Source organism: Zingiber officinale, chromosome 5B (assembly GCF_018446385.1).
Source record: "Zingiber officinale cultivar Zhangliang chromosome 5B, Zo_v1.1, whole genome shotgun sequence".
Taxonomy (NCBI): Eukaryota; Viridiplantae; Streptophyta; class Magnoliopsida; order Zingiberales; family Zingiberaceae; genus Zingiber; species Zingiber officinale.
In genome coordinates this window covers 114,545,764-114,689,942 of record NC_055995.1, presented here as the reverse complement: position 1 = coordinate 114,689,942, position 144,179 = coordinate 114,545,764, and the positions used below count along the sequence as shown (strand labels likewise).

General features: G+C 36.2%; 5 protein-coding genes, 1 long non-coding RNA gene and 1 pseudogene across 45 annotated transcripts; 6 read left to right on the top strand and 1 right to left on the bottom strand.

Annotated features, from left to right (window-relative positions):
- Positions 1–15,094: 15,094 nt before the first annotated feature.
- Positions 15,095–26,130, top strand: LOC121985423 (protein NLP2-like). 6 transcript variants are annotated; one of them, XM_042538877.1, is made up of 7 exons: positions 15,095–15,331; positions 16,232–16,792; positions 17,081–17,154; positions 17,468–17,509; positions 17,598–18,293; positions 24,557–24,680; positions 24,880–26,130. In XM_042538877.1, the coding sequence occupies exons 2-7, from the start codon at positions 16,279–16,281 to the stop codon at positions 25,836–25,838; spliced, it is 2,409 nt and encodes an 802-aa protein (XP_042394811.1). In that variant the 5' UTR covers positions 15,095–15,331; positions 16,232–16,278; the 3' UTR covers positions 25,839–26,130. The 6 variants fall into 6 exon arrangements, with proteins under 6 accessions (XP_042394811.1, XP_042394810.1, XP_042394808.1 ...); XM_042538876.1 differs by adding an exon at positions 16,073–16,158 and having other exon boundaries at positions 15,096–15,331; positions 16,232–17,154; XM_042538874.1 differs by adding an exon at positions 16,056–16,158 and having other exon boundaries at positions 15,096–15,331; positions 16,232–17,154.
- Positions 26,131–27,903: 1,773 nt separating this feature from the next.
- LOC121985422 (FRIGIDA-like protein 3) lies at positions 27,904–38,315 on the top strand. Of its 2 annotated transcripts, none has more exons than XM_042538872.1 (4): positions 27,904–28,043; positions 34,928–35,981; positions 36,550–36,719; positions 37,696–38,315. In XM_042538872.1, exons 2-4 carry the CDS (start codon positions 34,934–34,936, stop codon positions 38,134–38,136), a joined length of 1,659 nt encoding a protein of 552 aa, XP_042394806.1. In that variant the 5' UTR covers positions 27,904–28,043; positions 34,928–34,933; the 3' UTR covers positions 38,137–38,315. The 2 variants fall into 2 exon arrangements, with proteins under 2 accessions (XP_042394806.1, XP_042394805.1); XM_042538871.1 differs by having other exon boundaries at positions 34,925–35,981.
- Positions 38,316–62,055: 23,740 nt separating this feature from the next.
- On the top strand, positions 62,056–81,233 carry LOC121985421 (non-lysosomal glucosylceramidase-like). Of its 5 annotated transcripts, none has more exons than XR_006113177.1 (21): positions 62,056–62,137; positions 64,484–64,615; positions 64,717–64,827; positions 66,614–66,670; positions 66,747–66,817; positions 67,449–67,548; positions 69,384–69,454; positions 69,601–69,701; positions 69,793–69,896; positions 69,979–70,032; positions 70,208–70,263; positions 70,375–70,413; positions 70,490–70,634; positions 76,253–76,431; positions 76,499–76,566; positions 76,712–76,784; positions 76,854–76,915; positions 76,993–77,917; positions 78,326–78,616; positions 80,353–80,721; positions 80,810–81,233. XR_006113177.1 is itself a non-coding variant. In XM_042538869.1 (20 exons), the coding sequence occupies exons 2-20, from the start codon at positions 64,499–64,501 to the stop codon at positions 80,627–80,629; spliced, it is 2,901 nt and encodes a 966-aa protein (XP_042394803.1). In that variant the 5' UTR covers positions 62,056–62,137; positions 64,484–64,498; the 3' UTR covers positions 80,630–81,233. The 5 variants fall into 5 exon arrangements, 2 of the variants coding, with proteins under 2 accessions (XP_042394803.1, XP_042394804.1); XR_006113178.1 differs by lacking the exon at positions 62,056–62,137 and adding an exon at positions 62,155–62,247; XR_006113179.1 differs by lacking the exons at positions 80,353–80,721; positions 80,810–81,233 and adding an exon at positions 78,246–78,325 and having other exon boundaries at positions 78,423–78,560.
- Positions 81,234–84,635: 3,402 nt separating this feature from the next.
- On the top strand, positions 84,636–103,717 carry LOC121985420. Of its 3 annotated transcripts, none has more exons than XM_042538867.1 (4): positions 84,636–85,004; positions 85,091–85,207; positions 85,483–85,643; positions 89,050–89,338. In XM_042538867.1, exons 1-4 carry the CDS (start codon positions 84,707–84,709, stop codon positions 89,140–89,142), a joined length of 669 nt encoding a protein of 222 aa, XP_042394801.1. In that variant the 5' UTR covers positions 84,636–84,706; the 3' UTR covers positions 89,143–89,338. The 3 variants fall into 3 exon arrangements, with proteins under 3 accessions (XP_042394801.1, XP_042394800.1, XP_042394802.1); XM_042538866.1 differs by lacking the exon at positions 89,050–89,338 and adding an exon at positions 103,468–103,717 and having other exon boundaries at positions 84,637–85,004; XM_042538868.1 differs by lacking the exon at positions 89,050–89,338 and adding an exon at positions 103,468–103,717 and having other exon boundaries at positions 84,639–85,004; positions 85,492–85,643.
- A 2,869-nt stretch (positions 103,718–106,586) lies between these two features.
- LOC121986938 lies at positions 106,587–114,251 on the top strand (annotated as a pseudogene).
- A 1,444-nt stretch (positions 114,252–115,695) lies between these two features.
- Positions 115,696–122,377, bottom strand: LOC121985419 (single-stranded DNA-binding protein WHY2, mitochondrial-like). 6 transcript variants are annotated; one of them, XM_042538862.1, is made up of 9 exons: positions 122,255–122,377; positions 120,131–120,219; positions 119,956–120,056; positions 119,779–119,871; positions 119,518–119,612; positions 119,376–119,449; positions 118,032–118,120; positions 117,383–117,467; positions 115,696–115,984 (listed from the first exon to the last, which is right to left on the bottom strand). In XM_042538862.1, exons 1-8 carry the CDS (start codon positions 122,290–122,292, stop codon positions 117,384–117,386), a joined length of 663 nt encoding a protein of 220 aa, XP_042394796.1. In that variant the 5' UTR covers positions 122,293–122,377; the 3' UTR covers positions 115,696–115,984; position 117,383. The 6 variants fall into 6 exon arrangements, with proteins under 6 accessions (XP_042394796.1, XP_042394798.1, XP_042394793.1 ...); XM_042538864.1 differs by having other exon boundaries at positions 115,696–115,973; XM_042538861.1 differs by having other exon boundaries at positions 115,890–116,006.
- Positions 122,378–130,634: 8,257 nt separating this feature from the next.
- On the top strand, positions 130,635–142,588 carry LOC121985417. Of its 23 annotated transcripts, none has more exons than XR_006113163.1 (13): positions 130,635–130,898; positions 130,986–131,039; positions 131,114–131,595; positions 131,687–131,752; positions 132,377–132,492; positions 133,230–133,483; positions 139,413–139,594; positions 139,684–139,774; positions 139,890–140,054; positions 140,157–140,322; positions 141,097–141,493; positions 141,623–141,816; positions 141,932–142,588. It is a non-coding gene; the product is annotated as an uncharacterized LOC121985417 (long non-coding RNA). The 23 variants fall into 23 exon arrangements; XR_006113166.1 differs by having other exon boundaries at positions 130,982–131,039; positions 131,119–131,595; XR_006113155.1 differs by having other exon boundaries at positions 130,982–131,039.
- Positions 142,589–144,179: the final 1,591 nt, after the last annotated feature.

The following is a 144,179-nucleotide window of genomic DNA, read 5'->3' as shown; positions in this document are numbered from 1 at the left end:
CCGGATCGACGCCTAATGTTCCCTTCCAGGGAACGCGTCCTCGCAGTCACTCCCCTCCAGTGACTTACCTCACTTACCTGCCAGACGTCCGGTCAGCCCTTCGACCCGTCTGGACTTCTTGCCAGCTATTCGGTCAGCCCATCGACCTAGCTGGACTTCTCGCCAAGCGTCCGGTCAGCCCGTCGACCCGCTTGGACTTCTCGCCAGCTATCCGGTCAACCCGTCGACCTAGCTGGACTTCTTGCCAAGCGTCCGGTCAGCCCGTCGACCCGCTTGGACTTCTCGCCTGCTATCCGGTCAGCCCGTCGACCTAGCTGGACTTCGTGCCAGACAGCCGGTCAGCCCGTCGACCTGTCTGGACTTCTCCTGCACACTCGATCAGAGTGTTAGATCAACAATAGACTAACTTAACCTGATTTGTCATTCATCAAAACTTGGGTTAAATCGTTAGTGCTAACCGCACCAACAAAAACAAGCAACGCCAACCACGAAGCACGCGACGAACTATTCACCCCCCTTTAGCTACTTTTTGGTCCCAACAGATTTAACGTCCATCTGATATAATCTGAACCCTTTGTGGGCTGCATAGCTAAGTAACATTCTAATGGACTCTAATCTGGCTACCGGGGTATAAGTTTCATCATAGTCAAATCCTTCTACTTGACTAAACCCTTTAGCAACTAGTCTGACTTTATTTCTAGTAATTTCCCCAGTTTCACTTAGTTTGTTTCTAAATACCGATTTTGTTTCTATTACTTTCTTATTTTTGGGTGGTGATACTAAGTCCCAAACTTCATTACGCTCAAATTGAGCTAGTTATTCTTGCATAGCAATGACCCAGTCTGGGTCAAGTAGGGATTCAGCTATGATTTTGTGTTCAATTTTTGAGATTAATGATATTTGGCTTAGATTTCTAAAGGATGACCTAGTTTGAACCCTTAGGTCCGGGTCACCAATTATTTGATCAGTTGGATGGTTAGGGTTGACTCTTATAGTTCTAGAATGTTGATTCTCTTGAGGTTGATCTTCTTCTTCATGATTTAGGAGTTGGTTGGTTCCTTTAGAATTGTTTTCTTGAATAAATTCAATTGGTTGAGTTTGTTTTAGGTTTTCGTTGGATTCTTCAAATTTCACATTGGTAGTCTCTTCAATCCTTAAGGTAACCTTATTATAAACTCTGTAACCCCTACTATTTAGGGAGTAACCTACAAAAATTTCATTTTCTATTTTAGAGGTGAAATTTCCTAAATGTTCTCTTGTGTTTAGGATGAAGACTGGACACCCAAATACTCTAAAGTATTTTATATTGGGTTGTTTGTTATAGTAAATTTTAAAAGGGGTTTTGTTGTGCGTTTTATTTAGTGTTGTTCTATTTTGTACTAACAGCTTCTGCCCAAAAGTACTTAGGTAGATTATATTCATTTAGCATCGTTCTGGAAGCTTCAAGTAAGGTTCTATTTTTTCTTTCTACTATTCCATTTTGTTGGGGGGTTTTTGGACATGAAAATTCGTGATGATATCCGTTTTCAAGATAAAATTTACTAAAATTATGGTTTTTAAATTCTCCCCCATTGTCGCTTCTAAGTCTTTTAATTTTGATATCTTTTTCATTCTCAATTTGTTTATAGAAATTTGTAAATATTTCAAAGGTTTCATCTTTATTTTATAAAAATTTTACCCAAGTGAACCTAGAATAGTCATCTATTATTACTAGACAGTATATGCTTCCATTTATTGATTTGACTCCATGGGAGTCAAATATATCTAAGTGTAAAAGTTCTAATGTTGAATTGGTTTGTTATTGATTGGTTGGTTTGTGGGTAGATTTTGTTTGTTTACCTTGTTGACAGACATTACATATGGTTGAATCTAAGTTAGGTAATTTTGATAGACCTCTAACTAATCCATTTAGTCTACTTATATTTCTAAAATTTGTGTGTGACATTCTTCTATGCCATAACTAGGTTTTTTTTTTTTTTTTGTTAAGTAACACTTAATTGAAGAAGTGGTTAAGTTAATTGCATAGATGTTGTCTTTTCTAAACCCTTTTAGGCTTATGTTAGGGTTGTCTAAGTGTTTGATTAAGCATTCTGTAGATAAAAACCTAACCTTATACCTAGTATTACAATTGACTGATACTTAAAAGATTATACTTGAAATTTTCAACAAGTAAAACATTTGTAATAATAAAGTCAATTTGTAGTTCGATATTACCTATACCAATTACCTTGAGTTTGCCGTTGTTTCCAAAGGCAACTGTTCCTAGACTTTTGTAGGTGAGTTGAGTGAATTTTGTGTGATCTCCAGTCTTATGTTTGGAGCAACCACTGCCCAAAATCCACTTAGTTTCCTACAATAGGTAGGAATTGGGGTTACTCTAAATTTTGGACTTATAGTCATTCTTTAAATTTGATGAGAGTAAGTTGAATAAGATTTATTAGAGTGAAATTTTTAAGTTAAGTCTAATAAAATTTTTTAAGTTTTTAAAAAAAATTTAAGTTTTTTTTTTAAATTTAAGTTTTAACTTTTAAGATAGTTTTTAAGTTAAAAAAAAATTAAGTTTAAAATAAAATTTTAAAAGAAATTTAAGTTTAAAAAAAATTAAGTTTAATTTTTAAAATGAATTTAAAAAAAATTAAGTTTGATTTTTAAATAATTTTTTTAAAAAATTTAAGTTTGATTTTTAAAATAAATTTTTAAGTTAAAAAAAATTTAAGTTTAAAAAAAATTTAAGTTTGATTTTTAAAATAAAAAAAATTTAAGTTTAATTTTAAAATAAATTTTAAGTTAAAAAAAATAAATTTAATTTTAAAATAATTTAAGTTAATTTAAAACAATTTTTAGGGGAAAAAATAATTTAATTTAATTTAATTTAATTTTAATTTTAATTTTAATTTAATTTAATTTAATTTAATTTAATTTAATTTTAATTTAATTTAATTTAGTTTAATTTAATTTAATTTAATTTAATTTTAATATAATTTAATTTTATTTTATTTTATTTTATTTTATTTTATTTTAATTTAATTTAATTTAATTTAATTTAATTTAATTTTAATTTAATTTAACTTAATTTTATTTTAAGTTTTAATTTTAGTCCTTAGTTATCTCACCGGCCCGATCTATGTTTTCAATCAGGGAATCCTATAATTTTGCGAGATGAATTAAGTTCAATTTTAGGGTTTGTTTTTAACTTGTGTTAGATTCAGGTTTAGCTTTGAGTTCAACAAATAGGCGTTCTCTGGATAAACTTCTGGGCTATGGTGAGTCACTTGGACATCATTAGAGTAACCATGCCTTCAAGGTTTTCCAAATAGTCCTATCCACTGGACTTAGTACAAAACCTTGGTCTAACTGGTTAGGATCCATAAAGGGTAGCTTCGGTCAGTTCCACTTAGCCAAATGCACCAGGTCGAAGCCATATCTTCCTAGACATGCATAGACTAAGCTTCCATAACGTACTATCATCCAAAATTTCACCAGTATCATTTTTCAAGTTAAACTCGAACCCTTTTTTTAACTTAGTCCTAATTACCCTGTCGGGTAGTGTAAAATACCGAAAATAGGCGAATATTAATAAGGGAATTTTTCGAAATTTTTGGAAATTTTTTGGGAATTTTCCGGAGCTCGTACGGACGAGTTAACGGGGATAAAAACAGGGCCCGGGGAAGTCTGTTTAGGCTACCCATTTAAGCGAGGAAAAGTTTACTTTTTCTTTTATTTTCTTTTATTTCTTTTCTTTATTTTTTTTTCTTTTCCTCTGGTTTCTCTTCGACGCCGTGTGCCGTTTCCCCTTTCCCCCGCGCGTGCCGACGCCGAAACCCTAACCGACACCGACGGTTTCTCCCCCACCCGAGTACAAATCACTCGACCACTTTATCTTGCTTCTCTTCTCCTTCCCAAGCCGAAACCCTCCTCTGCCTCCCGATCCCTTTCTCTCCTTCTCCGTCGAGCCACCGCCGAGGTGAAGCTCTAGATTGGGGAAGATCAGGAACGCGCCGAGCCGGTCTTCTTCCCCTGCTGCCGAAGCCCTAACAGCAATCCTGGTCACGGAGGTTTTTCACCGCGCCGACGCCCTCTCCGATCTCCTCACGACGCCACCTTTTCTCTACCCTAGCACTAAGCCACTGTCGCCGATCACAACTAACGCCGACTGCCGCAGCTGTACCTTGCCGGCGCCGCTGCCTTCTCTCGACCCGAGCAGTGCTATCGTCTTTGTGCCCTAGCGCCGGTCCACCAGCCATCCAGTGGTGAGTCATTCCCTCGCGCTACTGTCTCCACACATTCTTCTTCATTGTGGTTTCCACCTCTTCCGGCACAAACTACACGTGCCTTAGCCTTCGTCCACTGCAGATCACCTCATAGTTGTCCTCGCCAGATCGCTGCCCACTTCCGTGCCCTAATTGTGATTTGTGAGGTAAGAATTTTTTGTATTATGTAATTGGGTATCTTTAATTGGTGATATTCACATCTTAATCCGATTAGAGAAGACCTAACTTCTGTTCTTATTATTAAATTGTTGAGATTTAAGGCTCGGTCGGTGAATATAACTCCGGTCATCTTTGTGCGTGAGCGATTCACAGCTTTGCGCATAAACTTACTGTGGATCAAGAAACACCAGTGAGGTGAATTGAGGTAAGGTGTAGAGAAAGTAATTTCTTTTGTTACAGCATACACCTAATTGGAGCTATGAAAAAGATAAGAAATGAATAGTGCATAAACTTAGTTAAGTTTAAGTTGGTTATATATATATGGATTATGTTTGGAATTTGTCTACTGGTATGATTAGCGTTTTACCCTAATTTAGGGTTAGAAGTTTTATTTAGCTATTTATAAGAATTGTAGCTAAATAAAATATATCTATATGTTCGATACAGGACTTTGATGCGAGACACGTATCTCGACTACCAGTTTGGACTTTTCTATTGGAGGCGGGTACTTTTGACTTTATGTCTTTGATATGCATAGTAGTGAATTTAACAAATAGCAATAATTATGTTTCTTATTTGCTTCGGTTAATCACTACCCGATACCTGTTACATGCCTGGTTGATTGCTTGTTTTGCATCTCATATTATTACTTACCTGATTATATATGCTTATAGGAGTAGTGATATAACCATGCTTCACCATGTTCAGGACCTATGTGTGATACCTTATCTGATCTGTGTACCCTTGATATGATTTATTGACTATGGTGCACATCATATATGTATATAGATTGGTTCAGTATATTACCATGCTTAGTGTCATGTACCATTCGCATGATTGCATGCTGTGTGATAGATTGCTCCATTATTATCGAGCACATCGCCAGTTTCATCACTGTTCGGTGCTCCGTTGTGACACTCATGGGTAGCGTGACGCAGCGTGGTAGCACGTCAGTTTGGCTCTGTTCGATGCTCCATTGGTCCGCTCATGGGTAGTGTGACGCAGCGTGGTAGCACGTCAGGGATCCCTCCCCGTCATGGTGTACCGGGAGATGAGAGCATTGCGCTCCCCCATTTATGATTTGGGGTAGGAGTATGTGTGTACTCCGACAGCATCCCGTCCTCTCGGTCACTCATCAAGAGTAGTGATGCAGAGTGCACGGTTGTCACAACTCTACCCACTCGGACCCACCATTGTGTGTGAGATGACTGACTGGCGTCAGGGGTGACCATGACTGCATTGGCATCATACACATTGATGCATTTATTTCTTGTGATTGTGTTTGCTGCATTTATTTGTTGCATATTGGTTGGATGCCCATGCTTGACATGCATACAGGATTTCTATGCCTCTCGGACTGTTTATCCTTGTACCGGGTCCTGGTTCCTGGTTTGTACAGTATTCTTCTGTTTATTTCAGTTTGCATTTACATTTATTACGTCAGGAGACTGTACGCATGATTAGTGCTAGATGTTATTTCCTTACTATGTATATCAGTTGTTACCCGCTGAGTGTTGGACTCACACCCTCCTCCGTTGCTATTTTTCAGGTTGATGCTGTCCGGAGGAGTTCCAGTCCCTAGTCCCCTGTAGACCACGAGGACGTCTATTGGTCCTTGAGTTTTCTTTAATTGACTATGCTTAGACTTGTTATGTTTTGGATACTTTGGATCCTGTATGGATTATTTTTATTTGTCGATGACTTTCATTCGAATTTGTTTTACTGCATGCCAGCCTGGATGGCAGAAGAGGTGAGTTGATTTTATCGTCGGATTTGAGTTTTATGAGTGTAGTGGAGTAGGGTTGGTTTTGAGTCTGCTTATCACTATTCAGTTTGTTTACTATTAAACTGTGTGGTTGTGTCAGCCAGAGGCTGAAATCGATATAAACTGCGTGGATGTATGTGTTATTGTTTGTTTATTATTGTTATTATTCCAGCCGCATGTGGCTGAGGTATATGGTGATGTAGAAAATTTCAGATTGTCCGCCGTACAGGGGAGATGTTGTCGAAATTTTTTCGGACAGGGACTCCCCCGGGGTGTGACAAGTAGGTTGGTTAGGGTTACCCTGCCGGGTAGGTTAGTTTTGGAGGTGCCAGCTATTTTGGAGCCTCCCCCTGAATTAATTGCCTGTTAATTTAATTTTTAGTTCTAGGTTTATGTCTATTTCTTTTATAATTATACTTTACTTGGTGATAGTTTAAATTTTGGTGAGTTCTAACATTTTTAGATTTTAAGTTTTTTTGTTTAGGTTTGTATTCTGATTTTTTATTTGGTTTATTTGACTTTACGTAATATATTTTATCTTTAGGGATATAATATTGGTTTGGTCCTATTTGCGTGGTCAAACACGCTTTCAGAACCCAGACTTTATTTGTTGGTTTGTATTGGGTTATTAATGATTTAAAAGTTTTATTTGAGTTCGACTTATATCCTAGTCCGGTTTTATTATAACATGCTTTTTGATTATTTAGGATTAAGTCTAAATTTTTTGATCTGGCAGTAAATTTTTCTAACATATTTTTTAAATTATTAATTTCTAATTTTAATGATGAATTCTCCTCCTCAAGTGTTAGATCTTGAGTTGGTTTATTATTTACAACTTGTTCTTTGAGGATTTGATTTTCCTCGAGGAGCAATTTGTTTTCATTTTCTAATTTAACTAACTTATTATTTAAGCAAGAGATAATTTTAAAAAACTTTCAATTTAAGGTTAGGAATACCTCTTCGGAACCTTCGGAAACGAGTACGGACTCGTGACTCGATTCCGGTTCGGACCCGTCTTCCGACTTAGCTTCGCGAGCCATCAGCGCGAGGTGGCTCTGGTGCTTCTGATCTTCTGCCTCCGATTCGTCCGAGGAAGAGTCGTCCCATGTCGCTTTGAGGACCTTCTTTTTGGTCGGCTTCGATTTGTCGATCTCTAGTCTTGGGCACTCGTTTTTGTAGTGCCCCTTTTTGTTGCATCCGAAGCATGTCACGTTCCTCGAGTCGGCTGGCGAACTGTTCTTTTGTAGATCTTTCTTACTGAAGCTTCTCTTCCTCCTGGTGAACATCTTCCTTACCAGGTTCACCAGGTGTTCTTCATCTTCAGAGTTCTGGTCAGAGTCTTCTTCAAGTTCAACCTTGTTCTTTTTGGAGGAACCTGCATATAAGGCAATTCCTTTCTCGACCCCAGTGTTAGTCTGCTCATGTAATTCCAATTCACAAAACAGTTCATCTAATTTAAGTTTAGTTAAATTCTTAGAAATTTTGTAGGCATCTACTATGGATGCCCACAAACTATTACGTGGAAATGCGTTTAACGCATACCTGATAAGGTCTCTGTTGTCCATCTGATGGCCTATTGCGTGGAGCCCGTTGAGGATATCCTTAATCCTCGCGTGCAGCTGACTCGCTGTTTCTCCTTCATGTATTTTTATATTAAATATTTTATTTAATAATAAATCCCTTTTTGTTACCTTAGCATCGCTGGTCCCTTCGTGCAGCTCGATCAATTTATCCCACAGCTCTTTAGCGTTTTGATGCGGTCCGACCCGGTTTAGTTCTTCTCTTGTTAGTCCGCATTGCAAAGTGTTGATTGCTTTGTTCTCTGTCGATGTCTTTTTCTTCATGTCCAGAGTCCACTGTTCCGGATCTAGTGGATTCCCGGAGTTGTCGATTGGAGGTCTGTAGGTTTTTGTGACAGTTAGCCATTGGTCGAAGTCTGTCTTGAGGTACACCTCCATTCGCTTCTTCCAGTATGGGAAATCATCCCCGTTGAAAAGGGGAGGTCGCACTGTGCTGAAGCCCTCGATCTGCAACATTTTTAATCTGCACAAAAAAAACAAATAGAGAGGTTCCAAGACTTGGTCTTGGATTAGTAGTGCGGGAAGAATTAAATAAAAATAACTAAATTGGTGTTGCACCTATTTAGATTTAATTACGACGGAAGGAGATTTCCAAAGAGGTAATAATACCAATTTGGAATTTTACGAAAAATTGAAATTCGAAAAAAATTTAAAAACAAATCACCCCTTGTCTGATTGGTGATTGCACCAAATCAGAGCGGTACCTACTCTGATACCACTTGTTGGATCGTGATCGTTCGATAGAGGGGGGTGAATATCGATTACAAAAATTCGTCGAGTAAATGCAGCGGAAAAGTAAAACAATGCAATGCTAACACAAGAACCAATTTTACTTGGTTCGGAGCCTTTGGCGACTCCTACTCCAAGGCCCGCATACAAGAGTGCTTTCATTGGGTAATTTACTAGCAATTCGAAGAATGTTACAATAAAGAATTACAGGAATTCTAATAAGAAAATTAATACCGACAAACTGAAAAGAAGTAAACTGAAGACAGCGCTTTGTCGGAGTAGCCTCGTGGCGTCGCAGGAGCACAGTAGAGCTGTCTGAGAGTTCTGAGTTGTTGTTCTGAGCTTCAGCTTTGACCGTCCTTATATAGGAGGCTCAGGGCGCCCCGGATCCTTTCCGGGCGCCCTGGTGTGACATGGCAGACCCAACCAGCGAGCTCCACGTGTCAAAGCCGCGAAATGGATAATATTTACCTCCGGGCGCCCGGACCTCCTTTCTCCAGAAAATCCTTCTCCTGCAAGACAAGGTTAGTCCGAGGTAAATATATAATGTGTAACCTGCAAAACAAAGTGTTAGCACAATTTATAAGTTCAACAAAAAGAGTATGACTTAGATTCTGTCTTTCCGAGACCGGAATCTAGTCACAATCTCGACTTAGATATTCGGAATGGATCTAAGCCGGATCGACGCCTAATGTTCCCTTCCCGGGAACGCGTCCTCACAGTCACTCCCTTCCAGTGACTTACCTTTACTCACCTGCCAGACGTCCGGTCAGCCCTTCGATCCGTCTGGACTTCTCGCCAGCTATCCGGTCAGCCCTTCGACCTAGCTGGACTTTGTTCCAAATGTCCGGTCAGCCCGTCGACCCATTTGGACTTCGTGCCAAGCGTCCAGTCAGCTCGTCGACCCGCTTGGACTTCGTGCCAGACATCGGGTCAGTCCGTCGACCTGTCTGGACTTCGCCTACACACTCGGTCAGAGTGTTATATAACGACAAACCTAACTTAACCTAATTTGTCATTCATGAAAACCTGAGTTAGACCGTTAGTGCTAACCGTACCAACACTTTTGTTGTCTTCGGGTAGGTACTCGACAATTAACACTATTTCGGTGATCTCCTTGGATCTGGATGCTTTTGAAGATGAGTCGATATCCATAGCAGAATCAGATTCTTCTTTCGTTGATTATTCGTAGAGCTCCAAGAACTTTTCCCAAAGTTCTTTTGCACATTTGTAGTTGCTGATTTTGTCGAGTTCTTGAGCAAAAAGAATACTCAGTAGGTGGAACTCGGCCTTACCATTTACTATGAATTTGTAGCGCTACTTCTGAGTCCAAAGATGCTCCTCGAGTGCTTTTCCATCTTTACTTTTGGGAACATCAAAACCAAATTTCATAGAAAGCATTATATCAAAATTAGTTCGAAAAAATACCTCAATTTTTCGTTTCTAGAATGAGAACTCCCCCTCAAACGTTGGTGGGCAGATGCTAGCTCCGGTCATTTCTTATGCTTCGGTTAGCGGTTAGTCCTTTTGAAATGGTTGAACTCTGATACCAATTATTGATCCCTTGGTAGTCGGCTAGAGGGGGTGAATAGCCTGAAATAAAAAAATAAAACCTTTCTCATCTTTTTAAGCTAAATTAATAAACATTTGCATAAAAAAAACTTAATTAAAGAAAGAAAGAGGCAGATCGTTTACTTGGTTACAACCTAGGTGGTTGTTAATCAAACTATCCAAGGTAAGTAAAGCTCACTAAAAATCTCATTCCGGCGAAGAAACCTCTTATAGCAGTTAAAGCACTCGAACACAACACTAACAAAAGGTAGAAAATTTACAAGTGTTATTCTCTATCTTTTTCAGTGTTTTTTAACTTTTAGGAACAGAGTTGCATTTATAGCCCTGTTCGGGGTACCTGGAAGGATTTTAGGTGCCTGGACGTGGATAGAATTTTATTCATAATGCATCAGATCGCGACAGCGCACGTTTCGATAACATTTCTGTTCCGGGCACCCGAAAGGGTTCCGAGCACCTTGACTGTGAGGCGCTCTGGAGGCGCCTAGTTGATCCGGGTGCTCGGACCAAGGCAACTAACATGTTGAATTTTTCGTCCGGTTCTCGCTCCGGTTCCACTCGTTTGGATGATTTCGGCCATCCGGAATCGGCCTCACCCGAACCCATCTTTTGACCTTCTCAAGTAATCCTTCCGCTCCGGATTGTCATCCCTCGGAACCACCGCGCGCTTCCTTCTCGTGTGATAGTGTACTCCGCTCACTTGCGTGATTTCGGTCATCCGGAATAGGGCTCACCCAAACCCATTTTCTTACCTTCTGGAGCAATCTTCCGCTCCGACTTCTCGTCCCTCGAAAACGCCTCGCATCTCCTTCTCGTCCGTCAGCGTACTTTTTCGTAGAACCTCGTCCCTCAGACGCACTGAGCCCGTCAACTCTCTCCCGTGCTATCCTTCTCACTAGCTGCGTCTTTCGCTCGACTTCTTGTGCTTCTATGTTCCTGCACACTCAGACACAGGACATTAAAATATAACAGGACTTGACTTGACTTAGTTGATCACATCAAAACTACCACGAGGTACTTACAGTAGCAGCCAACTACTAGCTTCTATGTGGCCAATCGTGATTAGATAATGTTCATTTCAAATGTAGTGGGTGTGATGGAGTTCATTTGATTTGTTTTGCTTATTGAAATATTATTTTAATTGGATTATCACTTCCAAATAAACAAAATTAACATAAATTAATCACACTATTGTAGAAGTTAGTAACTAACTTCTATATATTGTAGTAGCTAGCTGCTGGCTTCTACACAATGGATCGTGATCAAATAATGTTCATTTCAGTTGTAATGGGTGTGATGAAATTCATTTAGTTTGCTCATTAAAATATTATTTTAATTATATTATCACTTTTAAATAAGTAAAATTAATATAAGTTAATCACACTATTATAAAAGCGAGCAGCCAACTTCTACACATTATTGATAGAAATAGATCAATCTATTTGAAGAAAGTTATCATGGATAACGCTAAATGGAAGCAATAAGAAAGAAACAAATCCAATTTACTTATCTTGTTCTCGTGCAATTTTTTTTTTTGTTGGTAGTAAATTTTGATTTTGGACCTCAACATATGCTTTATTTTTTCTTAGAAGACATACTTTTGACTTTGCGATGCCTGAGATATATTTTTTTTTTCTCATCATAAATATTACATTGATAGTAACCAAAGAAATAGAATGGTGGAAAATGATATTTAAATTATCTTATTATAGTGATCTAAATGTCATTTGCATAGTAAAACAACTTTTTCCGATAACTTGGTAACATTATTGTTAGTAAAAGAATCCATAATCTTTTCAAGCATCTGGCTCCAAAGTAACACATTGTTACATAAATAACAACAAAAATAACTTTTTAAAATAATATTATTACTCTATTGGAATTTTATACTTTTTAGTATATATACATTATTTCACCCTCTATAGATAAATATTTTTTACAATGTATAATAGTTATCTTTGTCTTTTAGTATTTACCTTCTCCTCCTCAAATAATTATTTTTTTTCATTTAGTATGTGCCCCCACCCCCTATAAATCTAAAGTTTTAGATCCACCCATGATAATATTATATTATAATAACTATAATTTATAATTATTAAATATGAGCCATTTATCATCAATATTATATTATAACAGCTACGAATTATAATTATTATAACATAGATATATATATATATTTTTATTAATATTAGTGAGTATTATAGTGTAACAACTACTTGATCATGATTGTTATAATTGTATAATAACTATGATATTATAATTGTTACAATAATAAAAATAATAATGATACTTTTTCAAATTTACTCTTTAGAAAATTTGAAAGTAGATACACCTTTTGAAAATTTCATAACTTTAAGTACATTGTCAATTATCAAAAAATTATAATTTTCAAAGGGATTAGAAATATAAATTTTGTCATCAATTTTTTAAAAAAAATACAAATATATAAAACACTATTAAATAAAAAAATAATGCAAAATATATAATTTTAACAGTAAATTAACTTTTTTTTTAAAAAAATGAAATATAAATAAAATAATGTAAAAATTTTGGATAAAATAGCATAATTCTAATAATATTTTTTTAAGAAAATAAGTAGATAAAAAGCGATCTATGATTTAAAAATAACTATATAGTTAATTTTATTAAAATTATTATAAAGTTATTTTATATTTAAATTTTGAATACAAATACATTGATATAATGGTGTCAAAAATGAATTCGACCTTATGATTCAACCCGAATTGATAAAAAAAAATCAGGTTCGGGTTGGGCATTTTCGGCTTCGTGTTGGATTCGAGTTAGAGAATTTTCGGGTTGAGTTCGGGTTGACCAAAATATAGAGTTTACTGAATTTTTTTAGTTAAATAGAATTTTATTTTAAAAATTAAGATGTTTATATATATATATATTAATATCAATATTAGTATGATAATGATAGAATATTGAGATAAAAGTGAAGAATTATAGAAAAATAATAAAAAAATAATAATTTTGAATCGGGTTTTTGGATTATCCAGATTGGGTTTGGGTTAGTTGAGTTGGTCGAGTTCAGATTTAGGTATTTTAGATTGAATTCAGATCAGGTTAAAAAAAAATTAACCTGATCCAATTCAATCCGATCTTTTATATATATATAGTTTAGCCTTAAGCCTGGTATATGATTATTTTATATTTAATTTTTAAATTTGAATATGTCAATGTACTTTAGGATATTCTTGCAATCCACTTAGGTGACCAAACAATATATAATCATTTATGTTTAATTTTTAATTTAAATTGATAGATAAGGCATTAGAATCAACTCATATTCTTAAAATGCCAAAACTATTTAAAAAAATGTTAATAATCTTAACTATAACATGTCTATATGTTTAAATTTTAAATTTAACTAAAAATAATTTTGAACAAAAATGTCAAATGGAATCGTTTGCCCCTTTAAAAGCACGATGGATTCTCATAGCCTCATTGAATACATCTATAATTTAAATGCCAAAACCAGAGACAGTTTGTTTAATTAATCTATAAAATTTTTGTTAAATAATAATTTTTTTAATAAAATAAAGAAATCAACAAACTAACCCGAAGTGACCAATAACAACCATCTTAATCTTTCTTCCTCTCAGTTTATTTTACCTTTTCTTATCGTCTGAGCTAATCGAGATCATCGGAAAAGAAGGTAAGATTTTAGTTTCCTTATTGTTGACCTAAATTGATTGATTATTACTTGTTTATTTGTTTGATTATTATTTTTATTATTTAGGGATATAACTTGAATTATTTTAAAATGAAATATGAATTTGTTTATGCAAATGAAGAAAATACATTGTTATCCTCTTTCTCTTAGAAAGAGATAATCAAACTAATAAAAGTACTTCAATTTCTACCATCCTCAATAATGTAACATCAATTTAGTGAAATTCTTTCAATTCTCATTGTCTAAATTCTTTCAATTTTCTCTCTTAGCGATGATCATCAATCATCTTCTACTTATATTGAACGAGATTCAGAAAAAAGATAATAGATATGTAAATATCATATTAATCTATAAGATAAGATAAGACATTCATACCTGGATATCAACCAGATATGTTAAAATATTGAGGTACAAAATTTTTTACATTAAGTTTAAGTCCCCAAACTCTAATTCTTAGATCATCCCCAACTAAAATTGTTATACGATCAATTTTGAGTTGGTTGATTACTTTGAGCTCCAATAATCTCTTACAATGCATCTACACATTCGGATTCAAAATTTGAGTATATGATCACTTTGAAAGTGTGTAGGTTGTCAAACATAGCGATGTGAGATTTTCTAAGTTGTTTAGCAATAATGCTTAATTACATGCCCTAACCTTGCAAACAGACTTCATTTTGTACTTCATGTGTGTAATCTAAAAAACTTTTCATATCACATAATCCTTTAGAACTTTTCTAAAACTTTTTATCACATAGAAACACTTATATATAATAGGTAATAAGAATTATATTAAAATGACATCATCATAAAAAAGGCTGGGAAATTGGCAAAACTACCTAATACAATGTCGGGTTACCTTAGTCAACTTTTGGTTCTTCTTTCAGAATATTCATAGACCATCTGTTCTTCCTCGTCCATCGTTAAATGGTGAAAATCATCTTCCTCGATTTCTAAACCATAAGCTTCCTCCTCCACTAGCTCATACAATAGTCCATTTTCATCTCAATATGCATTGTTAAGGTCAAATTGTTGAGAGTTAGCCCTATGGTAACTGACGTGAATCTTCTAAAGGCATGAGGAACATGTGGGAAAAGTAATTTAGGGATAAGATATGATTTTGATTTTTCCGAAAAATATGAGGGAATCTTTGACAATAATAATCATAAAATGTCATGTCAATGCCGGATGTTTCTGAAATTTAGGATTTCTCGGGGTTTTATTGGATAAATTGTTTTTAACTAGAATGGCGAGATGGTAATTCAAGGCTCTTTGAGTGGCCTTCATTTAACTGCCGCCGAAATTCCTCAGCTGCTTCTGGCGTTTTTCAACGGGAACAATCCTTTTCCGCAATCGTCATCGCCGCAAACTCTCTGCTGCGTCGCTTTCTCTTCCGCTCGCCCGATCGCTTAAATTGCTCTCGAAAGTGGAGACCACCACTTGTTGCTGGTTGAGGCGATCAGCGTGGGAATCTCTCGTTCCCACTCTGTGAGCTAAGACGGATCGGCGTGCGGCGCGGACTATACTTATCGCCGAGCTTTCTTGTTTCTTCAATTCGCAGGTAGGGTTCGTCCTCTCTCTCGCTTTGATATGCGATAGTAATTTGTTTTTTGGTTGAGCTGGTAACTAGGCTAGCACCTCCCTAGGTGACAGGGGTGATGTGATTGCAGCGTTTTCGAGAGATTTATTGTTTCTTGGATTCGTAGGTAGGGTTCGTCCTCTCTCTCGTTTTGCTATGCGATAGCAATTTGTTTTTTTTGTTGAGCTGGTAACTAGGATAGCACCTCCTAAAATCCTTTTGCTGGATCGATGATCCTATTCTATAGCGAAAATTTTGATTTTTAATCGCAAATGATTCAGCAAACTGACCTCGGTGACGGGGTGATGGTTGGGTTCGTTCTCTCTCCCGTTTTACTATGCGACAGCAATTTGGTATTTTGGTTGAGCTGGTAAGTAGGATAGTACCTCCTAAAATCCTTTTGCTGTATCGATGATCCTATTCTATAGCGAAAATTTTGACTTTTAATCGCAAATGATTCATCGAACTGACCTCGGTGCTAGGAATGATGCGATTGCAGCGTTTAACCGAGCTTTTTTCTTTCTTCGATTCGCAGGTAGGATTCGTTCTCTCTCGTTTTGCTATGCGATAGCAATTTGTTATTTGGTTGAGCTGGTAACTAGGATAGTACCTCCTAAAATCCTTTTTATGGATCGATGATCCTATTTTATAGCGAAAATTTTGTTTTTTAATGGCAAATGATTCATCGAACTGACCTCCGTTCTAGGGATGATGTGATTGCAGCGTTTCAGCACCGCGGTTTTTCTCATATTGTGTTGGCGGTTTCTTTCGTATTCTTCCCTCTGGCTTGCAGATAACTGTTTTTCCCTGTACATGCTCATTGCTGGAAGAATAAAGCTGCTTCTGTGGAAAAGATTGTCTCATGAGTGCATTGATGTGCAGGAACTGAAAAGGAAAATTGGCTTCATAGAATTTCCAAGTAAAATCTTATGGACGACTTACCGCTTACTGATTATGAAGGGGGTGGGAGCCCAATTCCTAATGATCCATTTGGGCTCTTCTTCCTCATGAATTTTGATGGTTATAGTGAAGCATGTAGTCCAACAATTGTAGATCAAATTGTATCTACTTTAAGTTTTCCAGCTGCTCAACAAGAATCTGGTTTGTGGGCTTCCTTGTCATCACCAAGGGTCTCTACTCAAATGACAAATGGTGTTCTTGGAGTTAATAGCAACATGGGTGATGCTAATCATACCCACAGGGATAATAAACTATTTTCTAGATTGAGGCAAGGGTCTTCATCAGATTGCCCCGGAATGGATGTTAGCAGTAGGAGTGCTAGTTATTCTGCTTTTGATTCCAAGTCAAACGAAGTGGTGCTTCATGTTCCTCCATCCCTCCAAGTGATTTCTCTTGAAGAAAGAATGCTTAAGGCTCTATCCTTGGTCAGGGAATCATCATGTGGTGGAATTCTCGCCCAGGTTTGGATGCCCATTAATCACGGTGAGCAATATGTGTTAAGTACATCTGAGCAACCTTTTCTCCTAGACAATAGTCTTGCTGGGTACCGCGAAGTTTCAAGGCATTTTACCTTCTCATCTAGGGAAGCCCCTGGTTTATTCACTGGGCTTCCTGGGCGTGTCTATGTCTCTGGAAGGCCAGAGTGGACCTCAAATGTCATCTATTATAGAAACTTTGAGTACTTGAGGATGGACCATGCAGTCAATCACAAGGTATGTGGTTCTCTTGCTGTTCCAATTTTTGACGCTGATGTAGATTCATGTCGTGCAGTGCTTGAGCTTGTTACAACAAATGAAAAATGCAATTTTGATACAGAGATGGAAAAAATTTCTGAAGCTCTTGAGGTCAGTGTTGCTATGACATTAAAAATCTTCACATGAACATATATGTAATATGTTTTGCCAACATATGACTGTGAAGTGGTCTGGAGGATATTCTTTGTTGTTTCTTCTCTCTTGGATTGTCACTGGGCTTATGAGACATAACAATAAGGCTTGTGTTTCTCTTCAGATTTCAGATCCTTGCTGAGAGCAGACTTTAGACCTGTTTGTTTTTTTTGTCTTTTAGTTATTATATGTTTTTATCTGTGAACTATCATGTTTGAGAAACATTCTTATCTTTTTGCATCTCAAGGTGCCTTTTTTTTGGCCTTTTCAGGCAGTGAACTTGAGGTCCACAAAAGTACAGGCTTCCCTACAGGTAGTTGTGCTAATCTGAGATCAATTTTCTTCTAAGATGGAATGATGCTTCTAAATGATTTTTAAGAATGATTTCTTTTCTTTTGCAGAATCTCACAAAGAGCCAACTTTCTGCATTCTCAGAGATTCTTGATGTATCGAGATATTTATGTCATGCATACATGTTACCGCTGGCACTTTCATGGGTTCCTATAAGACCTGATGGTAACCATTTAAGTAGGCCTATCCTTTGCATCCAAGAATCAGCTTGCTATGTTCACGATACACGAATGCAAGGTTTTCTTCATGCATGCGCTGAACATAGCCTTGAGACTGAACAAGGCATTGCTGGGAAGGCTCTTCAATCAAATCATCCATTCTTCTCCCCTGATGTAAAGGAGTATGACATTCAAGAATATCCACTTGTACACCATGCTCGTAAGTTCAACCTTCATGCTGCAGTTGCAATCAGAGTCAGGAGCACATACACCGGAGATGATGATTACATACTAGAGTTCTTTCTACCAGTAAATTGTGCAGGCACTGAAGAGCAACAACTCCTTTTAAATATCCTCTCAAGTAACATGAAGAGAATTTGCAGAAGTTTGAGATCTGTTTCGGATGCTGAAAAAGCAGAAGCAGAGATAGCTGGAGTTTCAGAAGCACCAGTATGTTCCTCATCAACTGATTTCTCAATTAAGTGCTCTCAACCAGTGGACAGAATTGATGAAACAACTTATAAAGTTAACTTTGGAGCTAAGGAGATTGCATCTGAGGAACAAAATGGTGATGCTCATCATGAAGAGGTGCTTGCTTCCTCAATCTTATTTCTAGTGTCATGCTTTGAGTATGGTTTCTGTAATGTCTTGAGCTGCAGATGTGTTATCTATTTGTTTTGCTTAATTGTCATGTTGTCAAATAATTGAGGCCTTCATGAAGCATCCTATGTTGAACTGATGGTCCTTTTGTCCTCATGATTGCTAACATGATCCCTTGTAGTTATGTGGAAATCTAAGTATACACTTTACCTTATGGACTTTAGAGTGACATCACTCAAACTGTGGCTATTAATAATTTGATTTGGCGTCTAATACTTTTGACTAGTACACGAACTCTCTGTAAAAGAGAGGCATTGAGGAAGATCAAAGAAAATCATTAGTTTAGGATAATTAAAAGTTGGTCCAATCATGCCTCAAGTGGTCAAATTCGACTAAGATGGATGTTGTTGACAAAGAGTTAGATCTATGTCATATGTTTACCAAGTGTGTAGGTGTAGTGATGGCAACAAATTTTGGGTTGGAAAAATCTAAGTAGGTCGGTCAAGGTTGATTAGATACTTGACAAATAAAGAAGTTCAATAGGTCTTGGCAGATGGATAAGTTGAAGAATTCCTTGGCAGCTGGAGAAGTCTAACAAATGTTGGCCGATGGAGAAGTCTAACAAATGTTGGCCGATGGAGAAGTTCAACACATGTTGACAAAGAGAAAAGTCCAAGAGGACCTTGGCAGATGAAGAATATTGATAGGTATTGAAAGGATGGTTGAGTGTAGTAGGTGCCTTTGAGGAAAACCCAAAGGTAAGGTCTCTTAGCAGAGAAAGACTTGGAGACATGGTTGCAGGATCGAGACGCACTAGAGGGGGGGAGGGGGTGTGAATAGCGCTTGTGGCTTCCTCACGAACGTTTAAAATCGATCGAGTAAAATGACAGCGGAATAAAGACAAAAAGAAAGAAAGAGACAACACTAACACACCAATAGTTACTTGGTTCGGAGCTTGTGGCGACTCTTACTCTAAGGCCCGCACGTGACAGTGCTTTCGATGGGCAAATACTAATCAATCCGATGATTACAAGAATAATTACAACTTTAGTACAAGTAATTTGAATAACAACAATACCAACGACTTGAGCGCAATTATTGTCGGAGCAGCTTTTGGGCATCGAGGAAGTGTGTTCTAAGCAGCACACAGAAGCGGAAGTTGTTCTTGAGGTGCTGGTCAAATCCTCCTTTTATAGCCCACTTCGGGTGCCTGGAACCTCCCTCGGGCGCCCCCACAGGGATGAGATGGCGTGCTCTCGTTGAAACTCGATCCGGCAAGAGTTATCCACCTCTGGACGCTCGAACCACCCCTAGGCGCTCGGATCGTGATGTAGGTCCGCCAATCAGCAGTCCGGTCGCCTGGAGCAACTCTGAGCGACCGAACCGCGAGGGTGCCTCTCCAGGTACCTGCTCCGGGTGCTCAGACCAACTTTTTCCAACAACTTCATTTTCTGCAAAATAAAGTTAGCCCATGCAAAACAATATAAATAAGGTATGATTTTGACAGCATTCGAGTTGTTCGGTCCTGACTTTGAGTTTCGTTGAAATTCTAAGTCGGACCGACGCTTACTGTTCCCTCTTCGGGGAACACGTCCTCACTGATTCCTCCTCTCAGGAGAAATTACCTTTTACTAGACCGATCCTCAATACCGTCTGGACTTTTGTTCAGTGTCCGAGACTTCATGTCTTCATACTGAACGTCTGATCCACGATCAATCCAGTCTTCCAGCTAGGGTCCGCAGGATTTTCGCCTAAAGTCCTCGACTCTAGGATTTCGCCCAAAGTCTTCGAACCGCCAAGACTTCGCCCAGTCTCTCGGAGCAAGAGGTCGTTGTCTAACCGCAGCTAGGACTTTCCACCTGCCTAGAATCCATTAGGACTTTTGCATAAGACAACTTAGGACTTTCCTGAAAATTCAGTCACACTTGTTAGATAACAAGACAACTTAACTTTGAATCTCTTTGCCATTATCAAAACACAGGTTCAATCTGTTGGTGCAGTTTGCACTAACGGTCTAACTCATATTTTGATGAATGACAAGTGAGTTAAGTTAGATGTTTTTGTGATCTGATTACTTTACCAAGTGTGCAGGAATTGATGATATGAAGGACCGGACACCAGGCAGAAATCCAGCTAGGTCCGGGACGGATAGTTGGTGCGAAGTCCAGATAGGTCAACAGGCCAACGAGATATCTAGCAGGAAGACCAGTTGGGTCCGCGGGATCGGACAATTTGTAGAAGCCTAGTTGGGTTTGTGGACCGGACAACTGGCATGAAAACATGATGAGTCAAGAGGCTAGTCAACCAACAGCAAATTGGTAAGTAAAGGTAAGCCACTGGAGGAGAGTGACTAAGTGAGGACGCATCCTGGTTGAGGGACAGGCGTCATCTAGGTTAAGTCCATTTTGGATTTTTAATCTGAGACCTTGACTAGTTTTTGGTTCTGGGAGGACAGAGGCTAATTACTACTTCTTATTATCACTGTACTAACTTTCTTTTGCAAGTTAGATGTTTTAGATTTGGACTAACACAACTTGTAGGGCAAAAGGAGCAAAAAGCCTTTGGATGAACAGTACCTCAAGGCGCCTTCAAGCATTGGAAGGCGCCTTCACACTGTTCATGGAAGGCGCCTTTAATGACTTGAAGGCACCTTCCAAGGGATAAATTTTTGGATCCCGTCGCAGATAAGGCACAACGAAGTCGGGATCAGATTTACCCACGTTGAAGGCGTCTTCAATGGTTATGGAAGGCGCCTTCCATGCCCTTTATAAGGCAGTCTCGACCAAACATCAACCAACAAGTACTATACGAGCTACTACGTGTCTATTTAAGGTTCCGACTATTCTGACTTCTTGCTGCGACTCTATTGCGAAGTTGCTGCGCTCGAAAACTACTCTGAGAACTTCCGATCGCGTCCAGCAGATCAACATCGATACTCGTGCACTCTCACTTCAATCCCTACGTGTCAGTAACAAAGTCATTGTTTCTGTACTTAATTTTTGCAAACAGAAAGTGTAGTCTGTTACACTTTTCCGATCTTTTTGTACTCGATCTTCTCTTTCGGAGGTACCGGAAGAGGGTTTTTAATGGATTACCCATCGATAGGTCTGCGGGACTTGGGTCTTGGAGTAGGAGTCGTTGAAGACTCCTAACCAAGTAAACCACTTGTGTTCATATTGTTTTTCATTTGTCTATTCTCTTATTCCGCTATGTTCATACTTTGATTTGAAAACCGAAAAGAATGAGGTTTTCAAAACCATGTGATTCACCCTCCTCTCACGCGCGACTTGATCTAACACAATTGTCTGGTGCTCCCTGCACCAACAATGACCTCTTAGCAGATGAAGACTAAGTGAGTCTTTGAAAGATTATGAGCGACTTATAATCTTAGTTTTTGGGTAGATTTTTACTTTGGCATGAAATCGATCAAGAAACAAGTCTTTCTAGGTCATAGTCGATGAATGAAGTATTGACGAGCACATTCAATCAATTGGAAGTTAAGGTTAGTCCACCGCATAGTTGAGTCAACTCAATAGTCGACTCAAGACTTTTTTCTCATGAATAGAAGAATTCTGTTTCAACTTTAGCTAAATGAACAAAAATTGAGTCAATTGAAGTTGGCTTGAGTAAGCCAACAAGAATATCCATTGAAGGATAAGGATTGCAGCAACAATCATATGAGTAAACTGAAAGGTGTTGAGTCGATTTAATTGGATTTGAGTTGACTCAATATGATTTAAATTGACTGGAATCGTAATCCTGACAGATGACTGGGATCCAATTAAGTTGATTGATAGCTGTTGAGTTGACTGGAATGATTTTGAGTCGACTAAAAATGTACTGAGTCGACTGAAAACAAAAGCTAGCAGATAAGACATGTGTGGTTAACGTTTTAGTTGATTGGAATTAAATAGAATAGTTGTGTGAAACTCATCCAAACTTGGTGTGAAAGAGGCAAGAAAAGTTTAACCTACAACCCATTATAGATTCTCACTCACGCTATTTTTTATAGTCTATTATTATTATTGTTAAACACCCTAAACTTAAAGATTCTTTCTATCTTTAGTCTCTTGCAAGTTTTTGGATTTTCTTACAAGCTTTCCTTTATGCTTTTATTATATTATTTTTTTAAGGAGAAAAAGTTTTTTATGATGTTTTCCACCGCTGTAAGGAGAACAAATTAGTAGGATTTTTGAGAAGTGACTCATCTAACATCTATCAAATCAGTGGAATAGGACCAGTGATTCAAATCATATTATAAACAACTTGTTAGCATTGTCTTTATTGATTTATTTTTCCACTACATATCTGACTCCTTTTATTTAATCATTGTGCTTGAGTCATTTTGTATTTCCATATTTCAGGCAACTAACCCCCTTTAGCCGCTTCTTTGATCCTACAAAAGTTACTTTAATACATTTACTTAGAATTAGAATTAATCAATATTGTTGCAAAACCCTCTATAGAAGTTGAACGCGTTCTTTAAATGAGTTCACTACCATCATTTAGAAGGGAAAAAAAAGTTAAAATTTAGTTAGTGGTGCAATTTTGAATTCACTTCCACTGTGGTAGAATTTTAGTCGTATAAGTAACTTAGAATATACAACAACAACAACAATCAAGCCTTTTCCCACTAGGTGGAGTCGGCTGATTCATTGAATATTTGCCATAGTTTGACGCTGGCTGACAATCTAACGCAACCCTCCTCCTTTATCCGGGCTTGGGACCGGCCATGACCGGTCATCATGGGCGGAGTTTAACTTAGAATATAATAACTTAAAAATATTTATTTTTTCATTATCCGTCATCGAAACTCTTCAATGCATTAAATATATACAATTGAGAGGAGAGTTGTCTTTGTTTTCACAAGAGAACTATTGAATTACTAACTAAATTTCTCATGTGGGAATAAACCTCTAACATATAATTATAACTCTTGTGGATACTAACAGGAACTCAATTTGACTTTAATATGTAATAAAGAAGAAAAAATATTTTATTATAAAATTGATTAATTTTTGTTATTTGAGTCATTAAACTTAAAAGTTATCTCATATTCATAATGTGTATCTACTACTTCACTTGCAGGTACCCAAACTCGTTTAAATAGGCTAGGTATCCACATGTGCCAAAAACAAACTCATCCCATTGCTATCCTTATGTCTCTCTAAGTTGGAGTGTAGATATTATTTACGTTATCTCATATTCATAATGTGTGTCTACTAGACGGATAGATTTTGAATTATTAGAGTTTTATCCTTCAAGTTGAAAAAGTCAAGGCAAATTGATTAAGGCAATTGATACCATATAACATTTCAATGGAGAGATAAGATCCATGTAGTTGGTCTCAAATAGTCGATAGTCATGACAAATATAGCTTGATGATGACGATATTTTTCAACTATGGTCAAATTTGGCACGGATAAAACAAAAGCTTAAAGAACACAATCATTGCCCTGTGTTCACAATGTTTAACATATCAAAATATACAAGATATACAAGTGATTGCTTTTTAACCTGTTTCACACATATGACATCATGAAATCTAATGTCTTAAATGTTGGGGGGTTGTTTTCGGTCAAAATATTAACAAAATATCAATTGGCAGACTAAAATATCTCGTCTCATTGGAATGCTTTTGTGCTATTGAAGCTCTAAAATTTTTTTTCAAATGCCCTATATATATTGCCAACACTAATGGTTTGGTGCAACAATTCTATTCAAGTTTAGGCAATGGATTATCAAATGTTGTGACTTTACTTATTTGTTGATTTTATGTCAAGAAGGCACTTTTATGCAAATCCCTAAAGTATTGTAACAATATATAATTAACATTCTAATACGGCAGCACATTTCAAATTCAGTTGTCATTCATGTTGAAGAGAGCGATTCAAATTCAGTTGTCATTCATGTTGAAGAGAGCGAGATAAATAGATCTATCGGGCATAACAGCTATCCATGTTTGAGTTTAATTGCATTAATAGTTAAGTTATGAATTTTCTCACTAGATGAACATGCAGGTCCTTGAAAAAGAAAAGGTAAATCTACAAATTACAACATCATCAAATCAAAAAGAAGAAATTGTGACATCCATGCTCTTGCTTTAGCATAGCTTCTGATTGTTAGTTGTTAAATGTTAAGTCTCTTTTCCTTTTACTGGCCGACGATGCTTGCTCATTTACTGGGAATCGGAGTTTTTTTATTGAAACCTCTATGTCGACCTAATTCTTGCATGTTTCAACATGTGCTAGTTAAAATCAAGCTCAGTCAAACAAGTTGAGAAAAAACCCAGTACAACTGAGAGGCATATTAGTCTAAGTGTTCTTCAGCGATACTTTTCTGGAAGTCTCAAGGATGCTGCAAAGAATATTGGTGGTGAGCGTTACATCTGTACTGGTTTCGATATGTCAGCGTTTATTTTTCATCTAAAGAATATGAAGTCCTCAGCGAAAGCTTTGTAACATACAAAGTCGTATCGATACTCTGCTACATTTGTGACTTACTGATAGTTTATAGCAAAAAAGCCTTCATTTTAAGAACATATTTTTTTAAATATGTTTATCTCATGTTGCAGTTTGTCCTACGACACTCAAAAGGATATGCAGACAACATGGAATTTTAAGATGGCCGTCTCGCAAGATAAATAAGGTCAATCGTTCATTGCAAAAAATCCAAAGTGTAATAAGATCTGTACAAGGAGCGGAGGGAGCAATAAAATATGATCCTTCTACTGGCTGCCTTGTTGCGGCAGTCTCCTCTGTGGAAAACCCGGCATCGCTAACTTTAGAGCCTAAAGGTTCTTTTCACAGCATCGAGAAAGAACACCCCGTTGACAAAATGGAGCCGGATAGATCTTCCCTTGTCAGAGAGAGTACAGTCCAGCTAAAATGTGCTACCGATGAATTTGACGGGTTTTCAAATGATTATAGCAGAGACTTGAACTGGACTTGTGCAGATGGTGGGCTGGCACCGAATGCTAGAACTCAAGCTGGCACAACTGATCATTCATGTTTTGCCATACCAATAGGCTGCTGTGGCTCGAGGTTGGCGAACTTGGAAGGCCAGTTTGTTTCAGGAAGCTCAAGTTCAGCTATACTTGATAAAACTCAAATGAACGCTGAGGCAGATGGCGGAGACACAGAAAACAACAATCCTTCTCCTTCTTCCAGCATGACCGAATCTTCCAGCGACGACAACTCAATAAAGAACAGGATATTACTCTCGAAAACTTTGTCGTTTGTCACAGTGAAGGCTACTTGCAACGATGGCACAGTTAGATTCAAGTACTCTCCATCTTCAGGTAGTCACCACTTGTTTGAGGAAATCGGAAGGAGATTCAAATTGCCGCGAGGGACTTTCCAGCTGAAATACATGGATGATGAGGAAGAGTGGGTGATGTTGGAGAACGATGCTGATTTGGAGGAATGCATTGATGTGATGGAGAATGTCGGCTCACGACATATGAAGCTACAAGTTCGATATGTCCCTTGTAACGTAGATAGCTCCACCAGTAGTAACTATCCAAAGTTGTGAATCACATAGAAGAAGAACATACCTGAGAAGAAAGTACAATACTACGTGAGCATTTCAGTAAAGTCCTGCTTTGTTAATATGGTAAATCGTCGGCAGAGTCCGAGTCCTATTTTAGCACACACACTTAGATGTAGAATCGATAAGAATTCTAGAGCTGTAGTTGGTTAGTAAAGTTCTTTAGGATTTTCTTGTATACTATTTTTTTTTCTTTAACCTCTGTATATTATCCTAAGGAATTTACATATTATTTGCTAGTGAAACTTTGTAAATCCAATCACTAACTTTTTTTCAATGTGGGCAAATATTTTGGTTTAGGCCAATCACCAATCGCATTAAGTCACAACATTTGCAACACGGATTACATGTTTTGGTATGAGAACTTACACTACTTATTTTGAAAGGGAAAACATAACTCCTTGCTTTAATGCTCAACATGTAATATGTAATATTAAGGTAAAACAATTTGACAAAATCATTTTAATTTTTTTAATTTTAAATATTCAAATATATTTAGGAAAAATTTGCAGAGACACATTTAAGTATGATAAATATACATATTAAATGAGAAAGAAAAGACTAAAAAAGATTAAGTAGTAAGATAAAATAAAATTTATTTAAATATAGATGATGTTATTATTAGCATAAAGTATATTTGATTGTCATTGTTTAAATGTCAAAATATAAAATAAAAATATGTAAAAGTAAAAAATATATTATGAATTAAGAATAGGACAATAAAGATTTTTTTCATCAAATTTAATATTAGTTATAATTAGACAATTATTAGAATGAGAGATGACGAGTTGTTAGTAGTTGAAAGTTTATATTTAAGGTCATTTTTGTAAAATAATGGAAAGGTTGAGAGATATATCTTACATAAAATACAAGTAGAATAGTTGAAATAAATAAATGATGTTCTTTGTGGTCATAAAGTTCTATAAAATAATGGTTATATGAAGTTGAATATTAAACTATCACTCAAGTGCATGAGCAATAAGTTGTAGAGATGATGTTAAGGTGGATATACAAATATATGAAGATGAACAAGATAAGAAATGTCAACATTAAAATGAAAGTTAAAATTACATATATTGAGTGAAAACTCCTAAAAACATGTTTAAGATATACAATTATTTATTTAGATGACTAACAAATATTTTACTTAGATGATGTTAAACTATAATAAATATACACATTAAATAAGGAAGATGACGTTTTTGGTTAGTAATGATAAAATAAAATAAAATATATTTAAATATAGATGATAATATAGTAGGAGATAAAGTCTAATAACTTAAAATAATTTATATAACTGGTCTCATTTAGTGAGATAAGACTTGATTATTGTTGTTATCTTAAAGTGGATAATTTTTATTTATTGAAGCCATTTGAAAATCATAAACGATATTTGATAAAAGAGGAAGAAGGGAATAGCTGTCGACAATCTAATTTGATAATGAAAAAATTGATAAAATAATAAAGATATTGTTAAATTTGGGCAGGAACAAATCGGTCCTGGCCAAGTTCATTTTTTTAGATTTAATATATTAGTTATTTTGTATTAAAACAATACTAAATGAATAGCAGATGATTAATAACAAAATAAAAGTTAAATTATCTCGCAGAAAAATCTCTCCCACTTTTTAGTTAATTTAACAGTGTTTATCTTCCTTTATGGGCATACTATAAGGAACAACATAATAATCTTTTACTAACGAGGTAGGATCAAATGGTTTCTCTATTTTACCTATTCAAACTCATACTTTGGAGGTCGGAGGTTTTTTTTAACAATAAATTTAAAGTATAGGAATAATTACTAAATTATTAAATTATAAGAATGAAAATGAAAGTTTAGGATATTTTCATGTGTATTTTAAAATTTTGATGGTTTTATTTGGCCTGTGACGTCTGGGAGACGCGTGGCCTTGCATGGCCGCATTAGAAACGTGTTTCCTGTTCCAGCCATGCGTCATCATCCGATCCTCATCTCAATGGCCATCCTAGCCGTTCGTCGAAGGATGAACGGTCTATATACCGCCGTCCAGCCCACCTTCATCAACCCCTTGTTGTTATTTAAAGGGGAAAGCATCCGAGGACTTGCTTCCATTCTTCACGCTCTCCTTCACTGCATCGCCATTTCGATGGGAGGCTTCAGGCGGTGCTCCCGCTCGTCACTCCGCTGATCCCTAGCGGCTGCTGAATCTCGTGAGTTTTCCTTCTCATTCTATCTGTTTGTTCTGAGATTCGTCCCATCGTTGGACTATCTATGGTCCGATCTTGGTTCCTAGGGTTGTGTTGGCGATCTGAGGTTGGGGAACATGATCTGTCCCCAATGGGTTCTGTATATCGGTGAAACTTTGGTATTTCTAGCTTAGGTTTCTGGAATTCGGTTTTTGAAGATCGAAATTGGCTGTTCAGTTTCTTGTGTGGTTTCTAGGGTTTGTTTTTTTTTAAGGCCTTTTGTGTTTTCTATTTTACTCAGTTGAATATTGTTTGCTTCTTGCATTGCCTTGTCTAGATAGTCTCGGTTCGAGATTTGAGGTACTGGAGAAATTTTAGAGGTGATGCCTGAGCGATAGACTGATAATTCGTGAGAAGTGGAAATTGTTTTGGAGAAAATTACGATTTGGGTTAGTTGGGTGCCACAAGAAAACGACTTGAGGCCAACAGACAGGAGCAATTTTTTTTCCGCCAAGCGTAGGCTATTCCAAATGGCAACATATTATTTCAACTTTGTGTGAATGAAATATGAACTGACATATTTGGTGGTTTGGTATGCGATCTATGATGCATATAGACAATGCAAAGTGTTGAAATTGACACTTTTATTTTACATGGAAGTTTAATTGGAGAAACTGGAAATGTGAGCAACTTTGAGCAGGATCATGGAATAAAATCTCAAGTCATGCTAGTTAGCACTGCCGAGAGTTTTCATTCGTCTTTCCTACCAAGACGTAGTACAACATCGCTACCAACACCACTCTTGATCCATTTTCCAGGAAATCTCCTTGACATTATGCTCCATTATCCAAAATCCTCAAAATAGGGATAGAAGTTAGGCTTCTTCAACATTTGTGACACCTCCAACCTCCAAGCAAGCTTCTCCACTTGCATAACCTCTCCCTCCTCTTCTTCCTACTCTTCCTCTTTCTTTATTGCCTCATCCACCTCTTCCTCTGCTACCTCATATGCGTCTTCCTTTGCCTAGTTCGCCGCCTCCTTTACTGTGACATAGTTTCAGAGGCCTTCATTTCCAATGTGGACGTTGTGAGTCTACGAGAGTCAATGGGTTTCGGTGTTACAAGTTTAAAAAAGTCGCAGATGGGCTCTAGTGTCAAACTCATAGGATTATACACATCAAACATATAGATTGTTGGTAAATATCAATTAGCGTTAGGCTAATTTAATTTTAAATAATAATTAACAATGTAAATATTCACTTATATTTTATAGGACAAAAATACTTATATTTAGTAGAAAATTATATTATAATTACAAGTGAATTATCAATAAATTAATAATAAACCATCAATTATAATTATCAATAAATAATTAACTAGATAATAAATGTTACATTTATACTATGTGCAATTAATCATGTGATCTGGGCTGAAAACATTGAAGTGAAAGGTTTTAGGCTTTATAGAGTAAAAACAGAGTATATGGAATTTAAGTTTAGCAATATTAGACGTAATAAAATAATTGTTAAGATAAAAGATGATGCGTTATAGAGCTTTAAATATTTAGGATCATTTGTTATAAAATGATGGAGGGGTTGAGAGATGTCTTACATAAAATACACATAAGATGGTTGAAATGAAGGAAAGTTGTACTTTATGATCATAAAGTACCTCTAAATTTAAAAGGAAGTTTTACAAAATGACAGTTAGACCTGCTATATCATATGGAGCTGAGTGTCTAGGACTCGAGCACATGAGCAGAAATGAGGATGTTAAAATGGATGTGTGTAGACGAGAATGAACAAGATAAAAATTGAGAACATTAGAGAAAAACTTAGGGTTGTACCTATAGAAGGAAAATTTCAAGAGATTCATTTAAGATGGTATAAACATGTACATAGACGATTAATAAATGCTTCAGTTAGACAATGTGAAACTATGACAAATACATGCATTAAATAAGGAAGAGGTTGACCAAACAAGATATAATTAGGAAATAAAATAAGATAAAATTTATTTAAATATAGATGATGATATAGTAAGGGATAGAGTCCAATGGTGTAGAAGGATCCATATAGACGACCGCCTATTAAGATAAAGTTGGTTGTTATTGTTGTTGTATCATTAATAATTGAATTAAAGTAGTAAAATTGCACTAGTATGACATGATAGCGTATCAAAAATGTATCATTAAATAAGTATCAAAAGTATTATGACACGACACAATATGGTATCAAAATCATATTGTTCTTGTTAGAGATTGAAACCTCGGAGCCCGAGTTGAGATTTTAAATCTTGAGCAAGATATTAAAGTATAATCTCTATGATTCATGATTATATAACCATCTAAGTGGCCATTGTATAATATGTTGAAGTGCCATGTATTTGAAATTAACATATATGTCTGCTTTGACTACTTAAGTTTTACCAATCTTTGACTCATCTGGTTGGCGGGCTAATAGCAAAGCAAATTGAGTGGCAATTGACTACTATTGCAAGGTTGCCAAACTCATTATCCTACTAGGAATGGTGACGTGTGTGCGCTCTAACTTCTAGAATCTTACAACCTAGCCAAACCAATACTAGCTAACACTTTGGCAAAATATGAAAAGAACTTTTTGACATAATACTAAATAATCTAAAACCTAGCCTAAATTAGTTAGTCTAGAACTATCATAGCAAGATCCAGCCGATAAATTAATATAAAAAAATGACCAACTCAAACAAGATTTTCTTAATTAAAAGATAAAGAGCCTTGTTTTTGTTTTGACTTTTCACATATATCAATGGTGGCCACAATTAAACCAAATATTTTATATGATAAAATGAGTTGGGTGTTTCTATACACGTTTAAAATTTTGTTTTTTTAAAAATATGCAGCGGAAGCATAATAATTTCCTAAATTATTACAACATGCATCACACACATCCACCAGAACAAACTTGCATAGACATAATCGTAGAATTAAGCTTCTTTTGAGATTATATCGGTTGGATGACGTATAGCGGAAACAACATCAACTAGCAATCCTTACAAGGATTGCCTTTATTTGTATCCATGTCGAGATACCTTCGAGATGACTTCACAAAGCCACAAGCTTCGTCTTCATTTTGGTACTAGCCAAAGGAGGAAGACGATATGATCCGAGAGAGAACCTCAACTCGATTTGGTGCTGGGTGGCGAGGGCAACCCAATGACACCAATACGAGGGAGGCAACAACCTTTTGCAACTGCCCAACAACTGAAGGGTTGGTGACGGGGAGAAGCAACCGACGGTACCCAAGGGACAACTACTCCTTGTTGTATGCTAGTTTGTGTTGCTGTCTAGCGGCATGGAAGCCAGCGGGAGGCAACAGACAACTGGGGCTTTAGGGCAGGCGGTAAGGGAGGTGGCTGGTGGCTGGTTGGCGCGACACAAGGGGCGTTGACCCTTTGTGTGGTCGACGACAACAAGAGACGGAGAAGGAGAGGAAAAATTAGAAAACCCTAATTCACAATTAGGTTTTTCTACTTTACTCTATTTCTCGGGTTTATATACACCTCCATCAGGGTTTGATAAGCAAGATCAAACCCATACTCAATAAGCCAATCCGATTTGCTAGCATCAAGTTTGGTTCAAAACCAAACCAAATTGGTTCATAATTAAACCAACCAATTTTGATTCATAACTAAACCAAAGTGGATCCAACCTTACCTACAAGAGGCGTGGCCCATTATCGCTTCCAGCCCAATAAATATTTTCCATATTTGCTCTTCATTTGGTCCTACCAAATTCAATCTTTCTTAATCTGAGAATCCAATTCTCAAACTTATTTTACGTCTTTCGGATATACTCATAGTGTGTGTGACCCCATACGTTCCTGGTTATGTTGGTCGTTCATAATTAACCATTAATTATGAATCGATCATAAGTGCCACCTAGTAGTACATTATGATTCCCAATTGATCAGAAAATCATAGTTGATCCAAAACTAATTCTCAGCAACTACAGTGCGCTTGTTTCTTTCACTCATCTTATATCCACTTGGTTTAAGACATGGTCTAAGTGTCAGTTCCCACTAGGTTGACTACGTTACACTAAACACGTGTCCAAGAAGACTATCTTCTTGACATGTTATACTTTGGTCAAAGACTTACGAGTAATAATCCTAACAAGAGGCCTTAGGGTATACGTCTCCTTTGTAAAAGGAGTGGTGAATCCTCTATAAGCTATTCAAACACTTTCAAGCATATTGACATATACACAATCAACCCATAGTTACACCTCCTAGGCGATGTTTGCTAAAATGTTAAAGTATATCTCCATGACCCAGATGACTTGAATACTTCAAGTCTAAGGAAACTTGCACTCAAGTTGCAATGAGATCTTCATCGACATATATAGAACCACATGAAATTTCATAGCATGTCACATCCAATGAACTAGCTATCCATAATTATCATCCACATGCTCACTCTCAACATCTCAATGTTTCTAGCCAGTGAGGACCGATTACTTGGATAAACCAAGAAGCATAACATATGCTAGTCTCATGCCTAGTGTCATCAATTCATCGATTAAGGAAAATTTCAATACGTACATAATTACACATGATGAGATTCTCACTAATTGTAATTCAATCACAATTTCTCTCATACTATGTATTGTATTACAGACTTTAATAATTGAGTTTAAGATCAAATCATATACATAGAGAATGAATGTATACTCAAATAGTGAATTTATTTATCTAACAAATGATACAATTTCTAAGATGATTGTCTTAGGACATGTATAAAATATAACAAATCTTATATGAAAAAAAGGAACAAAGACTTTATCTAACCATTCAAACATCAAACTAAAGTTTTGCATGAATAAGAGAGTATATGAATTGGAGGAATGAAAAATGATCCAGAAGTGATCAATGATTTGAGATTCCATAACTTACCGTAGATTTTCCATTTAGCTATGCCATTGTCAGTCAACCTGAAGTCTGGGAAAGGTAAAGCCAACAACTGGAAAGTAACAGGTTCCTTTAATATGTAATTGGTATGGCAATCTTGAAAGTAGCATGGTTTAATCATTAATGCCCTTCAGAGTGACTCAGTTCGTAGGAAGTGATTCATTGTTTAATATGTATTATCTTGCTTTATTTCATATAAAGAACAACACTTCTCACAGATTATCTGATTTAGATATGATTGCATCTGGCTATTTGCTACCCAGGGAGTCAGTCTAGGAGAAATAAGAGAGCAGAGGATGACCTCTTATGATTCCAGAAGGTAATGAAGGAGATGAAAGAAGAGAATGGGCAAAGAAGAGAGGAGAAAGAAGAGAGAATGGTCTGTGAGTCACACTAGGAAAGAATATCATACTTGTTTAGAGAGAGACAAAGATAAAAGAAGGGCTTAGTGTAAATTAGATAGATTTGCCAGGTGTGACTGAGAGTTAGGTGGATCAACTCCTTTCTGAAATTGAGACCAGTAGGGATATTTTTCGCTATGATGAAAGCTCTTCTGTATGAAGAAGTGCTCTTGACTCTCAAAAAGATCTAGCAGCTTATGCCTTGTACTTCTAGTCTCTTTAACTTCCTTATTTTTCTTTTACTATCTAAAATTATGCTGTCTATAGTGTCTTTACTAGTAATAACCACAGCGAGGCAGAGAATTTTAAATATAATCATGGATTAAAATATCATGTTGAGCCGGTTGAAACGGACGAAACATTTTCTTCTGCCTACCGATCGGCACGACCTAGTACCAGGCCACGCGGCAGCCGCAGAGGCGTCATGCGATCCAGCGGCCACCGCAAAGGGGTCGCACAACCCCGTGGTTGCAGCGGAGGCATCGCGCAACCCCCATGGCCATGGCGGAGTCACATGAGCTCGCGGCGCATGGCGTCGACATTTTCGTTCTCCTTCACTGTTCCCACGCCGAAACTGATAAATATTTTCCTATCAACTTGGTTTTTTAATTTTCAACTCTTTTATTTCCATTATCTATCACAGTTTTTTAGGCCTCAACATTACTGGTCTTCAGATATTTGAACCTTTGTTATGTACATCAATTCAAATTCAGCAATCTTAACTTAAAATGTTTTTATTCCCTCCTGTTCCCATTCGTACTTATTCCCTCCTGTTCCCATTCTTAGTTTTTGGAAATTGTTATGCTTTTGTCATATCATTTGTTGGTGCTAGATTTTTATGTATAAATTTTTAATGCTCAGAAATGAGAAGGAATTAGATTTGGCATTCTGTGCAAGTAGCTGCCTTAAAATAGGAAAATAACTTTGGGTCTTGCCATGTGATTGTTAGAACTCACACTTAAGCACTTTATTATCTGAATTATGTGGATTATCATAATATGACTCACCCTCCTTCTAGATGCTTGAGTGTATGTCTCTTGATGACATGCTATTAATGGTTAGACTGAAATAGTGAGCAGTCAAGTTAATACATAAGACAAACACAGACTAGTTATTTCAAATATGTGCTTTCCATGTTGTGTCACTTCTGATTTTTGTACTTTGAAAAAAAAAACGAAAGATTATCAAACAACCAAGCTTCAGAGAAAGATGAATTGGTAAGCAACAGACTGCAAGTGTGCTTAGTGCAACAGGAACCATACTTCCAATAATATAAAATTTATCTTAGAAAAGCATCAATAGCTGAACAACTGATTTTTAATAGTTTTAATTTTTGGGTGGTACCATGATTATTGCCTGGATAATACTCCTCCCAAGAGCCCTTTGTTGGTATAATATTATGCACTAGGAAACCTTTTATCTGAATCAGACATCTTGCTTATTTTATGTGGCAGTGTGACCCAAGATGATTGACTCATTAGATCTTTGATTCCATTTCAACAAGTTCATGTTTTGATTTACTGCTCATTTTCTAAAGATTTATTTTTCTTTTCTGATAGTAGTCTGCTATGGCTGATACAAAGATAGTTGCTACACTTATTGATTCTACTACTACAAAGATACAGCAATTACATCAGGCATTTGCTGAACTTGAGAGTCACAGTGCCATTTCTCTGAACCTAAAATGGAAAGAACTCGAAGAACATTTTCATGGCCTCGAGAAGTCTCTAAAGAAAAGGTTTGTTGAGTTGGAAGATCAGGAGAAGGAATATGCTACACAGTTCATGGAGACCCAAGAGATGTTGGAGAAACGGAAGGCTACTGTTGTAGCCAAGGAGCTTTCGTCACTTGATAAACTACAGGAAAAGAGAGACGCTGCTCTTGCAGCTTTATTTGACCAATACAAAACCTGTTCCCCAGAACCCATTGCTAATGTCAGAGATGCCATGGCTGATTCCAGAGATACCGTAGCCGATGTTATTTCAGAAGAGAAATGCTGTGTTACACCAGCTAATTCTGGCTTAGATGTGTGCTCTACAGAAAATGGAAATGCAGGCAGTGAACATCCCTCAGAGCTGGTGAAACTCTGTGAAGAAATGGATGTGGAAGGATTACATAAGTTTGTCTCAGATAATAGGAAAAACTTAAATTCCATACGTGAAGAACTCCCATTTGCACTTAAAAGTGCACCCAATCCTTTCACTCTAGTTTTGGATTCCCTAAACGGCTTCTACACCAGAGAGAATCTTGGATCAAAGAAGGATGGGAACCTTTTGGGCCAGCGAAGGACTTGTCTCATGTTAATGGAATCACTTGAACTGTTATTGGCAGATGGCATACAAGATTCATTATCAGATAAGCAAATATTGACACCAGATATCAAAGAAAAGGCAAAGGTAATAGCCAAGGAATGGAAGCTGAAATTGGATCACCTGGACATTGAAGCCAGCAGCGGAAACTCATTGGAAGCACATGCATTTCTTCAGCTTTTGGCTACTTTTGATATTATCTCAGAATTTGAGCAAGATGAAATCTGCAAACTAATGCCAGCTGTTACACGACGTCGTCAAACTGTCGACTTGTGTCGTTCACTTGGTTTGTCACATAAGATGCTAGGTTGGCTGTTTTTACCTTATCTATAGACCTTACAAGGGTGGTCTTTGTGTTGAAATTTACCTATCCAATAGTTGGGAATAACATATTGGACATAGGACATGAAAATTTTAAGTAATCCAGTTGATCTCCAGTTTCAGTTCATATGTTTTTCATGAGAAAATTTTGCATGGTTCAAATGCTTCATCATTCAAAATTGTAAATTTGGCTACTAGTTCTTTTTGAGATTGTTATTATAGATTTTTTCCCGTCATTGCTTGAAGCATTCAATTATTTTCTAGTAGATATTCTGTTTCGATCATGCCTGATATGTTAATATGGTGAAAATTATAAGGGTTAATCCCCTAGATAGTTCCCTATTCATATTCCCTTATTGTCATCTGACATATACATCTTTGTCTATTTGGACATTTGCATGTAGATCCTTACAGGTAGTCTGATTGCTAGGAAACTATATATGATTAGATTATCTGTTTTTGCAATAACATTATTTGTGACTAATCTTAGTTATCTATGACTCCATGCCGTCCTTTTCCTTCTCATTCCTTCTAATTGGATCATTTGTTCTTAGGTTTGATTGAACTTCTTCAGAATAGTGGGAGGCAAATTGAGGCTGTTAATCTTGCATATGCATTTGAGCTTACAGAACAATTCGCTCCAGTGCCATTGCTGAAAGAGTATCTAAAGGAGGCAAGAAGAGTATCCCAGGTCAAAGCTGGAAGCATGTCACCTGGAGCACAGGTCCTGACCTCGTATATTGAATTAATACACTGCCTACTAACTAGCCTCATTTTATATCTAGTTAGTTGTCAATGTAGGGAAAATTGCAGCTGAATGATTGATGTTGCAACTGTTTGTCTCAACTATTTGTGTGCTGTGCTTTCTTGGTCAGTTTAATGATTGATTGATAAATTATCCACCTATTGCAGCAAGAACCAGTCATGTGTTCCAACTATTTGGTGTTTTGTGAATTGATAAATTATTTAATTATGCCAGTTGAATTAAGATTATAGTCATTCCTGTGACTTTATTTTATCAAATATTACCCCTCAACTGATTAGTTTTTTTTTCTTCTAATTCATGCATATTCATTTCTTGAGATAAATACTGGACATTGGAAAAATATTCTCCAATATCTGTTATGTTCAGTTGGAAGTGATATGCAATAACCTTCTATATCCAGACAAGCTTTCGGATATTAGTTCTGAAGTTGATTAATTAGTAATCTTATGATGTGATGTTCTGTTTGTAGTTGGATAAATTCATGTAAGGGAACTGCCATTTCTTACTATCAAGTTTCAGTGAAGTTTTTTTGTAATGAAACTCAGTAAATCCTGTAATTCGCTGTCCACGATAATTACTTCACTTTAAACTTCTTATCTGGCGGTTTGTGTGCATGTTTAATTTGTGTTAAGAACACTAACATGGCTTGCTTCACATACAAGACTAGGGTTGTGATGGGTTGAATACGACTTGAAAGTTGAAACAAACTTAGAAATGTCTTCTTTATTGCTTATGGGATTTTATGAGTTATTAAAAAAAGCCAAGACATGTATAGTATCATAAAAACAAATAGGATCAGTTGGACCTGTTATTTTGATGACTCGGCAAGTAGTCATTTCTTTGCTAAATTTTCTTTATTTTATAGCTTGTTTATGATGGCTGGGTGATTGTATTGTCAAACTAAACTTTATTTACTTTGATCCTTTTCTTCCAGAATGAAATGAATGAACGTGAATTATCTGCTCTTAAAGCTGTCATCAAATGCATTGAGGAACATAAGCTCGAGGAGCAATACCCAATTGATCCACTTCAGAAGCGCATCGTACAGCTAGAGAAAGCAAAGGCTGACAAGAGGAGGGCTGCTGAAGCTGCAAAGCCCCAGTCCAAGAGGCCTCGTGCCGGCGGAAGCATTTACAATCCTCGTATTACCAGCATGCCTGACAAAAGCTTCTACCGGACACCGCCTGAGAGGTTTGCACACCCATACGACAGCCCCGAGCGGTTCTCTTACCCATACGATAGACAGTATCTCTATGCTGCTGAAAGTCATCAACCTACTCTGATGGGATCGACTCCATACACCGTCTCCTCTACGCATACCCTGTACTACGGAAATGCTCACCCAGTCCAGTACCAGACTGCTTATTTGCACTAATGGAGAAAACCCCAATGACCATGATCTCGTCTAACTATGAGCTTTTTAACCCACGGGGTCTTATATGTTAATCAACTAAATCTGCATAACTATAAGATTTGTATCTCTGTATTAATGTGTGTAACATTTCCAGACATTAGATATTTTCCTTCTAATGCCCCCAGTTTGAGCTTGTTTTACATTTGTCTTTGGGTGCATTGACGATAGCTACCAAAAATTGTGTTTCTTGTGCATTGATCTTTTTCTATTAGCGCGATGAGTTTGGTTTTAGTGCCATCTATTTGTGACACTCAGATAACTTATATTAGAAAGTTGTTCATTGATCATGTGGCGTTGCACAGCCAAATCGCGTATAGCAACTAGGAGCTTCACGCAAAACTTAGACGCTCTATCTAAATCATTACATGCTCATCCACGAATACAAGCTATTCGGAGACTCCTAACCTTAGAAAACTTGTTCATTGGCACTTGCCTCCCAACATGTGGTCTTTCGGCTACCGGTTCCAACAATAAACCATCATGATTGAATTCCCTCATCGAACTATGCCTTGTGTAGCATCCTAATTCCCCAAAGCTCAAGAGCTTTTTTGACGGTGGTGTCATGAACATATGTGTAAATCGAGTCATCTCCAACCCATTAGGCTGATGGTCCTCCGTCGGTGGTGCGCTCATGTAGTTGTCGCCACTGGAATTTGATCGGGAAAGGCATCTATAGTCGTGCTTGCTTTTCTTTCTCTTGATCATGGCTTTGTAGATCAAAGGGATTAGTCCCTCCATCAGGCTTTGCATTGAGAAAATGCGAGAGAAGACGTACTTATAGAGGTTGGTTAGCCTTACATTGATGAAAGTTATCGACATTTTATCAAAAAACACACGACTTTCAAGAGTGCCCAAAAGACAATTGATTCGATCATATCAAACTACGTGTCAATAGACTTTTTCAAAAAAAACTACGCATGTTCAGTGTTGCGAGTAAACAATGAACGGTTGAACGAAAGTCAGTGAAGCGAATCGTCAATTAGGTAGAAGCTAATTTTAGCGAACGAATATGCCTAGCTACCTTATTGCAATCGAGTTAGTTTGGCTAGTTTATTATTTTTGAATGACATGATCGGTGTCACAACTAATCCACTTGGAAAGCAAAAACATAAAGAGAGTAACTTACTATGCCTTTGACTTTGACTTGTTCTATGAGGCAGTTGAAGTGTCTTTGTTAATGAATCTAATAATGAAAAGTCACATTGTTAGGTGGCCTAAATCTTAATTAGAATTTAGAGCCATTATTATTATTTAGTGTATGGAGCAATATGTAGAAAGGAAGTGATGTATGTGATGCCACCTTCTCCCACCAAATGGAACACCTCTCACCTTTCAATTGGATGAGTCGACCGAGTGGATTAGTTGGGCAAGCTGATCAAGACGGCTAGTAGCCGGTCATCGGCTACACTCCCATGCACGTGACATGATCTCTCCCGCTTTTGCATGGTTTGCAATCCGATCAACTAAGCCAACTAGGACATGCAGCGCGGACTAAATCCGATTAAATTTATACGGATCAACTTAATTTCTATAAAGTAAGTTTATATTTAATTAACATATATACAACTAATCGTCACTAAAAGAAAATAAATTTTAATTAAGTGATCTAATATTTAATTAGATATAAATAAGGTTTAAATTAAATAGATGTTGATTCAAAGTATATACATTAATATTAATGAGATGTTAATGATGGATGAATTTTAATGTGGATAGTCTCTATAGAATGAACTTAGTATATAAAGAAAAATGCTTATAGATTATGGTATGTTCTTGAGCTTCTTCATTGACCTCCTTTCTTCCCCATTGAGAAAGAATACGGATTGTTGTCGCCTACTCTTGTAGAAGAATATTTTGTGTTTGCAAGATCTCCGACGATAGGTAAAAAGCAATAGTCATTTGCGATAGATTCAGGTCAGTCCTTTGCTAACTACTGTTTCGATTTGTGATGTTACTTTAGAAATTGATGATAACTAAATCCTATTTTAGATGCATCATTTAGTTCATTATTGATGCATCACAATTCTAAAAATTGGTATCAGAGCTAAAGATTAGTTTATTGTCAGTTTTTAAGGCATAAGGATTATTTTTTAACAATTTAACACATACATATTAAATTTTGCATTTGATTCTGTTAGAATCCAGGGATAGTTTTGATATGATCAACTAAGTTCAGTTAGGTCCTGTTGTATTTGATCCTTGTGTCTAAGTATGCAGGAGTTTAGAAACATAAGAAGTCGAGCGGAAGATGCAGCTAGCGAGAAGGATGACACGGAAGAGAGCTGACGAGCTTGATGTGTTCGAGGGACGAGATGCTGCGGAAGAGTACACCGGTGGACGAGAAGAACGTGCACGACATTCAAGAGAAGAAAAGTCGGGGAGGATGCCTGCTCGAGGAGAAGGTCAGAAAATGGGTTCGGATCAACCCTATTCTAAATGACCGGAATTACCCAAGCGAGCGGAGCAGCGGAAGAACCAAAGGAGAAATTTGGAGCTCGGTAGCAACTGTTGAAGACGCCTTCAATGGTATTGAAGGCACCCTCGCGCCTTTCGGGGTTGAAGGCGCCTTCGAGCCTTTATGGAAGGTGCCTTAAACTAGGGAAAAGCGATCGTTAACGAAGATAAAACATTATCTTCTCTTGCCTCGCTAGAGGTGCCTTCCATCTTGTTGGAGGCGCCTTCTAACTTCGGATAAGATTTTTCAGGGGCTATAAAAAGACCCCTGGAGCTAAGAATTAGATAACAACTTCTGTATTAACTTCCAGCAACTTTCTGAGCTTTTCAAAGAGTGTAAGAGACTTCTCTGCCTTCATCAAAGGAGACATTTTTAGTAGAGTTTTGCAACTGCCTTGGATTAATAACCACCTACGTTGTAACTAAGCAAAAATCATAGTCGCTTACTTATTTTCCTTTTAAGTTGTTATTTCGCCTATTGTTGTTGCTTAAAGACTTGTCCTACTAATACAAGTCAAAAGAACGGGAAAGGGTTTTATTTTATTCTTATAAGCAATTCACCCTCCTCTTGTTGACCCCACTACACCAATAGATTCTATTGGCACTAGGAATTCCGTTCTATGTAAACCCCTTGTACAAAAATTTTGTACGAGCACAGAACCTTTCCTAGCAACTCACATGCTCGATCAGACAAGTGTTTAATCAATCAAACAAGATCTTGATTGATCAAAGCGCACCTTGATCGAAGCACAAGATCCCTGGCCTCTTGTGTTGGTATTCAAATCGATATCCAAAATTGACACGAAGAAAACAAAACCAATTACTCAGCGGAATTAAAGAATTAGTTGTACTTTTCTTCGTAACTAAAGACCTCTTGATCTTCTGCCGCATTCCTCTCCTCTTCTTGGACGTCGTGTGGGCGACGATCTACCAAGACAAAACACCCGAACCTCTTCTTCCTTTCCAAGCCGCTTACCACCAAAGAATGCAAAGCAAAAGGGAGTGCCTCCTTCTTCTTCTTTTCCTCCAAACCGCCGGCCACCTAGGTGCTTCTTCTCTTCTTCTTCTGCTCCTCCAAGCCCCGACCACCAAGGAGAGATGGAGCGCCGGCCCTAGAGGGAAGAAAGGGAGGAAGAAAGGGATGTGAGGCGCCGACCCTAGAGGAAAGAAAAAGAGAGAAAGATGTGGGGTGCCTGCCCTAGAGGAAAGAAAAGGAGAGGGTTCTTAGGTTGTGGAGAAAAACAAAACTTATCACTTATTTTTTTTGTGGCACAACCTCCTCTCCTTTTATAATCCTTGGTGCCAGATAAAAAAAAAAGAGAAAAATTAACAGATTTTTTTAGAATTCTGTTGAGAGAAAAAAAATCTTCCTTTATTTTCTTGTTCCTTTTTTTTCTTTTATTGTGGCCGACCCCTTGCTTGGGCACCAAGCAAGGCTTGGTCGACCCTATGCTTGGGCAACAAGCAAGGCTTGGTCGGCCCCTTGCTTGGGCACCAAGCAAGGATGTGGCCGACCCCATTCTTGGGTAGGAAGCAAAACGAAAATGGGTGAATGTGAGACTTTATAAAGACTACAACAGAGACCGAGAGGAGGAATTGATTTTGGCCTCCTGATGGACTTGAGCTTCCTGTGTTCGACCCGAACACCCAACTCAAGTTCATCAATAATAACTCATACCACTAAAGGGTTATTATTGAACTACCGCACCAATCCCATATTACAATATAGACTCCTACTTATCATGAGTGCGTTAATCTCCCTGTGTTTAAGATATCGTATGTCCGTTAATTAAATGAGTTACTGACAACTCACTTAATTAACATCTGACTCCAAGAATAGTACCATTCAACTTTATTATCATGTCGGACTAAGTCCACCTGCAGAGTTTACATGATAATCCTTATGAGCTCCTCAAGGGAACATCATCAACCTAAATAAATAGGGCACAATTTCCTTTTATAATCAATAACATATCATATAAATGGTACTATCTTCCTACTTATCGGGCCTATTGATTTAACGAATAAATCTCACCCATTGATAAGTTAAAGAAATAAATACTAAGTATATGTGTTTGTTATTATATCGGGATTAAGAGTACGCACATCCATAATAATAGAGGTTCTGTTCTTTTATGTAGTAAGTATAAATCGAACAATCTTAAATGGTCCTGCTCAATACACACATAGTGTACTTGTGTAATTTTATAGTCAAGACAAACTAATACCAAATTACACTACAACCATTCTAATTGTTTGCCCCTATCCATCTTGGTTGTGAGCTACTATTTATAATTTATAAGACACCGATAACATGATCTTCTGTGTGGCACCACACACCATGTTATCTATAATATAAATTGAATGGACAACTGCATCGACATATATATAAATATAAAATGCAGACATTTGATCAAAGTGATTCTCATTTCAAAATATCTCAAACCCAGATGTTCATACAAAAGCTAGGCTTATAGTATACATTCCAACAATCTCCCACTTATACTAAAAGACTATGCTACCATATATGCTGTCATATATCTGATTCTCATCCCCTCAACAGATTCCATATGGATGAGCGAAATTGATGTATATCCTTTGAATTTAGCATGGATAGGTTAGGATTTAACCTCTGAATCGAGATTTTTGCATTATCTTTGAGATCGAAAAAGAACACGATTGGTCATGCGATTTTAGGGTTCTTTGGGCTGAAAAATCATGATCGAAAATCATATTTTTCAGTTACCAATCGATTGGGTGATCGATTGGTTTTCACTAATCGATTATTATATGGGTTCGATCGATTAAGATGCCTAAAATCACGAATAGAGAGTTCCCAAATCAATTGAGCTAATTGATTGGTGTTTACCAATCGATTGGGATTGCCAAATTATGACGAAGGCTCACAAATTGATTGGTGTTTACCAATCGATTAGTATGAGGGCCAAATCAATTGGGATTGCCAGATTACGACACGATTCCAAATCGATTGGGTTGATCGATTGATGTTTACCAATTAATTGAGTCAATCAATTACTTGAACCTAATTTACACCCACAAAGAGTTCCTGAATTGATCCACTGATCGATTGGTATTCACCAATTGATTGGGCAATCGATTATAGTTCATTAAGTTGTCCACAGAGGGTTTCTGAATCGATTGTCGTTCATCAATCAATTACACCAATTGATTAGAGTGGATGAACTACAAGTAGTAATATTCGAAATCGATCGAGGGATCGATTGTTGTGTACTAATTGATTACCAATGTTGGGCAATCCATTAGCGTGTGTGTGAATTGATTCTAATCTATTCTTAATCAATTAAGAAGGGTGTCAATCGATTGGTATCAAATACCAATCGTTTGATAACTAAATTTAGCTCAGTTTTTAACAGTTTTTCCTGGATCTTCTTTACCGTTGCCGCTTAGTCGAATCTATATTATCACCAAAGTGAGAACTATTATAGAGGCTAAAAGTATTAACATAGAGGGATGTATATCTATACTAAGGATGATTAGCCCAAAGGAAAGTCATTCTTATGTCGGATATATGTTTAAGGAAGTTCACAAATTAAGTTAAATTTCTAAGTCATGCACAGAGTGTGTCGGCCCAAAAGAAGGGTACTACGTGACCGATTAAAAGTATTGTAAGTGATAGTTGAAAAAATCATATAACTAAAGAAGCTCATAAATAAAGTATCATGTGTATAATGCGTCGGCCCAAAGGAAAGCGAGTTATATGGTGGATGAAGGTAATTACACGTTGTTTGGAAAATACCAATAGCAAGTTACAATTTAGTCTAAAGACTTAATGTAATGTAGCATTAGGTATCTCTATTAATGGTCATATAGTTGCATGTTTTGTTTGTTGTATTTTGTTATTGCACAACTATAAAGATACATGCATTGTTTGTTAAATTAAGTTATGTTCTTTGTTTTTGTTTATAAAGTACTCTCAATGCCTGCTAATTTGAACAATATCCCCATACTTACTAGCATAAATTTTGGACAATGAAAAGAGCATATTATAATTTTGTTGGGCTGCATAGATATAGACTTTGTATTTAGGCATTATAGCCTTGCACCTTTAAATAATGATTCCACTGCGGATTAAAAGGTGATCTTTGATAAGTGGGAGTGATCAAATCACATGAATTTGATGATCATGAGGATGTCTATTCTAGAATCACTTAGGGGTTCAATAACAGAGAATGAGGATGGTAAAACTTTCCTTAAGTAATTAGTGGTTGATTCACCTCAAACGAAAATGTCGAGATTACTACACTTCTCACGAAGTTAGTGTTCATGCAGTACAATGGGAAGGGTAGCATTAGAGAGTACATCATGGAGATGTCCAACTTGATTACAAGACTTAAGACACTAAAGCTAGACATGCCTAAAAGTGTCCTTGTGAACATTATCCTAATCTCTCTGCCTATATAGTTCACTCCTTTTAAGATTATTTATAATACTCAAAATGACAAATGAACACTAAATGAGTTCATAGCTCAGTGTGTATAGGAAGAAGAGAGATTCATGGATGACACATCTCATAGTACTCACTATGCATCCTCATCTCATTATTTGACAAGAGGAAGAAAAAGACAATGATAAAAGTAAGTGTAAGGTATCACGAGTGTAATTAAGGAATTTTTATTTATGAAATTTTCTAAGGTCACACAAGTGCTTATTAAGGGAATTAGGTTATAAAATTTTCTACGAATTTTTGAAATTTTTCTGGAATTATAAATGAACTTGTACGATACGTTTCAAGAGGATAGAGGGGTGAAGGTTGAGGGAAACATAAGATACCCAAATTAGGGAGTTGATTGCTTTAATTAGACTGGGGTTAGGGTTTAATTAACATAGGTATAAAAGATATACCTAGCGGTGCCGATTTCTTTCCTCTTCACGATTTTTCCCGAATCGTTGTTTTCCCCCTTTCTTCTCTTCATCACCGCCACTTGCAACGGAGCCCTCCACCGGTCTCTGAGACCTGACCAGGCACCACCTCATGTGGGTGATTCCTCTGAGGGTGTCGCGATCGGATGTAGAGGTCTTCAGTCATCTCACTGGTGATGCGAAATGGCTAGGCGAGGGCTTTTGTCAAAGAAACGAAGAAGGGAAGGTAAGTACTCTCCATTATGTAGGGGTGAGATCTGTGAGGTAAGGATTTGATGTTGTAGGATCGAAAAGAATTTAGATATCTCCACAATTGCATGATATTGTCTACTTTGGGCCTAAGTCCTCATGGTTTTGCTCTTGGGCTCTCCCCAAAAGGCCTCATACCAATGGAGATATTTTTCTCTTTATAAACCCATGATCTTTCCCATATGTTTTCAATGTGAGACTATGTTTGTAACCTTGCAACACCAATAATCCCCCCTCAAACAAAGGACCACAGGCTTCCCATGTCCGATCCTCGACCCACCAGGTCTTTCTGCCCCTCGGTCCACCTGACCTACTAGGACTTCCTTGCCTAGATGCAACTAGGACTTCCTGCCTGGTATCTAGTCCTCTTGATCCGAACATAGGAGCCCTCACTTTCTTTGTTCGAGGTCAATATTGTACCCATATGACTCAATCAGACCATAGCTCTTGTGCATAGTCGGTGGTTAAACCTTCTGGCAGTCCAGGCTCTGATACCAATTGTAGGATCGAAAAGAATTTAGATATCTCTACAATTGCATGATATTGTCCACTTTGGGCCTAAGCCCTCATGGTTTTGCTCTTGGCTCTCCCCAAAAGGTCTCATACCAATGGAGATATTTTTCTCTTTATAAACTCATGATTTTTCCCATGTGTTTTCAATGTGGGACTATGTTTACAACCTTGCAACACCAACAGATGCTAGGGCGCCGAGTAGAATATATATATTATTCTGGGATGTGAAGTTACAAAGGGATTAACAAGAAAACAAGAGAGAAGTAACAAAAAAAAGAAATAGCCTAAATTAAGCTTAAACTTATTATGAAATTAAGAGCGCAAAGAAAAAGAGATGTAACTATAACGTGACTTAAACGAAACCAATTGATTCAATATCAAAATAACTTATCCTAAATATCATCTAAGCGTAGGTTTATATAGCTCTCAAAACTCTAAAAAAAAATTAAATGAAAAAAAAACTCAACTAGACTTATTCCCTAAAATTTATGATAAATTAATTAACAAGACTTATTTTCTAAGATTAGGATAAATTAACTAGCAAGACTTATTCTATAAGATTTAGGATAAATTAACTAACAAAACTTGATTTCCTAAAATTTAGGATAAAATTAAATATAATTAAAAAAATAAGCTAAACTTAATTAAGGGATAACTACTTAAAAAAATCTAATTTGGATCCCCTCCTGCATCAGTCGTCTGGAGTTGAAAAAAACTCGCCTTCGAGTTTAAGGTGGGTGTATCTAGCTCCAAAGCACAATGACTTAGGTGTTTTACATTAAAAATATCAGAAGTTTTTAAATGACTAGGAAGTTGCAACCTATAGGTATAGTCACTAATCTTTTCTAGTATCTCGCAAGGTCCAATTTTCTGATCTTTGAGCTTGTTGTATTCACCAATAGGGAAATAATCACGAATTAATACTGCCCAAACCATATCATCAATGTCAACAAGAACCTAACATCGATGTTAATCTAGCCTGATCTTGTACTCAGTGTTGCTTTCTTGAATAGCTTGGTTAACTTGCTCATGGATGACCCGAAGATGCTTAGTCATCTCCTCAACCTTAGGGTTAGTTTGTCTTGGACGTGAAATAGGGACTAAATCTAGTACCCCGGATGTGTTTTATCGATAAACAACTTCAGAAGGATTTAAACCAGTGGTCCTATTCTTTGATCTAATGTATGCGAATTCTACTTAAGGTAAAACTAGATTCCATTGCTTTGGTTTGGTTCCTGTGAGACATCTCAGAAGATTTCCTAAGTTTCGGTTCACTACCTCGGTCTGACCATCCGTCTGAGCATGATAGGTGATACCGAAGTTTAGCTTTGCCCCTAGCTTTTCCCATAAAGTCTTCTAAAATTGACTAACAAATTTAGTATCATAATATGAAGTAATAGTTTGAGGAATAATGTGTAAACACACAATATCTTTGAAAAAGAGGGTGGCAATCCGAACAGCATCCATAGTTTTTCTACATCCCACAAAGTGAGTCATCTTGGAGAATCAGTCCACCATCACTAGAATAGAATCTGCGATCCGTTGGATGCAGGATAAACCAAATACGAAATCTATGCTAACCTCACACCAAGAGACTTTAGAAATTGATAAGGGAGTATATAAATCAGCATTGGTGAGGGTTTCGTTAGATTGTTGACAAACAAATCAACTATCCACGAAATGAGCTATGTCACTGGTTAGCTTGGGCTAATAGAAGTCGAAAGAGATTAGGACTAATTTCTTATCTCGATCGAAGTGTCTTTCATTATGCAATTCACTGATATTATGGGGCATTAAGCAACAGTCTGAAATGCATAATCATAGTGTATGAAATAGATAACCATTGCGTAGAATCAATCATTGCGAAGCCCATTAGTTACCTCCTGAAGTATCTTGCCGAAGGAGGGATCAACAATATATATATCTAAGAAAGATCCAAAGCTGGCAACCCTAATAGTCATGGTAGTAAGTAGGGAGGAATAACGGCTTAGAGCATTTGCAACACGATTGAGACTCCCAAATTGATGCTTCAGCTTGATGGTGAACTCCTGAAAGTAGTTTACCCACTTAATGTGTTGACTACTCAGCTTGTGTTAGTCGTTGATGTATTTTAAAGCCTCATAATCAGTAAATAAGATAAATTTCTTCTGCACAAGATAATGACACCAATGCTTCAAGGATTACACAATAGCGTAAAATTCCAGGTCATAAGTAGAGTAATTTTTTTTAGCACCAGATAGTTTTTCACTGAAAAGGCAATAGGGTGTCCCGATTGACTTAGAACATTACTAATGTCAATGCTAAATGATTCATAGTTTACTTCGAATAGTTTGTCAAAATCTGGAAGTGTTAGAATTGGTGCTTCGGTCATCTTTTACTTCACCAATTGAAAATTAGTCGTAGCCGCTTCAGTTCACTTGAACTCACTCTCCTTGAGATACTCAATGATAGGAGCAATTAAGGCGCTGAAATTTCAGATAAATCGATTGTAGAAAGAGGCCAATCCATGAAAACTTCAGACTTCATGAATGATTTTTTTCCTTCGACCACCCTAAAATTACGTCTATATTTGATGGATCTGCATAAACACCATCAGTAGACACTATAAATCCAAGAAATGAAACTGATGTCGTGAAAAAAGAACACTTCCTATTGTTGATGAACAAGTGTCCAGCCTTTAGCTTCTAAAAAATAATACGGAGGTGATCAAGGTGCAAATCTCATGTCGGACTATGAATGAGGATGTCGTCAAAGCATAAAACCACAAATCTTCCCATGAAAGGTCACAAGATCTGATGTATGAATCTCATGAATGAGCTAGGTGCTTGGACAATCCGAAACTCATGACCATCCACTCGTACAATCTATGTTGTGTCTTAAAGATGGTCTTTCATTCATCTCCAGACTTGATTCGAATTTGGTGGTATCTACTCCTAAGATCGATCTTGGAGAAGATCTTTGAACATAAAAGTTGATCCAACATATTATCTAAGCGAGGAATCGGAAATCTATACTTCCCCGTGATTTTATTGATGTCTCTGCTATAATACACATGTGCCACAAACCATCTTTCTTTGACACGAGTAGTGTAGAGACTACACAAGGGCTCATACTCTCACGAATATAACTTTGTCTCAATATCTCTACAACTTGTCGTTGTAGCTCTTCGGCATCTTTAGGGCTAAGATGGTATGCCGGCCGGTTAGGTAAGATTGACCCCAGGACGAGGTCAATCTGCTGTTGAATGTCTCTAATAAAGGGAAGTCTCGGAGAAAGGTCTTTAGCCATCAAATCAACAAAGTCAAATAGGAGTTGTTGTACCTCAGCTGGTAGATCCGAGTCTAGCTCTATTTCATCGCCTTTATAAGGAAGCAAAACATAGACCATGTCTTCGTTCTTCATCTCGTTCAAAAATCTGGACATAGAAAGTAGTATAGAGCTATTGGTTACTAAATTTAAAGGGGGTCCTTCTCGTCAATGAGCCAATACGATGTTCCTCCCTTTGATGCTGAGGGTGTACGTGTTCTTTCGTCCATCGTGGATGATGCTATGAGCATATTGCCAAGGTCATCCCAATAATAAATGTCATTCATCTATTGAATAGAAAAAGTTAAAAGGAACCTCCTATGTTACCTTGCTCCCTTTGCTCAACCATGACAACTTGTAGGATTTTGGATAGAGCTATAAATTTGGGTTGTGCCCATCGTGTTGGCTTGCCCCCACCAAATAATTTAAGCAGATTGAGTTGTAATTATTGGATCGAGACACACGTGAGAGGGAGGTGAATCACGTGGTTCTAAAAAACTTATCTTTTTCATTTTACAAACAAGAGTACGCATTGGAAAAAAAGTAGACAGAAATAAAAAAGACACAAACACAAGAATTTTTATTTGGTTTGGAACTTTTGACAACTCCTACTTCAAGACCCAGGTCTCGTGGACCTATTGACAGGTAATCCACTAAATATCTCTTTCAAAATTACCAAAAGAGGGGATCGAGTATAAAAAGAGTCAGAGAAGTGTAACACACTACACTTCCCATTTGTAGAAATTAAGTACATTTATTAATTTCATTACCAAACACTGTTTGTAGTTGGTCGGCTTGAGCTTGGTGTTTGGGTGGCTTCTTGGTGGCAGTCGAACGTTGCAGAGTTGTAGCAAGGCAGCAACAGCAAGTCAGAGCAGTCGGAAAGTCGATTGGATGCGTAGAAGCTTGTATAGAAGTTGATAATGAAGTCTTGGACGAAACATCCTTTTACTGAGCATGGAAGGCACCTTCTATAGCTTTGAAAGCACATCTAATGTGAGGAATTTGATCTTGAACCACCCGCTCATTATCTACGATAAAGTCTAAATTTTATCCTGTAGAAGACACCTTTCATAGAAGGCGTCTCGGACATTGTTCAGCCGAGGCCTTTTGTTTTTTTTTTTTTTTGCCCTGCTACAAGTGTTAATCCAATAACCTGTAAGACAATGTTAGTACAATAATAATAAAAAGTATTAATTAGATCCTATCTCCCTGAGACCAGGATCTAGCCAGAGTCTCAATTTAGGTTTCTAAAATGAACCTAAATTGGACCGACGGCTACTATCCTTTCGAACGGGGGCGCGTCCTCACTTCGTCACTCTCCTCCTACAACTTACCTCTTCTTACCAAGTATAGAGTTATCTCTGAAATAATACATCCAGACTTCAGGAATCAAACATCATAATCTACCAGAATCACACATCTAATCTTCTCCAATCGGGAATCACACATCTCGGCCTATCGGAATCGCACATTCGGTCTTCTCTAATCGGGAATCGCATATCCCGACCCTTGCCAGAATCCCATATCTGGACTTCAACCTGTTAGGAATCGAACATCCCGACTTGTCGGAATCACACATCTAGTCTTCAAGCAATCAGGAATTGAACATCCTGACTGGATTAGTCAACCTTGCATACTCAATAACAAGGTTAGACTATGACAATACTTAACTTAACTCACTTGTTTATCAAAACTTAAGTTAGACCGTTAGTGTAAATTACATCAATAAAAATTTTATCAACCCAAACTCATTGCGGGCCAACCTGCCTAAGCCTGCGACCCGCGCGGGTCAGCCCGCGATGGACTTGGGTTGACATGCGGGTTGAAAATCACATGTAAGTTAAGTTTTATGTTAATTTATTATCTTTCTTTATTATAATTTTAAAATAAAAATAGTTTTTTAATCAAATACGTGTATTCGTTTGTGCTCATTTATATTTAAAATATATGTTTTTTGATATATTTGATTGATGAAATTATTTTGAAGTAAAACATGAAGATATTAAACTTTTTAAATTTTTTAAAAAAATTGATGGACCCGCAAGTTGGCCAGCCTAACTCACAACACACCTTGGATTGTGTTGGATTAGTGATTTTCTAACCGGCTAAGATGACAGATCAGCCCACCCCGCCAAATGGCTAACCCGCCCCGCCATGAGTTGGCACATCTGACAACTCTAGTTTTAGATGATGATTCGTCTTCAATTATAGCTTTTGTACAATTTCTTTAGATATAATATTTTTACAGCTTCCACTATCAATAATCATCTTGCAAACTTTGTCTGTAACTATGTAAATTGTGTGAAAGATGCTAGTTCTTAGCCAATCATCTTCTGATTCTTCCTTGGGGACCAGTAGGCTCTTGCGTACAATGAGAGTCTCATGACCATCCTCATAAAGAATCTCGTCATCAATATCATCGTTGTAAATCAGCTCATCAATCTGTTTGGGTTCATCCTCCATGTCTTCCTCAATTGTAGGATTTTGTTTTTCTAATTTAGGGATCTTTTACAATCTGAAGCTCGATACCCCTGTTCACCACATCAAAAACACTTGATAGAGGTCTTAGAGTTACCTTGTGATGGCTCCTAGGAAGGGCGCAACTCCTGAGGGCGAACAACTCGATTGTTTTAATTGCTCTTTTTTGTTGGTCTACGGTTTAACTATTTTTCAACAGTCAGAGCTTACTGATAAACCTCTGAAACAATCCAGAGTGAATGGAGGCTTAAGGAATCTTGTAAGGACTATCGTAATCCCCTTAAATATCGTGTTGTCATTTGCTCCTCAGTCTTAGATAGATCGTTTCTAGCAATAAGGTGATAGAATTCCTCCGTATAGTCGTTGACGATTCTAGCTCTTGCCTCAATGTATGAAGTTATTGAAACAACGTTTGTACATAGCTAATGGGAAGAAAGTGGATTCTCATCAGTTTTTTCAATTTTTCTCAATCGGTGATTTTGGATTTACCTTGTCTCTCTCGTGATCACTGAAGTTGCTCCTATTATACTGAGACTCGACCTTTGAACTTGATAACGATCAATTTTACTTTGACATGATCAAGTACTTCCTTGTACTCAAAAATCTTTTCTACTTCGTTAAGTCAATCAATGAAGCCTTCCGCTTGTAATGTGCAAAAAAATTCAAGAATATCAACTTGGAAACCAAAGTCTCCATATAGTTTCTCTCGACCATGGTGTTCTCGGTATGTAGTATGATGGTGATATAAATTCTCAAAAGTAGACTCAGAGTTATGATTAAAGATCTCACGATCTTCCAAATCTCGTGCTGCTAGATGTTGGGTTAATTCCATAACTTGTTTATGCAAATCTTGAATTATCATTACATCTTGGATATTACAATCACGGTGTTGGGCTTCCTGATTCGGAACCTACTTGTTGCCACCATGACCATGTCCACGATGACCCTCTATTAAATTTTAATGAGCTCTAATACCAACTAATGTCGAGCAGAATATGTATATTATTCTGGGACATGAAGTTGCAAAGGGATTAACAAGAAAATAAGATAGAAGTAACAAAAAAAAAAAAGGAATAGCCTAAATTAAGCTTAAACCTATTATGAAATCAAGAGCGTAAAGAAAAAGAGATGTAATTGTAACGTGACTTAAACAAAACCAATTGATTCAATATCACAATAATTTATCATAAATATCATCTAAGCATAGGTTTATATAGCTCTCAAAACTCTCAAAAAAATCTAAATGGAAAAAAATAACCAACTAGACTTATTCCTTAATATTTAAGATAAATTAACTAACAAGACTTATTATCTAAGATATAGGATCAATTAACTAACAAGACTTGGTTCCCTAAGATTTAGGAGAAAATGAAATATAACTAAAAAAATAAACTAAACTTAATTAACAGATAACTATTTTAAAAAAAAAATCTAATTTGGATCCCCTCCTACATCATCTACTTAATAGAGTTCCTAGTAGTGCGGTAACAAAAACTACATACGAGTTGTGGATATATAGAGCACCTAGTATTATGCATTTACATGCCTGGAGTTGTCCAGTTGAGGTTAGGTTTGATAGACCTAATGAAAGAAAATTGAACTCAAGAACCATTAGCTGCCATTTTGTAGGATATTCTGAAAACACAAGAGGTTCAAGATTTTCAACTCCTTAAGTAAATTCTTTTTCGAGATGGGAAATGTCAAAATTTATTGAGAATGGTGGGAGTGATAAAACTAGAGAAATATTATTTCAAGAGAACATTGATGATCCTAATATGCTAATTATCGATGTAGCTAATAGTAAAATAATTACCATTCCACATATAGTTGAAGTTGTACAACTGGAAGGGATAGTTGACCATGATATTTCTATGTCCCCTCCAATTCAATTGGAAGGTAAAATCACCTCAAATATAGGAATTCTCTCCTATTGTTGAGAATGACTCCCAACTACCTCAAAATCAAGTGATACTAAGGAGATCCATTAGAGAAAGAAGATCTAAAATGTCTTGTGATTATATATATCTCTAAGAGCATGAGTTTGATATTGGGTTGGAAGATGATCACATATCCTTCCAAGAAGTTAAACAATGCTCTCATATAGAAAAATAGATCAAAGCCATGAAGGAAGAGATGAAGTCTATGTGGACAATGTCGTTTGAAAACTTGTCGAATTGCCTAAAGGTGTGAAACATGTTGGTTGTAAATAGATATTTAAAACCAAATGGGATTCACATGACAATATCGAAAAGTATATGGCACGCCTAGTCACTAAGGGATTCACTCAAAAGGAGGACATTGATTACAAGAAGACTTTTTCATCAGTTTCAATGAAAAACTTTCTTAGGGTAATCATGACACTTGTAGCTCATTATGACCTAGAGTTACAGCAAATGGACGTTAAGACTGAGTTTCTCAATGGAAACATTGAGAAAACTATATACATAGTGCAACTGGAGAACTTTGAGTCGGGAGATTCAAAGCACCTAGTGTGTAAACTAAGGAAGTTCATTTATGGTTTAAAACAGATATCTCATCAATGGTACCAAAAGTTTAATCAAGTGATTTCTTCATATGATTTTAAGGAGAATTCAATTGATCATGATTTATATATCAAGTTCAGTAGAAGCAAGTTCATTATACTTGTTCTATATGTGGATGATATATTATTGGTAGGTAATGATAAGAGTTTGCTGGTAGAGATCAAGTCATTTTTGTCTAGTGAATTTGAAATGAAGGATCTTGGTGATGCATCTTTTATCTTTGGCATATAGAGTGTACGTGATCGTTCAAGATACACACTTGGAATATTACAAAAGATCTATATAGAAATGATGCTCATTTGGTATAACATGCAGAATTGTGCTCTCAGTGACATTCTTGTGGCAAAGGGTGATAGACTTAGCTTGCAACAATATCCACATAATGATATAGGAAATGCAACAATTTTCCTATGCATTAGTAGTAGGGAGTTTGATATATGCTCAAGTATGTACACATCCGAATCTTACGTATATTGTGGGGATGTTGGATAGATATTTGAGAAACCTTGGACCAGAGCATTGGAAAGTTGCAAGGAGGGTTATGTGATATTTGCAAAGAACGAAAGATTATATGCTCACATATTAGAGATTTGGTTATCTGGAGATCATTGGATATTCAAACTTCGATTTTACCGAATGCTTAGATAGCAGGAGATCCATCTCAGGTTATGTCTTAATGATGATAGGAGGGGTTGTATCATGGAAAAGTGTTAAATAGACGCTAATAACCACTTCCACTATGGAGGCAGAGTTTATAGCCTGCTATGAAACTTCCAACCATGAGATATAGATGCGGAACCTTATCACAGGTTTACAGATCATTGGGGGCATTGACAGGCCATTAAAGATCAACTGTGATAATAAAGCTATAAAATTGTATTCCATGAACAACCATAGTTCATCGAAGTTTAAACACATCGACATAAAATTTCTTGCGGTTAAAGACAGAGTTTATAATGATTAAATAATGATAGAGCATATAAAGATAGATTCCATATTAGCATATCCACTTACCAAGAGTTTGTCGCCTAAGGTGTTTTATCAGCATATGCTGAACATGAGGTTCTTCCTTTTGATGAAGTACCTATTCTGTAGGAATCTGTATTTTGTATGATGCTCTATATTCATGAACATATATTTTGGCTCATTATATATATTGCAGATTTTCTATATGTGTTTATGGTTTTGACTTTCTCTGACATATGGATATCATATTTACTATTACGGTTTTGCATTTTGTTATTATAAATATGATATGAACTCCATTTATAGTCATAAGGTTGAATCATTATTTACCACTATGATTTAGTATAAAGATTTGGTAAATATGATTTGGACCCGGTTTGGGTCATAATGAGGACTTATTGAGAATATACACTTATAGATCACATTTCGTGTCATTCTTGTACTACACACCCACATTTGATCTATATCATTAATGAATTAGTACTGTGATTACTGTTGGATTTTGTTACAATTATAGAAACTATGACTTCTTTAGTCATGTACCAATTAATTTAATGGACCAAATTATTTAAAGGGGTATTTAACCCATAAAGTTTTGGCATGTTGAGTTCAATTAAGGGGTTGTGTGGTGTATAAGGAATCAATCAATATAACCAAAGTGGGAAATTACAAAATTAAGTCCACATGGATGTAAAATTAAGTCCACATGGGTGGACTAAATCCAATTAAATTCACATGAGTGAGCTTATAATATCTATAAGGTGGACTTACATTTGATTAACATATACACAACTAATTATCATTAAAATAAAATAAATCTCAATTAAGTGATCTAATGCTTAATTGCATATAAAGGGGGTTTGGATTAAATAGATGTGGATTCAAAATGTAAATCCAATAACCCAGTTCATTAACATTAATGGACTGTTAATGATGAATGAACTTTAAGGTGGATAGTTCATATAGGATGAACTTGGTATATAATTGCTCATGGATTATGGTATGTTCTTGAGCTTCTTCATTGACCTCTTCTCTTCCCCATTAAGAAGAAATACAGATTGTCACCATCCCCTCCTGTAGAAGATTATTCCGTGCTTTGTGGGATCTCTGACGATAAGTAAGAGGTCATAGTCCTTTGCAATGGATTCAGGTTAGCCTTTCGCTAACTATTATTTCGATTTGTAATGTTGCTTTAGATATTGATGATAACTAAATTTTATTATAGATGCATCCTTTAATTTATTATTAACGTATCATAATTCTAACTCGACATCCTTTTTTACCAAACCAATTAGCTTGAATGGACCAATTAGCCCACATGACCTTTCTACCCAAGTATTATGAAATAATGGTGTCAATAAACCGTGACATGTCAAGCATGTGTCAAATCCAGTATATTCTCTCGGGGCGGTGCGGTGGTTAAGACATGTAGTGTTACCACATGAGGTCTTGGGGCCAAAACTTGGCGTGTCCGAGCATGCCTCCCACCATGCCTTGTCACCTGCACTAATGGTTAGTAGTCATCCATGATTTACTTCCTTTGTGTTGGCCTAGAGACGGATTGGTAAAAAAACGAGCGAATCACTTTTTACCATGTGTGTCAAACCCAGCATGTCCGGCTCCCATTTTAGGTTGTATGAGACATAAATTGCCACACTTCAGGTCGTATTGAGCATGACTTACCTCACTTTGATCAGTATAAGCTGAATACGTAATATCCAAAATTAATCGGTATAAGTTGAATATGTAATATCAACTAAAAATAATAATATTTATATTATAACAACTCTTGAATGGCGCTTGATGGATCTAGTGGCTAGCGCATGAGGTATTGTTACAATGAGGTCTGGGGTTCGAATCTCGGCAAAGCAGAGGTAAATACCTCCCTTATGTGCTAGTCACTATTCCAAAGGCTAGTAGCCGTCCGTGATTTACCTCCTCTGTGTTGGCCATGGAACGGGTTAACAGGGGCGCAGGGATGAACTATTCGTCTTTTGCCACAATTGATCTAGTTAAGTATAGTTATTTTAATTTTGACGGGTCAACTCAAAATAAAAGACCTTTAGTTTGGGGATCCACTCAGAGACCATTTTTAACCTGAGCAATTTACAATTTTTAGCTCCGTCATTGGATGAAGGGAAGTAAATCCCAGTACTAAGTGACCTCCTAGGTCAGAGGGGTCATTTAATTTTGTTGGAAATGAATCCTACGAGAATTAATCCTTGCTCTTGCAATACAAATTTACTATCTGAATACCCACTCGACTACGCCGATGGAGACTAAACATGTCATTTATCATGCCATATTTAGCCGGACCATGGACAGTATGACCTATTAACATCCGATCTGCCTGACCACTCAATTCATTCAACATATTTAACCTAATTAACTCACTTGGTTTGAGAAGATGATAACTTTATTAGCAGACTAAATGTATTTTTGTTATATTCTTAAATTTATTTCTCTAAAATAATAAATCTATATTATTTATTACTTAGAAAACAAATCTATGGCGAAAAAAATTTGTAGTAAAACTTAAAAATTTTGTTTAGGAATATTCTCACCTTTATATGTGCAATTAAATCACTATCTTGTTGACGTTGATCTAACATGTACTGAATACTTATATTTTCAGTATTTGCGAAACTATGCTAAATATTAATTGTATTATGTCAACTAAATACTTATTGGAGGTGAGGTCATCACTTCCAAGTAAGCAAAGTCTTTTCTTCAACCAGTCGATACCACGATATTTGTAGACGATGTATTGTTTCGTGTTATAGATATTTAATCTACGACATCATTAACCTTAAAAGAACAATATTGAGGTTATTCATGTCGGTAAATATTGAGGTATGGGAAAGTGTAAAAGAACTTGAAAGAATGATATTCAAGATTGCTAATCTACAAGGAGCTTGAACATGAAATTCTACACTTTCCTTGGATTTTTAGTTTGAGTTAATGTGCGATTTAAAAAATTTATTATGAATGTACGTGAATATAGATCATCTCTTTCTTTAGATATCTCGTTAGCATTTCCTACAAGGAAATGAAAGCATTGAGCAAAGAAAACAAATAGAAAGTAAATAAAAAGAATTGTAGAAAAATTTTAAAAATGGTAAAAATAAAAAAAGACGTCTGTTATTTTTGTTTTAGTAAAACAATGCCCCACTTTTTCAAAAACAGTTAGAATATCAGGTCTCATCCTAAAAATACCACTTAAAAATATTTGAAAAAATTACGGAAAACTCCCTACTAACAAATTATTTTTCCTACTCAATCCCTATATTAGAAAATGTTTCCCTATACAAACTTTTACATGTAACTCTCTAATGCATAATGATTTATTTAATTATTCTTTATTTTTTATAAGTATGAAAAATCTAAAAAATATATAATTATTCCTAAATTCAGTTTATTTATACTAAAATTTAATATATTTTTATCAAATTGAGCTCTATTTTTTTTCCTCCTAATCAATCGATTAATTTAGGATTTAGGATGAATCAATTGATCAATCAATTAATATAATTTCTAATCATTTGGTCAGTAAAAAAAATTATATTTAATTTGATAAAAAATTATACTGTAAAAATGATAACAATAAAATTTAAGTTATGGTCAAGAATTTTTCTCCAATTTACTCCTATTTTAACGTTCTTGGTGCAAATATGTAAGTAATTCTACCACATGTTAAAGTAATTAATGAAATTTAGTCAAACTTAGTGTATATGTACTTTTATGTTAAAATATTATTTATCATTTTAATTAAAATTATCGATCTCAACTTAATCCGAATCATTTTAAAATTATTATACCAACTATATAACACTTGAAATAGAGCAAATAAGGAAATAATTTTATATTGAAGAAAAACTCTCACGTGGAGAAGCCTAATTGGAAATTATATTAACTTAAAAATAATTAAAGTACATGCTCTTTATTTTTTTTTTTATAAAATTGACTCAACAACAAATATGAGATTATAATCATTCTCTCTATTTATTACTAAAATAGAAAAATATTAATTATCACATGATAAAAATTAGATCTCTAATTTATTACAGATATATTAATTTTGAATACTTTCTAATTTAATTTTTCCACCAATCTTAAATATTTTAAAAATTTATTTAAAAATAAATAAAAATTTTAAAAATTTATTTCCTATTTCAATTTATTTTTTAATTTTTTTCTTGCTCTTAGGTTTTTTTTTTCTCTTTTCTTTTTTATCCTTTCCCTTGAGATTTTTTTGTTTTCTCTTACCATTCCCTACGGATTTTGTTTCCACCGTGAATTATTTTTCTTCCCCGTTCCATGTTTCGTAGTACGCAAAGGGTTAAAGAGACATGAGGTGATTTTTTTTAATTAATAAGATATGACTATAAATTCTCATGAAAATCAAGGTAAAGTATGTGATCAACACTACTCAAAATCTCTATATAAAACTTTGCATTATGTGTATAATAATTGAAGTATGATTTACAAGTTTCCCATGAAATTGTTTGGAGGTTTAAAACTTACCACTTTCGGAATAAATTTCTAACTTCTCACCAAGAATTTAATTCAGAAAGAACATTCCATCCTACCATTTATAGGAACGTTTCGCATAATGCCACATGGTTGTTGTAAAGTTTGTATTTTAATTAATTGTCATTACTTTAAATTTATATTTAAAATAAGGTTGTGTTTGGTTTATGAGTTTGAGAATGAGGGAATGGATTTATTCCCAAACCTTGTATTTGGTTGATGGGAATGGAATCAAGATTTTGGAATGAAATCCAAAAACTTGGGTATAAATGAAATTCACCCTCTTCCTTGGATTTTGATGGAATATAAATGTGAATTAAATTTTAGATAAAAATATCCTTAGTATATTTGTTCATTTTTTTTAATTTCACATTCTCTCTCCTTGTTCTCTCTCATCATATTTTCTCTTTCCTTATTTTATCATCACACATTCTCTCTCAACATACTTTCTCTCTCCTCATTCTCTCTCATCACATTTTCTCTACCATTTTCTTTCTATATTCTCTTCCATCATACACACTCTCCTCATTTTCTCTCTTTCTTCATTCTTTTCCATCATACTTTCTCTCCCATTACACACTTTCTCCTTAGTTTTTCATCGCACTTTCTCTCTCATCGTACTTTCTCTCTCCTCAATCTTTCTTAGCATACTCTCTCATTTTCTCTCATCACACGTTCTCTCTCTTCATTCTCTCTCATCACACACTCTCTCTTTATTTTCTCTAATCACACTTTCTCTCTCAGCACAATTTCTCTCTCATCATACTTTCTCTCTCCCCAGTTTCTCATTTCTCTCATCACACTTTCTCTCTCCCCAGTCTCTCATTTCTCTCATCACACTTTCTCTCTCCCCAGTCTCTCATTTCTCTCATCACACTTTTCTCTCTTCATTTTTTTCCATCACTCTTTCTCTCTCAACCCACTTTCTCTCTTATCACATTTTCTCTCTCCTCATTTTTTCATTTTCTCTCATAATACTTTTTCTCTCTTCATTTTTCATCACTCTTTCTCTCTCAACATACTTTCTCGCTCTTCATTTTTTCATCACTCTTTCTCTCTCAACCCACTTCTCTCTCATCGTACTTTCTCTCTCTTCACTCTTTCATTTTCTCTCATAATACTTTCTCTTTCTTTATTTTTTTCCATCACTCTTTCTCTCTCATCATGCTTTTTCTCTTCTCAATCTCTCCTATCATGCACTCTCTCCTCATTTTCTCTCATCATACTTTCTTTCTCTTCATTTTTTATCAACACACTTTCTCTCTCGTCACATTTTCTCTCATCATATGTTTCTTTCATATTTAACTTTCTCTCCCATCTAATTTTTTCTCTTATTTTCGTAAGGGTAAAAAAGAAAATTAGGTTCATTCTGATTGAAAATGTTTAACTAACCAAACATCATTTTTAAGAATGATACCCAAGCTCATACCCATTTCTATTCCATAATACTATTATACTCATTCCCATTTCGATTCCTAATAGAGAATCAAACACCCCTAAGTTTTATCTATTTATCTCTATAATAAAAAATTATATAAATATACAGTGATGTCATATTAGTCACACCTATCGCTATCTTGTTAGAAGAAAATGCTGGATCCTGTCCGTATCCGGAGGAGTAGAGTGAGCAGGTTCATGCGGCAATTTTCACGCCACGTCTCGGAACGCAATCCTTCAGTCTTCGCCCCACGTTCACCGGAGAGATTGTGCAAATCCGGTCGTCCGATCCCAATCGAACGGCGACCGTTGAATCTCTCTTTCCGCTCCCCATTGACTCGAGCAGCGGAGCCCACGCGCTGGACGACGTCCCACCACCTCAACCCTGACGATCACCAGCCGTCGGATTCCGACACCAGGAAGATGACCCCGGCGATTGAGATGGACGGCCGAGATCTCCTCACCGCCCCCACTATTGTCGCCTTATAGAGCATCGAACGATGCAGTTGCCGTTCGGAATCGCATTCAGTCTCCGAGCGCTGATTCGCTGAGACTTCTCTCGCCAACATATCCCTTTCCAGGTTGGGGCTTCGAATCTTGTCTTTGTTCTCGATTCTTGTTGAGGAGAAGAATCCTATTGGGGCATTGTCTGTCTCGATGATCTATGAGATTGTGATTGAGAATCCAATCGGTTGGTTTTTGTTTTTGTTGTTTTGTAAGGCCGCACTCCGTGTGTATCCATCGAGTGACGGATTTGTGACTTTTGGGCATCGCAATATCCGTGCTTCTCTCTTTTTTTTTTCATTGTTGAATCAAGGGCCATTTGCGATGAATGCGATGGGGAATGCTATACTAGTTTCTTTTGGATCTCAGACGATGCAATGATGCAATCTTTTCATTGTGATGATTTTTCTTTTTTTTCCCCTTTTACATTTTGGAATCCAATATATCAAGGAAAAGAAATCGAGTGGCGAAATTGAGTGACTTGATATAGAGTGCTGCATTCCCGTTGGATGTAGTTATTAAATTTGTGAACTTATCAATTTCGAAATTGCACTTTGACCGAGGTGAGGGACCATGATGCATTCTTTGGACACAAAACTCTTTTTGTTGGAGGACTTAAGAAAGAAATATTTTTCAAATGAAGAACACCTGAAGAATGCTTGATTGGTGAGAATGCCTTACAACTGAAGAGTAATAAATCCTATTGCAATATATGAAATGAACAAAAGGATGGGTAGTAAAATGGAAACCACTTATAATTTAGGATTTATTTTGGTTTATTAGGGCCAGTACACCAGCTATAATTCATTAGGAATATCTTCTAATATGGGCAATAATATACAATTGCTTTACCTTTTTCAAAAGAAATGAATGTTGTTATGCAGATGATTATGTGGTTATATTATTGCTTTAACAAATACATCTTGTTGCATGCTCTTGGTCTAGCAAGTATATTTTCTGAGCTTTCATAAGTTCACACTATTTAGCAGATGATTGACCACAGGATGCCACGAGACTAAGATGCATGAGATGTTTTAATTCTTTAAGTTATTTTCTCATAAACTAAGATCACAGTCTGGTACCAACACTAGCACTTCGTGTGAGATCCCATATCGAACCATATTGACACAGCAAAACTGACACATATGACACTGTATGATTTGGTAATGGATGTTTCTAGCCTCCTCATCCCAAAATCTGTATTTGATATGAGGTAGTAATAAAATTGTTGCCCTGGTTTAGTAAAATATGAATGATAGAATACTCATATTGTAATTAGTCCATACCAACCAATCTAACACTGGATAATACTTGCATCTAACTGTGAAGGGGGTATACTATGAATCAATTAACTAGTTTTATTGCATTCTTGTAACTATTAAAAGTTCAAAAATAACTCCAGAAATCCATCTTGCATGAGTTTGTTTAAAGCTTGTCAAAACACCTCGGCCATTAAAGCGTTGGGTTCCTTCAGAGCTTTATTCAGAATATTACGGGATGGTTTCTTAGAGCAAACATAGATCTTCTTCCTAACTCCAACTATCAAATGCAACTAACTAATTGTGTGAAGCCTCTTAATGAACATGTACTTATTTTATCTTAAAGAATTAATGTACTAGTTTCTATAATAATAAAATATGAGTAAAATAAGACCATAAATGTCTAGTTACCTTGCTTCATATCTACTATTGCAACATATTTTGTTTGAATTCCTTCCAAAAGCTAACAAAAAACTTAAGTTAAATTGTAATATTGTAAATTCTATGTTTAGTAGCAAATCCACTAATGACTCTATTTTTCTATGCATTACCAAATGAAGGCAAGTAAAATGTTTAGATGAGACAATGGCAACGCCACTTTTAGTGAGCTAGCAAAAAAAATTTGGAATGTGGTTATGGTATGGATTGATCTGTCATGCAAAATTTTGGTTAGAAATATGAACTGATAGTGATATTATGGAATTTTAAGAGATTTGAAAATTAAACAAGTTGTTTGTTACAACTAGAAAAGAACTGGATGAGAGTATTGTGGGGGGCTTATGTAAGCCCAAATAAACCAACAAAATCTAAAAACAGTTTACCATTTCTAACAAGGAGCCTGGGCTTTGGGCCTTGTATAGAGATGTATTGTGCCATATACTACTACCTTGTACTACTTGTACAAGTGGTAGATAGGGGCCACTTATTGCGCCAACTAGGCAGATGCACCCTTGAAATGCTTCATGCTAGTTCCCTGTTGCACCACGATATACTGAATAGACTAGTAGTATCTTGATGAGCTCGTAATGAACTTTATCATTGTTATTGGACTAAACTGCCTTCACCTTCATTAGATGTGCTTTTTTCTAATTGTCTTTTAATGATGGCTGGCACAATAGTTGAGCTGAACTTTTGAAATTCTGTTAATGTGTTCATTTGGACCAGATTGGCTAGGCTAAGATGTCTGAGGATTGTAACATGAAATGTGAAATGGATCCACTGTTGAGTGCCAATATATCTGAGAATGCTAACGAGAATGGTGATAAAGATCCATTATTGCATGAGTTGCATTCGAAGGTAACAGAACCTTTGGTATATTTTTGGCTTCATAAGTACCAATCTCTTCATAATACCTTTGTTGTTATTACTCACATTCACTTTCATTATCTTTATTGCAGGTAAAGGTAGACACCGGGCAACCTGCCTCACTAACTTGGCAGAGAAAAGTAAGTGACAAGGGTCAACAACTGGTAGAATTCACTCTAACCATGCGAGAGAAATTAAAACTGGTAATTCAGATATTCAATCTCTTGCTTAATTTCCTTATTGACCAATTAACCTTGATTTTATTGCTACCTCTGTTTGCAAATTTGAAGTATTGAGCCTGTTGTTAGGTTCTGAACTAGAAACATCCAACCTTTATTAACTTCACTTGTTAATTCATGAACAAGAGGGAATATAAGTTAGACTTACACATGGTATTTGTCAACTTAAAAAAAAACTTATGATAAGTTTACAGAGGAAATTATATGGAGAATTTTAGGAAAGAGAAACAATAGCATAACGCATCTTGAACTAATTAAGGATATATATGAGGATATAACAATAAAAGTGAAAAAATTTTGGTGGATTAATCGAAACGCATGATAGAGTTACATTAAGGATCAGTTCTAAGTTCCTATTTTTTTACCCTAATCATGGATTAACTCACTGGATACATCCAAGATACGGTACCGTGGTGCATGCTATTTGTAGATGATATTATTTTGGTAGATGAGACATGTGGAGTAAATGCTAAACTCGAATCTTGACGAGAAATGTTAGAAGTGAAAGACTTTAGGCTTAGTAGAATAAAGACATAATATATGAAATTTAAGTTTACCAATATTAGACGTAATGAGACCATGGTTAAGATAGGAGATGACGAGTTGTCCGCAATTGAAAGTTTTAAGTATTTAGGATCATTTTAACAAAAGAATGGAAGGATTGAGAGATGTCTTACATAGAATACAAACGAGATAGTTGAAATAGAGGAGAGCGTTAGATGTTCTTTGTAATCATAAAGTACCTCTAAGACTTCAAATTTTTTTATAAAATAACGGTGAGACCTACTATGTTATATAGAGCTAAATGTTGGGTCATGACTCTAACACATGAGCCGAAGATGCAGTTGTAGAGATGAGGATGTGAAGGTGAATGTACGGATATACAAGGATGGATGGGATAAAAATGAAAATATTAGAGAGAAAGTCAGGTTGCACCTATTGAAGGAAAACTCTAGGAGACATATTTAAGATGGTGCGAACATGTACTTAAATGATCAATAAATGCTCCAATTAGATGATGTGAAACTATGACAAATGTGTACATCAAATGACGAAAAGATAGATAAAAAAAAACTTGGTTAGCCACAATAAAATAAGATAAGATTTATCTAAATATAAATGATGATATAGTAGAGGATAGAGCTCAATGGCGTAAAAGAATTCATATAGTTCACCCTACTTAGTGGGATAAAGTTTGGTTGTTGTTGTTGTATTCATGAACAAGAAGCTAATATGTTCAAAAGTGATCAGTGCTCTAGATGGGTTATACCAGCACTGACCTTACTATACTACAGGTCTACAACTACAATTTTCCATTAGAAGTTTGAATGTTTATAGCCTGTACAATATAATACAGTTTTGGCAACATGTCAATACCAAGACACAATGCCATGAGATAAATGTATAGGTCAGTCTGTGTTCTGGCTCATGGTCAAACCAATCTGTCAGTATCTCACAATTGATTGTGTTGTTTTGATATCTCATTTTCACAAATATTTCACAACCTGATCAGATATATGCTCTTGAATGATTTTCCGTCGCCTAGTTAATCTAGGGACAAGGAAGTCACTTTTTTTGTAATTGTTTAATTAAATATCAAATTCTTTCTTATGCCAGATTCATTAGTTTATTTCTGAAGTTGCATTTGACGCCGTACATGTTTCAACCTTTATCTTGTATTTTAGATTTACTGGGCAAATTTCCTCGAACCCATTCTCTTGCATGAATAATTATAATGTGGTCCATGCAGGCTCCCTTGGGCATCCGACTTGGGCGTCAAATCATTGAAGAAACTGCAAAAGGACAGGTGTTCTTTGTTCTTTTTACAAGGTAAATATGATCTGCCAGTGAATTTTAGAACATTTTTTGTGTAATGGATGTAGGTTGCAGCGATTGATCCTCTGAAGAAGCGCACTGGTATAACTTGCCAAGCTGTTCCTGTTGGTGGAATTGGGTAATTCTCTCTTGCCATTCTAAGTGAATGAACTTTATGTTTAAATTAATCAAGCGCCTATAGAAGAAGCCTTTTGATAACTCTTGAACGCATTTTTTTTGTCATAAAATACTCGATATTAGTTGCAATTTTGTGCATAGGTTTCGAGAGAAAATGCAGCCAATGTTGATATAGAGTGGCCTCCAACGACTAGCCAATGGGGCGTGTAGTAGCTGCCAATTATCTATGAACTAATGCTTTCTACATAATTACTCTTGATTATGCTTCCTCAGCATTATTTTTAACATTTTCTATTATGTCCTTACATACACTTATGTTTTTATAACTCCACTGACACTGATCACACCTGAGACAAAAGAAAGGAATAAGCATACATCTTTTGATCCTACTTTATTTCTGGGAAGAGTTTATATCATGAGAATTCAATTATTGCAAGAACACTTCTTTAAAAAAAATTATTCTGTCCCATTTAACTAGAACTAATCATTGTCTTGTCTATTGAATATCTTTTCCTCCATTCTACGATATTCTAATCACCTCTACAACTGTAGAAAAGGCACTTAATATGCTAATAGTTGCATGTAACTTCATTTGTTTTCTTCCCTTGTAACTGTAAAAATTATGACTTTAGATCAGGAAGCATAGGAAGAAGCTACAAAGGTGATTTTCAACGTTGGCAGTTATTCCCAGGACTTTGTGAAGATCAAGCTGTTATTGCAAATCAATTTTCTGTGAGTGCTGCATTTCCTGTTCAGTTGCGTACGTAGATATGTAGGAAAACACTTGTATCTTGAATCTTGAGTATTAATCATTTTGTAGTTTGCGTAATTTAATTATATCTAAGGCTCTAGTGAGTAGATTGCTACAGGATGGACAGATACTTCATTTCACCTGTGCCCTGTTCCTTCTTATGATGATTATAGTAAAAAGATGTCATGAAATGGATTTTGACGAGAAAGAACAAGTAAAAAGATGTTATAAAATGGATGGAGTAAGAGTGATTAGGGATTAACATTGAGATAGTATGCTCTTATGATATATATAAAAAACCTCGATAATAATAGTAAAAGATTTACCCTTCAAGCATGATTATATACAATAATTGTCAAAATTAGTATCAGGATTGAGATTGGATTGTCAAAGAATCCTAGTAGTGCATTGCATTGGATTGGTGGAAAAGGCAAAATCAGAATTGACAAAAAATATTAAAAAATGAAAAAGAATAAAATTATTTCATATATGGGATTAAATCTTAAGGAAAAAAATCTGTTATATGTCATTACATAACCAATTATTAATAATCAAATATGCAAATAATGTCATATTTATTAATATAAAATAATTAATTATAAAAATATTATAACTAATAATACAGCATATATTTAATATAGATTACTCACTGGTACTTTATTATTAATATAAATTTTATTATTTAGTATTCAATATTTATATGATTTAGTTGAATCCTTAACTATATTTAAACGGGGATTTAGTTGAATGAAGAATAATTGGAAGATCATTGTTGATTGAGAGATTATTGTGTTCTTTTCAAATAATAATAACTTCTCTCAAGACACACTAACCTTTCTTGATTGGTAGTGAGCTAGAGAAAGATGGACGAGACAATGAGTCTAACAAATGATCACAAGTTGAATGAATGATCCTTGCTATGGTGGTGAATCTTAAGTTGTGGCATACATGTCACAATTTCTGAATTTGCTATATCTATATTTCACTCCTAAACTCATAAGTGCTTTAGTAAATATAAAAAATAAATAGCTAACTGATCATATAAACATGAAACTAACAAATGAAGTGTAGATATGCCTATTCAACAACTTTTAGTGTACGAAATGATAGTATCTATCAATATGTAACTTAATGAAAGACTCTAATTGAGGTTTGTCTAGTTTAACATAACCGTTTTATACTAATTGTGGAATTCTTAGTAACATTTTCAACTTTTCATGCCAAATTCTAGTATTCACCTGCTTTGCACTAATTGAACAGCCAGGGCAAGATATATTGCTGTTGTCAGTTGCCATTAAAGAAATTTTTTGACCTTCTATTGCTTTGTTCTAGAGTAGCTAGGCACGATGATTGAAATTGTAAGAAAGTCCAAAATTTGATACACTAGCTCTACAAGAACTTTTTAGACAAGAGTGAAGGTACCTCTTGAAAATTGTCAGGCACTTGACTAAAATTTGAAGAAAAGAGAGCAGATGGTAGCTGTTAGTTTCTAGTTCAATTTTCCAAGATAATGAGAATGACACATTGTATGTGCAATTAAAACACTTTAAGACATATGCAATATGGTGCTGCACTTGCAAATAATCAACTGTAGAAACCATTGTACTTAAAGATCTTGATGCTCTTTATACATTCATTCTTCTGTGTTTTGTAAAGCTGTATCTCAATAGGCTATATGTCTTAATTGCTACTCTGAAGTTTTTTTTTTTTCAAATTGAAGGTTAAATGTTTTTCACATATACACTTCAGAGATGTGTTGCTAATAACACAGTTATCATTTGTACAGCTATTTTATTTTCAGTATCTTATTTGGTAGGCTTTTATCTCACGTTCAGATGGTAAAAAGTACTCTACTGTACTCTCTCCTGGGAATGCAGATTTGATCAAGTATGCAATTATGTCCTTCAGATTTCCTATATCCTTGTTTATTGGAATAGTTTGATTATAATAATCTCTCTTATAACATTTATTTACTCTGTTGTTCACTTCATGTTGTTCAGAAAGCTTGAAAACATTAAGTTCTTGATATGCAGAAAAAATTCCATTTCAGGAGTTGGGTCTTGGGATTGGAACCTGAAAGGGCAAAACACTACTTATCATGCCCTGTATCCAAGGGCATGGACTGTTTATGATGGTAACTAGTAATCATCAGTAATTATGTTTACTCTTTGCAATTGGTTTGCGAATTTCACATGGATTTTGTCTCTACATATTTGTCAATGCAGGAGAACCTGATCCAGATCTTAAAATAGTCTGTCGTCAGATTTCACCAGTCATCCCTCACAATTACAAGCAGAGCAGCTACCCTGTTGCAGTATTTACATTCACTGTAATAAAATGAACATAACTAATAACTTATGTAAAAAACTATATATCCTTATTTCACAAGATGTTGTCTTACAAACTCCCAGTTAACCAACTTGGTCAAGACTGCAGCTGAAGTAACTTTGCTATTCTCATGGGCTGTAAGTAAATCTATTTCAAACATCTTTGGACGTTGTCTTTAGCTCTGGTCTCTACTTGTCCTGCCGATTGATCTGTTTTTATTAATTGGAGCGTATGTAACCAAATTGTTTATGATATCCTCAATGGAATTATAGAAGAATATGATCACTTGAATGTTTTCCCTCATTTATGCAGAATTCTGTTGGTGGAATATCTGAGTTCTCTGGATATCATTCTAATTATAAGATGAAGTATGTATGCTGTCTGCAATATCTAAACCAGCTTATTCACACAATGTTTTCAAAATTAGCTACCAAACTAGGAAGTATCCATATAGTGCTTAAAATGTTTTCTTTGAACAGAGAAAAAGATCGAGTTCGCGGAGTACTTCTGCACCATAGGTACTTTTTAGATCAGAAAATTAAGACCTGAAATCTGCATTCATGAAATGACTGACACATTATGTATGTGGATCAGAACTACTAATGGTCTACCTCCAGTGACATTTGCTATAGCAGCAGAAGAGACAGCTGATGTCCATGTCTCAGAATGCCCTTTCTTCATAATAAGTGGAGGTTCTGACTCTTTTTCAGCAAGAGACATGTGGTCTACCATCAAAGAGGTTGGCTATATTAGTTAATTGGCATCTATTTTTTGTACACACCCTGCAATTTTCAGTCCTAGTCTAGTGTACTGAATATATTTACTTGCTTAGCCTCTTAGCAAAAACTTGCCTATTTAATTATTCTCATAAAACATAGAAATAAGACTTTTGGCAAACTAATTTTTTGGTAGACCAACCTAATGGTTTCATCTTTTTTGGTTTATTTATACCATGTTAAAATATTCATTATGGTTCATTGTCCACTGTATCCTTCAACCTCCATTTATTATGAAATCGTAGAGAGTGAAATATCACGCTTGGATGCTTGTATGATGAATTTCATGGATTAAGTGTAGAGCAGCATGGAAAACTTCAAACTCATGGGTGGTCATCAAATTTGAAGGATTCAATAACCTGTGTTTGATTGTTGGAATCTTGGGTTTATTTCGGGTAGATTGGTTGAATTGATACAATTAACTTCTATGAAGAAATATTTTCTTGTGAGCTCTAATGTCCCACTACCAAATCTTTTAAACATTGGTCCCACAGTAATTTCTAGGTGCTTTGGTTAACCAAAAATTGATTAATAATTCATTTCTGATCATGGGAGAATTTTCGACATTCACCTAGTTCCAACCTATTGGAGTAATTCTAGTTGATTGGAGCATGTTGGGTAATCTCCTTTAGTCAACTTATAAGCCCCGTAAACTTTTCTAAGGTTTGAGATTTGATTTGTTGCTAAAACATGAATTTGAAAACACCCTTTAGGTTCTATGAAGAAGTTTCTTAGATAATAGGATTCATGTAGAATCTTAATCCTATCAATATAATCAATTAAGCCAAAATAATCGAACACAACGATCTTCGAGTCCTTCAAGCTAAATGACCATCTGCAAGTTCGAAACTCTCCACATGACTCCACACTTAATATATAAAGTCCATCATCCAAGGTTGCTAATTTTAATTTCTAAGGATTCATAATATGCTTGAAATATTTTGTGCAAATGATCAATTACAACAACAACACATGCCCTAGTTAGGCGATGTGAGACCGTGACAAATACGCACATTAATTGAGGAAGAGGGAAACCAAAGAAGACTTGGTTACCAACAATAAAATATAATAAAATTTGTTTAAATGTGAATCAGGATATAATAGGAGATCAAGCTCAATGGCGTAGGAGGATGATATAGTTGACCCCAAATAGTGGGATAATGGCTTGGTTGTTGTTATTAATTACAAATATCTAACTTAGATTATATTGCTAAAATATTGAAATACAAGTTAGACCTTACTATTAGGTAAGGATCACTATCCTAATATTGGTGACCTACTTATAATAGTTAAAGATTTATTTATAAATAAACAAATACACAATAATGTTGTATATGTAGAGTTATAATATGTGATACTTATAATATACATAGAGAGAGGAGACTACCCTTGGGCCAATATTGCCTCTCTTTGGTTCCAAACAATCTCATCTTTCATGTTCATTGAGTTCATCTAATGCCTTGTCATTATCTACCTGTATTGATTCTTCCACAACTTTCGGCTTTATCTTCATGATTTTTATTCCTGGACTTCTTACTCCTACCTTTAGCCTTTGTCAACCACGTCAAGTTCCTCCCATTGCTTATTCTCGTTGAAGTAGCAACACTCAGTGATGTAGTCCTTCAGTTAAGTTCACCTGGTCATATCAAACCACTATGTCTCTTGGAGTTGGTGATATTGACAAAGTGCTTAGCTTGCACTAATCTCGAGCTTATAGTTGGAATCTTTATATACTGCCTTAGTACTTATGGTGGGTGAATTAGAGGCATTTAGTGATAAGTTAGGTGAATTAGTTATAGTTTCCTCCGATTTAAGTGAATTATAGGGCTATTAATGTTCTTAAATTTGATTCTTCATTTGGATAAATTTCAACTTCAACTTGAGATTATACATTTTTTTTTGTGAAATTTTATATGTAGGATAATATCCACTCTCTAACACTTCAAAATAGAATTTCTTTTGCTCAAGATTGTATTCAACTATTAAAGCATAATAACAAACTTCCTATACTGAATTAGATTAAAATAATTTACCATCACCTTAATGTTTAGCCTAAATTAGCTAATAAATCAATGATGGATCTATGAAGGTTTTTCCCTAACACCACAATGCCTATGTAAGTTATTGAATTGGTATTGACATTTGTATTGTTGTTTTACTTATAAATTGGTAATATAGTTCATCGACAAAGTTTCTAGGAGCATTTCTTTTTGTTTTAGGTTTACATCTTATGTTGAAATCCATGTTTATTGGTGGTTGTTCAAATCAGCTAAGTTAGTTTGAATATTTTATCAAAATTTCTTAGCAACTCAATAAATTGGTTGACAAATTGTTCTTATTCGACAGGGATGATAAAATATCAATCACAATAGTTTTCAATTTAATTAAGAATTGAGAAATATATTAAGGTTCAATTGTCTATCAAAACTAAGGGCATTTGTTTATTATTATTTTAAGGAATATGACTTAATTCTTCTCTAGGTGGTAATGTGATTGTAGGAAGGATATCTATTATCCATAAAGCTACATATGTATGAAGGATAATATTAACTAAAATTATTCGTATAATAGGATCTAATCGCATGAATCCATGTTCATTCTCTTTATGAGTATTGTTGGTTCTCTCACTCCTGAAAGCTACATCTCTCCTCTTGTATATCTCATAATACTAATGGTGTTTCACTATTTCTTCCTATTATCTCTAACTGAATATATTGAGAAGTAATGATACTTATAGAGTGAAATGGAATGATTAGGTGCAATAAAGAAATCTTTTCTTATGATGAATTTATTTTGCAAAGTAAAATGTGATGGATGATGATTAAAATAAATAAAAGCTAATCATGTTTGGTGGATGATTGTTAAATAAATTATCTATTGTAATTAAAATGTGATGGATGATGATTAAAGTAAATAAAAGCTAATTATATGTTTTGTTAACCATGAATAATTGTTAAATAACTATCTATATGATAATATATTTTTCATAAATGATGCATTATGATATGTAGGAATTTTATGGTAAAACATAAGTAAATTTTTTTAAAAAAATTGATTAAATAAATAAGTAACTTTTAATAAAGGAGCTTTTAATTTTGCTAGAAATATGGAAGACTAGTCCCTTGTTGAAATTGTCACAAGTAAATCTCCATCACTTAACAAAATGAAGTCCTTTTACAATCTACTTTGTGCATGATCAAATTAGCTAAATCTCTAAGTGTGCAAAAAGGGCTTAGACTATATATATAATGGTTTTGATGAATCCAGAAGGTATTGGGCCCACCTTTTCAACACCTCCCAAGATTATTATTATTTTTTTCTTTTTGCTACAACAATCTCTTGTTGTTCCACGGAGAACAACAAGGGCTTAAGGTCTAGGCCCAATCTCGATTGCCATGAAAGTTGATCCATGGAGAACAATGGTCAGGAGTTGTGAAATCCAATATGGTCATCAAAAAGAGAGTGAGAGGCAATCCTTCTCATTATGTGGAAGGGATTTGTGAGGATTGCTATCGGCCACCACAAAATTTTGCTCAGGAGGTGGCAAGACAAAGTGACTCTCACATGAGAGGCAATTGAACAATGTTGTGAAGCGATGCAATTCTCACACAAGAGGTGGCGAAAAAGAATGACAATGACAGGAACCAGGTCCTATCTAATGGGAAATCAGAGAAAAGGGGAAGGGGGGAGGAAATCAAAGAAAAGAGGAAAGGGATGATCACTTTGAGGAGATTGCTCTCCAATTGCCAAAAGGTTGTGAATTCATAAAGAATTAACTCATTGATTATCATTGATTGATTCCTTACCAAAAGGCTACATATTTATCTATTGACATCCAAAATGTGCCTTGTAACTAAAAAGACAGATTTTTATAACTATGTTTTATTCTAAATAAAATAAATTTATTTACTTATTCTAAAGAAAATAAAAGGTAATAATTATAGGTTGAAGAGTAATTAGAATTAATTGTCTTTTGGAATCCAATTATTCCACTATCCTTCAAAACAATCTTGTGCTCAAGGTTCTTTTTTTCTTTTTTCTTTTGATGATTTACAAAAAATATTTTCTTATTATAGACCAATTGCAGTCTCTTTCTAATAGAGTTATGGTAGAGAAGTATACTTCTATGTTTCTTCCTTGATACCAAATGGATATGCCTAAAATTCCTTTGATAATGAGGTGCATTGTCTCGAGTCTTCGTTGAGAGGTTATGAGCATGCTAATAGTTTCTTTCATAAGAGATTCAATTGTCTTCATTTTACCTTGCATGAAGCCCTTATTGAGTTACGGTGAAAGAGTATTTGACGTCATTCCTTCAGTTAAAAGTAGCTAGTACACCAAAACGGCTTGTGGTATTTTTCTTTGACTAGAAGCTAGTTTGATAGTGTCACTTCAAGTAAGGGAATTACTTTGATGTTGTCAATGAGGACAAAGGTCTTGTTGCTTGGTTCTCTCGAATGAAGTAGAGATTGTTGTTAAACGCAGTGACTTAAATATAGATCTTGTGATGATTGTGATAAATGAATTCTTCTTACCATTATGAAGGTTTCATGCAGTGACTTCAAATATAATTTTTATTTTATTTCTCTCATTTTACTCTTTTTTATATACTTATCTTCTTATTCTTTCAATTTTTTTTTCTTTTTTTCTTCCATTTTTTTCATCTCTTTTTTCCGCTCTTTTTTTCAATCATTTTATCTTTTTTTTTCACATGTCCTTTTTTTGTTTTATCTATAATTTTTTTCATCTATTTTTATCACCTTTTTTCTTTATTTTGTACTTTAATCTTATTTTTTCCATTTTTTATCTCATTTTAATCTTTCTTTTATTCATCATCATTTTTCTTATTTACAATTTCTTCACTTTTTATTTTCACTCTAGTCACCACTTAGCTTGATCAATTGAGATTCAAAGCAGAGTGCTAAATTCATACAAAAATTTATCCAAATTTAAAAATATGAGTTCATTAAATATCATTTCAAATAAATTGGTCAAAGATATTTAGGCTAGGTGTAAAGGCTTAGGAAGAGTAAGAATAAGGATCAAAGCGCTTTACATTATATTTATAAGAGTTAAGCTCCTTGAGCTTGTACATAACTGTATTAGAATAATATTGAATCTGGTTGATTTTATCCACACTATGATTGGCTTTCTTACTTGACATATTGGAGCTGCAGATGTAAACTTTCACACTGAAGGTTTTTGCAGATCATTCTGCTTGGACTGTGTTACCTACTATAGTTCAACTTGCTCACTTCTTGCATAGTTTCTTAGTTGCATTGCATTTCTCAAATATCTCTTGTTGTGCCAAATGGTCATGAAGTGCCAAGACTTGGTGAAACTTCAGGATGCCCCATTCTGACCTAAGAGAAAAGGAACAAAATCATGGAAACAACTTCTCTGCCAAAAGGGTAAGGATGAGTAATGGCCCATTCAGACCATGTATATTAGTAGAAACCTCCGACATCAATTAGCCCCTTTTCCTAGATATTGTTTCTGACTTCATCACACTGAGTAACTGCTTTGCTTTCTTTCACAATTCTCATGTTGGAATTTTTTCATGAATAATCATACAAAACAGCATGGATCTTTTGACCACCTTGATTCTTCGGGGATTTATCATTCTGAACCTGGATCATCAATTGGAGCAGCTGTTGCAGCTACTGTGAAGCTTGATTCACAAGCAACTCATACTGTGACATTTTCTTTAGCTTGGGCTTGCCCTGAAGTAAAGTTTCCTAGTGGAAAGACTTATCACAGGTAACTAGGTTGTTTCCTTCAGTATACGATGAACTTTAGTTGGTGCTTAGTTGATTTGTGTTAACAGGCGCTATACTAAATTTTATGGAACTGATTGTGATGCAGCAGCAAGTCTTGTGCATGATGCTATTTTCGGTATAAGTTTCTTCTCTGTTATGTTATAGTTCCATATCTATTACGTTCTCAAAACAGCTTCTTCAAGTAAATTACTGAGTTACTTATCATGGTTTGGTAAATTTTTGTTCTAATGTTGTTCATTTTTTACTCTTTAATGCAATAGAGCATTGTTCCTGGGAGAGTCAAATTGAAGAATGGCAAAATCCTATTTTGCAGGATAAGCGGTTCCCAGCTTGGTATGTTTCTTGCAAATAAAATATACTTACTGCTGCAAAATGGGTTTGACATTTATTTGTTTCTTTCAGGTATCCTGTCACTCTATTTAATGAACTATATTACCTTAATGCTGGAGGAACAATTTGGACTGGTGATTATTCATTCTTATCCTACCTGTAGCTAAATAGCATTTTTTTTGGATAAGTAGTTCATCATGTCCTATGACAGATGGGTCACCACCAATTCAGAGTTTAGCAACTATTGAGGAAAAGCAATTCTCCCTTGACATGTCGAATGGAGATTTTGGTGATATGGTTGATGTCACAACAAGAAAGAATACTGCAGCTGATATCCTCGATAGAATGGCATCAGTACTTGAAAAGTTGCATTCACCCATTGCATCAAATTCAGCTATAGGAACACCATTGCTTCAAGGAGAGGAAAATATTGGCCAGTTTCTCTACCTTGAAGGAATTGAATATTGCATGTGGAATACATACGATGTCCATTTCTATGCTTCCTTCTCCCTGATCATGTTGTTTCCAAAACTAGAACTGAGCATTCAGAGGGATTTTGCTGCTGCGGTAATGATGCATGATCCCGAAAAGATTAAGACCCTGCATGATGGCAAGTGGTGTGCAAGAAAAGTCCTCGGGGCTGTCCCCCACGATCTTGGCCTTTGTGACCCATGGTTTAAAGTCAATGCATATAATCTGTACGACACTGATAGATGGAAGGACTTGAACCCTAAATTTGTTCTCCAAGTATGGAGAGATACAGTAGTCACTGGTGATAAGGCATTTGCACAAGCTGTATGGCCATCAGTATATATGGCAATGGCATTCATGGATCAGTTTGATAAGGATAAAGATGGAATGATTGAAAATGAAGGATTTCCAGATCAAACATATGATGTTTGGTCAGCTACTGGTGTTAGTTCATACACCGGAGGGCTATGGGTGGCTGCTCTGCAAGCTGCTTCAGCCATGGCATGTGAAGTTGGTGACAAGGCCTCAGAAGAACTTTTCTGGGACAAGTATCTGAAAGCAAAATCCGTTTATGATAATTTGTGGAACGGTTCTTACTTCAATTATGACAACAGTGGTAGCAAGACAAGTTCATCCATCCAGGCAGATCAATTAGCTGGACATTGGTAAGTACTGATATTTGTCTCACTTAGAAGTTCCCTTTTCTTTGAAATTTTCTATTGGTTAGATATTTGATTTCTGTTTAGTTCATTGAATTTACTTGATACTGATTAAATTGAAGAATATCCCGTTTATTTCCTTGTATTTTCATGGTTAATTGCAATGTACCTATGTTAGAACCCAAGTTGAATTTATCATTTTATTCCGTTAAGCTTCATATCGTAGCTTTAAAATGTGCCACATATGCAATAATATATATATATATATATATATATATTCTGTAACTTTCTTTGTTTACCTTGCTTTACCGTATTTCGTGATGTTTGATTCCAGACAACTGTGAAGTGAGACTGCATTTTTCGTGCCTGTTTTTAAGTGTGCAATTGCGAAAAAAATACTTGAATATGTTTCAGGTATGCTATAGTTTGCGGTCTTACCCCAATTGTTGATAAAGAGAAAGCGAAAAGTGCCTTTGAAAAAGTTTTTTCCTTCAATGTGTTAAAATACAAGGGTGGAAAGAGAGGAGCCATTAATGGGATGAGACCAGACGGCGCCATTGATATGTCGGCAATGCAGTCAAGAGAGACATGGCCCGGTGTGACATACTCAGTTGCTGCGGCTATGATCCAAGAAGGGTTGTTCGAGGAAGGATTCAGAACTGCGCAAGGAATCTATGAAGCTGCCTGGTCTCAAGAAGGACTCGGGTCAGTATCTATTATTATTCACACATTGTTTTTTTTATCCAAATATTTTAGTCGGCAATTAGGATTTAATATTTGCATTTCAATAAATTAAGTTTGATTTAATACTGGAACGGAAGTTGATTGAGCGATCATTCATCCTTCCTACACAAAAAACACTGCAAACAAAACATAGTACCTGTTTTTTGAAGCTGTTCCATTTTCATTTCTATAGGCAAATTCATAATGTACAGGACTTTCCTTGGATATTAGTGAAGTTAGGAAAAAATATTACTTACCTATCTACTTGCTTTTTCAAAAAAAAAAAAAAAAGGGTTTAAAATCATAGGTCCTATTTGAATGTTTTTGTTTCATAATAATAGGATCTTGGATAGTTGTAATTAGTAGCCTCTAGTCTTACCATATGCCAAGGATGGGTATACTATGCAAGGTTCAAAATTTAGAACCCTGCTAGAATTTCGATCTTGGAGTGGAACGATATTCGGTATCATGCCAACATTCCGATGCATGGTGCCGGTGGTAGATTGGAAGTTGAAGGAGAAAGAAGATGAAGAGGAAGATATATTATCCATGCCAAGTGTTATCAAGTTTGAACAATTTACCATAACAATATATTTCAACCGGATCGATCATCAAGATATGAGATTCCAAACCATATACTATGTACACCTGCATTATCCCTCCACTAAAACAAGTGGCCACAACTTATTGTGTTAATACTTCACCAGAAGTTGCTAATCTGCTTTATCTAGCCTCTTTATTTTATCCCAAATACTAAATACTGCTTTATCTAGCCTCTTTATTTTTTTTTTACTAAATATACCTAACTATTTGCTGCTTTACAACATTCCAATTTTGATTTTTGAAATTTAAGGGGTGTCCCATACTTTTTAGGTATAACTAGGAATAAATATTTAGTGAATAACTTTCATAACATCTGAACCATAGAAGACTAGGGCATTATAGCTATTTTTGCTTTCTGCCTTCTTCTGTCCCTTCAAGTAAAAAAGACAGAAGAACACATTTTTCTCTTCTTTTCCATTTCTTTTTTTTTTTTAATCTGTCTTTTCTCTTTACTCCTATTTTCCCTCTCTTTAAACACACATGATCTTGGTCAGCCCAAGGTTCGAAATCTTGAGTCTTGCGGAAGTTTCGTCTTGATTGGAATGATATTGTTTCGGTATCGTGTCGACATTTTGATGTATGATGCCATTGACAAATTGGAGGTTGAAGGAGAAAGTAGATGAAACATAAGGAGGCATTTTCCATGCCAAGTGATATCGAGTTTTGGAAATTTATTAAATCGATACGTTTCGACTGATGAAATGGTGCATTGACCAATTCTAATATCCTTAGACTCTCATCTCTATACGCCATGGCCAAAGATTCTATCTCTAAAGGAGAAACATTCCCCGGCATCTTCATGAAACTAAGGGGGGAAAATCCCAATGCAAGACCCTTTAAAGAGGGAGGAGTTTAGGTTGATTTTGTTCTAGAACCACCTGCGTGTCATAGGCCGTGCAACCAGAATGCGAACAACGATTATGGTTTAGATAGTAGATTCATATTTTCTTGCAGTGCCTTAATTTATCCCAACGTTTATAATTTGCTAGAGTAGATGCCTTCAACAATGCTTATGATATGCCACCGTGCTTGAGTAGATTGTTGACATCATTGTTCTACAATGCAAATAAAACTATTGTTCTTACTTACTAAGAATGATGTGATTTTGTCATTAGGTACGCGTTCCAGACCCCTGAAGCTTGGAACAACGACGACCAATATCGTTCTCTCTGTTACATGCGCCCCTTGGCGATATGGGCGATGCAGTGGGCGTTGTCGAAACCCAAACTCCACTTCCGAGAAGCTGAAGCAGGAACCAGAGGAGAGGCTCAGCTGAAGCACCATGTCTCCTTCTCAAAAGTTGCCAAGCTACTCAAACTTCCGGAAGAAGAAACTTCCAAAAGCATTCTTCGTGTTATCTATGAAATTACTTGCAGTCGGATGAGGTCATGATTAGAGATGCCGACAGGCTCCTCAACATGTCAAAGGATTGGATTCTTCATTGTTCATTCGATTACTTCGGTGTTAGTCTCCAAATAATACAAGTATGTTGGCAAAAGCTTCCATACATTCGTTTATTCAAATTGCAAGTATGATATGATATCGAAATGGTTGGACAAAATGTGTTCACAGGACTTTCATGAAATTCCAGCACTGCTTTAGACAAGTTTAGGATTGACACAGGTTTTTTTAGTCATCCAACAAATGAGTTGTTCCTGCTGCTCCTCTTCTTAGACATCATCGATAATGTTCTTCAGCCCGTTGTTAGCCTTTTTGTCATCCGGAGGATCCAAGTGCAAGTGACTCGGAGATACAGAATGCAAGTTGTTGAGAGTCAGGGGTCACTTAGAATTACGGAAGGAGACCAAGAGTGGGTGGATGAAATTTGAGAGGAATTCCAGAGTATTTTTTAATGTCAGATGTGTCATTATCAATGGAATGGATGATTAATTATTTTGATGAATTGTTTCTTCGGACATAAGAGATCTGGAATCTTCTGTTTTGAAAGTTCATTGTGGAAGAATCTTTTGAGAAATTAGTCATGGGATATTTGATACATGCATAATATCTCTTAAAAAGATATAAATTTGTGATTGCTATTGAGTAACAAAGGTTTTAAAAAAATCATGAAATTTAGATATTTCTACCTGAAGTAAGGAGTCATGGCATTTATGTTTGGAAGAAATTTTATTTTGAGAAATTAAAAAAAAAACACCATCTCATTGAAAGGTTTTATATATCTGTCATTTTTTAATGCATTTCAGAAAGATTCATTTGTTCCCCCTCTTTCTAAATGGGAAAATTCTTCTAATATGAAATGTGAATTAAATCCATATTTTACTATTTTATTAAGGATTTGAACTCTTTATTAATTAATTTTGATGAATTTTAAAATGAAATTATGTTAACATATTTTTTTTATACTGAAAATAATTTTAAAACTTATTAATAATTTTTTTAGGTTATTTTTTATATCTTATAATTGACAACAATACAAATATATCTTTCTCGACCTTTTAACTGAAATCAAGTGTAGTATTTATTTTTATCAATTAATATCTAATATAAAAAATTAAATTAATTTTTTTATAAGACAGAGTTCATTATAGTGTTCTCGAGCATCCCCTTACATTGCTTATTGTATGAGTCTGACGTACTTATCAAATTTAATTTATGGATCTAAGACATTAATTTATATGTATTCATATATTATATTACACATACAATACGTGTGTACGATGAATAATTTTAATTTAAATTGAGGATTCGAATGCAAATGATTCAGAGTTATAGATCACTTAAAAGTTATGAAAGAAGATTCAAGAGAGACCAAGAGTGGGTGGATGAAGTTTGAGAGGTCACAAATAACACAAATTTTAAAGTAAAAAAAAATATTATGATTGTTTGCTCTCTCCCTAACCTAAATATCATCCCATGTAAAAATTCGAAGAAATGTTGACCTTCGCATCTCCATTTGGTCAATCGTGTGATCACTCCCCATCTCGAATCGTCAATGAACTCGTTGTCTTTACTCATTTCTCCCATCTTTGCTTACACTGTTCCCCATGAACTCTCATCTTTGTTCATCCATTTCCTTCATTTTCACTCGAGCAACCATCAAATCTCAACTCAGTGATGATCCGTCCGGTTTCACATAGATTTTTCACCTGCCACTTTGATAAATTTAAAAGTGCGAATGGCTGCTCCGAAACTGTCATCTTGAAGCTTCATCTCTTTTTATAGTTGCTCTAGCAGTTGAACTATTTTAGTTATCACCTAGTTATTGCCTAATGATACCATCTCTAGAAGTTGAAAAGCTCCACAAAAAAAAAAAAGAAAGAAAAGAAAAAGAGACCGGGAAGAGTTGGGTAAAATTTCAAAACGTTCAAAGATGATAATACGAAGGTGAACCTTAATTTAATTAGTTTATATACGACAATGAGCAAGTTTGTTGGCTGTGTTTTAGCCATGTGATTGCTAAACATATCTCATATTTAAATATTAATAACATATTATAAAAAATAAATTTTAAAATAGCCATATTTCACTTTAAAATAATTTTTAATTTAAATTAATTATTTTAAGTTTAGCAATATTTTATCTCTTAGAAAATTTAGAAATTTTATTTAATTAAGTTAAAATTAATTTAGGTAGGTAAAACAGATAAAAAATGGAAGGTTTATAAAGTAAACAATATATGCTCTTTTAAAATATAAAAAATTAGGTGTATGATTTGAAAATTCTACAAACAAATAAGAGTGCATGATCTCATGAATCATGTCCTTCGGAAGGATCTAGTGGTTAGCACATGAGATGTTGTTATAATGAGCTTTGAGGTTCAAATCTCGATAAAATCGAGATAAATACCTTCTTTATGTGTCACTATGTCAAAGGCTAGTAGTCGTCCATTTACTTCCTCCGTGTTGATCTGGGAGGATATTTAATTTACTAAAAATTTATTTATGATCCTACAATGTATATGTGTTTGGTTTTTAATCTTCATAAAAGAGAATAATAAATTATTCATAAATCATGTTTATAAATAATATTAATAAAAAAAATTTATAAATGATATCCATTAATAAATTTCTTATAAATAAATTTACAAATAAAAAAATTCTTAAAATAAATATAAAAGAAATTATTCGGTTTTCTTTTCGTGCCCATTTCAACCGCCCATTGACCTCTGCCATGCCATTCCATTGTACCTCTGTTTTCTCGATACTTTTCAACTAGGGATGACAATGAGTCAGATTTTAGTCGGATTCTATATCCTCCGTATTCATACCCATTGGGTATAGGATATCCGATGGATATACCCATTAAAGGATCGGATATCTTCTATACGTATAATTTTTCTTCTTTCTATTGAACTATTATCATTCAATAAAAACATATTAAAATTTGTTAAACCCCGTAGTTGTTTTGATGTGATCAACCAAGTTTATATTAGGTCTTGTTTGTCTAATCCCTGTGTCTAAGTGTGCAGGAGCTTAGGAGCACAGGAAATCGAGCGGAAGACGCATCTAGTGAGAAGGACGGCACGGGAAGACTGTGCAAGGATATGGCCGGGAACTGGGTTTGGGTGAACCCTATTCCGGATGGTCGAAATCACCCAAGTAAGCAGAACCAGAGCAAGTCAATCGGGACGTTGACTTGGCAAGTGTTCGGTCGACCGAACTCCCTTATCGGTCGACTGAACCCCTACCATCGGAAAGCCGACTGTTGGTGACACGTCAAAAGCCACGACAAGCATCCAATCGTTGGTGAAGTGATCGGTCGACCGAACCAAAGATAGTCAGAGACTTGGTCGAGCGATTTGATTGGCTCAGATCGAGTAGTGACCATTGGCTGATCGGTCGACCGAACCGAAGATAATCAAAGACTTGGTCGAGCAATTTGATCGGGTCAGATCGAGTAGAGATTGTTGGCTGATCGATCGACCGAACCTAGGGATCGGTCGACCGATCCCTCTCGAGTCAAAGCCTGATCCCGAAGATCAGGTGATCTGGATGAGTGTTGGAACACAAATATAAAGGGGTCTCAAACAGCTACTGAAGATCAACTCTGTACTTTCATTCTTAGCAACTTCTGTGCTCTGAAAGTGTAAAAGATTTCTCCGCCTTCAGAGAATGAGACGTTTCTAGTGCTCTTTCCAATCGCCTTGGATTAACAACCATTTCGGTTGTAACTAAGTCAAATAGCTGAGTCGTTTATCTTTTTGTTTCTGTTACTTAATTTAAATACTCCTGTTGCTTTTATCCCCCCCTCTTTTGCCGGCCTGCTGCACCATCAAAATTAACATCCTATTAATAGTCTTCTACTAATATAAAAAAAACTAATAAGTTGATTTTAGAGAAAAGAAATTTTACATGTATATATATTATTTAATCGGGTATTCGGATCGGATATCAAGTATTGATAATCCCTCCATATCTTCCTCGATTTGGATCGGATGTCGTACTGCTGAAATTGCCCTCTCTACTTCCAAAACCTATTGGAACTTTACTCCTCCGTGTTCACCCACCGATGGCGGATTCCGAAGTGGAGGTGGCGCCGTCCGTTGTAGAAGAAGTAGGAGAAGGAATTAAGGCCTCCGGAGCAGCGGAATCGCCGCAACTCGGTGAATCTGACGCCACGGCTGACGAGATCGTACCTGCCGCCGCGAACCACAAACGAAAACTTGATGATCTGGAGCCCTCTCACCACGCTGATGGTGCGCCAGACAAGAAGCAGGAATTCTCGACCGAGATCCCCTCTCTAGGCGCCGCCGAGCCCGGATCGGGCGACGGTGAGGTCACTGGGAGCGCCTTGGTGGAAGATTCTGGTAATTATGCTGTTATCCTTTGATAGAGTACTTGCTGGTTCCTTTTCTTTGCGATGTATGTCATGGATACGCTGGTTGTTGAGCAGATGAGGTAAAAGCGGGCCATGCAGAAAATGGCGACCAAAAGCTAGAGGTGTCAGAGGCTGCTGAAGTGGAAACGGATGACCAGGTTGAACAACAACAGGATGGAACCGATGGCTTGGGTATTTATTCTTTATTCTTCTTTGTTGATTGCTGATCGATAATGACTATATATGGCTAGTTGTTTCTCCTTTGGGCCATAATCCCTATCGTGTTAGTGCAATCATTGAACACAACTATATCTAGTGTAATGTGGTCTGGTAGATTAGATAATTTGTGGTTATTAGTTTTCTCTGCATTCTTCATTCATTGGAGAATTAGTTGCTTCTTGATTTTAGTTTGTTTTGTCTTGAGAGAAATAGATAATGGCATAATGTAAGTCATTTATAAATGTTAGTGTATGCAGTGCCTGCTGAGACTGAGAATGAGTTAAGAGGATCAGAGATTCAAACGCATGAAAATGGTAATATGCCTTCTGAAAAAAATGCCGAGAGCATTGCCTCACCTCCAGTAGACGTGGACATTGTATCTTGTAAAATTGAAGTTCCTAACAACAAGGTATTTCATGCCTATTATTTTTTCATAATTGTAGTTTTTTTCCTTCTAACCATAAAATCTGTTCCTATTAAAGTTATCCTGAAAGCTTTTTTGTACTCATCCTCTTGTTGTTTATATCATTATTTTTAATGGTGTGGGATTAGTTAATGCAAAAGCTTCTTGTGTGTTTATATTTTTAATTGCATTCTTTTAGACTACAAAATTTTTTAGCAATCTAAATGTATTTTATGTTCTTTAAAATTTTAACATCAAATAACATTGATCTATTCTCGTTATTTCTCTTTAATGCCACTTAAGTACTGTCATAATTTTCTCATGTTTCCTTTTTATTATTTGTATGGGGTTTCATCTTATTTTATCTGAAAATCTATATATTATATAGAGGTCTGACGATCCACATGCATCATATATAAGGGGTGAATGACTCGCAACACATGTGGTATGAAATGCATCACATATATAGAGAGAGGATGAATGATCCACAGTCTGCTCAGTAAATAATGCATTATATATAGGGTAAATGAACCACAATCCACCCAATATAAAATGCATATTGTATATGTATATAGATGGTGAATGACGTGCAATCTGTCAGTGAGGAAAAGGCCCAAACCCACAAAATATGTGAAAGGATCCAAGGGGCCCTTTTTTAGCGCAGAGACAAAGCTTTTTAGTATAGGTAGTCCTTTCAATATTTGTTGGTATAAGTATTTTTATATTTTAGTTCATTGGATTACTTAAGATAGTCCAATTCCTTTAAAGGACTATCTTCGATTTCCATCACTTATTAAGTTTTACTATAAAATCTGTATTAACACTAATAACAGTATACAGGAATAAAGCAATAAGAAACTAGGACCATCATAAAAGAAGAGTTAGTAAATAATAAGTATCAAAGGAAAGAGTGTAGATCCTGTCCGAGAGCGAGTAGACGGACGCTGGGTAGACGGCGCTCACATTGACTGGATGTCGACCGAAGATGACGTGAACCTCCGACGAGCTGAGCCTGCAACCATAAGTCGTTAGTGCTGAGCCAGGGAGGGGTTTCCCGATAATGACCCTCCGACGTTCAATTCAATCACCGGCAATAGGAGAATGAAGAATGAACTAGAGAAGAAAGGATCAGCGTAACTGTAGCTACAATGATCCAAAGCATCCCTCCGTCGAAGTTTGTGGGTCCTTATATAAGGCTCTCCGAGAGGCGCGTGCACACTTCCCAAGGCATGCACGTTTCTCAAAGCATACCTAGAAAGGATGTGTCAAAAAAGCGTGTCTGACGTCATACCTTAACCGTCCGGGCATATCCCTAACGTGACAGTGGAAGTTTCCATCGTATGATTCTCTGTCTAACCATGCCGCCGACCACGTCGCCTGTCAATGACACTGTAATGACCCAAATTTCCTTGTCTTAAGCTTTGAAAGTCCTTATTAATACTTAGAAATGTTATAGAAATATTCTAGAGATTTTTAGAAATTTTTAGAGTATTTTTATGAAATTTTTGGAGGTCGTTTGGTATTTTTACTAAACGAAAGAAGTTTCGACAAAAATAATGTCCAAGCCGAGATTCGAACCGCGACCTTCGACCGAACCGAGTCTTAGGCGGAACCCGACTGACCAAGTGTTCCGCAGGTATTTCGTGAAAGAGTAAGGCGCGAAATATTCTTAACCAATAATTGATAACAAAAATAACCTAGGTTATAAAAAGGGAATCATTTTCTCTCCCCGAACCCTAACTCCTTTTCCTCTCCTCTCTCGCGACGACGCCGGCTCCTCTCGGGCGAAAACGACCAAGGAACTAGCATCTTTCCGGCGGCCGGCTAAGGGGGATTCCGCGAGCTCTTCTCTGATTAGAGGCCCTCCCGTCGAAGAGAACACGCAGACACAGAGGAATCGCCGAGATTTAGAGCTCACCCAAAACCCTAGAACCTTCCTTCCTTGGTTGTAAGTTCAGAACAGTCGGTAAGTTACTACTCACCTGTAGTAGGATAGCTCCGAATTTCTTTGGTTCCTCACTTTGCTTCCGAAGCACACATGAACCCTAGAATTGTTTCTTCACTGTACAGCAAGCTTTTCTTTCACCATGAACCCTAGTTTTCAGTTGGTATGCACATTAAGGTGCTTTAGTGCTTAAAACTTAGTATTATGAAGTTGTGGTGATGAATGCAGTTTTATTGGTTGCTGTAAAATAATATTTGTAATTAGCATGCATTGTTGGTGGAAGTGCTTCGGCTATAAAAAGGAAGAACTCAGAACCGTGATTTTATATGATAGATGGATTTAAAGTTGTTATTGCTGGAGTAGCTCTTAGAATTCTTTCATTTCCACTGCTATGCACAATAGTCCTCTTTATTTGAGTTGCCCTTATAAACCGTAGCATTTCAGTATTCTTTCAGTAGCATTTCATGTAATTTAGCATTTCAGTATTCTTCTGTTACTGCCGTGGGCTTGAACAACAAACATGCCATGAACATGCGGATTTATGATTCCTTTGCATTTTTACCAAGTATTAACAGCCTATATTGAGCATTTCAGTACAGTTTTATTAAGTATTTTCATGCAATTCTGTTAAGCATTTCAGTACAATTTTATTAAGTATTTCCATGCAATTCTGTTAAACATTTCAGTACAGTTTTATTAAGTATTTCCATGCAATTCTGTTAAGCATTTCAGTGCAATGTTAATAAGCATTTTATTGCAATTTTGTATGAGACATCCTTTTATTAGAGGTATTAACAAGTATAAGAAAGATAAAGAAAAGAAAGAAAAAGGCCAAGGCCTTAAGTAGATCCCAAAGTCAAGACTTTAGGGATTTTGGCACACAAGGTGCTTGTTAAAATGTCAAGACATTTAAAGAAGAAGTAATTAAGATATTTTACTTTGAAGAGGCTAGTACCCGACTTCCAAGGTTGTCGTTAAACAAATCCAGGTGACCAATTCCAAGGTCTTGGCCCTGGTAAAACCAAGGTCTTTACCCTCGTAGGACTTGTGACTAGCTACCACAGCCTCTATTAGGGAGCGCGCTTTGGTACTACGCCTGGGCCCAAGAGAAGTTGATTATTATTTTGAAGTATTAAAGTATAAGTTTTGGAACAAATGAAACAAGCTTCACTTATGTTTAGAGTCAGCAAGTTTAGTTTCTTTTAATTCGAAACATGCAGTATTAGTTTTATTTGTTTCCTGATTAGTTTATTGAGCATGATTAGCCTTGTCTTCCAGCATGCAGTTTTATTCTTGTATATCATGAGTATGCAAATTTTAGTGCTTTGCTACTAGATGAGCATGAATAGTTTTCTTCCTACAGATTCAGTTTGGCATTTCTGTATTTATATGCACATTCGAGTTTTTGTGAGTTAGACAGCGCTTACTAAGCATTTTGCTTATAGTTTGCATTTCCTCCTACTGCAGATAAAGGAAAAGCTAAAGTATATGAAGGAAGGCGATAAGGCGGTGGTGATGGTGTGTGATGCTGACCGATGGAAGCCTTGGGATTTTTGTTAAGAGTTTATTAGGAATTTTTCCTTTAAATTGTTGGAGTAGTTAGAAGTTACTAGAAATTAGTTTATTTCGTATAATTAGCTGTATTTTTGTTTCTTACTACTGGGACAGTTTCCTTTTGCTATTCCTGGAATTGCATGCTAGATTTTATTTTCTTGAATTGCATTGGTTTATTGTAGTTAAGGTAAATTAGATGTTGATGTATATGTGTTGCTGTAATGTTCTTGGTAATACTGGAAACACTCTTATCCTAGTTGCTGAAACGTCTCTGTACTGCTAGAAATGATTAGTTGGATAGTTTCCCTCTGCAATTTGATATGCTAATCCTATTATTGGAATAGATCTTCTATTAATGAGTTTAAGGGTGGCTGTAGTTTAGATGTGTACATCATTTTTGGTAGTGTGTGTTAATAAGAGTTTTAGTTGCTGTACACCTGGGGAATCCATGATAAACCGTAGGCCACTCTTCTAATTGGGTATGCTTTAATTGCTTTAGTATGATGAGTTGAGTTTTGAGACAAGCACTTGTTTTTTTTCCAAGGGTTGCTTGACAATGCAGTAAGCTTAAATTCGTAATGCAACATACTTGTTTATGCCTTATTCATTGAGGAATTGTATGATGGAACCGTAGTATGTCTGAACCTGCTTGTAGGTTTGAGCGCAGCATGTTGAAATTAATTTTGATGCTTAGCATGTAAACAAAAGTAGAAACGTTCAAATATATATATATATGCTGTTGTCGTTTTCTTTGAGAACCAAAATCAGTATAAGGTATGGCACCAGATTTCTTTTGAAATACTTTAGTATCACTATCATCGGCATAAGAAATAATAGTTAAGTGGAGATGATAGTAAAGAATAGTTAGTAGATAAGTAGCGTCCATTCTTATTAGTAGTAAGGAGGGCGGGCGTTACAAGTTGGTATTAGAGCAGTTCCTATTCTCCAGCATCACACATTAGCACCAACCTTGCCGTCTTCAAGTAAGAAAGTATTTAAGTTTTCTTTTATGCTTTTCCTTATCATTTGCAGTATAGAGTATTTGCTTAGATGTGCTTAAGTGAGAAGAAAATTCTTGTTTTATTTTTCTATGTTTTGATACATATGTCTAAGAAGAATAGAGACGATTTAGTTATGTTTCTCTTTCCACATAATTAGATGTCAAGAAGAGGACGTCCCCGTACCGCTCGTACTGAGGACCGAGCTCAGGAGAACGAAGAGCCCAGAACAGCTGAACCAAATCTCTATGAGGTTGTTGCTCAACTCCAGAGACAAGTGGCGGAGCAGCAACAAGTGATCATCAATCTGATGGCGAATCAGCAGCCAGTCCCTCCCACTCCTCCAACTATCAATGTGGAGACTCCAGTGGTGACTGAGGTTCCACCAGCCGCCCTGGAAGTCCCCACAACACCTAGAAGACAAGAAGCATACCTGATACAGTGGCTGAAGCTGAAGCCAGAGAGTTTCCCAGGCTTGGTTCAAGACATTAGAGAGCACGATGGAGCTTCTTGACTGGCCAGAAGTCGAGAAGGTCAAGTGTGCCTCCTTCTGCCTGGCTGGAGATGCTCGTATTGTTAGGACCAAAAGTAGCTAGAGGGGGGGGGGGGGGGGGGATTAGCTCGTCGCTCGCTCGTTCCTCGACGTTGCTTGGCGTTGATTGTTTCTTCAAGAATATGCAGCGGAAAATACAGAAACAAAACACTCAACGCTAACACTAGGATTTTACTTGGTATCCACCTCCAAAGGAGGTGACTAATCCAAGGATCCACACCACGCACACACCCTCCACTATGAATAACACTCCTTTATGGTAACTACCAAAGGCGGAGAAGCCTTACAACACTCTCAATACAAGAAGAAGAAAGGGAAATACAAGATAAGCAAAAGCTTACAAGATGTGCAGTAAAAACCCTAACCCTAACTTCTCTTCTTGTTGTTGATCCGCCTCTTGACTTGGAAAACCTCCAAGATCCTTCAAGAACTGGCGATCTTAGCTTCAAGAGCGCTGTGGAGGAGTTGGCGAGAGATCTGGAGTGAATCGGTGAAGCGATGCCGAAGGAATCGTGCGCCTGCGGCCTTTATCGACGCCAACGGTCGGATCCCGATCGATTCAATGTTCCCAATCGATCGGGAGGCTTTGGATCGATCCACGGATCGATCCGGAGCGCCTCATCCAAAACGCTGGATCGATCCACGGCTCGATCCAGATCGCCACACTCGCCCCAATCGATCCACCGATCGATTGGGACATCTGAATCGATCCACGGATCGATCCGAGGCTCTGCTTACAGAAGGCGATCGATCCATCGATCGATCCGATTGGTTTTGCCCAAAACCAAGTCCTGCCTACCAAACCAACACTCGGTCAACCTCGACTGTTGGTACACCACGCCAGCATCCGGTCACCCTTCGACTGCTAGGACTTCCCACCGTGTCCGGTCAATCCTTTGACCCACTCGACCGGATGTCCGATCATCCTCGATCCATCCGAATTTTCCCTTGCCTGGCACTCACCTGGACTTTCACCCAGCTTCACTCACTGGGTTTTCCATCCGCCTAGCTTCACTCACTAGGGCTTTCACCGCTTCACTCACTGGGACTTTCACCTAGCTTCACTCACTAGGTTTTCAACCGCCTAGCTTCACCACCAGACTTTCCTTCCGCCTTCACTCACGGGACTTTCCATCCGCCTAGCTTCACCACTAGGACTTTCACCGCCTCACTCACCAGATTTTCACCGCTCACTCACTGAGATTTCCTTCCGCCTAGCTTCACCCACTAGGACTTTTCCCAATCCAGTCACCCTCGACCTACTGACTCTTCTTCAATCAATATCTTATTGTCAAACATCTAAACCCAAACCAAGACTCGGTTTGGTTAACCAGTCAATCAGACCGAGGACGATGCACCAACAATCTCCCCTTTGATGTTTGACAATACCACAATAACACTTACAATACCACATGTAAGTTAGGCTCATCCCATAGCCTCATTCTTCATGCCACTAGGTAATGAACACATAAGTTAGACTCTTCATTCTCCCCCTAAGAGGGCAAACTCCCTCTAGGTAATGAAAGCCTAACTTACACCCATTCACAGGTCCTTTCATTCTCCCCCTATTGGCACACATCAACCCATCTTTGGGCACACATCAACCCATGCCCCAATTTTGGGTACACATCAACAAATCCATTTGTTGACGACTCTCCCCCTGAAGAGTTGCTCATCGTTGTTCACAACATTACTCGTTGTGATCAACACAATAATGAAGGTCCCATACCCTTCATTTAACCCTAACTTCGCCCTCAATGTAGACACATACTCAACCTTGAGCATTTTCTAACCACGTGAGTTCCCACTTGATATAATGAGGATATCCACTCCCCATTTCAAGTTCAAAAGCTCATACATGAGCATTTTCTTTACAGAAGGTTAACCACCTTCCAAGGTTCATGAAAATTAATTTTTCATGTCTTTAAAGAGTCCCTCCCCCTAAAGACATGGTGGTAACTTCTGTCATTGCACCAACAATGACTTGGAATCCCTAAACCCTCAGGAAACCCAAATTTAGAAGTTTTGAGGTTCAAATACTCAAAATTTAAAACAAACCTCAACTTAAACTTCAATGAAGCCTTCCTTAACCAATCCATCCTTGTTTTCACATGAAAACACCCTCTGTATGTATACACATGTATTTTAGGGGTTTGGAATGGTTACCTAGACTCAAAGAGGCTCAAAGATGCTGAAATCAGGCCTTCCCAGCCAAAATCAGCAACTTGGATCGATTGGAGTTGAGTTCCAATCGATTGAACCTTTCTGAATCGATCCACTGATCGATTCAGGATTACTGGATCGATCGGTCGATCGATCCAGGAAGCTTCTGTTCACGATGATTCAGGCACTCCAATCGATCCATGGATCGATCGAAGCTCTGATAGTTGCTGAAATTCCATTTCAGTCAACTTCAGAAACCCCTAGAAAATTCTACAAAAATCCAAGAATCATGAAATTTCGTGTAGACATTATTTAGGGCATACCTAATCATGGAAAAATAGTTTTCTATGAAAATACATCATATTTTCAAAGATTGACACAAGATTGAAAACTTGCTAAAACTTTAGCGTTTTCTTCAAGTTTGTGTCTAACTATTTAATGGTGATTACTATCAAAAGATCGCCTTCACCATGGTTTTCCAAAAGCATTTTTTTTTTTTAAAACATTTTTAAAACCAATATCCCATCATGTTCCTTGGGCATAATGCACATGACTTGTACATTAGCTTTCCCAATGATGGGAAAAACATAACTATGTGTTTTGATGAACCTAAAAACTCAAAAGAATGCACTAAATCAACATCTTGAGCTTTGTTCATCATCCTAACATCTCACTTGTATCTAATGTGCATTAAACCACATACAAGTCACCTTATAGTCTTTGTGAGATGTAGATTTTGGTTTTGCCCTAATCTAGGGATCATGCATATCTATCTAGGCATTTTAAAGGTATTAGACATCCACCTAGAATGTCACTTGTTAATAAGTGTTGCTAAAATGTCATTTGTCCTTAATTACAAGGAATTAAACTAATGCATGATAATGTTATGGCATACATCAAAATAGAAATAATTTTCAAAAGAAAATATCCTATAACTACATGATGTATGAATGTCATGACATGGTATTTTTAGATTTTGCATAATAAACCATGAATGCAAAAATAGACATGATGTCATGGCATATTATGGGCAAACACTCATGGCAAGGTTTATCATAAATAAAATACCTAGATCAACTATCTAAGTATCCTTAAAATCTTAGCTGAACTTACAACTTAAACCTAGATTGCCCTAAAGTGCTTCATGAAAATGCCAAAGCCTAAATTGGCATTTCTACTTCCCTTGATTAATTTATGCCAGTCGAAATTAAGCATATCCTCAAATGTTGGCATATTTCATTTTTCACAAGAGTAGCACTTTTAAATTAAGGCCCGGATTGCCTTAAATTTCCTAAGAACATACCAAAATCCCAACTTGGTAGTTCTTATGAATTTCCCAATATGTGCCATTTAAGACTAAAATCAATTCTTCCACCATTAGGCACATTTTACTCTTTCAAGGAGTAAATAATAATTCCATTTCATTTTCAAAGGTTAACAAAAACCTTGAAAATGCTCCTTGAGTGTCAATTTCCTCAAAGTTGGGTTAACTACCCTTCTAATCGGAGTTGACACTCTCTAACCCATCTATGGGGTAGAGAAGATGCTCCTAGGAACCCAACACCTATTGGTGCTCCTTGGATGCTCTAGGTATTCACTAGGGATAACTTCCCTAGATACCTTCCTAGTGACCTTGTTTGGCTTCTTGGAGGCCTTGGTCACACTTTCTAGGTCAACTCTAGGGATAGCCTCCCTTGTGACCTTGTTTGTGACTTTCTTAGACTTTTAGAAGCCTTAGTCACATTTATTGAAAAATACTCTTAGGGATGACTTCCCTAGTATTTTTGGCTTGACCATTAGACCTAGGGTTTGTTCCATAACTATATGGAACTCCATGGTAAAAGGCACATCCTTCTTAGCCTTTGGTTTGTATCCCAAACCTCTATGGCCATTGGATGACTTTTGTACCCCTAAACCTAGGTTATGCTCATTTTGCCCTAATAGGATATTTTCCATCCTTTTTAGGGTCTTTTCCATTTTATCAAGTCTTGACCTCAAGACTTGATTTTCCATCACTAAGTCCTTAGTTTTTGGTTTTCCATTAAGTCCATGAGCATTTTTGTTTCTAGGCTTGTAGCTACAATCCTTAGAGTTCTTGCCTAGACTTTTACCTACATTCCTAGCCTTAGGTGTAGTAGTTTGGCATGTAGGGCCACATGCTTTTCCTTAAAGCCCTCATGCTTCCTATTCTTATGGTAAATCGCATTAAAATGATAAAAATTAGAACTATCATGCTTTTTACCATAATGTAAAGGAGTAGGCTCAATAAATGTTACCTTCTTCTTTACCTTGGAGGCTCCCCCTTGACTAATGCCTCCTTGAGCCTTGACCATCTTCTTCCCCTTGAGGCATTGACTCCGGTAATGCCCCTTTTGATTGCAAGAGAAGCATATGATATGCTCCTTGCTCTTCTTTGTTCCAGGAATGGTCTCCTCGGGCTTCTCCTTGCCCTTTTGCGTCACTTGACCCTTCTTCTTGGCCAAGTTGGGACACTTGCTCTTGTAGTGCCCACTTTCCCTACACTCAAAACATATTATATGATTTTATTTTTAATTGAAACATTTATACCTTCTTGTGTAGGGATGGCACTTGCTCCTCCATTTGATTTGAATGTGGAGGCTTCTTCTTCATCCGATGTGAAGCTTCTCCTTCTTGATCCGGCGTCACCATGCTCCCCCTCGATCCTAGAGGTGGAGGCTTCATCATCTTGAATATGAACAAGGAGTATGCTCCCTCCTTGTTCCCTTCGTTGCATTCCCTTGAGGATGAAGCTTCTTGGATTTCCTCTTCTTCGGAGGTTGAGCCTCTCAACCTCGGAGTCCTCCTCTTGGTCTTGCTCCAAAGAGTCACCCTCTCGGATACTTCTTGCTCTTGTACAGTGGAGGGATCTCTTGGCCAATTTGCTCCATAATTCCTTTGCATCTTCAAATTCTCCAATTTTGCAAAGGATGGTGCTTGGCAATAAGTTGACCAAAAGCTTGGTCACTTTGTCATTACATCGCACCTTTGGACTTGCTCCGAGCTCCATTTGCTTTTCTTGAGAAGCTTGCCCTTCGAGTTTGTTGGAGCTTCAAATCCTTCCATTAGAGCAAACCATTGCTCTATCTCCATCATAAGAAAGTTTTCGATTCTTGATTTCCAAGAATCGAAGCTCGTGGAAGTGTACGGTGGAACCACCCTTGTATCAAATCCAAGTCCATCTTGGAATTGCATCTTGAAGTTGAGCTTCTTGAAATCTTTGACTTTTGATGAATTTGCTTCAACTTCTTCACCCTCTAGCTTTTCTTGTTATGCTTGACCCTTCCGGTGATGATTCCGGTGAAACGGCCTTGCTCGATACCACTTGTTAGGACCAAAAGTAGCTAGAGGGTGGGTGAATAGCTCGTCGCTCGCTCGTTCCTCGACGTTGCTTGGCGTTGATTGTTTCTTCAAGAATATGCAGCGGAAAATACAGAAACAAAACACTCAACGCTAACACTAGGATATTACTTGGTATCCACCTCCAAAGGAGGTGACTAATCCAAGGATCCACACCACGCACACACCCTCCACTATGAATAACACTCCTTTATGGTAACTACCAAAGGCGGAGAAGCCTTACAACACTCTCAATACAAGAAGAAGAAAGGGAAATACAAGATAAGCAAAAGCTTACAAGATGTGCAGTAAAAACCCTAACCCTAACTTCTCTTCTTGTTGTTGATCCGCCTCTTGACTTGGAAAACCTCCAAGATCCTTCAAGAACGGGCGATCTTAGCTTCAAGAGCGCTGTGGAGGAGTTGGCGAGAGATCTGGAGTGAATCGGTGAAGCGATCGCAAGGAATCGTGCGCGCCTTTATCGACGCCTTGAACGGTGGATCCGATCGATTCGAATGTTCCCGATCGATCGGGAGACTTTGGATCGATCCACGGATCGATCCGGGAATGAACAGATCCATGGATCGATCCAGATGCCTTCTGATCGGCAAGCGCGGTCCAATCGATCCATCGATCGATTGGGACATCTGGATCGATCCACGGATCGATCCGAGTCTCTGCTCGCTAGGAAAGGCTTGGATCGATCCACGGATCGAGAGCTTGCTTTTGCCCAAAACCAAGTCCCAAGCCTACCAAACCAACACTCGGTCAACCTTGACCTGTTGGTACACCATGCCTAGCATCTGGTCACTCCTTTGACCTGCTAGGACTTCCCACCAAGTGTCTGGTCAATCCCTTTGACCCACTTGGACCAGATGTCCGATCATCCTTGATCCATCTGAATTTTCCCTTGCCTGGTTTCACTCACCAGGACTTTCACCTAGCTTCACTCACTAGGGTTTTCCATCTGCCTAGCTTCACTCACTAGGGCTTTCACCTGGCTTCACTCACTAGGTTTTTCAATCTGCCTAGCTTCACTCACTAGGACTTTCCTTCTGCCTGGCTTCACTCACCAGGACTTTCCATCTGCCTAGCTTCACTCACTAGGACTTTCACCTGGCCTCACTCACCAGGATTTTCACCTGGCTTCACTCACCAGGATTTCCTTCTGCCTAGCTTCACTCACTAGGACTTCCCAGTCAAGTATCCAGTCACTCCCTTGACCTACTTGACTCTTCTTCAATCAATATCTTATTGTCAAACATCTAAACCCAAACCAAGACTCAGCTTGGTTAACCAGGTCAACCTTGACCTGAGGGACATTGCACCAACACGTATGTGGTGGGAGAGAGTCAAAAGCAAAAGAACAGTCAATCAGATGAGCTGGGCTGACTTTGAGACAGAGTTCTATGAAGAATTCTTTCGCCAGCGGATCACCAATAAACATTATGAAGAGTTTATGGAATTCAGACAAGGTGATCTGTCAGTGGAAGAAGCAGTTAAAAGATTCAACAGGCTAGCTTGTCTCTGTCCAGAGCTAGTAAGTACGGAGAAGGAACGAGTCAGACTGATGCTCAGGATGCTGAGACCAGTGATAGCACTTAATGTGAGTAGTGGAACTCACCAGCCCCAGACTGGCGAAGAGCTAGTCAGCAGAGCATTAGTCGCTGAGCACTATCTGAACAGCATCAAAGCACAACGAGCGCAACCTGGCCGAAGATCGAAGACAAGAGGCGGTGGGGCCGAAACCCCAATCAAGTAATCGAACCGGAAGGGCGGGTCACAAGAGAAAGCGGTGGAACTCGGGAGGTAACGAAGGGAGGACCAGCAAGCGGACCAAGCTCCTCTCATCTAAATGTGGGAGAACACATCCAGAGTCATCTTTTGGGTAAGGCGGATGTTATTCATGTAAGGCGGGAAGGGCACGTGGCTAAAGAATGCCTATGCACTCAAAGCACCTCGGCCAATACAATATGGAGGCAAACCTCGGTTACATTATATACTGCGAACTCGGAAGGACCTCACTTTCGATCGAGGAAGGTTGGAAGCCCCACGGTTCGGCCGCCAGAGTATTTTCCTCACTAAAGAGGAAGTCGCTAGTGCCTCCACGGTCGTAATAGGGTCAAGTAGTTATTTTTAGCATTTAACTACTGCACTATTTAACTGGGGCGACCCATTCTTTTATATCGGTACCCTTTGCTAAAGAATTACAGTACCTGAAAGCATTAACTCAAGTTCACAACCCTACCTGGGAAGTCGTGGAATCCAACCCGATGGCTTGGTGTGCAGTCAATTGCGAGAGCTATATGTTAATCTGGTAGTCCTCACCATGCAGGATTTCGATATCATTTTAGGTATGAATTTCCTCAGCAAGTACAGTGCTTCAGTGGACTGCCGCAGAAGGAAAGTGATCTTTAGTCCAGAGGGTGAACCAACCTTTGAATTCACAAGAGTGCCGAGGAGGAGGACCCGTTCTCTCTTCTCTGACACTCACCGGATGTTAACTAAAGGGTGTGCTGGTTTTCTTGCATTCATTGTGAGTCAAGAACAAGAAAGACCCAAGCAGGAGGAAGTTCGGATAGTATGCGGTATTTCCAGAAGAGCTACCGAACTACCTCCCGATAGAAGTGGAGTTTGAAATTGAATTGGTTCTTGATACCGTTTCAAAAGCTCCATCTCGCATGTCTCCAGATGAAAGAGTTACAAAACAACTTGAGTCGTTTGTGAAAGGCATCCGCCTAGTCATTCACCATGGGGAACTCCTGTGTTGTTTGTCAAGAAGAATGATGGATCTATGCGGATGTGCATAGATTATAGGGCTCTGAATCAAGTGACAATCAAGAACAAGTACCCTCTTCCCAGAATAGATGATCTATTTGATCAGTTAAAGGGAGCAAAAGTGTTCTCTAAGATAGATCTGCGCTCTGGGTACCATCAGTTGAAAGTGAAGGAAAGTGATATACCCAGAACAGCTTTCAGGACCAGATACGGACACTATGAGTTCGTAGTCATGCCTTTTGGTGTGACTAATGCACCTGCAGTCTTCGTGGACTTGATGAACAGAGTGTTCAGAGAATACCTTGACAAATTTGTCATCGTGTTCATCGACGACATTCTAGTCTATTCCAGAACCTCAGAGGAGCATGACACGCACTTGAGAATAGTCCTGCAGACCCTACAGCAGAAACAGCTTTATGTCAAATTCTCGAAGTGCGAGTTCTGGTTAAATCAAGTGGCGTTTCTAGGTCACATTCTTTCTAAAGAAGGCATCCAAGTGGATCTTGCCAATAATTGGCATAGGTCCAAGAACGTTAGAGAGATCAGAAGTTTCCTTGGTTTAGCTGGGTATTACAAAAAATTTATGGAGGACTTTTCCAAGGTAGTCTCTCCACTAACAGCCCTAACGAGGAAGGACAAGAAGTTTGAATGGTCAGACAAATGTGAGCAGAGTTTCCAAGAGCTAAAGAAGAGACTGACCAGTGCTCCCATCCTGATAGTTCCAGAAAGTGACAAGAGTTTTGACATCTACAGTGATGCTTCCAAGATGGGCCTAGGAGCTGTACTCATGCAAGAAGGAAAAGTTATAGCTTATGCTTCCAGACAACTCAAAGACTATGACTGTGAAATCCTCTACCACCCAGGCAAAGCTAACAAAGTGGCAGATGCATTAAGCAGAAAATCTAGTGTATCCCTGATGTTTTTGTCATCATTAGCCCTACCACTGCAGAAGGAGTTGTCAGATTTTGGAATGGAAATTATTTATGGGCAATTGTCTGTATTGACCTTAGAGTCAACCCTGCTTGAGGATATACAGAGAAAGCAAAGGGAAGATCCAAATATCCAAAGGATCAAGCAAGGGATACAAGAAGAAGACAATTCAGAGTTTCGAGTATCAGACAGTGGAATTATTTATCAGGGGAGCCGCCTTTGTGTCCCCAATGATGAAGAACTGAGAAAGAAAATTTTAGAAGAAGCTCATAGTACACCTTACTCCATGCATCCTGGTTCCACCAAGATGTGAAACAGAGATTCTGGTGGTCTGGACTCAAAAGAGATGTTGCAAAGTATGTCAATACCTGTCTGACATGCCAGAGAGTCAAAACAGAGCACCAGAGATCAGGAGGAATGTTACAACCTCTCCCAATACCAGAGTGGAAGTGGGAAGAAATATCCATGGACTTTATAACAGGTCTTCCAAGAACTACAAATGGATATAATGCGATATGGGTAATAGTGGACAGATTGACCAAGTCTGCCCATTTTCTAGCCATCAAAGTGTCCCATTCTATAGAGCAGTTGGCACAACTGTATGTTAAGGAGGTGATTAGACTTCACGGAGTTTCAAAATCTATTGTGTCTGATAGAGATGAGCGTTTCACCTCTCATTTTTGGGAGTGTGTTCAGAATGCACTAGGCACCAAACTCAAGTTCAGCACAGCCTTCCATCCTCAGACTGATGGACAGACAGAGCGAGTAAATCAGATTTTAGAAGATATGCTCAGAGCTTGTGCACTAGATTTCAGGGAAAGTTGGTGCAAGTATCCATGCTTAGCTGAGTTTGCCTACAACAATAGCTATCAGGCCACCATCAAGATGGCACCTTATGAGGCATTGTACGGCAAGAAGTGCAGATCACCCATTTGCTGGCAAGAAGTAGGTGAAAGAAAAGAAATGGAAGTAGAGTTGGGCATTCAGACTGAGATGATAGATAAGACCACTCAGGCTATCCAGAAGATCAGACAGAGAATTGAGACTGCCCAGAGTAGACAGAAAAGTTATGCTGACACACGCCGTAGGCCAGTTGAATTCCAAGTAGGGGATTCAGTTTTTCTCAAGGTTGCTCCTATGAAGGGAGTGATGAGATTTGGTAAGAAGGGCAAGTTAAGTCCTCGCTACGTAGGACCTTACCTGATCATGGAAAGAATTGGGAAAGTAGCTTACAAGCTGGACTTACCACAGGACATGTCAACAATACATAATGTATTTCATGTCTCTATGCTAAAGAAGTGTCTCCACGACCCTAGCCAAGTGATTCAGCTTCAGTCAGTGCAGATCCAAGAGGATCTTAGCTACGAGAGCAGACCTACACAGATAGTGGACAGAGCAGTCAAGAGACTAAGAAACAAAGAAGTGCCACTAGTGAAGGTCATCTGGCAGAACCAGAAGCACGAGGAAGTCACTTGGGAGCGTGAGGACAATATGAGACAGAAATATCCAGAACTATTCTAAGTTCAAGGACGAACTTTTTATAAGGTACGGGGGAATGTAACGATCCAAATTTCCTTGTCTTAAGCTCTGAAAGTCCTTATTAATACTTAGAAATGCTATAGAAATATTTTAGAGATTTTTAGAGTATTTTTATGAAATTTTTGGAGGTCGTTTGGTATTTTTACTAAACGAAAGAAATTTCGACAAAAATAATGTCCAAGCCGAGATTCGAACCACGACCTTCGACCGAACCGAGTCTTAGGCGGAATCCCGCAGGTATTTCGTGAAAGAGTAAGGCGCGAAATATTCTTAACCAATAATTGATAACAGAAATAACCTAGGTTATAAAAAGGGAATCATTTTCTCTCCCCGAACCCTAACTCCTTTTCCTCTCCTCTCTCGCAACGGCGCCGACTCCTCTCGGGCGAAAACGACCAAGGAACTAGCATCTTTCCGACGGCCGGCTAAGGGGGATTCCGCGAGCTCTTCTCCGATTAGAGGCCCTCCCATCGAAGAGAACACGCGGACACAGAGGAATCGCCGAGATTTAGAGCTCATCCGAAACCCTAGAACCTTCCTTCCTTGGTTGTAAGTTCAGGAACAGTCGGTAAGTTGCTACTCACCTGCAGTAGGATAGCTCCGAATTTCTTTGGTTCCTCACTTTGCTTCCGAAGCACACATGAACCCTAGAATTGTTTCTTCACTGTACAGCAAGCTTTTCTTTCACCATGAACCCTAGTTTTCAGTTGGTATGCACATTAAGGTGCTTTAGTGCTTAAAACTTAGTATTATGAAGTTGTGGTGATGAATGCAGTTTTATTGGTTGCTGTAAAATAATATTTGTAATTAGCATGCATTGTTGGTGGAAGTGCTTCGGCTATAAAAAGGAAGAACTCAGAACCGTGATTTTATATGATAGATGGATTTAAAGTTGTTATTGCTGGAGTAACTCTTAGAATTCTTTCATTTCCACTGCTATGCACAATAGTCCTCTTTATTTGAGTTGCCCTTATAAACCGTAGTATTTCAATATTCTTTCAGTAGCATTTCATGTAGTTTAGTATTTCAGTATTCTTCTGTTACTGTCGTGGGCTTGAACAGCAAACATGCCATGAACATGCGGATTTATGATTCCTTTGCATTTTTACCAAGTATTAACAGCCTATATTGAGCATTTCAGTACAGTTTTATTAAGTATTTTCATGCAATTCTGTTAAGCATTTCAGTACAATTTTATTAAGTATTTCCATGCAATTCTGTTAAACATTTCAGTACAGTTTTATTAAGTATTTCCATGCAATTCTGTTAAGCATTTCAGTGCAATGTTAATAAGCATTTTAGTGCAATTTTGTATGAGACATCCTTTTATTAGAGGTATTAACAAGTATAAGAAAGATAAAGAAAAGAAAGAAAAAGGCCAAGGCCTTAAGTAGATCCCAAAGTCAAGACTTTAGGGATTTTGGCACACAAGGTGCTTGTTAAAATGTCAAGACATTTAAAGAAGAAGTAATTAAGATATTTTACTTTGAAGAGGCTAGTACCCGACTTCCAAGGTTGTCGTTAAACAAATCCAGGTGACCAATTCCAAGGTCTTGGCCCTGGTAAAATCAAGGTCTTTACCCTCGTAGGACTTGTGACTAGCTACCACAGTCTCTATTAGGGAGCGCGCTTTGGTACTACGCCTGGGCCAAGAGAAGTTGATTATTATTTTGAAGTATTAAAGTATAAGTTTTGGAACAAATGAAACAAGCTTCACTTATGTTTAGAGTCAGCAAGTTTAGTTTCTTTTAATTCGAAACATGCAGTATTAGTTTTATTTGTTTCCTGATTAGTTTATTGAGCATGATTAGCCTTGTCTTCCAGCATGCAATTTTATTCTTGTATATCATGAGTATGCAAATTTTAGTGCTTTGCTACTAGATGAGCATGAATAGTTTTCTTCCTACAGATTCAGTTTGGCATTTCTATATTTATATGCACATTCGAGTTTTTGTGAGTTAGACAGTGCTTACTAAGCATTTTGCTTATAGTTTGCATTTCCTCCTACTGCAGATAAAGGAAAAGCTAAAATATATGAAGGAAGGCGACAAGGCGGTGGTGATGGTGTGTGATGCTGACCGATGGAAGCCTTGGGATTTTTGTTAAGAGTTTATTAGGAATTTTTCCTTTAAATTGTTGGAGTAGTTAGAAGTTACTAGAAATTAGTTTATTTCGCATAATTAGCTGTATTTTTGTTTCTTACTACTGGGACAGTTTCCTTTTGCTATTCCTGGAATTGCATGCTAGATTTTATTTTCTTGAATTGCATTGGTTTATTGTAGTTAAGGTAAATTAGATGTTGATGTATATGTGTTGCTGTAATGTTCTCGGTAATACTGGAAACACTCTTATCCTAGTTGCTGAAACGTCTCTGTACTGCTAGAAATGATTAGTTGGATAGTTTCCCTCTGCAATTTGATATGCTAATCCTATTATTGGAATAGATCTTCTATTAATGAGTTTAAGGGTGGCTGTAGTTTAGATGTGTACATCATTTTTGGTAGTGTGTGTTAATAAGAGTTTTAGTTGCTGTACACCTGGGGAATCCATGATAAACCGTAGGCCACTCTTCTAATTGGGTATGCTTTAATTGCTTTAGTATGATGAGTTGAGTTTTGAGACAAGCACTTGTTTTTTTTCCAAGGGTTGCTTGACAATGCAGTAAGCTTAAATTCGTAATGCAACATACTTGTTTATGCCTTATTCATTGAGGAATTGTATGATGGAACCGTAGTATGTCTGAACCTGCTTGTAGGTTTGAGCGCAGCATGTTGAAATTAATTTTGATGCTTAGCATGTAAACAAAGTAGAAACGTTCAAATATATATATATATATGTTGTTGTCGTTTTCTTTGGGAACCAAAATCAGTATAAGGTATGGCACCAGATTTCTTTTGAAATACTTTAGTATCACTATCATCGGCATAAGAAATAATAGTTAAGTGGAGATGATAATAAAGAATAGTTAGTAGATAAGTAGCGTCCATTCTTATTAGTAGTAAGGAGGGTGGGCGTTACAGACACTGATCCCCAGGAAGATATTACCAACTGCTCCCTTTGTCTGTTATTAGACCGAGCGGGAGAGCCGCTCGGCCAGTCGGCCGTCCGGCCGATGCAATGGCCGGGCTGAGTGTCGGCTCGGTCGATGAGCTGTTGCTGACTACACCCCATCGGGCGAAGGAGTCTTGCCTGTCAGGTCAAGGCTGCATCCATCGTTTGGCATCCCACTCAGCCTTCGTGCCTCCCTGGTTGAGCTTCATGAGCGTCGGAAGTTCGGTGTCTGACCGAGCTGTCGAAGTGTCAGACCGGCTACTCTTCCTGCTGACCAGGGAGGTAATTCACCCGATCGGACGCCCCACCTAACGTTGACCACTTTGACCTTCTGCCGACAGGGCCCTATCTTACCGCCGGTTCACGTGCCTCCGAGTGGGATGATCGCTCGGCCTTCGTGCCTCCCTGGTTGGGCTTCATGAGCGTCGGAAACTTGGTGTCTGACCGAGCTGTCGAAGTGTCGGACCGGCTACTCTTCCTGCTGACCAGGGAGGTAATTCTCCCGATCGGACGTCCGCCTAACGTTGACCACTTTGACCTTCTGCCGACCGGGCCCTATCTTACCGCCGGATCATATCGTGATCTTCAAAATAAAACCCTCTCATGTATATCACTTGCATATGCTCATCAACTGTATAGTAGCAAACAAGTATTACAAAATATTTAAATATTTTTTCATTTTTTAATAACCTTCAACAAATTTATCTTCACTCCTAATTCATCGTGTAAGATTTTTTTTATTTCTCCCTTTTTCAAGAAAAGAGCATATTCAATATATCTTGTAAATATGCTTTATCAAGTTAATCATGTACAAGGAAAGTTGGTGGATGTACATGTGTATACACCAAAAGAGATATGCATCACACTTCAAACATAATATTAGAAATTAAGGCAATAAAGTTAAAACTATTAATACCAACTCTACTTTTGTACAATGTTTGCTTGACACACCACCAGGGTCAACTCTTCTACATCATAGATAGGGTATTTACTATTAACAGATATGGACATTTTGAGTAGTTCGTGTAGTACAAATCCAGTCAATAGACTCATAAATAAACTGAGAATACCCATTTGCATCAGCATTCACCAACAAAAATTTGTAAGTTCATTCGGTTTGGGAACATCATTCATATCATTAGGAAGATAACAGATGAACATGATGAATTTTCCATAGGAGCTTACCTTCCTGAGGAGAAAGGGGTTTTTGTGTTGTGGAGGCAATAGGGCGCACAGCAGACAGTGTATGTAAAAGGTGGAGGGATACAATGAAGGCCATGGGGTTTTGTTGCAAGCAAAAAAAGAAGGGTCTTTGTCATGAGGAAAAAAAGAAGGTGCGGGTGCAGTTGCTACGGTACTGTAAAGACGGAGGCGGCGTTGCTCTTTGCGAGGGAAAAAAAAGTGAACATGAGGTGGGGAGACGGATTTGTGAGTTAATTGTTGCTTTTTTGAATCGATCCACTAATTTTTAGGAATTAGAACTAGGTCCTTGTATTTTTAATAAAAACAATCCAAATAATATAATTTACCCTTGTACTACTGATTTATATGAGGCGGATGGTTGATGTTCATGACCATGTCATGTTTCTTGTTGCTTTTCTTTCCAAAAGGAATTAATTGATCAACATTAAAGGATTAACTAGAAGGGTAGCATTTTACTTTGCATTGTTAACAGCTGCTATGCAATGCTAACGGGTATTCACAAAAATATGCAACATACTATGCCGTTTAAAACTATGTAATGACTTCTTCATCTGCTTTCTGGATTCCAACAACGATCCTAGGAGAGGTGAATGCAGGGCTAACTTTATCGAGAACTTTAAATTTTCAATTATCGAAAATGAAACTTTTAAAGATTTTCTTTGCACAACCATACTCCTTGCAAGCTAATTGCATTTATGGAAGACATAGTGGAAAGTTGAGTCTTCTGGTTCTCTTATCTATTATTTGTAATCAGGAACACTAAGATTTTCTGGGTCGTGCTCATCCTGTTTAAAGTCTAACATGCATTCATACATTGATTGGAATGCAATGTGGTTGGTATGAGTCTCCTTTGCTTTTGATTTCCATATTGAGTTTTAGGTGATAAGCTAAAATAGTAGATTACACGCAAATTTTTTCATGTTGGCAAAGTAGTGAGTGCCCTTCCATTTCCTCCCAAGTTAATTTACTACATAACACATGTTTCATTAAATTATAGTTGTGGCTAAGGAAAATAAATGAGTCCTCCTCATTTCTCCCAGTTGAGGTTTGTACATTTTCTAGTCAATTTCTGAGTTGATGAGTTATCATGTACAGGTTGGTGTTCTTATTGGCAAAGCTGGTGAGACAATAAGGTACCTTCAATTCAACTCAGGAGCTAAAATTCAGATAACAAGAGATGCTGAGGCTGATCCAAATTCTACTGCTCGGCCTGTGGAATTAATAGGTGCCCTTGAAGGCATTAACAAGGCAGAGTAACTCATAAAGGAAGTCATTGCTGAGGTTTCTTGCGTCTCTTTTTTTTTTTCTTCTTGTCTTCATGACAATTTTTACTATCAGTTTTCAACTGTTTTGAGTTGCTTAATAATCTCTTCCTATATCTTTTTCATCTTAGGCTGAAGCTGGGGGTTCACCATCCCTTGTGGCTAGAGGTTTTGGAACTTCACAATCTGGTGGAGAACAATTTGAAATTAAAGTTGCAAATGAGAAGGTATAAGCTATGCATATTTGCATAGTCAGTTATCTTTTGGTTACCTTTTCTTGATGACTTATGTTTATCACTGAACAGGCTGGGTTAATCATAAGCAAAGGTGGAGCGACTATTAAAAATTTACAGACCAGATCTGGTGCTCGCATACAGGTTAAGATCATTCAAAAGAGATTTCTCTTGAAATATATAGGTTTTTTTTGTTAATACACATACTGAAATGCCAGTTGATACCACATCTCCCTGAGGGTGATGCTTCAAAGGATAGAATTGTTTGCATAACTGGAGATAAAAGACAAGTTGAGTTTGCCAAAGATATGATCAAGGATGTAATGAATCAGGTCTGTTCTAAAGCATTATATACTTTGCTTTCTTGATAAATTGGCCTTCTTATAATTTGATTATATTGCTTCCATTATTTTTTGGCTTTATTCTCTGAGTTAGATTGGTGATGGTCTTTATTCCCTTCATTTTTATTTCCTCTGTTCCAGTATTTGGTTTGTATTTGGCTTGAAATAAGCTAGATCTTGAGGCCATGATACCCTTGCATGATTTCTACTCCTGTCTTAGTAATCATATGTTTTCCTGTCGAATTCTTACTTTCTAGTTTTTGGAAGAATATTCAATTTTATTTGAATATCATAAAATAATCCGCATTTTGTTGAGGTTGATGGAAAAGTTCATTAAAGCACATTTGCCATCTAAGTTCAGGGTATGTGTTGATCCTGCCAAGTGTTCTTTGAAGGAATTGGAAAATTTGATGACTATTCTAACAAAAGTTTTTTGAGAAAGATAAGTTGCTAGTGATAAAGCCAACAGTCTGTCCTGTACCAGTTCTATGATAATTGGTCATGATGTCCTATATCTGGAAAACCAGATAGTGCTGGTAATCTAATTTTAAGGTTTAATTTTATTAGATATTTGGAAATGTGGATTTATTTAGCTTGATGTTTTGTTACATGCATGTCTCGGTAGAAGATCTCAGCCACGTGCCTTAATTTCGTTTTTGGATGCTATCCTTTTGTTTTTTGAAGGGGAGCCTTGGTGCAATAGTAAAGTTGTTGCTTTGTGATCTAAAGGTCATCGGTTCGAATCCTGGAAACAGCCTTTTGCAAAAAGCATGGTAAAGCTGCGTACAATGGATTCTTGTCCGGGACCCCACATGGAGGGAGCTTTGTACACCGGGCTATCTTTTTTTATCTTTTTATTTTGCCCTCTATATGTCATTTTTCTATCAACATATTGGGTGAGTTTTTAATTCATTCTTGTTACTTAGAGGTTAATTAAAATTTTAAATATCATGAATTTCCTTTACTCAACTTGGGATTCTTGATATCAATTATCAGAGAAGATAATTTATATTTACATCAAATTATTTGTAAATGGATATGGTATAGTGCCTTTTCTTTTTTGTATGTTCCTCTTTCACGTTGGTGTGTATTTTATTCTCAGATTTCCTCTGTAGACATTACATCCCCATTGGATTCTATGGGTTCATTAACCAGAAGTTATTAGAAAGAATGCCAAATGAACAATGCAACATGATGCAGAAGGAATATATAGTAGTAAACTATGCCGCTTCATTGATAATCACCTAATGATGAAAATACTATTTTTATAAGCAAGGTAAGATCTTTTAGAACTCTAAATTTTCAATCATAATGAGAAAATTGTTATTGAAGTAGGATCCTTCTGACACTAGAACAATGCAAGTAGGATTCTTATGGTTCTGGTTTATTATTAACCCAATCACTATTTATATATAAAAAAAAAAGGGTGGATCCACCACCTCAACGCCCCCTAGACCGAATCACTATTTATTATTATAGTTTTAGATAACATGTATATTTTGTTAAATTTTGAGGCGGAAATTGTCATATTGTACTTATTTATAAGTGATGTGCATATTTTTTGTAACAACTTTGTTGAAGGAGGCCATTATACAGACATGATTACTTTCTTTGTAAGGTTAATATTTACACTAGTAAAAATTGTTCAGTTGGATCTGTCTAGATACTGCCTAATCACCTTTTTTTGAACTGTTTTAAATGATGATTAGTATACTCAATTGCAGTAAGGATACAAGAATCTTTTTTGCAATTTTTACTTTTTTCTTATTTTGCAATCAGCATATAGATGTGATTGTTTTATATATTAACTCTGTGTATTGAATCATTTCTCCTCAGCACTCATATTAGCTACAATTCATTATTTGTAATTATGGTTGGTAAGAATAGGGATATAAGGGTGTGTTTGGTTTGCACATTTTTTTTTCATTTTTATTTTTTGAAAAACGTGCATTTTTTGAAAAATAGAAAATGACTTTTAGACATTCTTTACTTTTCTAGAAAATGCTATCTATTTTTTAAAAAAAATATATATGGAAAATACAAATCAAACATCATTTTTTAGAAAACACGCATTTTTCATAATATGAAAATGAAAAATGCGCAAACCAAACGCACCATAAGTTTTTATACTTTGCCTTCAAGCCTGCAACCTATGAATTTAATTGTCAACATCCATCGTATGCCTTTGTTTATTAGATTTGGATTGAATCTTTCTTCGTATGGTTTATGACTGTTGCTAAGATGCTTGAACATTATCATTATTCTTTAGAAACACTCGGTGTGTTTGGTTCAAGTTATCATGTATAGTAATTACATAATTAAGGTTATGGGGAATAAAACAACTCTAATCTTGTTTAGTTCAATTTAGGTAATGCTATAAGCTAATTTAACATTTACTATATTACTCGGTTCAATTTCATATTAGATTAATTTTTTATAATAAATTAAATTAATAAGTTGATAATATATATAATAAATAAATATAATTGATTTATATATTTTAAAATATAATTAATATATATTTGGATATTTGATTAAAATTTTTAATTCTTCACTTTGCTGTGCTTCTCCCCCATCTCTTCGATTTTTCACTGTGCCGATTTCGTGCGATCGTTGGTGTCGCCTCCTCCGCAAGCTGCTGGCGCGCCTCCTCCGTGAATCGCCGACGCTGTCCCTCTGCTATCATTGCCCATCGATGAGGACGTTGTCCACTATGGTTTGGTTGTAGGACATTGTTTAGAGGAGAGTCATGTGCTTTGGGACGCTGCTCCCTCACTCGTGTGATCGCTAGTGCCGCCTCCTCTGCTCGGTCGTGTTTTGCCGGTATCCAATCTCATGTTGCTTAACAACAAAACAAATCGATCAAAGATTGAGCTCTATCACACGGTGTGTGCAAGCATTTGTAAAACGCAACAAATCCAAGTCCCAAAATTGATATATTTTTTTTCATACTAGCCTCAATAATGCGCACAGAAGACAAATCATCTAGAGAAACCACTTAAATTTCACATCTTGAGTTTTCAAAAGTGAATATAAAAGAACAGTTGAAGAAAAACAACTGGTACAAAAGACAAGGAACAACAGGAAAGGAAATGGAGGAGGCGAGAATGGAGATGCCTGGGAGCTTGTAGGCGTCGGGGGTGGTGCCAGAAGGGAGAAGGACCACGTGTACTACCATGAGGGCGGCAACGGCAATAGCTCCTATGGCTCACATTAGAGTCCACCAGAAAGTTGAGAGGGCGGTTAGTGTTGACCTGCGGCGCTGCATCTCACCGCTTTGCCCTTCGCTTTAGTCTCTCCCTATGTTGCTTGCCGTCTCTGCTTACTCGCCTCAAAGGATAATTTTGGAAAAAAATTATTGTTAACCTTGGAATCGTGGAAAATCTAAGGCTTCCAAGGTTATCCCATTTCGGATTATATTCCTTGATTGCTGACGTGGCGGGGATGTTGCATTACTGGGAATATTACTTAAATCAAATAAGGTTGTCCTTGATAACCTACCAAGGTTATTAGCGATAACCCCCAACCAAATGCTCCCTATAGGATCAAGCTAGTTTGGAATCAAGCTCACATAGTACTATTCAAACTACAGCTGAAATAAAATTGAATGTTCTTTCATGCTCGTGGACTATTTTAGGATTTATTTTATATCCTGAATTTTAGGCCTTAGATTTATAGTCTTTTTATGGTGGTCAAAGAATACTCTTTCCCTCCTAGTTACCTTTGGTAATTCTGAAATAATATTCAACGTAAACAACTCTGCCTGTTTAGAACAATTACCCTTTTTTGTGATTGGAACCTATACTCTAATTGATCAGTTTGAGAATGAGAGTTTTTGTCAATGGAGTCTGACAAAAGTTGATATGATCAATGTAAAGCCTGCATGCTGCCAATTTCAGCGGTTAATTGTGTGGAAGATGCCAATTTAGAATTGGTTGGGTTTATAATGCAGATTTCACTGTGCTTTTCAATTGAGGTCTACAATACTTTCTGGGTGTAGCGGAAAACTTCCATTCTTCATCCACTAAGAGGTATAGATGTCTTTGTTGCCACCAAAGAAGTTTCATAGTTGGTAAGAATCCTTGGACTCGAGATCAAATTCATATTGCAGAAACATATTGTCAGTGTTATTTAATACCATGGATGATCCGACATTTTACCATGTGTTAGAAAACACAATTCTTCTGAAATCATTAGTCCTTATGATTGCATGGTATATAAGTGTAGCGTTTAATGAATATAGATGCAGCATTTGTCACTTCAAAAATTCCAAAATCTTGTCCTCGTATGATGGTATAAAATAATATAATATATTCTGACAATGATCAAACCTTTGAATCCTTAAAGAACTTTTGGTCACACTGCCATATTCACATGATTGATAGGAAATTTTATTTTGCTATTTTTCGTGAATTTTTTGAAGGGTATGATTGGCTTTCCTTTCTATATTCAATTGAAGGCCTAATGGAAATCATGCAAATTATGTCTGTAATCTAAATACGAAAAATGTGATTCTTCAGATAGCATAGTTTCCTGTATATCTTCCTCAAAGAGATGTCTATAAATTGAAATATGCCATGGTCTTTGTTTTTAGAATTTCTGCTCTAAAATCCCTTCGTAACTATGGAAGTGATTTGTTAATCATACACAATCTTTTCCATCTTTCAAAGGTCCATATTCAAAGTTATGATTGTTTGCAAATTTAATTGAACCAATCAATTCTATAAATGATTAGCTGCAAAACCTAGGACTGATGCCCACATGGAACTTGAAATTTTACTACTCTGGAATGATAACAGAAATCTTCAAATTACACATTGATATTGTTTAACTTGTTTCATTGAATTATTCTTTAGCAGTTCTTTGGGAGCTGTATTTTCTTCGCCTGATTTTGACTTGGACCTTAGAGGTTTTAAGGTATTGCCTCAGCTTATTGGCTGGCTTATGCTCATTATACAGTTTCATTGTTGCTGCTGTCTATCCTGTATTTCACATCAAAAATTAGATAACCATTTTTTTATCACGCTACTGGAATAAGAAAGTGACAAGCTCATTGTACTTGATATGTCAAGGTCTTGTTGCTCCAGAAAGTAATTTGTGTATGGTGGTGGTCCTTTATTCTTAGCTCTGCCACATTAGCCTTGGTCATTGTGAATAATTGCCATCCTTCTAACTTTAATTCGAAACTAAAGCAATATTCAAAAGTGCATTGATGGCTTATGTTGTGAACCTCGTCTCTATTTCTTCAAGAATGAATCAGACTTTGATTTAGCCTTAGACTTTTTGGTATCTATTTCTAACAGCCTACCTAAAGATACCTCATAATGCGCTGGCTGCTTTTGTTGAGCCATCTGAATTACTTGTATATTTTTTATTCTATGCGTTTTATAAGCTCTTGGACTCATTACATCTTTGATATAATTTTTTTTTATTGAAGTTTGTTCTTTGGTCAGCTAAAGTGTATTTTAAGTTATTGTCTTATTCATGAATCTTCAGTTCTTCATATCTTGTCGAGAATTTTACTTTGGTCAATGTAACCTGCACCTTTGTTGCATTTTCTTAACAAATCTTTATATTGATTCAAATTCTTATCTCTATTTCCTGTATCAAGCCTATGGTTCTTTTGTACTTTCCCAACATGTTTTTTGGGTAATGTTAACAAAATTATTGGTGTTAGGTGCAAATAAGGTGCTCACTTTATTCTAACTGGAGTTTAATCTCGTCAGATACCTAGGCCATCACATCTCGCTGGTCACCACCAACAGAACTACTTGTCACAGCCCCATTGGAAAGCGCAAGAAACTTCCCCAGCACAATGTGGAGGTTGCCATTACCAGCAACGAGGTGCATATCCACCTCCACAGTCAGCACACTATCCTCGACCTTATGGTGGCTACTCACAGCAATCTGCTCCGCAAGGTGGTTTCGGCAGTTCTGGTTGGGATCAGAGATCATCAGTCCCCATCCATAATGCTCCAACTGGTGCATATAACTATTACGGGCATGGTGGCCCAATATCTGGAATGCAAACTTCAATTCCCAATCCCATGTCTGGCCCATCTCCCATGAACTATGGGCGATCACAATCTTCAAATTATAGACATCCTGCTCCCTATCGACAACCTGGTCCGACACAACAGAACTATGATCAGTTCTATGGCCAGCAAATAATGGGCTCACAACCAAATGCTTATGGCCAAGGATCTCTACATTCTGGCTACAATCAGCAACCACTGTACAAGAAGCCAGTTTATGGTGCTCCCCAAGAGGGCCTGCCATCTTATGGTGTGCCAGCACGAGCAAATCAACCTGGTGATCCAACTTATCATGGTTATGCACCATCATATGGATCTGGAACTCAGCAATATCCTTATGGTTACAATGCAGCTTCACAACCTGCACCTGCTTACAACCTGACTTATAGGCCAGCACCTGGTGCTACTGATGGATATGGCCAACCACCACCATCAGCTTACACACAGCACAGGGTGCAAGCAGCTGGACAGCAAGCACCTGCATACTCTCAGCCAACTTCACAGGTTTCCGCTTATACTGACCCTGCGTCAGGCAATACAAATTATGGATATCATGGTGGCCCTCAAGCAGCTTATGGTGATAACATCCCAGTGTCTGGTTATGCCACTGTCCCTGTTGCCAGTAACGCATCTGGCTATTATGATCAGATGATGACTCCTCAGGCTGGATAAGCAAATCCAAGTATTGCACCAGGATCTGCCAATTCTAATTGTTTCTCATCAACCTAGATACGATGGTATGTATGATACAGCTCAATATACTAATCGCTGATGAAATTACACTAAATGCCAGTAAAACTCTTAGTACACTAGATATGTATTTGTGCTAGACTTTGGTGCCTACCATGCTGGAAGCTAAGTAGTTTTCATAACATCTTACTGCTGAGCACTCTTACAAAGATATTACTAGTTAATGTGGACATGTATTGCATAGTTGCTGCTTAATTATATAATTTTGTTTTCCCTGCTGAGAGAATGGGTCCCTATTTACAGCCAATTAATCCTGAGTTTAGAGTTAACAAAATTCATTCGTAGCAATTTTTATCCACTGAATTCAGTACAGTCTAGTTGTCAAATTTATTCAGAATTTTTTTTTTTTTGACCCGCATTGTTGGGTCCTGGAAATGCTCAAATAACAGCTTAACCGTCCTAATTGTCCAAAGCATTTTGGTTTTGTAAGACTTGTAGAAATCCCCTTGTAGGCTGCCCAAAGCAAATCTAGCCCTTTCTCTGCCCTTAAATTGGTTCATTTTTGAGCTCAAATAGAGGATAGTCTTGCTGTGATTTTTTTTTTTTAGGCTCTAGGAGTTCATCTATGCTTTTTTCTGTATAGGTTGATGAACGCTTGTTCACTGCAGGTATCCGGCTTCATTACATCATATCACTTGAACTGCTGCAGTCTTGCCATCACCAGTGAATTCCTCACATCTCTAGCCCGTCTTCTATGGCAAAGTTGCGTTTGCACTTTCCAACTGCTCACTCTTGTTTTGGTCTTGGAAATAATTTTCCATAACCTTATTGCCACTGTTGCCAAATTCGTCTAGTGTTTCCATATATAGTATTGTAAAAGTGTTACATAGGTAATATCCTGGTGTAGATTTCTTCCTTGAGGTTCTAGAAGCCCGCTTGCTCTCAGTTGACATTTTGCTTTGTCAAGCAAGTTATCTGTCAAAAGCGGGCTTACACTGTAAATGCCATCATTAAGGTTTTACGTTCACTTAAGCTCTTAGTTTACATTTTCTACTGTATATATGCTGTACTGTCAAACACTGATCCACCAAAAGTATTCGTTGGGCCTACTTTGCTCAATCAATATGATGGGTCATCCCATCTATCAAAAACTTGAGTTGAAGATCTTTAAACTTTGCTAGCACTTGATGATTAAAGAGTGGAAATATTTGTGTGTGACTTCTCACAGAGCATTTTGGTGTGGCAAATGCAACCACATTATTTAGATGACGAATACCAAACTAGTTCATCCTCGAAGCATTTCTAAGATCAGTTTCTTTTCCTTAAAGCTACATGTTAGTCGATGAAATTCATAGAGAAATTGATGCTTCAATCACCAATACCAGTGCGTCAGCAAATCAAAGTTACTACAGGTAAAAAAAAACCATTGAACCGTAAGTTATTGCCTTCATTTTAGGGAAAGTTACACCAAAACATACAATTTCCATGTCTTTGTGATTTAACCTACTGATGTTCAATATAAATTCTTGTGGACCATATCGAGCGTCCAACAAGTTCAAAACATGAGCCTGATTTGTTGTAACTAACAGATCATCTGGAAAACCAAGATCTAAGTTAGTTTTCCCATTTGGAAGCAGGATCTAGTCGCCTCTCAAATTGCTTGTGCAGGTTTGATGCAGTGTCAGGCAATTGCGATCTCCTGGCCTGTGACCAGCCTATAATATGTGGCAATATATACTAAAGGACAAAAGAGAACAATGATACGAGTTAAATATATATGACAAGGAACAATAATTTGTTTGATGACAGGCAAAGAACAATTTTTTACCAACAAGTGAAATTTCAGTATTGTGGCCATCCATGTTTGAAATACTGTAGAGGTATATATATGAGTGCGTGTACATAAAACATGCAGATGGACCATTAGGAAAGAAGAGTTAGCCCTATCGTAAATTAGGTGCAATGTGTTAGTTATATCTCAATTATATACCTCATGTTAAAGGAAAAACATAGCAGCAATAAAGATACAGTTTTTTGACATCGCATATGGAAATTGGAATGGTTGAGGTGGTCAATGTTGTTGAAAAATAAGAGATCATAAACCAGTGTTTAGAATCTTACGAAATAAAACAGATCTAAAAGGAATGGCCAATGATATTATAGAATAGCATCAAGTTGTGTTGGTTCCAACAATTTGGGGTGGGTTGACTAAAATCTCTAAAGTAGAGATGCATATGAAAAAATAAATTAAATCTCTAAGTGTTCCTAAAAGGAAAAGCTATATACTGCATGAGTCTCTAGGTTCAGATGCATAAATATGTTTGATCGGGCTATATTTATATCATATATTCACTTGTATTGTAACTGTGCAATTAAATCTAATGTCAAACTTTTCATTGTGTTAATCTTTTTCCCTCATTCCATGCCTAATTAATTCAAATAATAGAGCAATTATGCTCTGTTGTTTCCAATTTAGTTCTGTGTAGTCCTTCAAGTTGGCAATGTGATGATTTCTACTTTTTATTTCTACATTTTTAAGAGGTGAGCGAACCTGAAGGTATGTTTGTCTATTGTATCTTAAGGCGCTCATATAAGCAACATCAATGATGATCGATTGCTAACAAGGTTAAGGTGATTAAATGATGCCACACCATTGAGATCATTTAAACATCATTAATATAAAACATAGTAAATACTGATCTCTGTAGATTTTTTTTTTCTTAGGCTAGTCTGTAAAGATAACTTGAAGGGGAGTTTCGCACAACGATAAAATTATTGCTTTGTGAACAAAAAAATTACAGATTCGAATCCTAAAAACAATCTATTGCAAAAAGTAAGATAAGATTATGTACAATAAATCCTTCTTGAGGGCCTGTATGACGAGAGTTTCGTACACCAAATTATCCTTTAGTATGTAAAGATCACTTATTTGTCTATCACTTTCATAATAAACTAGTTTACTCACAAAATGGTCAGGTATTTTCATAAGAAATTGTTGGGGTATGTTTTAAAAAATTTAATAGTGAGATAAATTTAATATTTATAAGTTAATCTTGGAATATATTTTTGTAAGTGTCACTATTCTCAAAGACCACTAAGACAGTTTGACTCACCTCAGTAACCACATTTTGACGAGACCAGATCTCCTGATTCATATTCTTGTGGACCAGGGGATGGACTACATAGAATTGCGGTCACCTAATCAGATAAATCTCATTAACTTATCATTATCATGCACCTTATATTTATAATACACTTACGATACGTTGTTATTTGCAATATAAAGATAGAACACTGTAAAATTGCATTTAGTTTCATATATTTGTTAATGCTTCATTATATTGGAATGATAGTTTTTACATGTCCATAGTAAAACTACATATTGACACTTAATACAAGATATGATTAATTATAAATGTCTAGTTCTATAGTAATTTGATTAAACTGCAGGATCTTACAATCCTCCAATCTGAATGTATGGACCTCTTTCCATTCCTTCGTAGGATCTTGATCCTAACTAACTTGATTACAATATTAAGAAGACAACTTGCTAATTTAAATTTCAAGAGCAAGGAATCCTACATAAGCCTATTTGTGGTGCAGACTCTACTGCTATAATCTCAATATGAAAATACTAGTCGGCCAATATCCTTTGTATCTCAAGAATTGGCCTATGGTAACAAATTAAATGTAAGGCAATAGGAAAATATGAGGAATGACAAAAATTCTTAAAAAAAAACTATCATACAACAAGAATCTTACAGTTAATATTGTGCGAATGACAGCGAACTCAGCTTTAGTAACTGAAATAGAAAGCCGCTCATTTGTATTCTGGATTTTGTTTGCAACCACTGTGCAAGTTATGAATAAATTTGGAGAATATGGTTTACTAATAAAAAAGTAGCAGCCAGCAAAGACAATTATTTGGAGTAACTATCAAGTATCAACAAGTGTGGCCCATATTATTTCCATCAAACATATTGCTAAAACGATAGATAATATAAGAAGATATCATACTGCAACAAGTACAATTGGCCCAAAAGCTCCTGTCCATTATAACCACTCAAACTTTTATCATATGAATTACATCTTCAATCAATCTTTCATGTGTTGTTGCATAATGTCCCAACATGAATAACATATTTACACCGATTTCCTCTTCATTCAACTTATTTGACTTTTTTTAAAAAAAAAAACTTTTTGAAACATATTTCATATATTCACTATATAGTTCATTAGCTAGAACATTTAGTTTCACAACTTTTTGGCACAATTCAAGTTGTGTTTGATCAATCTAAACCCTCATCAATTAGCACAACTTGAATACAATTAATAAGCACATCTGTTGTAAAAGATTATATAATATTAAGCTACCCTTTGATGTAAACTTGATAAACCAAAAGTGGTTCTACAATAATTAGTGTATTATTATTCATGCATTTTAACCCCATCAATAAATTACTAAATGCTATTTTCTTTCCTAAAACCAATAACAATGTGCAATAACGTTATTAATATCATAAGATCTACCCACATGAATAAAATCATATAAATCCTACTCATTTTATCAATATTCCTCCATTAAATGCTTTACTAAAATTTAAAATATTATGCATAAAACTAAAGTAATTTCCAAAAGTTTATGTTTTCCACTTATTTCTCCTCAATCACCTTTTTCAAAGGCTTGATAGTACAATTCATTGACTTACTCCACCTATAACTAGTACAACATTGTAGTCCACTTCTATTCTTATAAATAAACACTAAAGTGCTTTTGCCTCATCTATCAAGCATTTTCTTAGTCCTAAAAGTTAAACTTTGTTAATACTGTAAGGGCCAAACTAAACCAATTTAAGGTTAATTTGAAGCCTGTTTGTGTGGTATAAACTATAAACAATAAAGGCTTATTCCCATTAATTTGAAAATAATTAAATATTACATTCAATCTATGAAACTAGAAGTAAATGAAATTAATCTCTTTTAAAACAATCTCCCCAAAAATTGTCAAAATAACAAAAGAAAGAGTAGCCAAAGTCAAAAGAAATATCCTGATCTTTCAATCATTCAATTCGAAATTCACAGAATAAACAATTTCCAATCTCTTACTCAAGTTTAGGAAATATCCCTTGTCATTGGCCGAGGGGGAAACTTGTAGTGATTTCCTCACTTGACCTTCAAGACTGCAAAATTCAATTGCTAAATGATAGAATGTAAATATTATAGCAACGGATATAATCAATCCCCAAACCTTGATTTCAATGAAGGATCATGTAAGAATTCACATGATTCATCAGGACCCAAAGCAATTAAGTTTCCAGCTTCAGTAGGTGATAAAGCAAAGACCTGTAAACAATAAATCATCCAATTAAGCTGTTTTGTCATAGATGTGTGATTCTGAAACAAGATCATATGAAATCCAGGAAAATGTTGTAAACAATAGAAGCAAATATAACATAATGCAGAAATACTTCAATAAAACTTCAGAAGGAATACAGACTGTGTTCATTACCTGCCTCCTTTTCCAATCATACTTCTGCAGTGCAATTGCGGGATAAAATTTCAGCACAACACAGCCTCTCTTAAAAACTCTAGAAATCCTTGACTGGCACAGAATTAGGTTAGTTTTAACACTGAATTAATGCCTACACAGCAACACCAAGAAGCACTCAAACATTCAAAAGAATACATCCACTTCACGGATAGTTGGTAGAACTGGTTCCAACGACAATGCAGCTTTTCCTTTGAAAACTGTGTACTTTGCATATCTTCTAAATGAGGCGCTCCCAGCTACATTAAAAAAAAAGTCCATGAAATACTATTGTTTAGGTTACAAATACAATTAAACTTCTATCTGACCCAACCATCAGTTACAAGATCAGGTCCAGATGTAGAAATTCCATGCATAATCAACCATAGTGGTGACTTTACTTCAGCAGCTCTACCCAAGGTTCTGGAAAATTGATAGAAAAAATTAATAGATAGACTGAGAGACAAAGAGACCACTATGCAGGAAAGTCTAGATCAATCTCCAACAGTTAATCATTTTTCATAACTAGCAACTATCACCTGCAACCTTCAGTCAATTTGAAATTGACATTTGTTTCATAAGAGCCTCATAATTTAGAACATCTTACTTCCCAAAGACCATCTAATGCTGCAATATCTTGTCCGATTGATGTATTTCTGCTAAAACATCTCACCACATGTCTATGGTTCGGTTTCATTGACAAATTTTAATCAAATAAATACTCATACACTATAAATCAATCACTATATAGCTAGCAGAATGAGAAAAATTTAAGATTTTATGATCAGACTCGCGTCTTTGTCAAAGTATACTGAAGCTATCTAATCAATATTTCTGTTTACAAAAATATATGTATTTATACACTATAAGATACATAATGTATTACCAATATTAAGGGCATCCACATTGGGGTGTTCAATGAGCATTATAATGCCCATTTAACACCCCCTCTCCATTGTAAGTGGGCATCATAGAGAGAGGGGGAGGCGTTCAAAGGCATTAACGCCTTTGAACGCCCCTCTCTCATCTTTTTTTTTTTTTTTTTTAAAATTTTTTTAACTGTAAAAATTTTTATATTATTTTTTAAAAATAGTTAATTTTTTTAAAAGTACTATTATTATTAAAAAGTAATAATACTAATTTAAATATTTTAAATATATATTTATTTAATATTATATAATTTTAAGATGGTCGAGTAGACGGTGGACCCATAAATAATGAATGTTAATGTTAAAAGAAATGTGAGTGAAAGATATATATTGTTATAATGAGCATGTGACAGTGGACTCCATGCTTTTTGATGAGGTGGTGGGTGTTATAATGATGATGCATTGTGGATGTTCTAAGGGATGAAAAGAGTTTATGATGCCAAGATATATGATTATATGTATGCCTGCACAGATGGCACCATAGGTCACCTAGTCCATGTGCTTTGTATTTAAAGACTAGCCACTTAAACCTTTTCTTTAACAACTATCTCAACATTAATATGCTATCTTTGTTGGATATCTGAAACAACTTAAAGGGACCTTCTACAAAACTATTATCTAAAAGGAAACAATATCCAATGTATTTTACGTACACTTGGTTACAGAATCAAAAGTTAAAGGCAGGACACTTGAATCTTTCCTTTAACGACTATCTCAACATTAATGTGCTAATGTTGTGGCCCAATTTAGTTGGAAAAAATACAATCTATACAAAGATTTATCATTGGTCATAAAGGTTTAAAACCTCAAATACCCTGACCAAGTTTATGTTGGTTGACCATCTTGATATTCCTTTGTCGAACAATAAGTATATTGCATATGCTTCCACCACACATGACTTTCATTGCATTTCAAGAGCTACCTCCATATGAACAGTTTTCTGGACATAAAAACTCAGTGTATCAAAACAAAGTTTTTTGAGAGACAAGATATGATATCCAATCTACACCTCAAACTCAATGACTTCAACAAAATGAGCGATGAAAGATGTTGAAGAACTTCAATGACTTTCACATTAGTGTCCATTGCACATTGAGAAAGTGCATAACCAAGACGAACTGCAGAAGTGAAACTGCTCTTTGTATTTGACCTTGCATGTAAAGCATATTTGATTTTCATGCAACATTAAATGCTTATCCTAAATATCAAAGTGCCCGCATCCAAAAACATAGATCAGCATTCAAATCACCCCAATCAGCAAACGAACTTCATCGTCCAAGCAGAACAGCTTACCACAACCAAGAATTCATACAAGAAAAATGAGGGGAAACAAGTCAAGTAAAGTTAACGAGCTACGATCATCTTCAACCCAATGATTGGACGCGCTACGAGAAGTCAGCCCGGAGGCTGTGGGCGCGGTTCGGCGTGGGCTGAGATGGCGAGCGAGAAGATCGAAAGCTTGTCGGAAAAGGAAACGAATCGATCGAGAGAGAGAGAGAGAGAGAGGAAGAAGGGGAGTGGCTACTTGCCTGGAGGCGAGGAAGCGAGGGAGTGCGGAGAGCGCCATGGTGCGAATTAGGGCAGCGGGTGGCAATCGGTTTAAGAAGAGCCCAGGAAAGCAGACAATAGGGTTTGGGCGTTGGGAACGGGGAAATGTGATAAATTGCAATGGGGCCCTCGCTGTTTTAAGAAATTGCACATTATATGTATTTTAAATATTTTAAAATTTTACTTTACTGTTTTTAGTTTTTTTTTTTAAAAAGAAAAATATCGATTTTTATTTATATAGTGAGGCAGGGTAAGACTTATATGGTTAAGTCAAGTTCTTTGGTTTGTGAAAATTCTATTAAGTTTGGTCAACATTTGAAATTTCATCTTTGATAAATCTTGATTTATCCCAAGAAAATATTTTTTTATATATAATCTAGGTGTTTAAATTTTACCCAATTAATCTTGAAAATAGATGATTTTTTTTATACTTATCATCGACACAAACTCGATCATATTTATCCATACTGAAATATTGATTGTGCTATAGATTAAAGAAATGAATTTTTACGTCAGATTATGCTGAAAACCTTATATATATGTTAAGTATAAAACAAAAAAAAATTACAATCTTATTTCTCAACTCTTTATTTTCCTGGTACACAGCCTTTCCTCTTGCCTTCTTTCCCCTTTTTCCTAGCCACTGCCCTAGTTTTTCTTCTCCTTTCGGTGACCACAGTAGCCACTTTCTCCCATTTTGTGCTCTCCTTGTGTTGATATTGTAAGTATCCCATAGTAGTTTTGATATGGTCAACTAAATTAAGTTAGGTCATACGTATTTGATCCTTATGTCTAAGCGTGAAGAAACTTAGAAATATAAGAAGTTGAGCGGAAGACGTATCTAGCGAGAAGGATGACACAGAAAAAGCAGTCGATGGGCTCTGTGCATCCGAGGGGCGAGATACTGCGGAATAGTATACCGATGGATGAGAATGACGTGTGCAGTGTCCGAGAGACGAGAAGTTAGGGAAGAAGTCTACTCAAGGAGAAGATCGAATTTAAGTTCGGATGAACTCAACTCCGAGTAACCAGAGCATCACCCACATAAGATGAGATTAGCTTATGGGAGACCTTATGGAAGGCGCCTTCCATGGCTTGGAAGGAGCCTTCGATAAACAGTGTGAAGGCGCCTTCCAGCCCATGGAAGGCACCTTCCCTAGCCGTTACTCAAGAATTAAATTTTATCCTTGGGAGATAGAATTTATTCGATGGAAGGGGCCTTGGACCACTTTAAAGGCGCCTTCAAACTGTGGATAATATTTTTCAAGGGCTATAAAAAGACCCCTATAACTAAGAAATATTCAACAACTCTCATATTGATTAGAATTATGAACATCCAACGAATGTAAGAGACTTCTCCGCTTTCAAATAAGGAGATTTTCTAGTGCTTTTAATTTACCTTGGATTAACAACCACCTAAATTGTAACCAAGTAACTTTCCGCCTCTGTTATTTTATTAGTTGTTCAACTGCTTTAATTCAATTATGTTTCTAATCTGAGTTGAAAGATCAAGAAAGGGTATTTTTATTTGACAGGGCAATTCACCCCTCTCTTATCGATCTACCTACGCCAACAAGTGGTATCAGAGCCTAATCGCTTCAAAAGGACTAACCACCGACTGAAAGTATAAAGACAAAGGTCGGACCCAACATCTACCCGTCAAAGTTTGAAGGAGAGTTTGTAATATGGAAGAAACATATGGAGGTATTCTTTAAAACTGATTTTGAATTATTGTTAATAATTAAATATAATTTGTAGTCCCCAAAGACCAATAAGGAGCTGGAAAGGAGGAATACTAGTGAACCAAGAAAGAACAAGACGGATGAGCCGAGTTCCACCTGCTGAGCGTACTTCTACCCCAGGAAGTCAATCAAATTAGAACCTATGAATCAACAAAAATCTTTAGGAGAAGTTGCCATCACCAAATTAACAAACCTCGGAGAAAAGGTAACTAATTGGGACGCGCAAAGCTAAGTTTTAAATGCATTCTCGAGAACATCCGAATGGACATCAATAGTAGATTCCTACTATATCTCCAAAGACCTCGAAGTAAGTACATTAGAAAACCTTTTTCTTCTTTTGAATTACATGAGTCTCGGTATGCAGGACAAAGAAAGGGACCAAGTCAGAACCTAGCATTATAAGCCCAGAAGAGCGGAATAGATTTAGACTCATCAATTAACGAAGACGAAGCAACCTTCATGGTAAGAAAATTCTCTAAGTTTTTAAAATCTAATAAATTTAAAAAGTCGCAGACCAAGAAATTTGTTCCTGGAAAATGGAAAGTAAAGTGTTATAATTGTCAAGAAGAATGACACATCAAAGATGGTTGCTCGAAACTAAAGAAGAAGGAGAATAACAAAGGACCAAGCAAATCGAAGCACAAAAATCTGAAAGCAACGTGGGATGAGTCATCATCGGAGTTCAAACTGGAGAAATATGCAGGACTAGTACTCGTGGCGAGTCACCAAGAGGAGAGCATCAATTAAAGGGAAGCTACATCTGAGGAAAGTTGCAGTGAAGGGGGGTCATCCAACTTCAAACATGATATGGTAAGTGAAGTATGTCTTCTGCCCCATCAACTTTATTCAGGAATAACACTAATGACTAAGTCTTTATGTAAACTAAAATTTAAAAATAATAATTTAAAGACGGAAAATATAGATTTAAAAAGAAAATTAGTTAATGCATGCCAACTAGAATTATTTGATAAACTAAAAAATGGAAATAATAAATTAAAAGAACAAATAGAATCATTGAAAAATGACTATGCATGTTCAACTCCGAAATTTATATGAAATTTAAATTTTAGAAATTACAAATGGCTAAATTGGTATACTAGGAACTATAGAGATCAAATTAGAAAAGTCCCTAAAAATTATGTTCTATCAAAATTTCTGATTAATCTAATAGAAAATAATTTATATTTGATTCTTAAATCATACCTAGTATAATTTAAAGTTAATCTTTGCATGCTTTGAATTTTAATGTGTTTTATCTTATACATTGTTTAAATGAATTATTTAAATGCTTACTATTCATTTTTCGAGTTGAAAATTTTTTCTATGCTATCGAATTAATTTAAAAATGAAAATTTTTGAAAAAACTTTTTCTGTTAAAGTATTTTCTATGAATTTCTTTTAAAAAATAGTATTTTGAAAATTAAAAATACTTTGTAGACTTATTGTTTTTTGAAAACTTTTATTTTTTTTTGAGATAAAACGTAATATTTTCTATCATAATAAAATTTTTTTGACATTTTTTAAATTTTATCTAAATTATTATGAATTATTTTTTGAAAAGATAATTTTTAATATTAAAAATTCATGAAAATAGAAATTCAGGAACTTTCATTTTTCTAGTATTCAACAATTTGTTTTTCATATCCAGAAAATTTTAGAAGAATTTTCAGATTTGAAAAATATTTTAAAGATTTATTTTTAAAAATTTGGTTGTTTTGACAAAATAAATTAATTCTATTTATTAAACTAATTCTTTTTTTCTGTAAAAATTTTTCTACTCATGTAAATTATTTTGTTTATATTTGACAAAAAGTTACAAAAATTTTCAAACTGAAAACTATTTTTTTTTTTATTTTGTCAAATAAAAGATTATTTAGTAAAAATAGAATATTTTTAAAAATTATTTTTGAAAAATATTATCTTACTAATAATTCCTGTAATGTACTCCTAAAAAAATATTTTAAAATTTTCTATCGGTTTATTTTTTTTCAAATTTTTTTGATATGATCAAAGGAGAAGAAATAGGTACAAGTTAAGAGAAAATACAAATGTACAAGTTAAGGGGAGTATAAAATTTTGTAATCTTATTAACTTGCTTGCAATGCAATATTTATTTTATTCCAATTGCAACTTATTTTATTCTAATTGAAGCTTTTTTACTTCTTTATATAATCATGTTATTACTTTATGTTTAACCTTAACTTTAATTTGGGTTGATGCACATCAAAAAAGGAAAAAATTATAAGTATCCCGTACTAGTTTTGATGTGGTCAATCAAGTTAAGTTAGGTTCTATATAAAAAGACCCCTAGACCTAGGAAATATTTAACAACTCTCGTATTGATTTCCTAGTTTATTTCTGAGCGTCCAACGAGTGTAAGAGGTTTCTCCACCTTCAAAGAAGAAGATTTTCTAGTGCTTTTAATTTGCCTTAGATTAATAACCACCTAAGTTGTAACCAAGTAACTTTCTGTCTTTGTTATTTTATTAGTTGTTGAACTGCTTTAATTCAATTATGTTTCTAATCTGAGTTGAAAGATCAATAAAGGATATTTTTATTTGACAGGGTAATTCACCCCCTTTTGTCAGTCTACCTGCGCCAATAGATACATGAGCCACCGGAGCGCATCTAAGCTAACTAAGGTTGCTAATGCTAACAAAGAAGATAAAGTTTTCTCCTTCTTCTCATAACAGTAGTTTTCCTCATCCTCTTCTTTTCCGCTTGTCAAGTGTAGCAAGGAGTAACAATCTTCTTTTCTAGGACTTTATTTCCGCAACTGCAGACTTCTCCTCTTCTCTTTGCCTCCTTGTTTTCTAGGGTTTTTGTTTGTCCAATAAGACCAACTGTTGCCTTTCCCTATTATTTTTTTTTGTGTGTCATGGTCAAGCTCATTGGAGCTGCCTGAGGATTTCGAACAAAGACGGTAAATAATTTCCTTCTTCCTCTTCTCTTCTTTTGTTAGAACAACAACATCTTCCCTTTATTTTCCTAGCGATCAGCCTTTCATGAGCACTCCTTTTTCCCCTTGTCCAACCATAACAATATAGGGAGTAAGTTTTCATTTATTTCAAGCAATATTAGCCATAGATATCTCCTACATATGCAATTTTGCTTCGTTAATCGATGAAGAGTTGATGTACTCGTGTCTTTAATTGCACAAATAATGTCCTAAACAATTGAATTATTGTGTTTTTTTAATAAATTTGTAGGATATGTGTAAGGTCTTATATAAGTGGATTTCGAATTGAAAAAAAATTCTTCATATAAGGTTTTATTATTCTTTGCTTATTACTTATTGTATCTATTCATAATTAATTATCATCATGAAATAACTCTCTAGATATTAAAAAAACACAAAAAAATAGCTCAAAGCTTAAGAGGTTCATTGAATAAATATTTTAGTAAAGAATCACTTGACACAATGGAAAGCCTAGTTCAGATTTTAACTAATGAATCAAATGCAAATGAAGATTTTGTTGAAAACAAGAATGATGAAAATGAAGAATTTGCAAGAAATGAAAGTAATGAGAATGATTTTTTTTTTTAAAAAAAAATGAGAATAAAGAGAATACAAATTTTAATGATTTGGATGAAATTGAAATTGACAAAACTAAATATATTGATAATTATTGTAATGAGTAGCATACAAACGAATATCAATATTTGACACCTAGATATGATTTGAACATATTTAATCCAAGAGTTTGGGATAATCTTGATACACAAATGAGAGATTTACTTGCGGAAAGAGGTCCTAAAAGAGAAGATATTCTTAAGTTTCCTTTAGATAAAGAATTTTAATACTTTTCTCATACTTAATATATTCAAATGTTACCAAATGGAGAGACTGATGATTGAAAATGGTTAGTGCACTTGAAGGAGTTAGACAAAGTATTTTGTATTTGTTGTAAGTTATTTAATGTAATACACACCAAAAGCAATTTAGCAAGAGGAGTTAATGACTAGAAATATTTATTTGACAAGCTTAAACAACATGAAAATAGTGTTGAACATCTCACTAATCTGAGAGCTTTTGTTGAACTACAAATAAGATTAAAGAAAACATTGATAATTGATAAGGAAATGCAAGAACAAATTAAAAAAGACACAAAATATTGGAAACATGATATGCTAAGAATAATTGTTGTTGTCCAATGTCTTGCTATACATAATTTGGCATTTCATGGTATACATGACAAAATTTATGAAAATAGTAATGGTTATGTCTACTTGAATTGATTATAGATTTTGATCCAATAATACAAGATTATTTTCGACTCATTCAAGATAAAAAGATTTATTATTATTATCTTAGTCATAAAATTTAAAATGAGTTAATATCTATTCTAGCTTCAAAGTTAAGAATACAATAATTTAAAAAGTAAAAGCGACAAAATATTTTTCAGTAATTCTTGATTATACATCGGATGCAAGTCATAAAGAACAAATGTCTCTCTTATTAACATGTGTAGATATTTCAAACACTCCAATTAAAATAGAAGAGTACTTAGAATTTTAAATGTAGAAGATACAACTGATTTAGGTATTTTCAATGAATTGCAAGTTGTTTTACAATCTTTAGAACTTGATTTTGATAATGTGAGTGGATAAGATTATGATAATAGATCTAATATGAAAGGAAAAAAATCAAGTTGCGCAAAGGAGATTGCTTGACGTTAATCTTAGAGCATTTTATATGTCATGTGATTTTCATTCTCTTAAATTAGTTGTTTGTGACATGACAAATTCTTGTGCTAAAGCAAAATCATTTTTGCGAACATGTTAATATATGTATATTGTGTTATCTAATTCAACAAAAAGATGGAATGTTTTGCTTGAATATATTGATAGATTATCTTTAAAATCATTATCAACTATAAGATGAGAAAGTCATATTTAAACAATCAAAGCAATACTATCTCAAGTTTCTCAAATCAGAGAAGCTTTGTTCAAATTAGTAAAAAAAAAGTGAAGACAAAAAATAAGTAGAGATGCTAAAACTTTAGCATATGGTGAACTTTTAAGTTTTGAATTTATATTATGCCTTATTATTTGACATGATATTTTGCATAAAATTAACTCAGTCAACAAAAAATTATAGTCAGAAGATTTGCGTCTTGTTGTTGTTGTAAAACAATTATCTGATTTTGTTTCCTTTTTTGAAAAATATAAAGAAAATGATTTTCTTTCTGCTATGGTTGAAGCAAAAAAAAAAAGCATCTGATATGGAAATTGAGCCTGTATTTCCTACATAATGTAAAATTTATAGAAAGAGGCATTTTGATGATATTGCTAACACTAAAAGGGAAAATCAATCACCATAAGAATCTTTTAGAATTTATCTTAGTGGTCAATATTGTTCTTGGGCAATTGAAGAGTAGATTTGAACAATTGCAATATTTTGAATCTATATTTGAATTAGTTTCATTGGATGATGATAAATTGATGAGTTCTTATGTGAATCTTGAAAATACTCTAAGAAATGGTGACACTTTTGATATTAATGCAAAATATATATTTTCATAAGTACAAGTTTTGCAAGTAATGTTACCAGTGAATCTTATAAAACAAATAAAAAATGACCGTCCATTTAAGTATTAGAGTTTTTAAAAACAATGAATATGTTTCCAAATGTGATGATTGTTTTATAGGATATTATTGACACAACACGTGACAGTAGTATCTGTCAAAAAAAGTTTTTCAAAATTAAATTTAATAAAATCTTATTTACGGATCATAATGACTCAAGATAAGTTAAATGGATTAGTAATTTTGTGCATTGGAAAAAAATATTTGAAAAATATAGAATATGCTATTATTGATGATTTTACTTTAAAAGTGCATCATACGTACACTTTAAATAAGTTACCTTTGTATTTTTTTAGGTGTATATATTCTATAATGAATAATACAAAAATTTATTTTCTTAAAAAATAGTGCTCAGAATATAAAATTGGGTCATAATTTATATTTCTACCCAGGACCTTTACACTCTGTTTGGGAGGTGAGGGAAGAAGAGAAAAAGCTAAATAAAGGGAAAGGAAATTTTGACCCTTGTTTAGGATGGAGTGAGTTAAAGAGGAGAAGGAGAGAGAATGGTAAATCTTCCCCTTGTATGCTCGGAACCAGTGCAATTTCTTACACTCCGATTTAGGGTGTAAGGAAGGGGAAGGGGAACTCATATATATGTTGTTCCAATTTTATCCCTAATACTGATAGTTACTTGTGACTTCCTCGGGGTGGCAACATGTCGAGGTGACAGTGGCTCCAGTTGTGTGCAAAGACTGTAACAGTAGTGTCCGTTCTGACGAACTCGACAATAGTGACGAAGTTCGCTCACAGAGAGAACAACAGGCAGTCACATGGATAATGAAGCACGAGAAAAGAGAGGGAGAGTTGCTATGGGGTTGTCGGAGCTCAACTGGAGGGCAGTGTGGAGGCAACATGTCGACGGTGGGAAGGTCGCGAGAGTTCGTACATGGGTAGGAGAGGAAGAGTCTAATTAAAACTTAGATTTTAATTTTCTAAATTTAAGGTTAAATTTCAATCAACTGTTCATTTAAAAAAGATATTTTTTTATAACTTTATATATTTAACATTTTCCTTTCTTCCTAACACATGTGACCTTTGTTCTCTTTCCCTCCCTCCCAAATAAACCTTCCTTCACCCGTCCAAACAGAGCTTAAACAGCGACCGGCTCTGCTGGTTGGCCGGTCTGAGGATGATCCGGTGGATCGCAGGAACGCAGGATCCCGGAGGACGGGAAGCGGAGAATCCGTAGAACTATCAGGAGGCAGCGTCGACGGATGGTGCGGGGTAGGGTCTCGTAGCGACGCGCCGTAGTAAAAGGACAGGGAACTCGGCCTCCGCCTTGTCAAAGCTGGTGTGATTGTTTTGCCCCAATTTTTCTTTCTCCACTCGATTCCTTCATCTTCTTGATCGGAAAGCTGTAGGTTTTGTCGGCAGATAGTAATTGAAGGGGCTCTCATTGGGATTGTCGAGCGTTTCTGTGTTTTTTTAAGAGGTAATTTCTTTTCTCCCATTCAAGGCTTTGATTTCTGGACGATTTGATCTGGCTGTAATGGTTTTTTTTTTCAGAAAAGATTTCTGGTCGAGGATTTGAGCTCTCAGAGTAAAAACTTCCGCGAGTTCCGTCTATTCGCGTTCCTTGCCTCGGATCTATTGACTGTTGTTCGGCTGGGAATTATTGCAAAGGCGACACCTTGCTTGCGCGTGCAGCGCTATCAGTGAATCCGGAGGCGGCAAAAATGAAGAACATTTGCGACGCCAGAGGGCGTTAAAGGACAAAGCTGCACCCGTCTCAACTCTCAAGGGAAGCAGAGAAAAGAAGAAGAGGTGTTTCTATCAGCATTTCTAGGTTTCCTTTTCAGTTTTTGCTAGGAAAAAACCCGTCGAAATTGGCGACAAGGAGGAAGTCCAAACGGTAGCAGTTCAGATGCTATTTTAGGAAGCTGCCGCATTCTTATGGAGTAATCTGGGTCCGATTTGATGTTTGTTAGGAATTTCTGTGTGACTGTAGTTTCTTGAGCTGCTCCGCCGTTAATGCGACGGTAATCAATGTGCGTGCATATAAGTTTCTCCTTCACTTGGTAGTGCAGCACTTGCTGTATTTTTGCTGCCCCTCTGAATTGCCTTTGTTTTCTTTCCAAGAGAAATTTTAGGTTGGTTTCATGGCTTTGGCTCCTCCAAATAGTTCATCTGCAGTTGTTGACTCAGGTTAGAGCTCTTTTTCTGCTTTTTTTTTTTTTTTCGACGAGCATTTGATTCTATTTCATTTTCCCCTCTTCTTTTGGTTGCTCTCCTTTTGCTTGATTAACTCTTTTTTTTTTCTAAATTTTTTGTGGGTACGATAATAGATTAGAACTTCAAGATTTTACTTTATTGGTTTTGAATCGTGAATCTCCTAACATTTTGTCTATCAGCTTTTGATCAATCTATTTAGGGGTTATCATTTGTCACTTATTGGTGCTTTTAATTTGTTCATATATACCTGATGCTGTAGACATTCTTTGAAAAGTATCCATTTTTAAAACTTTACTGAATTAATATTTAGATATTGTCTCTGGTCAGCAGCCATCTTTTCTTTTCAATCTTTTACTCTCTATTCTTACTATGTTCTGCTAATTGAGAATGCTTGTTAGTTCTTTATCAATTCTGTCAAGAAAGACCTTTTGGTTTGGGCAAATGCTCCTTTCAAATTAACAAACTTCTAATCTTTGTTATTTTGACAAATAAAAAATTCACTACTATTCATCTAATGGCCATTGGCTGTTCTTGTTGTTCTTTCTATATGTTATTTTAATTCATCCCTGAATGCTGCTGGGAATTTTATCCAACCAGGGACTTATAGAGATGTCTTATACCCAGAACTATGGAAAGCATGTGCTGGACCTTTAGTTACTCTCCCATGTGAAGGAGAAAGGGTTTATTACTTTCCTCAAGGTCACATGGAGCAGGTATCCCAAGAACTTTTGTCCAGTACTTGAGCTATCTTATTTCTTTTTTGGTGAAAACTCAGGCTATCTATTTCTATCATTTCTTCATCAAGTGATAGCCATCAATAACTACAGCCATTCTAGTGATTTTAGCTGTTTTGAATTTGTCCATTTTCATTGTTACATCCTGTTTGCGCATGTAATCAGTTGATTGAATTTCTGTGTTTGGTTTCTTAATAGTAAATTACTAGGCAGGTAGACTGCTAGTGTTATCTTTCTTTTGGAAGAAGAATTTGCTAGTAGCTCTGCTCAAAAGGAAATCCTATTGTTGTATTTTCTAAATTAAGGTCCATTATTCTTCTTTTGGAAGAATGAATTTGCTGATATCTTCACTCAAAAAGAAATCCTTTTATTGTATTTTCTAAATTAAGGTTTTATTAAGGGGAGCTTTGGTACAACGGTAAAGTTGTTGCCATGTGACCATGTTGTCACGGGGGGTTCGAGTTGCGGAAATAGTCTCTTGCAATGCAGGGTAAAGCTATGTACAATAGACCTAATGTGGTCCGACTCTTCTCTGGAACCTGCATTGGCGGGAGCTTTGTGCACCGAGCTACCCTTTTTAAGGTTCCATGTTGGATTTAATCTCTATTTGGTAGGTAAACATGTTATTTTGCAAGCTTACAGATTTTGTGCCGTTAAGAAACAAATCCGTTATGTGATCTAATTAATGGTTATTGGGTTTGTATTATTGAATGTAGGGTTTACATGTGTAGAATCTGTTAACCCGCACTGTTATTAATGATGGGCTGCTAATGGATGCGGGTGTACCATATATAGAGTTTGATCCCCGTTGGATTAGGGATCCTGACAGAACTCTACGCTTCCCATTAGTGAAGAGTTTATGACGCCGTCACTCTAGTTCTTTCGGAAGACCAGCCCTCTCTTCTTCTTCCCAAGGATCGCCATATTTTGAGGACGACATGAAGAACAATGACAATTCCGCTACATTTAGGTTTTTCATCTATTTCTTTTTATGTAATTTTTGTCGTGATTTCGATGTTACTAGATCCTTGCTTAGATTTGTTTTCCTTCATTAGAGTTCAAGGTGTTTAGAATTCATGCGGTTTGGTAAAACTTAATTTCTAACAAGTGGTATTAGAGCCAATGTCGTTTTATTGATTTTATGGCATTAAGGTTTAGTTTTTGGTTGATTTCAATGTTTTACACTAGATTTTGAATTACTTAGCGTAAAATGAAGTTTAATCGTCGAAAAATCTAGAAAAGAAAACCTAGGATAGGCGTGATTTTCATGTTTTTTTGCATTTTTATCTGTGAAAGAATTTCAATGCCCCACGACCGTGTTGGATCACACAGCTCGATTGTGTGGCGCGCTGGGAAACACAAAGGCGTGGCACGACTGTGTTGCCCAACACGACCAGGCAGTGTGGCGTGCTATGCAATCAAATATGACCGTGTTCTACAACACATCTAGGCCGTGTTAAGCATTGTACGCAGCAAACACGACCACATGTTGAGCACACAACATAGCCATGTTGCCCAACATGACCAAACTGTGTTTGGGGTTGTACGCATTGAACACGACCGTGTCAAATTACACGACCAGATTGTGTTAGGTGATGGAAGACCTGTTATCGTTCTGTTGCTTGGATTTCCACTTGGGACTACGCAGACTTCTGTTCAATTTGGTTTCCTAAGGTTTTCCTGAATCTGTTTACACACATGTTACTAAATTAAACTAATATGTCAACCCAAAGGAAAACACTTTAGGTAAATTTAGTACATTTATGTCGATAGATGTATATCTATGTTAAAAGTAATTGGCCTAAAGGAAAATTGCTTTTAGGCCGGATATATGTTTGAAGGTATCTCACAACTAAAGGACAAAATTTTAGTTTGTTCAAATCGTGCGCATAATATGTCAACCTAAAAAATGACATTACGTGGCTGATTAAGGTTGTTGTGAGCTATGTACCAATATAACTTGTAGAAAGTATTAATTATGCGTATAATGTGTTGACCCAAAGGAAGACATATTATGTGGATAACTCAGGTTTGAGCTATATCAGATAGTACTGCTAATAAATTGCATTTTGTCCAAAGATTAAAATATAATGTTGTATTTGGTATCTTATAATGAACCCATTTATATGCATGTTTTATTGCATAATTTTATGATATATATTAACTTATCTATCTTTGTTCTTAGCTTTAATTAATCGTGAGCTTACGGTGTTCTCTCTTCTAATTCTAGTGTAATTAGTAACTGCCAACATAAATAACATCCCTATACTAACCGAATCTAATTTTGTCGAATGGAAAGAGTACGTTATTGTAGTCTTGGGCACATGGACGTAGACTTTATATTAAGATATGATCGCCCCCAGAACAAAGGGATGAATTTAAAAAGTGGGAGAGATCCAACCGCATGAGTCTAAGTATAGGCTTTCAATTTCAGCATTGATAAATGGCTCAATAACTAAAGGGGAGAATACAAGAAGTTTTTTGAACCAACTAGCAGATCAATTTGTTTCAAATGAAAAAGTCGAATTGCTACACTTCTTACGAAATTGGTGTCCATGCGGCATGCGGTATAATAGCAAAGGAAACATAAGAGAGTATATTATGAAGATGTCTAATCTCGCTACATGACTTAAGATACTAAAACTCAAAATGTCTGAGAGTATGTTAGTATATTTTGTCCCGATGTCTTTGCTTGCATGGTTCAATTCTTTTAAGATTTCGTATAATATTCAAAAGACAATAATGAACATTAAATGAGCCTCAGTGCATGCTAGAGGAGAGATTTAGATATGAGACATCTAAAAGTGTTCACTTAGCATCCGGTTCTCAATATTCAAGCAAGAAGCTAATGATGATTGATAATAAGGGTAAAGGTAAATAGACTGTAGATTTTGGGGGTTATGGCCATAAGGAGCAAAAGGAACAAGAAAAGGAATCTACTTGTTTCTTTTGCAAGAAGAAATGACATATTAAGAAGGACTGCCCCAAATACGCCAACTGACATGTTAAGAGTGGTAAACTTCTAAACTTTGTTAGTTCGTAAGTCAATTTAATTATTGTGTGACACTTGGTTGATAGATACTAGTGTTCCTACTCATATACATGTCACTATGCATGGTTGTCTCAGGAGCCGATTTTCGCTTGATAGTGAAAGATACATCTATACGGGGAATGACAAGAAAGTTAAAGTAGAGTCAATATGTGTTTTTAGCTTTATTTAGAAATTAATATCTTTGTGGATTTAGAAAATACATTTGTTGTACTGTCTTTTAAACGGGACTTCATTTCAATTTCTTGTTTGGACAAATCATGTTATCCTTGTTCATTTAGAAATAAAATTTTCAGTATCTTCTTTAATTCAATGTTGGTTGACAATGATTCCTTGATTGATAAGTATATAAATTGAACACCTTACCTATTATTGACAATGAAATAATGCATAGCATAAATACCAAATGCAAATTGACTAATGAGAATTCTTCCATGATATAGCATAAGCGTTTAGGACATTTATCCAAATAACGCCTAGAAAGGTTAATGTCATATGTGATTCTTGATTTCCTTGACATGCCATACTTTGATATCTGCATAGAGTGTGTTAAGAGAAAAATGACTAACAAAAGAAATAAGGGAGCAAGCCGATGTAATGATTTTTGGATCTAATACATATTGACATTTGTTGACCATTCCCTAAGACATCTTGGAATTGACATACATATTTTATTATCTTTATAGATGACTATTCACAATTTGGCTATCTGTATCTCATTCGTAAGAAGTTGTAATCTTTAGACGTGTTCAAAATTTTCAAAGTCAAAGTTGAAAATCAACTAGGTAAGAAAATTAAAGTCGTAAAATCTAATCGTGGTGGTGAATACTATAGTCGGTATGACAGATTAGGTGAACAACGTACTGGACCTTTTGCAAATTACCTTGCTGAGTGTGGGATCGTTCAGAATGGTGTAGTTGAGCGATGTAATCGCACTCTAAAAGACATGATGAGAAGTATGATGACTTGTTCTTCTCTACCGAAGTCTCTGTGGGGTGAGACACTCAAAACTGTAATTTACCTACTTAATAGACTACCAGTAAGGCAGTGTGACTAAACCCATATGAAATGTGGACAGGTATAATATATAACATTAGACGTCTATGATTGTCTAGTTGAGGTTGGATCTTATAGCCTAATGAAAAGAAATTGAACTCAAGGGTTATCAGCTACAATTTTATAGGTTACTTTGAAAAGTCTAGCGGATATAAATTTTATGATCCTTCAATAGATCTTTTTTCGAAACAGGAAACCTCAAATTTATTGAGAATAGTGGGAGTGCTAAGGTTAGGGACATATCCTTTGAGAAAAGCGTTAGTGATCCTCTTGTGCAATTAGTAGCGGTATGGTTGTCATGCCCTACATTATGGATATCCCACATCAAGTGGGAGTACTGAATCAAGATATTCTTACATCATCTCTAATGCAATTGGAGGAACCTTCCACTCAAGTTGAGATATTGTCTTATATTGATGAGCAAACACCTCAACTAACTCAAGTACAAGTGTCTTTAAGGCTATCTACTAGGGAACGGAGATCCACAGTTTCTCATGATTATGTTTATCTAGCATGAGTTTATATAGAGTTGGAAAGTGATCCTACCTCTTTCGTAGAAGTTAAATAATGCTTTAATTCCGAAAGGTGGATTAACGCCATGCAAAAAGAGTTGAAGTCTATGGCGAACAATGGCATTTGGGAACTTGTCGAATTGTCTGAAGGTATGAAACTCGTTGGTTGTAAATGAATATTTAAAATCAAACGAGATTCAAGAGGCAATGTCAAGAAGTATAAGGCTTGCCTTATTGCTATAGGATTCACTTAGAAGGAGGACATTGATTACAAGGAAACTTTCTCATTTGTGTTGATGAAAGATCCCTTAGGCTAATCGCTTATAGCTTATTTTGATTTGGAGCTATATCAAATGGACGTTAAAACTGCATTTCTTAATTGTGATATTGAGGAAATTATATACATGACAACTTTGAGTTTGAGGATTCAAAACACCAGTATGTAGATTAAAGTAGTCTATTTATGGTTTGAAACAGACATCTTGTCAATGATACTAGAAATTTGATCAGGTGGTTATTTCATTTGGTTTTAAGTTGAACTCGGTTGATTAATGCATATATGTCAAGTTCATTGGAAAGTTGTCAAGAGAGTGATGCGGTATTTGCAGAAAACTAAATAACACATGCTCACGTATCAAAAATTTGATAATCTGGAGTTGATTAGATATTCATACTCCGATTTTGTTGGATCCTCGGATAGCATGAGGTCCACTTCGGGCTATATTATTATGCTTGTTGGAGAAGCTATATTATGGAAAAGTGCAAAGTAGATGCCAAATGTCACTTCTACTATGGAGGCAGAGTTGATAGCTTGTTACGAAGCATCCAATTACGGGATTTGGTTGCGGAACTTCATCACAACATTGCAGATTGTTGATGTCATTGACAAGCCATTAAAGATCAACTGTGATAATAAAGTCGTAGAACTGTATGCCAATAACAACCATAGTTCGTCGAAGTCGAAGCACATCGATATCAAGTTTTTATTAGTTAAAAAAAGAGTTCAAAGTCATCAGGTATGATAGAACACATCAGCACAGATTCCATGTTAATAGATCCACTTATCAAGTGTTTGGTGCTTAAGGTGTTTCATGTACAATAAATTTTACCAAGTACTTCGTTTTATTTTACCAAGATCCACTTACCAAGTACTCATTTAGTGGGAGTCTATATTTATTATGATGCTCTATATTTGTTTATGAACACATGCACTTTGTTTTATTTTATTTTATTTATTTTATTGTAAGAAGTCTGTGTTTATCATAATTTACTACTGCTGTTTAGTATATGATGTTTACAAATGCGATATGGATTCCTTTTGGAATCATAATGTTTGCATTATGATTTGCTACTACATTTTAGCATAAAGTGTTTGCAAATATGATCAGACCCCTTTGGGTCATCATTAGGACTAATTGGAAATTGACATGTACAGAACACATTTCATTTAATTTTCATACTACACATCTACATCTTGATCTACGTGATGATATTGGTATTATGATTACTATTAGGACTTGTTACAATTATATTATAGTAATTATGATATCTTTAATTCTATACCAATGAAGTTAATGAACAAGATTATTTTACTGGTATTCTATATCCATAAAGTCTGACATTATTGTTGACGTCAACTGAAGTTTTACTCGTATGTTGTATACAAAATCACATGTAACCCAAGTGGAAAATTGTTGGATTTAATCTCTATTTGGTTGGTTAACATGTTATTTGTAATCATATAGATTTGTGTCGTTAAGAAACAAACCCATTATGTGATCTAATCAATGGTTATTGGGTTTGTATTATTGGATGTGAGGTTTACATATATAGAATCCGTTAACCCGCACCGTTATTAATGATGAGCTGATAGTGAATGTGGGCCCACCATATGTAGGGTTTGGTCCTCGTTGGATTAGGAATCCTTATAAAACTCTACGTTTCCCATTAGCGAAGAGTTTATGACTCTGTCACCCTAGTTCCTTCGAAAGACCATCCCTCTCTTCTTCTTCTCAGGGATCGTCAGATTTTTGAGGATGACACGAAGAACAATGGTAATTCCGCATTCAGGTTCTTTGTCAATTTCAATTTATGTAATTTCTGTCGCGATTTCGATGTTATTAGATCCTTATTTAGATTTGTTTTCCCTCATTAGAGTTCAAGGTGTTTAGAATTCATGCAGTTTAGGAAAATTTTATTTGTAACATTCCATGGTTAAGGTTATAGAAACACTGGACTTACATGCTTGCATCAACATTATGTTAGTTTCTTTTCTCATATAGCTATAAGCATCAACAAATCAAGGACATGACCGGCAAATGCCCTTGTTTGATCTGCCATCAAAAAAAAAAAATGATGAACCCGGCTAGTCCTGGGGTTGACCGGCCCGGCCCCATGGAATTTTCCCACCGGCCTTAATCTGCCATCAAAGATCCCATGCAAGGTAGTTCACGTTCAACTTCAGGTAAGTCACATCAAAGTCACTCTATGTTACCTATCATCTTTCTTCAAATGTCATTTATCAGTAAATGAATTACTTTTTTGTACTTTTAGGCTGAAGCAGATACAGATGAAGTTTTTGCTCAGATCATGCTGCTGCCTGAAAGTCTCCCTCACCAGCTTTCTCCTCCTAGATGTAGCCTATGTCAGTTGAGAACATCCCAAGCTTAATTTGAAAAAAGAAGAATCTGTTTACTTTCTCCTTTATATTATGATTCCTATGGAATACATTTTTTCATATATTAAAATAGTATTTACAGAATACAACCATGTGCTTGTAATGATTTTGACTCGAGGAGTTATATGAAAAGTTGCTGACTTATTAGCTGCCCGCCATATTTTCTGTTAGCTCTTCTGACAACCGGTTGGAGTGTTTTTGTGAGCTCAAAGAGATAGGGAGCCATTGATGCATTTATCCTTTTAAGGTTGTAGTTAGTTTACTTCTCCACCTTGCAAATATATCCATTATGCTAGATTTTGTTAACCAGAGATATGCTAATCAAGTAGTCATATATTTTCTATTTCAGAGGTGAAAATGATGAGCTTCTAGTCACAGTGATTAGGCTTATGCGACCCTATTAATAGCATGCCATCATCAGTCATTTCCAGTCATAGTATGCATGTTGGAGTTCTTGCTACTGCATCTCATGCTATTTCGACTGGGACTCTGTTTTCTGTTTTTAACAAGCCAAGGTTTGATTCTTTTTCTTTAATTTGTTTATGTTCTCTCGTGCATGCACACACATGTGCCAACTTGACCATAAACATATGTTGTTTTAAACAACCTATGTTTATTGTCGTAAGACACTTGGTGTTTTACCCAGTTTTTAGATATTCAAGTTCCTTGTTTTCTTGACAGAAAAATCTGAACAACATATTTATTAAGAATGGGGTTCATGTTTCAGAAAAATCTGATCTTACTCCAGCATTTAGTAATGTTTCTCTTCCCTTATTTGGCTGAATCACTTTATACGATCGCTGAACTCCTGATTTCCTTTATACTTTTCTTTTTACGAGATAGATGCTTTGACCACACATTTCCATTCACATTATAGAATCACACTTTTTTCTATGCAGGTCTAAGTTCCTTCGATGTTCATGGCAACAAACCATGTCGGATTCAGTTATTGTTAGTGAGATGTTTAGTTCTTTTTGTGCTGTCTGACCCCAAACATTATCACATTGCATGCTTTTATTTGACATTTTATAAACTTTGACGCCCCCATGAGATTGCCTAGGAAATGCTCACCATCTCGCTTTGTGTCGCCCTGTTCTATTAAGATTTGAATTGCCAAGAAGAAACCGTTCAAACGTTTATGCACAAGTACTATATATTTTTTTGACATTAGTTATACCATGAAACAATATACTAAGTCACTATGTATGATGCTTATATTTATTTTCGTCCTTGATTGTCCTGGATGCCTTTTTTCAGTCGTCACACTTTCTGTTTGTTCCCTTTTCCAGGGCCGCATAGCGAAAAAGAGATTCATACACATTCAGCATCAAAGCCTTGTTCAATTGAACCATCATCTGCTAACGGCCTTAAGTACTGGTCAACAACTAGAATCAACTGAATTGATTCATTCTTGTCTGGCGGTAAGGATGAACATAGTGAAAGGAAGCGAGAGAGTAGGTCTGGCTGTAGGCTGTTTGGTGTCCAACTAGTCGAGAGCTTTGTCGAGGAAATTTCTGTACCAACTGACATTTCTTCTGTTAGAGAGGAATATAACCAGTGATGTCTTTGGATGCGGAATTAGATCGACAATCTCAACCATCAAACTTTAATAGGTCTGACACACGTGTGTCTTGCTTGAGGTCAACTCAAGAATCACAAAATCAGCAATTGAGGAGCTGTACCAAGGTAATCCTTAAATAGCTTTTGCTCATTGCTGCTTCACTGATCGAACATACAGTGGTTTGCGTATTCTAATGCCCTGAAAAAGAGTATATGAAGCTGAACTAGTTGTTTGATTTCCCTCTTTTTCTTCAGGTTCACATGCAAGGAATGACAGTTGGGATTTGGGAGGGCAGTGAGCTTGACTATATTAAATGGATATAACGATCTTTTTCTGAAGCTAGAAGAGATGTTCAACATTAAGGGAGAGCTCTTCGGCAAAGTAAAAAAGTGGGAGGTCGTCTACCCTGATGAAGAGGAGGATACGTTGATGGTCAGTGATGATCCATGTCAGTAAGGCTCTTAAATAATGAGAACGTTAAGAAGGTTCTTAAATTGAACTTTTTTTTAAAGCATCATAGTGAATGTTTGTTCTAATTTTATTTCGATCTCATGCATTTCCAGTGAGCTCAGCAGCATGGTCAGAAAAATACATATTTACACATGAGAAGAGGCCAAAAGGCTGGTCCTGAAAGGTGAAGCTTCCTGCTTTCGGCGAGGAGATCAAGCCTACATCCAAAATATCCTTCCCCAATGCCGACACCAAGCATACCAAACTGGAAGATCAAATTTCTACTCTTAACAAGATCACTGACCATCTACTAGCTACAAAGCTAGTTCATGAGTTGTTCTTCATAGTAAGGTTAGCTGCTGGATCGGCATATCGAGTACAAAAGGTGGTTCTATTTGTTCTCTGGCCACTAACTGATAGCCCTGCTGTGTTGCTAACATAACCAGCCAGAAAGGATGGCAGATGGAGCTTTAGTCTAAACTCCCATGCGTTGTCTATGTAGGGTATTTTCTTCTTAGTTAATTAGGCTGGTCCTTGCAGGTGAGCTAAAGCTAAGCGACTCGCGGAAATGTTAAGGCTAACTTTGTGTCTTTGTGGACAATGTTAAGGCATTGGATAAGGGGCGATCTATCTACTTTCCTAGCTACCAAATAGATGTACATAATTAGGCATCAGGTAGCTACTATGTTTGTTAAACTAGTGCTTTCCTAGCTACCAAATAGATGTGCACAATTAAGCTTTGTTTATAAAACAAGAGACATTTCTTTCAATCGTGAATTTTTTGTTTGGTATTGCTTAGTCCTTGATTAACATTCAATTTAAATGGTCAAGAACACAAGTCGCATGTGTGATCGAAATGTAGGTTCAAATGACACTATCTAGAGACGGGTGAATATATGGTTACAATCATAACACAAGATATATGTGGTTTTAAACACCAAGTTTCTACTCCGTAAGGCCTCCATAAGACGAAAAGTTTAAATTATTAAGTTTCATATTATTATTGTTTTGGTTTTGATAATTTGTATGTCCGAGTTTTGCCCGATTAATTTTGAAGGTAGATTGCTTTCCCTCTTAGTTTGCCAACTTATGCACATTTAGAAATCAATCTCCATGATATTTGTCCCATTCGAAATTCAAACTCTGACCACTGCACCATACCTAATGGGGCATCATATTTATTATTGTTGATTTATAATCAAATCAAGTTTCACTAGGCGATGAGACCTTGGTCTTTCCACTTATCACATATTGCCACACCTCCCATCATTCATTCAAAGCTAATTCATTTCATGGAGTTTAGCAACAATTGCCAATGTGAGAAGATCATCTTCAAGTCAGAGATAACACTGAGATAATTGTAAACCACCAATCATGCAATTGATAGATGATTGCTCATATTATCAGAAACAATGACTGAGTAGATATGGATAGAATGAATTCCTTCCTTTCTTTCTTTTTCTCAAAGTCAAAGGCTTCTTCCACACAAAATTCTCAGTCTCCCTGTTTCTCTCCTGCCATGGCTTCAATGGTCAGCTCCTCAGCAGTTTGTCAACTGAACTGTTTGAGAAAAGAAACAAAAAGGGCGATTAGAGTCGTATGGACAATGATCGGCAAGTTCAGAAACCACTAATTGTGTCCAAGGAATGATTCTCAGCATTGCCTTAGTGCCTTCCAACAGTGGAGAAGGAAGGAAGTTGAAAGTCATTTGTAGTGAAATGAGGTCACTGATAATGGACAAGCTTGCTTGATTCACTGTCCAACTCTGAGAGGTCCAATGCTTTCTTGGTTTTGTTTTGGATTGACGATCCATTTCGCGTCTTGATTTGATCAAATAGTGTCGAGTCTAGGATGATGAGGACTGCCACCTCTGGGTGTGTGTGTTCATCACCACAAAACCTCAAACAAGGACATAAAGTGAGCCTAATGGAGGGGCATATGGGAGTGACAAGACAAAAGGGAGCTTCAAAATTTGGGGTTCATTGCTTTGCTAGGGCCTGCATTTTGCATTCATTTCAAGTGCTACTCTTCCCTAAAATGCACTAAGTAAAATTCGATTCCCAGTAAATTAGATCGGATTGGAAAGCAAACAAACCACTACTAGGCAAAAGCATCTAGGCATTCAACTTTGAGATTGGTTGTCCAGTCGGAGGGACCCGTGTAACAAGATGGGAAAGAGAAGGATACTATTTTTGAAGTTGTCGGACTTCTTTCTCTCCCAAATCTAAAGGAACCTTGCTAGGGGAGGTACGGTCCAATTTTCGATGATCGATGTGTTTCCAATCTATTGGCCGATAAGGGAGGGACCCATGTAACAAGATGAGAAAGAGAAGGATTTTCTTCTCTCCCAAAGCTAAAGGA

Coding starts and splice junctions, on each gene's coding strand:
- LOC121985423 (XM_042538873.1), top strand. CDS start 16,279: ATGGACGACTTACCGCTTACTGATTATGAAGGGGGTGGGAGCCCAATT. Junction 17,155..17,467: donor AAATTTCTGAAGCTCTTGAG/GTCAGTGTTGCT, acceptor TGGCCTTTTCAG/GCAGTGAACTTGAGGTCCAC. Junction 24,681..24,879: donor TGCTGCAAAGAATATTGGTG/GTGAGCGTTACA, acceptor CTCATGTTGCAG/TTTGTCCTACGACACTCAAA.
- LOC121985422 (XM_042538872.1), top strand. CDS start 34,934: ATGGCTGATACAAAGATAGTTGCTACACTTATTGATTCTACTACTACA. Junction 35,982..36,549: donor TTTGTCACATAAGATGCTAG/GTTGGCTGTTTT, acceptor ATTTGTTCTTAG/GTTTGATTGAACTTCTTCAG. Junction 36,720..37,695: donor GCATGTCACCTGGAGCACAG/GTCCTGACCTCG, acceptor CTTTTCTTCCAG/AATGAAATGAATGAACGTGA.
- LOC121985421 (XM_042538869.1), top strand. CDS start 64,499: ATGTCTGAGGATTGTAACATGAAATGTGAAATGGATCCACTGTTGAGT. Junction 64,828..66,613: donor TGCGAGAGAAATTAAAACTG/GTAATTCAGATA, acceptor TGGTCCATGCAG/GCTCCCTTGGGCATCCGACT. Junction 67,549..69,383: donor TTATTGCAAATCAATTTTCT/GTGAGTGCTGCA, acceptor CTTATTTGGTAG/GCTTTTATCTCACGTTCAGA.
- LOC121985420 (XM_042538866.1), top strand. CDS start 84,707: ATGGCGGATTCCGAAGTGGAGGTGGCGCCGTCCGTTGTAGAAGAAGTA. Junction 85,005..85,090: donor CGCCTTGGTGGAAGATTCTG/GTAATTATGCTG, acceptor GTTGTTGAGCAG/ATGAGGTAAAAGCGGGCCAT. Junction 85,208..85,482: donor GGATGGAACCGATGGCTTGG/GTATTTATTCTT, acceptor TATAAATGTTAG/TGTATGCAGTGCCTGCTGAG.
- LOC121985419 (XM_042538859.1), bottom strand. CDS start 122,292: ATGGCGCTCTCCGCACTCCCTCGCTTCCTCGCCTCCAG. Junction 120,057..120,130: donor ACCTGATCTTGTAACTGATG/GTTGGGTCAGAT, acceptor TTTTTAATGTAG/CTGGGAGCGCCTCATTTAGA. Junction 119,450..119,517: donor GATCCTTCATTGAAATCAAG/GTTTGGGGATTG, acceptor TGAATTTTGCAG/TCTTGAAGGTCAAGTGAGGA.